The sequence below is a fragment of the Myzus persicae genome, unplaced genomic scaffold (genome assembly GCF_001856785.1).
Source record: "Myzus persicae strain clone G006 unplaced genomic scaffold, MPER_G0061.0, whole genome shotgun sequence".
Taxonomy (NCBI): Eukaryota; Metazoa; Arthropoda; class Insecta; order Hemiptera; family Aphididae; genus Myzus; species Myzus persicae.
In genome coordinates, this window is record NW_019103602.1 from 1,617,694 (window position 1) to 1,743,385 (window position 125,692).

Genomic DNA, 125,692 nt, shown 5'->3' on the forward strand with positions numbered 1-125,692 from the left:
AAAAATTTGACAATTTGTTTTAAATTATTATTATATTATTGAAATTGTATTGTATTACCCATTTATGGTGAATATTTTTTAAAAATTTGACAATTTGTTTTAGGCCTGCATGTACAACCTTACAAATCAATTTTATTATAGTTATTTTGGTTATTTTTTCCGTGGTTATTTTTTCACGGGGTTATTTTTTCGGGGGTTTTTTTTTCGGGGTTATTTTTTCCGGGGTTATTTTTTCTGGGGTTATTTATTAGGCATATCATTGGTCGGCTATGATATATTTTGCCGATAATTATTTTAGCACCCTCTGAGAAGTATAGGTCCACTTGCGCCTAAGAATATACGAGTAATGTACGTGGTAAAATAAATATTTCTGTTTAAAAAACTATTACATCTAAAACGTGATACTCAGAAATGTGCTATAATTTGTATAATTTTTAAAACATAATATTTGGGTAGATACATAGATACCACACATCACCATTCCCTGTGTAGGTAGACAACCGCAGATCGATCAGAAATAACGCAATAATTATTAATCAGTGACTATAATTGTCTACCAGATATTTTAGGGGTATTGACTGTTTTGTATATTTTGGTCATAATATTTTTCATAGAAGCAGGTTTCACCCACATAGGTAGGTATCTGCTATTAATAAATTACTTACGATTCCATTATTCGTAAATTTTTAAGTGTGCACGTAGGTATGTCCTATTATACACCTATAAACATTTTAATGTGTTATTAAAAATATGCATAAAAAATGAAATTCATATACACGATAAAAATGTAGATGACTGAAGTTTTCGTCGACGATAGACGAGTAGATATTTGCATCTATAGATAAGTCTTAACGTCGATTGAAGATAAGTGATCTGAATTTTCAGGAGCAAACAAAAAAAAATGGTATACGCAACGGCATCTACATGACAATTGTTGCACGTAAAGTCTTGACGCATGCTGCATACTCCTATGACGTTATGTGCTAACGAAAACTGGGTGTTATAAATTATTAATTTTAGTTGGTAGGTATTTACCAACAATACCAATTGCCAACATTGGGACGTATCTATTTTTGCGGCACATTACCAATTACCATTTGTTTGTACATGGTAAGTTTTCAGAAATTTAGTGTTATGGGTAAACTATGGACAACAACTGACATCTAGCGGCCATTAATGCAGTTAAGTCGTTTATTTCAATCAAAATGTATAATATTCTAATATTGTGTGTATTAAATATTAATATGTTAGTAAATAGTATTATGGTATTTTTTGTGTAATGCCAAAATTATAAATTTTTTTTTTTTATTGAATTAAGCCTCAGCAACTATGGCTATTGGCAACAAAGAGTTATATAAATTATTATTAACAAGGTAGATACACATAAATATAACACAACCTGAAAACCTAATTATTATTATTATTATTATTATTATTGTAATATATCCCTATTATGATAATTAATTTAAGAATTTTATAATTGTACTACCTACCACCTATCTTCTACGTCTAGGATATAAATATATTCAACCTTTTTATTTACATAAACACTATTTCCCTAAAAAAAGTTTTTTCATTAAATATTTTACATTTTTGTTGTTTTTCTCATTGTGGGTCAAAAACGGAACTATTATTGAAATTATACATTTAAGTACACAAACAGTTGTAGGGAATATTTATGAGTACTAAACTTATACAATTATTATGATTAGATTGCAATTTCTTCAATTAATTGTAGGTTTGGATTTCCAAACCCAAAAAGTGATTTTTGATAAATGGATTTCATTATGTAAATAAAATTTCACATATTATGCTAACCAGTGAAATTCATTTCAAATCTAGTGACATTGTATTAAATTATAGGCTTTTATTTTTATTTTTTAATTTATTGGTTTAATAGATTACAACTTATTTTGTTTCTTCAATTAAAATAAAATAATTTCACACTTGAACATAACACAAATAGATGGTCCAATGTGTATGTCTGTAGTCCCAAGCTGGTCGCTAATTTTTCACTGATAACGACTTAGACTTGAGCCAAGTAATGTATATACATCCATGAAGTCTTGTTTGTTATATAATACAATATATTAGGACTTCAGAAGAAAAAACATAAATTTACTTCATGACTTTTCATTGAGTTAACATAATAATATGCTTGTGAATAACCTAAAAATATCCGGTTTAACTATAATACAGCATTTCCCAAACTCTTGTTTGGGCTGGCCCAGTAATTTATATTTTTCACTTTCGTGACCCACCAAAATATCTTACATTTATCATTATGTAATAAAAGACAAAATAAAACACATTTGAATCATCTCTCCCATCTATTCGACTTCTTCTTCATACTTAATAGTTTATATTAAACGAAAATGATAAATAACAAATTTAATATGAGAATTTCATTAAATTCTGAGACCCGGTATTAAATTTTGATGGCCCGGTAGTGGGTCGCGGCCCACTATTTGAGAAACGCTGCTATAATAGGTTGCAAAAAAATGATATCATTTTTTCATCTATCAAATGTTTAGTATACTTGTGAAACATTACAATAATTGTGCAAGCACATAAGTTGTGAAATACTGCTATAATACAGCATACACTGGTTAAACAGTTTAATATTTATGGAAATAATCTGATAATAATAAACTCAAATAAAGTAGATAAAATGTATCAAATTTAATTATAATTTGTTTAATAAATATGTTTTGTTTTAACAAATTTAATATTTAGTATAAAAAGAAATATACATACAAACATATGATGCATATTTATAAATATTAATATTTAATACTTAAAAATAGTATTAATATTTGTATATACAATTGAAAATTAATGGAATTATAGGAAAAAATTCTTTTAAACAGTCTTATATTGACATTCAGAATGTGTTGGTTTGAAAGTAGCTTTTAAGCAATAAGTCTTTAGATTTAACAATGGCCACGGTCTTCAACTCGCTGTCTCGGAGCGGCTTTGATGATGCAATCAACACGAAGAATCATTTCAGCAGCTTCTGCAGCAGATACAAGTACTTGCCTTTTAACAACAAAAGATTCAGTGATTCCAGTCGACCGCATACATTCCAAACAACCATTTTCCATATCTTTAAGAAAAAATTGATAACATAAACATTGTGTCTAATAAAATTTACTAAATGTTTACTGACCTAGACCAATAGTATTATTTCCTAGGGCATGAGCAGCTCTTAATCCACTTATTAATTCTGCTGAATCCAAACCAGCATTGTCAGCTATAGCGATGGGAAGAGATTGTAGTGCTCTAGAAAATGCTTCCATGGCTACAGCTTCTTTGCCTGGAGTTTTTGCTGCTTCAGCACTTACAGCGTTTGCCATCAACATTTCACTACAACCACCCCCATTCACAATACTTGGCTCACGAACAGTTGATGATAATACACATAAGGCGTCATGTAAAGAACGATCAGCTTCATCAATAATCTGTTCAGTAGCTCCACGAATAACAATAGTACAAGCTTCACCAAGAGCCACACCAGAAAAACGCAATAAAGTGTTTTCACCAATCATTATTTCTTCAATAAGTTCGCACGTGCCCAACTTGGCAATCGCAGGTGAATCAAAGGTTGATAGAATTTCACCACCAGTGACCAGTGCTAAACGTTCAATACCATCAAAATCAGCATGCTCAATAGCCATTATACCAGCATCAGCAAAAAGTTGTTCTGGATAATTGTAGATCAATTGCCTGAAATAGTAAAATATTATTTTAATATTTTTAATCGTGGCCAAAAGCATCACTAAGAGTATCAAGGAGCAAATTGTCTACTCTACATATATATTTGGGGTAACAAGAATACTGTTTTGCTGCCACAAAATTATACTTCACTTTTACTATTTGAGTTTTAACAAAATGATAAGTTATATAGTAGCAAGCTGTACTTTTTAGTATGAAGTAATATCATGGACAAAGATATTTTGAAGATTCAAATTACATATACTATATTTTAAGACCGAGGAGATACAAAAAAATGTATTCTGTGATATACATAGAACCTTTTTTATTAAAACAAATTATAAAAAAGCCTCATTTTAAATTCAAACTATAAATCCAATTACAAAAATACTGTGGTATTATTGTAATATATATTATTATTATCATATCATTGACATCTTTTATTGTTGATAAAGTTTTTAAATACTAACCAACATTTGAATAACACAACAATAGAACCTTTTTATGCTATTACATATCTATCAAACTAAAAATATAATCATGATTAATAATTTACTTATGACATAGAATCTTTTCATTTTGTACATCTCACTAATAATTATTGCACGTAGACAAACTGTTGTATTCAAAAGATACATAGTTGAAAACTAAACAAATATATGTAAAAATTGTTTTTGAAAAAAGTGGACATAGAAGTAAAGAAACTTATCATTCTTAGTTTTAATGATTTGTGTTGTTTAATAAGTTTTATCAGTCTGAATTGTGGTTTGACTCTCTGAATTGAAAGTTTTTAAAACTATATTGAACATTCATATTTAACGTTTTTCTTAAAAAAACAAGCTGCTCAATTCAAGTTATTTTATTTCCTAAGTGCTTAACAATTCTTTTTTTAAGAATATAGGTAAAATAACAAAATTAAAACAAATATTTGCAACAATGGGACTAACAATCAACGACTGTTTTAGTGAGACTAATTTTGTTCTGACAAAAAACATTGAATTCATTTGAAATAATTATTAAAGATGTACATACTATGTTTTATTTGCTAATGTTCATTTTATTAAATTGTGTAAAAAAATAAATAATATAAGTAGGTTCCCAAGTTTAGTTAAAATTATAAATGCACTAAATATATAGAAAATATATTTATGTTATAAAAAATAATGATACACATTTTTTCTCATTAAAATTATATGCTATAAGGGCGAAGAAAAAAAATTGATTGTATTTTAATAACAAATAAATCCAAGAAGAAACTATTCATAAATTACTTTGTGAACTTCATATTACCTATTTATAAACACGTTACATTCATGGGCAAGGATTTTGTTAACTTTATCTTTCATTTTTTCTTTTTCTGCTAATTCAAGTTCTGCAACCTTTGCCATGGAATCAACTTTTATCCGAGACCCAAACACTTTTATTTTGTCAGTATCCATTGGTGTATTTGCTATTAATATACGAGCATTTTCTAAACGTTTTGGTTGAAATTGGCCAATCTTCTTGTCAAGAAGAAAACCTATTTGAAAAAAAAATAAAAGGCAATTATCAATTTAAATATAATTTTTTTTTTAAATTCTTATTATTTTTAAAATATGTTTTACCTTCATCCAAGAATGAATCTTCCAAACAACCACCCTTTAACTTTATAATTTGTATAGCTGATAAGTTGCCAGATCCTTTTAAACGCAAGATTGCATCTACCGATAGTTTGGCAAAATGTTCTTTATGTTGAGACAAGATCTTAGAACTTAATGTTGTACGAGCAATATTTAATAAATCTTCGCGAAATTCAGCTTCATCTTTGCTATGATTTAATGCAGCCACTTTTAAAGCTTCATGTGCTATCTGTGTTGCTTTTCTCCAACCAGCAATAATGATCTGTGGATGAATTTTTTGATCAACTAATTTTTCAGCTTCGCGTAACAATTCTGCAGCTATATAATTTTTTAAAACAAGATTAAATATTAAGTATCCATCTTTATTATTATAAAAACCTAATATAACAATTAATATAAATTAATACTCAATATAATATAACAAAACAACATAGGTAATTAATTATTTTATTAAGTAGTGTCAATTATTACACATGACTATTCAAATAATAGTTTAATATATGTATAATATATACCTATTTTACCATGTAAATTATTAACATAAACAGAAGCAAAATGAGGGTAAGTAATATTTTGGTATTTAATGCTTTCACTGCAGTATGTGCATAAACAATCCAGCTGTTGCCATAGATTTATGCAAGTGTATGCAGGACGTCTGTACGCAGATGCAGATGTCATATGGATATCAGTAAAATATTTTATGTTTGTTTAGAATGTAATAAATATCTTTCCACCAAAAATTGTGTTAACCTCCAGTTTGACCTTTAAAGAACGAGTGTGCTAGAGTATAAATATCATAGACATATAATATCATAGATTATATTGACATAATATGATAAACGTATGCTACCATACATCACCGTAAGGAAGAGTTCTGGCCAGGTTGAATTTTAGATAATCAATAACTAAGGAGCATAAAAAATGTGGATATAAACATTCAGCAAAATTTAATGAACGTATCTAAGATTTTTTTTAGAGTTACATCAAAAATTGATTTCGTCAAAAACCGAGTTTCAATAAAAATTCCCATTTTTCCTTAAATTTTTATTTTCCAGCCGCTTCTAAAAACTATTGGAAATTTACTGAGCCAAAAGGTGATGACAGAGACAAAAATCGAAAATAAAAATGAAAGTTAAAATACATTTTTGATATCAATTTTAAAATATTTTTAAACTTTAGTTGCATACCTAATTATACTTAATACCTACCTACAACTAAATACAGATAAATAATAAAAGTTTACCTAACACAGTGACAGATGTAGTACCATCACCAACTTCACCATCTTGAACCATTGACATGTCAACTAATATTTTAGCTGCTGGATTATCCACTCCAATATTTTTTAATATAGTTGCACCATCATTAGTCACTTCGACTTTGGAATCCATACCTCCACGACCTACAGAAATTAGTATCTTGTCCATACCTTTTGGACCCAGTGTGCTTTTGACCAAATCACCAATGGCAATAGCACCAATGAAACTAGACAGGCGTGCATTTTCCCCTCGGTCTTCTTCAGCTTGGTGTTTCAAAATGCGTACGGGATTTAACGAAACCTGTAAACAGTGAAATCGCCGAAACAAACATAACCAATTAATTTGGAAACATCACAAATATTACGATAAATAATTCGGAATATCTTCCGCCAAAGTCAGGCGGCTAGTTCTCACACAATATTATATTTTCATTTAGCTTACCATTTTTGTATTTAATTTATTATGTCCTGTGCATCAATAACGAAAACAAAATGAATGCAAATCCGAAAGTGAAACACAACAAAAGAATAGTGTGATCTACGGAACAACGGAATTGCAAAACGAAAATATTATACAATCGTCAATCGTTCAATCGCTCAAATCGCTGTCCAGTCCATCAACACAACAAAATACGAAAATACAAGCCGACAAAAAATCAGTACAAACAGTACAATTCAAAATCCAGAAAATTGATGTAGGCTGTAGTTGTGGTATTCCGTAAGTGCTTATCGTTTATTGTTGATAAGATATACGATTGTGTTATCAATTTATCATATTGTCTGGTTATCATCAATAACATCCCGCCGTTTCCCGAGTTCGGAGCTTTGTAACTCACCGTTCTAAAGTAAATAATTTAAAAGTTAAATATTTCAAATGTATTATTTTTATGAGTTATTATAACAACTATAAAACGAAATAGTAACAGTGCTATTCGCAATATGCACCATACAGCAAGATTTTTTTGTATTTTGTATACAACTACTTAATCTAAAGGTCAAAAGACTGCGAATATTTGATAATATGGAGATTCAAAGTATTATCGATTTGATGTTCAAAATTACCTCAAACAATTGTTCTGGTGAGATTTGAATGTAAAATATTCTTAGTTGATTTATGATAAATTTAATAATAATATCACACTTCTACATCAGTAAGTATGTACCTTGTATATTATGCTAGTGATATTATAAAACCAAAGTAAATCACTAATTAATTACTTAAACTTAATTCAAAATAAATAGACAATTTTTAATCGCTGTAGACGTATTTTTAAACGGTTGATGGTTCAGAAAGATATGCTAGACTAATGTGGTTAGAGGTGTAGTGGTTAGGATGGTTTGAAATTAACAACACTCTTGTCTCTTGAAGACGAAACAACACTTAATTGAAATATACAAATATATATATACTTTCGTACAAATGTTGCGTTTGTTATGTCAACAATGATCCAGCAAAAACAGTCGTCTCCTACCACTGTGGACCTGGCCTAGAACGGTTGTTGTCGCTCTCTGGATGCCCTTCGATATGGACTCCACAATTGTTGAGATAATGACTGCGAAAGAGGAGTTAGTTTACTTATCATTGCAGATTTATCTAATCATGTAATACAATAATAATGTAATAATTCTAACCATAGGTAATTAGTTAAAATATTAAAATAATTTATTACTTTATAAAAAACTAAATTTTGATAAAAAGTTTTAAATAAATGAGGATTTTAATTTTTATCAATATTTTTTATAAAGTATGACATTACTACTTTAATTTCGATTGTATGTGTAAGATAAAAACATAGTTTTACTATTAATCGCTCTTAAATCATGTTATTTTATTAATTTTATTATTTGGTAGAAAACTACTTTATCAGTAGACCTATTTTTTGGAATCTACATATTTTATCGAGTCAAGAAAGATGATGCAACCAGAAGTAGATTTTATTTTATTTAATACTATCAAATAATTACTATCATTGTTAATGGCGCATGCCTATTAATAATGAATAGGTTCATTATGTATAAGGTCTTTATATACCTACTTGGTTACTGTAAGAATGTAAATGATGAAGTACTTAGTATAATATATTATTAAGTGTATAAATAAATAGGAATATTATATTATTATTTTATTTATAGTCTGTAAATATTTTAGGTGAAACATTTTATGATAGCAACTTAAAAAGTGTTTTGGATCTTAATACATCTGAATATTCCAGTGGATACAAAAATCAAAGTCTTAGGTAATGTGCTTATTTTATTTTCAATTTAATATAATATGATGGGACATTATTATTTTCAGATTTCCTTATGTTAAGAAGACAATTGAACTATTGTCTTGTTTAAAAGAATGTCTGTTAAAGCATTCTGATTATTCTACCGATATAATTTTAAGTGCAATACATTGTGCTACAGTATCAAGGTGCATACATTCTGTTGTTACTCATGGTTTTATCCCATACCTTATACCAAGAATATGGAAATCATTTGAGAATAACCAAAAATGTGAATATATGACCGAAAAAATTTCATCTGATACAGTAATGACCATTATTTAATATTATCTATTATGTATTGAAATTATAAAGTTACAAATTGAACAGTTTAAAAATACTATGTACCTAATATATTTATTTACTAGAGATTAACAGTTTAATTTTTTCAGAAACCATTTTAACCATAGCAATATTTAAAAAAAATGTTTGATTCCGTTTTTAAAACTACAATTAAAACAATTAAAAATATTTTACTCCTATAAATCAATCATTTCATGAAATTATATCTCCAATTTGACATCATGTAATTTTGTTCACTTTGTGAAATAAAACATTTGCACACATAATTATTATGATTGTTATTTATAATAATAATAATAATAATTTATTGCATTTAAAGAAATACTCAAATTCAATTTAAAGAATATTGTACAACTAAAATATAAAATTTAATTTAATTACACAAATGATAAATGATTGTCTCCAAAAGCCTAGGCTTGTGGAGGAGACAACAGTTCTTATTTGAGAGGTAATATTATACAAATAAAGAATAATTACATTGGTTCATCCTTATTATCAAATAACTTAATAGTAATGAATATAATAATACTCAATAATATTAGATAAAACTGGAAAATGTTGAAATATAATGTAATAATTGATATATACTATGTAGGTATTTACAAACAAATTTTTATCTTGTACTTAATGTATTTTTTATATTGATCATAGTTATTAAAAAGTTTGGTACACGTGTCGTATGCTATCTACCCGCGTATGCTATCTACAAAAAATTAATACTTGTGTCGTATGCTATCTACGCGAAAAAATGTAAAAAAATGTCACCTAACCTAAATAATTTTATTAGAGTTTGTAGTTTTACATTGTCATTGAAATTATAAAAATGTATCTTTTATGTCTCTCAAAAAACTTTCGAACGTATTGATTGGATTGACTGAACGCCACCATTCTTCCTGTAATTCCCTATTTTGACACACATATCCCATAATATTATCAAAGACATTTGCATGTTTTAGAAAAATATGATCAATACAAGATGAGGACCCATTTATAAGATTTACTCTAGTATCTTCATTTATACAAGATTTAAATCTATAATAACTCAACATATTTAAGTACCTTACAGTACTTACGTCTATTTTATTTAAATCAATATTGATATCACCACAGAATATGTACTACATGTCATATTTAATACCATACAAGATTTTATAATTATGTAAATTTAAGTTGTATTTATTTAAAAATAAGTATGGTAAGTTTTACATAGTAATATTTAATATTTTAAGGTGTATTAAATAAAAAAATGCTTAGGTATAAAATAGGGTAAAATAAGTTTTTATAAGTATTCAAGAATAAATCAAAAATTGTCATAACTCATTCTTCTGCTTAAATAAATAAATATAAAGACAAATTAGGTACTATATCCGAGTGGCAAAGCGTCATAGGGGACAATGAGACAACAACTACCTTCTTAGAAATTAGAACATGGGACGAATAAACAATAATTTTATTTTATAAAATATTTAGAAATTTAAATTTATATTTTATATTATAAAATGTATGATGTATGTTTCAATATTTGTTAAAATTTGTTTTTTGTAATACGGTTTTAGAATTATAAAAAACAGATTAGATGCTCACGATATCGCGTGTGTACGAGCTGGCGATGTGGGCCATTTCAAAATGTATGGTATTATATCAAATAAACACTGTGACACAACGTCTCTCAAACACGGGTGCACGAATACAGGGGTAATTTTAATGTGAGTGGCTAGTACTATTTACTCCAGACTTATAAATGCTATATTTTTTTAGTTTTGAAAGATAAGATAGAAAATTACCTATGATCAAATTTAATCGTACAATTATTAACTTTTCTTTTGTTGGTTTTTTTACTATGTTTGAATTTATAATGGAGTTATGAGCATTTTTAAATATGGTATTAAACATGTCATAAATAAATAACAGTCGTGTATGCTTAAAATAAATAATAATAATTGTATGTGGTAAATACTAAATGTTTTATTGACTATGCAAAAAAACACTACGGAAACAAATTACATGATGTCGAATAAGTGAAGTGACAAGCTCATGAAAAATCATAATTTTGTTAAGTATTTTTAAGTGTAGAAAAGCTGTTTCTATTTCATGAAATAGATCATTTTTTATGAAAAGATCGATTTCACAAAGTATCAATGGAATTTAGATTTTGTACTTTTACTAGGCAGAAATCATTTTAGATAATAGCATAATGAATAAAATAATTTTTTTTTATTTCAATAAATGTTAGGTATGCTTAAAATAATATTTAACAACAATTATTATTTTCAAACAGTTTATTGGATGTTTTTTTCAGGCATATGAGGAATTAAAATTTAATGTGAATTCATTTTTTGATTTGATAAAAGAGCCTACATTAAAAAGACTCATATTAGTGAAACATACAAATGTTTTATTAGCGGGAATATGCCAGCTATGTTTGTTACCCATTGCAAAACCTGGTACAGAAATTGCAACAGAAAGTGCTATAGATCAATTAAAATATGAGCAATTGATAAATGAACAGAAAACATTTAAAAACATTCTCAAAAACCTCATTTTGATAAATAGAGATCCTTTATTCATTCGAGAAATAATATTCGTTCTTGGTCATAAGGTATGTATTATAAAGAAAATAAAAAAAATTATTTTATATATTAACATTTTACCTAACCTTACATTAGACGTTTTTGTACTGAATTATTATTAAACCAGAAAGCATTATTTTCATAATCTTATAGTCAAAATAGTAGTTAAGAATAGTAATAATTTGGGCTGGGATTTTGATGCAGTCATTTTTTCTGTTGATTAAAAGTATAGCTGTAAGAAGATAATTTATTTTAACGTAATTTTTATTTTGCAGTTTTTGACAAATTTCTTTCTGAACTACAGTAGAACTCTGATTATGCGAACGCCAATTAACCGGACAAAAAAAATATTGGTCTTTTAATAACTCGTTATTCTTAATCGCATTTTGCCGTTTTGTTTTCAGTTAAATATAATAGTAAAATGATTTGTTTATAGTTAGACATTTTATATTATATTGCATTCATAAATAATAAATACATACAATATATTCATACAATTACAATAAAACTTTTGGTACATCATTGCCTATAATCCGAATATTTGCTTATCCAGACCACCCTTGACATTAATTAGTCGGGATAAACAGAATTCTACTGTATTTTTTTTTTCATAAATGTCAACCTGCTTGAAAATTAAAAATAAGTTTCCTCCCATTATGTTGCTATTATAATACCAGTTCAAAAATATTAAAGATATCTCTGTTAAGAATTGTAAATTTAAAAAAAAGGTTTCTCATAAGTAGTAACCAAAATATCTAAAAAAATATATAAAAACACAGTTATTTATATATAGACTTCTTAATATAAAAATTTGGATGAAATAAGATTCTTTAATGAAGAATAACAATTCTAGTTATTTTGTTGTAAATTAAAAATATTATTTGTGAGTACTTGAAACTTTTAAAGTATATTATTATATTTTATACGCTCAATGACATTTTAAAATGCGATATTTTTGGCAAAAATTAAATCAAACTATTGCATTACTAATAAGTAATAATACAATAAATGACTTGACGCATGGCTTAAATATACAAGGTTATTGCAATAGTACCTCCACTATATCATTTTATCACGTTAAGGAATTAAAATGGCAGCGTAAGGGGACGACGTATACTGGCTATATTATGATATTATATGCTATGATATGGACCGTACCCTTACGCTGCCATTTTATTTTTATTTGATAACAATTTGGTTATGTGCAATAACCTTGTATATTTAAGCCATGACTTGACGGCAGTAATTCAGTAATATGATAAATATAGTAATTAGTCACTAATTACTTAGTATTATAAATTTACAGACTTTCTTCGCTCAGAATGATTTTTTATTTACAATGATTTTATAGCATTGAATTGATATTTAACACATTCATTACAGTTACTCTTCTAGACACTTACAACTGTACGTTTAACTGTCTTATAGGTACCTACAGACATCATACACGACCATGTATACTCTATATATTATATACAAGGTGATCATGTTTGCCCCAATTATATTCTTTATTATCATTTATTTAAATTCCAATTTTTGTAAATTAAATAGGACCAAATTTTTTTATGTAATTTAAGGAATCTCCTGTACCTATTTTATATTGCAAATTGCTAAAGAGGTACATTTTTTGAAAGTGTTGGTACATATAAATCAATATTTGAACAGATATTTAACAAATGTATTACAGTTACCCCTTTAGACACCTCCTACTATACTAATGAACTATATACCTACTTGCCAACCTTTTTTAAAATTTAATTTGTTTTTTCCAAAATCTTGATCTCTAAAAATAATATTATATATTGTAATTTTTTTAGTTTTTTTTTTTTGTTACAATGTAAGCTGACTATATCTCTGTTCCTGACTGTAAAGAACGTTGTAAATGTGTGTTGCAAGTCAAAATAATTTCTGCTTTCAGAATTGTCAAAAACATATAAAGGTTGGTCTTGGAGAATTATTTTCAGATTTATTGATACAATCTAATGGAATTCAAACATTTTTAAGAGTTGCGTGTGATTTAATTTCTGAAACATCACAAAACTTTAACCAGCATGGTCTTCAAGAATGGTCAAATTTAATCCATAATTATTACATAAAATCAAAAACGAAGTATACTGAATATATTGTACCTCAGGTAAATAACAGTTGAAAATAAGTCTTATATTATACTTTTGGGTCAAGTATAGTGTACTAGGGACATGTTAATGTATTTTATTTAGATGCATTTTAAAAGTAGGTATTTATATTTTACAAGTCAGAATTTTTTATTCAACGTTTAATATTAATAAAATATTTTATTTCTGTAGTATCTTATTCTTATATAATGTATTTAAATATTTTAGATTTGGGAGTTACTAAGATCCAACACAAATTTTCATCAACTCCAATTTCGTAGCATTGCTGTTTATTGCATTCATTTAATGTCTAAAGAAAATTATAATGATTTTCTAGCATTATATATAAGCCCAATTGAACAGTCAATGAAAATAAGTAATATTCAAAATGATGAAAGTATTCTATTGTCAAGATGTATTGAAGATTTACATTCCCTGTTTTATTTATTCAGAAATGAAATTTGGTCTTTAAATCCTAAATTATTGACACATGTTGCTGCAACTATATACAATGTGTATACAGCTGTTGCTAATGGTGTATATTATTTAAAATCTAAACTAGAAGATTTAGTTTTCTTAATATTAATTAATTTTTCTGATTGTAAAGATCATTTAAAGCTGATTATATTTTCTCAATACCAAATTTCTGTAAGTTATGATGATGATAGTGGAAATATACAAATAAAATATATTGAAAAAGAACACCAATTAAATTTAGAAAATCAAGTTGATTTGATTTTAAATTTAATGGACAATCGTGCAGACTCGAAATTGATGAAAACAATGTTTATAACTTTACTTGATATGTACACTGATGTATCATCAAACGACTATTCTATAATGGAAAAACTATTCATTGTTAAAGCTATTCATCACCTAATTGAAAAAGATGATGTACAAAAATCAATATCTACTGATCCAGAAATAGTTTTAAATTTCATTAAGTCAATACTACAAATTATAAGTGAAAATAGTGTAATTGATGTTGAAGTTCTCTCTATCGCTTTGATGGTACTTGGATGCGTATTAGAAAACACCAATAAAATTTGTCAATTTGACGATATCATGGATTACCTCACAAAAATTTTGGAGATTGTAAAGGATGACATGTTTAAAGATTTGATTCTAGAAACCCAAGAGAAAATTAAACAAATTCATAACATATGCTCAAAACAACCAGTGGGTATTCAACGTACAATTGATGATGTGTTATTTGATACCAGGGACCCATTATTACCTTGTAGATCACATGCATTAATAGAGTTAAAAAAATTGATAGAATCCGGAGATAAAATGATTCTTGCTAAGAAAACAGCAATATTAATTGTGATTCAGGTATATATTAGTAAAAGAGAAATAATAATATTAGTATCAGTGTTTTTATTCTAAAATGTAATATTGTATTTAGGAAAATTTAAAGAACTCTGATTCATATTTGTATTTAAGTGCCATATTCACATTATCTTCATTATGTTCTCATTATCCAAACGACATTCTCCCAATACTTTGTGAAGAGTACAGCATGCCAATAAATTACAACCATTCGCCTGAAACAAGATTAAAAATCGGTGAAGTTTTGATGAAAACTGTAAAATCATTAAGTATGTATAACACATAGATGTAAATTAATTGTATATTGTTCAAATTAAAAGTTAAAACTGTAATGACTTAACATTCTAGATGAAACTATTCCTTCGAATAAAAACCGTTTACTTAACACTTTTATGGCTGGCGTCAGAGACAATGACCATTTAGTTAGAGCATCAAGTCTTTCAAATCTCGCTGATATTTGTCGACTTTTGCGTTATAATCTTGGATCGATTGTTGCTGAAATTGTTAACTGTGCGGATTATGTACTGCGATTTGATCCAGCGATTGAACCCCGTAGAGCAGCTGTTTTGTTATTACAAATGATCATTCAAGGAGGAGATTCAGAACTACTTGAAGTGAGCTCACAACAAATCATAATAACTAAAATATATATTAATTGTATTTTGCTATATTGTTGATGAATTACAAAATATTCAAACCAAAGTTTAATCATTTTTACTTATCACTAATGTTTATTCGATATAGATTAGTCATGTACCACTAATGACTCAAAATAATGGTTGAACAGTGTATAAATATTTAACTACAAAATAATTTGTAGATTTTCAATTTTATATATTTTTTTCAAAAACTGATTTTGCTTAAATATTCCCATTTTTTGTTTGTTTTTTAAATTGGTGCTCTTGAAAACTACTTTGAATTTTAAACTTTTACCTCCCGAATACACCAACTTGATTCACTTTCCTACTGGAAAAGATACTGAGGTGGAAAATCGACTTCTTATTTTGATTACACTATACACAGACACAAAAAAATACTCTAAAATCAATACATTCATTGCTTAGATCAGAATTTAAAACAAATGTATGTACTATACCAATGTGTGGCCTTCTGCATACCACTATGTGACTACATACTATAGTAAGGGAACTTCTGGTTAAAACAAGTTTCCCATTTTATTCTTTTGAAAACAAATATTTTATTTTTCCTCAAAATTTTGATTCTTATACTTAAACCATAACTAAAAGATTTTTAAAAATTAACCTTACTAACCTCATTCAATATTCACAGATTTTGGACGACAGTATAAAAGATATCTATCATATGCTCAAGTTCCAATATCAGTGCGACAAAGATGAAACTATCAAATTACACGCTCAAGTGGCAATAGAGAGATTGAATGATATAATGAAGTCATTATTTTTGAACCAAAATTAATAATATGATGTATTTTTACAATAAATTTCATATAATTTGCAGATTGTAATTAATTTTTTTAAATTCTAAAGTGAATGAGGTTCATTTTTTAAATTCAAAATGATTTGTTTGATTTTAGAAACTTCTTTACAGGCAAGATGCAAGTATGCAACTATAACATTTTTATACTTATTAATTTTAATAATAATACATTGTATTAATCATTTTGTTATATTTATCACAAATAATTTTTATGGTATCAGTATTATTTGAAATTTTAAAAATATTTGTCATTGTTGGTTGCAACTGATAATCACCAATTGTCTCTTGTAGAACTGGAAATTAAGCATAATTAATGAAATTTATTTTGTACATTTGTGATATAATTGATTTAAATATAAATTTCATAAGATGTATTGTACATCACCTATCTTATTCAAGAGGACAGACCAAATAATTATAAAAATAGTGGACAATATAACACATATGTTTTGATTTGACCAATAGCCAATTACCACAGCGGTTTATATACAACTAAATAACATAATAACATAATATGAAACATGTACATACAAAATTAAGGTTTACTTATAACTAATAAATGAGGGAAAATGTCTATTAATTTTGATCTTTGAAGTTTGTTCAAGAATACAAATTTTAATTCGAAATTTAAAAATTAGATATCAAATTGTAAGTTATTTTTTCATGGGATATGTTTACAATAATTGTATTTCATTAGAAGTAAATGTTAGTACTTCTATTTTTTCTCACTTCATTAAATCAAATAATATGAACACAATTACTATAATATTATTACTTATGTGATTTGCTTTCTTAACTCTGGAATACTTTTTATGCTAACATAAAGAATAAAAAAGAACACAAAGATAAATACCAATTTTAACGATATTGTATTTATGCTGACTTTTATGCATTAGTTGAATCTGTGTCCAGTAATTTGTGTTTACATCATTGTATAAGTACCTACATCAAACTAATGTCCACAATTATTAAGAAAAGGATAATCAATGGTAAAACTAATCAATCGAATTGTATTTGTATCATATTATATTTAAACTGAGACAGGAAAACGATAAACCGATATAATATCCCATAGTTATACAAATAAACCCAATTTAAGTGACCTTATACATCCGCGGTAATCCTTGAAACCATAGAACCGATTTTGACAGGCATGCAGAGGGGCTTGCGAAGTAGGCTACTTTATACTACAGAAATGTATATGTTCCCTGTGCAAAAGTTGAAAAACTGTTGACATTTAGTGGCAAAATGTTAGTAGTTATAATTATTGATTGCCATAAAGTTTAAATGGATATTTTTGCCGCTGGTTATTATAGCTGCTCCAGTGCTCCAGAACTACTCGTCCAATTAATTATTAATACCTATTACACAATTATTGTAAATTTGTTTGTTTTTAATTTTAAGATATAGAGCACATCACGTCATCACGTAATTATACCTTATTTCCTAAGTGTTTTGACTTTCGAGATATTTTAATTTTTTATTATTATAATTTTAATCGAGTTATAATAAGAATATTTAAATGTCAATATTTATACATACTCATAACTTAATTCAAAATAAAAATATCGTAAAAAACAAATGATAAAGCACAAATAATGATTTTACATTTATATTTTATACTACTTTAATAGATCAAATCTTTTTATTATTAAATTGACGAGTTATTTCTTACACAAACACAACACAAAATTGGAATTACAACTGAACACAAATTTAATAAGTCGTAGGTACCTACGTGAGTAATTAGGACATGGCGTTATCATATTCTGAAATATTATAACAACTTCCTATTTTAATTATTGATTTAGAATATTTTATTCTGTTCATGATTTCCCGACATAGGTACATAGCTAATATGCATTGGTTATTTACAGCTTAATAGGGGGGGACTGGGGGAGCGATAGACCGTCGCCCCCAAACCATCGGTCTCGTTTTTACGTGATTCTAATAATACTCTATATTGTTAACATCGTGAACTAAGATATATTAGTGCGAAAATGTTACTCGGGCCTTTACGACTTAAGAAAGTCTGTAGAATAATGTTGTCATTAAAAAAAATTGTTTTGTATATATAACTATTAACTAGTAAGTTTATTAACAGAATAAATAGGTAGGTAAAACCTAACCTAGTAGATATACATTATTTAGATTTAGAGCAGTTCAATAATAATTTAAAGACAACATTTTAAACATTATTTATTTATTATTAAAATTAATATATGAACCATGCCATAGCTTTAGATAACGCCTGTGCTAGGTCCTAGGTGTAATAAGAAGAAAATCCTCGTTATTAAAAAAATAACAACGATAATATTAGTTACGTATACGGTGTACTTTTATAATAAAAGTGTGAAAAATGTTTTTTTATTGAAGAATATGAGACATTTTTAATAACTAAATTAATGTTTTTAGGAATTTTGGGACACAATATTCATCAATTCATTAATATCTTGTAATTTCTTTATTGTTGCATTAAGTGGTTTCGACTAATATGGAATAGGTATGAGTGTATGACTGTATGAGGTACCTCTTATATTGTATTCCTAAAACCCGTGATCTGTTCATGGATAGAAAATTGAACATAAATTATAATCGTGTAATTTGTTCTTGTAACAAACTTTGAGGAGCTTTGTAAACAACCAAGTTTTTCGACCAAGCAAAAAAATATTCATTTACAATTATTAAAAAAAAAACTATAAAACCCAAAACTTCCCATGCCTATAAATATCTTTAAAAAAGTCATAATATTTTGAAAATCTTATCATGCTTAATGAAAATATGCATATGAATATATATCCGCTGTAAAAATGTCATGCGTATCTACGGTTATTCTTTTGGACCGTCCAAAACATATCAACTAGATTCACATTCCTACCAGAAAAGATGCTCGAGTAGAAAATTGAAGCATTTGTACTGTCCCAAAAGATTATAATAATTATTAATTAATATAGGCACAAAAATACATTCACGCACACACATCATCATTGTAAAATCAATACATTCATCATCGGGCTTTAAATCTAAAATAAGTACTTTCTAATTGCTAGTTCTTAGTTAATACCATATAAACCAGTAAACCAAGCTCATAGGTAGTTAAAAATCGAAGCATTTTTATTGCTCCTAAAAGTGGTGACGGACACAAAAAAACAGCTACTTTAAATAATGCACCCGTCGTTCCGATCAGCATCTAAAATATTAATAAAATTGATAATGAATATTGGAAATTATAATTATTTAGTGATAAAATATAATAATATAGGTACACATTATAAAGTTATTATGCAGTATTTAGGCACATTATTACGAGTGATAATAATCAACCGATAACAATTATATGTACCTATTAATATTATTATATTATATGTGTAGGTATTTTCACTAATCTTTACCTATATTCTGTATATTGAATATTCTATAATGGCATAATAATGCCTTATCTATGAACATTAGTTTTTTTTTTTTAAACATAGTACAGTATAGAACTATTATGTGCACATTAAATTATAATTTATATTACACATTGCTATGTGCTACCTATACCTACTCACCAGCTGTAGAGCATTGAGTATAAACGCATAGTGCAATCGCTGGATGTCCGTATCTATACCTACCTACTGGCTACTATTATATACCTATACCTAATATATATTATGTAATAGGTTCACATCATATATGGGCACGACGTGATATAATACCTAAATATCCATTACAATATCTGCCGGACAAAAGTATATATTACAAATATATTATTGCACTATTTCTGTATTATATGAAGGAAATACTCCAGCTGAGAGAAATCAACGAATATTAACGCATAGGTTAATGGTTAATCATATAATATACGACGTTTATATAGTCACATAGTTTAATAGTAGGTATAATATGTAGGTATATAATTTACTCACTGTACCTTCGTATAGGTCTTGGCAAGTGTAAACATTTAGTACCTATTATATATACCTATATACCTAGTATACATATATCGTTTTTACTGTATTCGCGTCTTCGGTGTACATTATAAAAACAATTATATTCATAAAATGTTACCGACTTACATATTTTGTTCATTCGTTGTTAAATTTTGTAGTAACTAAATAGTATCTACTTGCTGTAATGGAGATAAATGAATCCAATTAAGATGTGCATTCCACCCGCGACATATCGTAATAATCAACTATATTTTTTTCTTATGTGTAGCCAACTATAAGCAGAAATAACCGCCATGAAATAACTGGTTCAATTTACTACCTAAACTCTCCTAGAACCGTCAAAATCGGTCGAGTGTTTTTTAATTCTACAAGCCTCTGCAATTGGTGCACTTTGCCTTGTATACAGGTAGGTATCGTAGATTTGTACAGCTGTTATTTATAGGCAACATCCTACATCGACTAAATCTATATTCTTTACATAATTTAAGATTAATAATTTCAGCTGAACTGCCAAATAATTAATACAATCATTATACAAAAATATTCATATGTTGACTTATTGTTGCTACCAGAAGTTAAAAATACCAAAATTAAATAATAGTTATGAAAATACCTAGTTATTATTTATTTGAGTGGATATTATTAGTACAAGTCTTATCTTATTGTAAGTCTACTATCATATAGTCATAGACGTATTATATTTTATTTATTTATTTATATACATTAACAGGCGAAGCCCTTTACAACAATTTAAAACAATGAACAATTTATGATATAAAGTTTTACAGAAATCGAAAGCTTAAAAACAACTCTATGGAATACGGATAGGTACCCATCGATACGTATTCTTAAAGTTAATAAGTAAAAACAAAAATAATAGTCTTAATAGTAATCTCCGCCTTGACAATAATGTCTATCGTTTTTTCAGCAGTTTTTTTGCATCTGCTGAAATACTCAAATGCTGCTGTTCCTCAATTTTACATTTGTATAGAATAATTTGACAACATACATATTTTAGGTATTTATTAGCCTAAATTAACTATTAATACCAAAGTAAAATATTTTTTTGAATGAAACTACCGAAACTGCTTAATAACACATTAAACAACAAATTTGACTTATTGTTAGACGATATAATAGGTTAGTCGTCAATTTAAAAATCCACAATTCCATAAAAATACATAATCTAGACCTTTGGACAAGGGCTATATATATATATATATAATGCTATACGGCCATCCGGGCTCATGTAAACTCCGCCACAGCCCACAAGTATCACTTTTTTATTGTAAACTCCTCCAGGAAAAGAAACAGATAAAATTGGGTACACAGTATAAACTCCCACAGTGAAGAAAATCGAGCAACTATATAAAATCAATACAATATAATATTATTGTATAAAAAAAAAAATCATAATTTTATTGTAATAATTCAATAATTGTGCACATGAAATAATAGTTACCCATAACGTACCAAAAAATGTATACAACTTCAAAATAAACATTCATTTAAAAATAAAAAATCATGAACCTAACTGTATGCAATTGATATAATATATTTTTTTTAATAATAATTGTACTCATTAAATAATAGTTAGTTATGTGTATAATATAATGGTACCGCGAAAAAATAACCTTAGAAAAAATAACCCCATGTGGAATTTTGCAAATTTACCTAAATATTAGTATTATATGTCATTGCGTAGGTATAATATAATTTATAAAATAAATACAATTTGTAAGTCCCCACCAATAATGTTGAATTTGGATTCAATGATAAATTATTGTATACCTACGATAAATACGATTCAAAGCATGGTGCCATGGTCTGTGTGTCATATTGATCATGTATATATAATAACTACAGACAAATTATAATGGATAAGAAGGGTACCAACTACTAATAACTTTATCTTTAATGTCCTGAAAATGAAAATGTATTAGGGGAACATTTAATAAAATATGGTTGTTTCTATGTCAGAGTACTCAAGGAAAATTAGCAGAATTAGGATTAAAAAAAAAAATGTCAAGAAGATTATGATTTTAATGAATTTTGTGATATGTTTGATGGCTTGGCCACAAGAATATGTTGATTATGTAAAATTTTATTCCTCTTGGTGCGAGGAGTTATTTCAATATTTTGAAGAAAATTAATAAACAAGCACAAAACATGGAATGTTAACCGGACAACGCTTGATAATAACCACCGAACCAATAATGTTTGTGAATCGTGATGGAATAATCGATTTTGAAATTAGCAGGTCTTAAAAAAACACCTATCGATTTAGACTTTAATTACTAAAATAAAAAAAAGAATTGTCGGCAGACCGTGCAAAAGTTGCTCTGCAAAATATATAGTCTCCCTAAACAAAATGCTCAACATTTAAAACTGTTCAAAAACGATTAAAAGTTTATCACTATTTGAACCATTAAACGTTTAAATACTAATCAAATTGAAGTGGACATATATTTAAAAAAAAATTTAATTCAATTTAAGAAAACGATTATAAAATAGGTATTATTTAAATATTTTTTTATACGTATTATAATTATAATTGACATTTAATATTAATATTATATACAATTTTTTTTTACATAGTTTTATTGACATTTCAAACAAATTTACCATGATTAAATAAATTCGTTATTTTGCTTCATATTTATAAATTATTGACATGGTATTATACATGTATAATTAGGTAAGTACACAATAAATTTTTTTATAGGGTAATTTTTTCAAGAGGTTATTTATTAGGCAAATCGTATATAATATATACGTACAAAACGTAAAATTAAAATTATAATTGTCCGAAAAAATGATAGGTACAAATTGTAAATCGTAATGTGTAACAGTGTATTATAGCCATTAGGTTAGTCAAAAAATAATAAATCATAATGACTAATTGTAGATATAATAATCATAAAATATGTACTTAGGTATATGTTATTTTACTATCATTACTATTTATAGTGTTCTCTAACAATACTTTTTTTTAAACTTTTAATTGTTGAACTTATTTGGTTGAGATATATTATTAAGTTACATATTAGCAAGGCTTTTATTATTATATTTTAATATTATTATTATAGGCTTTTAACACTTGCGTGGTTTCCATATGCCCATTACAGGTAAGTAAATAAAACTGGTGTTGTAGTGTACCTCTTGTTAGACCTTTTGATTACCTTTTTGTCTAATAGATATTCTATCGAAGTTTACAATAGCCCGTTCATACATTGGTAGTTATGCAATAATATATGTACATTATAAGTCAGTACTCAGTAGGTACATCACGCATACCTAGTAGGTACCAACTACCAATTAGATTCGCCCAAATTTTGGGAGCCTATCTGAGATATTAATATTGTAATGAATAATAATGTTATAATAAGTTAATGGACAGGCAGGTCAGAGGTACATGCAGTGGCGTAACCAGAATCATGAAATGGGGGTGGGTAGAGCATAAATTAAACTAAGTTTTTTTGTATTTTCCGTATTTTTCGCATATAATAAATACATTTATTGGGGGAAAAAAATGTCAATGTGGAGGGTGGAGGGGATAAAACGCCCCCATTTAAGTGCGATGTGTAACACCATAACATTATAATTTATATTATATAAATAATACCTGCCTAACTGCTAGTACCTTCATATAACCTATATATTATAATATTATAATAACTTATATTTTATATCACCTGTAGGCCATAATCTATGTAGCTATATATTACTGTCTGTACAGGTAGGTACTACTTACCTACCTAAATGATTTTATAACGAATATAATACACAGGCACACAGAACAGCTGATTGATATGGGTAATTAATCAACGGCGTTAGGTACGAACGAGCTCACGATATACCATACAGCCGTACACGATATACCTAGGTGGTAGGCACTCATATTAATAATTGCTGGTTTATGGGTAGGTAAACTACGTGTGTGCGCAGTATTTTTTACGATATTATAGCCAACGCGAGCAGGTAAGGCTTGAATGATAATATTGGCATCGCGTTTAAAATATGTTTTGTTCAATAAAAAAATCATATAATATTGTCTAATTAAAAAATAGTACTTAGGCACACGCCACACACACGCACACACACACAATGACAATACCATGTCAACATGTACCACCGTCACACGACATACCTGCATACCGATACGGCGATACCGTACGGCGTACGACACATTATGTACACACACACACACACACGCAACACACAAGCGCGCACGCACACACACGTCGCAAACAAACACACGTTGAGTACGGATCAATTAGTGTGTGAGCGCGGGTGAGCGTGTGTGAGCGTGCGTGTGTACACCCGTTCGGGTACGTCGGTGCGTAATATTACCATGCACGTAATAGGTACCTACCCATTATAATATTTTAAGCTCGACGGTGTTTGCCTCCAAATACCGTCGAAAACCGCGCCTCCATCGATCCCGCACAGGTACTCGGTGATAAACGGGTGATAACATTAATCAAAACGTGTAAACTGTAAATACACACACGGACCTGTGTTATACACTGTTGTTATTATTATTATTATTATTATTATTATTATTATTATATCGACATAGCTACAACTCATTGCAAATTAATTTTCGAAACATCAAAACAATACCGCCGCCGCCGAATGTCGCGCGTCCTACGTCGGGCGACCACACGTCCTGCCGCATAATCGCACAATCGTCGTGTCGCGTACGACGAACCGCCGTGTGTCAGTCCGTTCTCGGTCCGCGCGAGCGTTTCTTTCGTCCGCCAATGAAATCGACATTTTTAGGCGGGCAAGCAATAATTGTAAATAATATCACTTCTTCAGTAGGCCTCCGTCTCGCGTGTCCGCCTCGACGTTGTGCGTGTCCGTTCGTGTTTTGCGCACTCGTTTTGCGATAGGTTGTCGTCCGTGCCGAACATTATGAGCTCGGATATAAGTACCAGAAATCCCCAGGAAGAATACGAGCTGATTCAGAGGATCGGCAGTGGCACGTATGGCGATGTTTATAAGGTGAGATGATATGTACCTACAGCAATGCAATTTTGTGGTGACGAGAGGAAGTTCTGCCGCTGTTTACACCAGTTGGTTTTTTATTGATTACAGGCAAAGCGAATTTCGACGTCGGGCTTGGCAGCTATCAAAGTTATCAAACTAGAAGTCGGTAAGTGAAATTTGCACCCTAGGCCGGGCGCCCACTAATGCACTGTACAGAAACTGCCACGACCCACTGCAATTGTCTGGCCGCCAGTTTCACACTGCTTTGGTGGGTGCCAAGTCTAATGTTGCTTACGTTTGACTTTTGATGTTGCAAACAGTCGATGAACATTCCGGGTCAGGTTTGGCCAAATCAGGACTTAACGTATTAGAAAATTTTGGTATAGGTTTTGTTCAATATCTGTTTGCTTCTAATCAATATCAGTCTTTAATATTTGGCAAAATAAATACCCTGTTAATTTTATTTATATTCTTAGGCGATGATTTTTCAATAATACAGCAAGAGATATTAATGATGCAAGATTGCCAACATTCCAATATTATAGAATATTATGGTAGCTATTTACGTAGAGACAAATTATGGATATGTATGGAGTATTGTTCTGGAGGATCATTGCAAGACATTTATCACAGTGAGTCATTAAATACTCACATAAATAAACAGTTACTTAGTGTGAAATTTAGTTTCTCTTTGAGTTTAACATACGTACCTACCCCTAACTTGAACAAAAATATTTCAAATATTTTATATTAATATAGGTACCTAGGTATAAATATTAATTTAGTATAAGAATCCCTCTTTCAAGTATCGTTTGCATTAGTTTTTATTTATATTCAATTTTGGTTTTAAAAAAGTTCTAAAGTAGATAGGTATTATAGTTAAATATGTGTTTCAAGTTTCACAAACCTATTGATTTTGTATATGCAAATGGAATATTTAACAAATAAATAAATACCTTTAATTTGTTATTTATAAGAAGTTTACACTATTGCATAGCCATATAGCTGTAGAGGCATACAGTCAGTTAGTTTTAATATTTGAGTGAATTTGACCCCACAAATGACCTATTTTCACATTTAAAGGTAAGAATGTTATCTAGAGCTTTTATTGATATTTACTGAAATATTAACATTTAAAATCAAATTATGAGCATTTTAAAATTGTACCATTTAATTCACTTTAAAATTATAAGCCTACGAGATGCCTTACATCAGTGGTTCCCGACCCTTTCTATTCGACGCCCCTCTTGTTAATTTTCAAAATTCTCACCCCTTTTAAATTAGAGTTTAGATGTCCTTTGTTATACTAAAAATATTATACTATATAATTAACCTTTGTACCTATCAATATTTAATTGCAAAGAGGTCAATCACTATATATTCGTAGGTACCTATTATCGTTATTGATGGGCCACTGTTCGAAAATTAATTTACTGTTTTCAATTTTACTGATTGTAAAATGGCATTAACAACAAAATTATCATAAATTCATCATCACTATTTGCCCCTGTCCAGTATCTGGTTTCTGGTTGGGAACCACTGCCTTATATTATTACTATTACATTTAAGTTTAATATGTCTGTTACAAACATAAGATGTAGTATTACTGACCAGTAATGTCATTCCTATAATAATTGTATACCTATACTTATGTTTTGTTATTAAGATGTCATTAAGAATTGTTGTATACCTATTACCTACAGTTAAATAAATATTTCTGACTATAGATATTAATTATTGAAGTAACTTACTACAAATCATATCAGTCATAGTAATGATTGAACAAAGTGAATTCACTTTAATGCTAAAACTAGGTAACAACCCAAAATTAGTTCTCTTGAACATACATTTCCTATATTGTATGTTCAAAATATAGAGCCAACATAAGTATGAATGGTGTGCTGAAAACGTTATCTACACAATTGTACTCCTGTATAGAAGAATAAATCTATAAAATAATTCCATCAGTTAGTTTCATAGTGTTCTGAATAAATATTGTTTGCAAATCTGGAAATTTAGCAATTAATAAAAAAACAAATTCTTATTACCTACACTGAATTACTTAGTAAACAACCTTTTCTGATACTTCTTGGTTGCTTTTGCTAACACATGATACATTTTTGAAAAAATAAAAAATGACTGAATTAAAGTACAACTGAGAACTTTTGATTTCTATTCTTCAAAGATAGTGTGCTCAATGTTATCTCAAAGAACTGTTATAAAAAATAATATAAATTATATTTATAATACAATAGCTGTATTGCCCTGGATCAGGAATAAATTAAGACGTACAATATGGCGCTATATAAGTGTATCTTTGTCTTTAGTATATCTCATTTCATGAGCAAATTATTGTGGGTATACTTCGCTTTGCAAACTAATTCTACCGAGATAAGCAACCGCATGTCGCGTATTGGATAGCACTTGGTAGATTTTCAATTGTGATTCAAACTGCATTTTAAATTATCCTGATTTTTAAGATCCATCTAAAATTTACATCAAATTTGATTGAGTAGTTTTAAGTTATAAACTACAAACATCATACATTCATTTTTATTTATATAGATTATATAAAAGTATCTTCTGTTTCTGTAACAAATAGCAATCCATATAAACAAAATAAAATTCCTGTGTGTTCCTATAGAAACCTATAATATAGGTGGAAAAACCAAGCTCTAAATACTCACTGAATCTCAAGGAATATATTATTGTGTGCAATATTTTATGCGAATTGGTTAAGTGGTTCTGGAGATTAGTGAGTACTAACATATGTACAATAATTTCTATATAGACACAAAAAATAAAGATAATATTTATGTATTTATAATAGATGTCATTGTAAAATCATTTCATTCCTAAGTGCGACATTAATCTAAAAATACTTTTTTGGTATAGTTAGTGTTTTTTATTGAGTAATTGTAGAATACCTAATGCTTTAGATTAAATATCTTGTTTAACATTATGAATCTTGTAATTTAGATACCATTTACTTTGGTACTATAAGAAGGATTTATGTTATCTATGAGGGTTTAGGTTACTAATTAGAATTTTAGTAGTGTATTTACACTTACTTACATAAAAAAACTTATCATTTGAATTTAAATATAATTGATTAGCAATAAAATATGATTACGAGGATGTCGATCTGCATGTCTCCGTCTTATTAACACATTAAATACAAAATATATAGGTTTAAAAGTTTCTATTGTATATTTGTATATGGTTAGCTTAAATATTAGATTGACTTATTATCAGGCATAAAAGTAAGAGTATTATCTGTGTCACAAAGTTGTAAAATATTAATACATACAAATAATTATAATTCAATTAAAAATTCAAATATTGTAAAAATCCAACAAGAGAACACAGATAGGTAACGCTCTTAAATAAAAGTTTGATGATATTTCAATTCACTCTAACATTTAACCAAATAACACAAAATGGGTTCTGCTGGACATGCATGATGGCATATTATGTAAGATGGAGATCAAAGACCACACATACTGCTACAATGATTTTGTAATACTGTAACTTTATTAAAATAAATTGCCTTTTTCACAATAATTAATGGCTTCTATGGATCATTTACAGTATTCAATACTGTACATAGAGCTTTTTGGTGTCTTTTGGACTATGAATAAACAACTGTTTATAATAAAATGTATAAATTTGTTTTATAAATTCTATATATATATTACAATATTTTACTACCTATATTATGAGAGTCTACTGTAGACAATATTTCTGTTAAAATAATAAATTATCTTAAAGGTTGATGCCAAAAATGATTAACTTTGTACTAATGTGGCCCCTAAAAGAAACCGTCACTATTTTACAATATACCAACACTGAAATAACTACCTATTTGTGTATTTTGAAGTATGGAGATAACAACTATCTTTTTGTATTCTTTATACACATGTAATTATTTTTATAGTTACTGGACCACTTACAGAACTACAAATAGCATACATGTGTAGAGAAACACTTAAAGGACTTTCATATTTACATACAGTGGGTAAAATGCATAGAGATATTAAGGTAATTATGCTAAAAAGTATTTAAATAGTTTTTAAAAGCTTTAAAATTTTCATATATATTGTTCATAGTGGGTTTTATTTATAAAGTAAACCTGTAAAATTATGATACTTTTATATTACTGTGTATAATTGTAAGAATAATATGTCTATTATTTAATATATATATATATGTATATACACGGTATGTTATGTTCAGAAGTACCACTAAATATTTCAGCTGGGTAATCTCAGATCAGAATAGGATTTTCGAGTGGTAAATAGATTACCAACAAACACATTTCGAAAAAATGTTTTCTACAGATTCAGAAAGACATTTTAAAAAAAAAATGTGTAAAAAGTTTTTTTCTAAATGCAAACATTTTATTCTCAAGATATCCTATATATTGTTAACTTAACATTTGTACATAAATAAGACACCATTTATACCTATTATGAACACTAATGCTTAATAAATAATAAAATCTAAATAAATAATTTTGTAAAGCATTTAAGTTTTTGTAAAATTAGGATTCTTTAAGAAAACTTGCTTTAAAAACAGATATTTAGCTTCATTATTTATCTAGCCAACTTATCTAATTTTATTGATTCATATATGTACTAAAAGTGTTTAAATGTTGAATGTTTCTCATAATGTGTATTCTGGTATTCTTCCACATCCCAAAAAATACCATTTTGATCTGAGATCGTCCAACTGAAATATATATAGAGATATCTCTAATCAAGAACATACTGTACAATATATTTATATACATATATATATATATATTATATAATAATAATAGATATGTAAACATAATAATCATAACCTGTACTTTGCCTCATAACCTTCGTTGTGATTTGTGACCAAAGAGCTATTATTTATTTATGTTATGTAGATACCTATAATATGAAAAATTATTGTGTTTAATTTACTATTGATTAAATGTATTATATATATTTAGGGAGCAAATATATTGCTAACTGAATATGGTGATGTAAAACTAGCAGATTTTGGAGTTTCTGCTCAAATTACCGCCACAATAAATAAACGCAAATCATTTATTGGTACTCCATATTGGATGGCACCTGAGGTTTGATTTTGTTTGTATTCTATTATTAATTATTGTGTTTTTATAACATTAAAACAAGTTTTTATTTTTTAAATCCTAAATAATATAATATAAATCAAACAATAATAACAACAGAGTAACAATACGCTTATCTAATTAATTATTTTAATTCAGTATAATGTATATATATTATACTAGCTAACCTAATCTGTCTTTGCCCAGGAAAAAATTAACAAATATAAAACACATTATATAGGTGTATCTCGGTTTTAGTGTACCTCAGATCAGATATTATAGTTTTTTTTATATTTTCGAACATTGTTCATACTTAAATAACTTTCATAATATCTCTAAAAATAATCTCAGAAATGATTTTTGAAATCGATTGAATAACCTGAGCTTATAAGCAAACAAGCATATAGAAGAATCAATTTATAAACAAACTCATATTTGTTTGAAGATATAACTAAAAATTAATTCCTTTATTTGAGGTCATAAACACGACAATTTGATGCATGCTTTTACCTCAAACTTCCGAGTAACTAGAAATCGAGTAACCTATCTTTTTTCACTTTCACCCATCAAAAGTTGTTCTTTTATTTAATTAGGCTTTTAGTAATCATTGAATTTTTTATTTGTATATATTATGCACCTAGTTCATCTCAGTTTACTCAGTATACAGGATGTATAGTTAAGATCTGATACATTCAACTGTAATTTCAATTTAAAGTTGTCAGATCTTCCTGATGCATCTTATGTATATGTATTAACATTTTTTAATGTACACTTAATTTATTTTTACATTTAATTAAAATTATATTCTAATGTAATATATTCTAATGTAATATATTCTAATATTTATACTAATTAAAAAATTTAGGTAGCAGCTGTTGAACGTAAAGGTGGCTATAACCAATTATGTGATATCTGGGCAGTTGGAATTACTTCTATAGAGTTGGCCGAATTACAACCACCAATGTTTGACTTGCATCCTATGAGAGTTTTATTTTTAATGTCTAAAAGTGGTTTTAAACCTCCGACATTAAAGGATAGAGATAAATGGTAATTTTATATTATTAAATAATTTATTCATATAAATAAATTTATGTAAATTATAATATTTAGTTTGGTATTTTATTACTTTTAGGAGTCCAACATTTCATAATTTCATAAAAATATCACTGACTAAAAATCCCAAAAAAAGACCAACAGCAGACAAGTTATTAATGGTTTGTATAACATACATTTTTTATTTAATAACTAAAAAAAAAAAATGTCACTTAATACTTCATAGTTTAGATAGATTAGTGTTGACTGTTGACTTAAAATGATATTTGATTAGGTTATTATTTATTTTTGTATTTATTTAATTGTCTTCCTTATTTGTATATTAATTGACACCTCTATTAATTTTTTAAGTGTTATTAATATTAATTGAGTACATTTTAAATAATTGGTTTTAAAAAATATTCATAATTTCTCAAGTTATGGTTTTTAAATATCAATAGAGTGATTTACAAAATATTATTGATACAGGTCATATTACCTATCTATATTGACTAGGTGCAATTTATATATTTTGTTTACTTTTTTGTGTTTTGTATAAAGAGTTATTTTGTTTTAATATCCCAGTATAATGTTGAACTATTTTATTTACAGCATTCATTTTTTTGTCAAGATATGAGTAAACGACTTGCTGTTGATCTTTTACAAAAAGCAAATAACCCTACTACTCAATCATTTGCAGAAATAGAACCTGATGATGATGTAAGTATTTTTAGATAAGACAGTTGAAGCCAGAATAGATTAGGTATTTATGTAAAATTTACTCAATATGATTGTTATGCATGTTCAGTGATGAATCTGTAAAACTTTTTTTTTTCTGGGGAAGGAGAGGGGGAGTAAATTTCAAAAATCAAACATAAATTAAATATGAATTATGCTATAAAAACTTGTTGATTGTGAGGGGTAAATGCCTCATGGTGTTGTTAAAGTAAGTTATTTAAAAATAATTAATAATTTTTTAAACGGGTATCATAATCTATGGGGCTACAAACATATTTTTTAAGTGTTGATAATCTGCGATGTATGAAAGTTTCGAATGAATAAAACACAATCATATCATTGGACATAAATTACAATTGTAATGAGGGTAATTATTAAGTAATTACTTCCTCTCAATGACAAGGTATATTTGACTCCTACTGTGTAGCATATCATAGCAGTTACCTCCTTCCCCCTTTTTATTTGTATGGTAAAATATTTATAATGAACATTTTTCTAAAAATTATATTAGGTAATCTCTGATGTTCCCCGGCGGATCGCATCCAGAGCAACTGTTGATCATAGAGGTAAGTTTTTATAAAATATTTTCTAATGTAATGTATTAATAACACTAGAATTAAATTGGTTGGTTTAATTATAATATTTTTTTTAGTATATGGAGAGGCTGGAATTGTTTTATCATTTTATTTTTTATATCATTATCATGTTATTGTATTAAAAAATGTATTCTATTATACAGTATTTAAGATAATATTTAAACTCAAGCTATGCGTTTAATGTTGAATGAAGCTATTCAATTTAGTAGCTTTTTTTATTTAGTATCTATTTTATGCATTTTAAGGCTTATTCTTATACAATTTATATTGAAAATTCATTAGATTTCTTACTGTCTCACTCCCTTTTACTGTGGTTATATCAAATTTAAACCTAAGGGCCTTAAGTGTTTTATTTTGTAATTAATGTTATATTATAGATAATCTAATCGTGCATGTGGTTATTTGGGCCAGAATTTAAATACTCTAAAACCTATCAAAAACTGCTCTAGAACTAACCAAAAATGACCTTACAACTCAATTATCCCTTAAAAATTACCCATTGTTAGGCAAGTAAGAAAAAACAAGTGTTTAACTTTCTGCATTTTTAACACTTCTTTATCTTAACTAGACTGACAATAATACAGAAACAAATTTAAACTTAGGCACTCACAATAAATAAACATTATACTCGAAAAAAATAGACCCTAATAGAATTTGTTATTATTTGTTCGAGTATTACACTAATTTACATTAACATTTCTTACAATATATTTATAATGTTCTATGCACTAAACATTAATATACCTATCTGAAAATGCAAAAAATGTAAAATAATAGTATCAACTTTGATGATTTTTTTACATGAAACAAAATACTCTTGAAATCCATTGTCCTATAGCATAAGAAAAATAATGCTCTTCAATTTTAATGTGATCTTTTTTTTAGGAAGATACTTAAAAACAAAATAATACACAATAAAATATTTTTTGTTTAAACCTATGAACTTGGTTATAATGTAGTTTATAAAATATGTTTTTACATTTTGCGATTTGTATAATGTGCATCATATAATGTGATTTGTAAAATGTATTTACTGTACATCTGTGTGTAACACATTTATATACATATTTAAACTATATTATATAATTCATTGAATTTTATTTTAATATTTGAAGGTTCAAATCTATCTGAAGCAACACATTTACCTCACAATAGTAAAAATGATTCACAGGAATCTAGAAATTTGGGAATGGTTAATATAAAAAAAAATGTACTAGCAGTGAGTTTTAAATTTTGTTCTTTATTTAAAATTTTTATTATTACAATTTATAATAATGTTTGTATTATTCTTAGCGCAATAACGACTGTGATAATTTTGGAAGATTAGACTGTATTTTGACTGAAAAGTAAGTATTAATTATTAATTTTTAAATGTAGTAAATCATTTCATTTTATTTTTAGTAGTCATTAATGCTTGATTAAACCTTTTTAATTGAAAAACGCATTAACTTGCATTTATATGTGATATTAGTTATTATTTACAATGTGTGTTTGTAATTGTTTTTTAGTAAATGTATTAAATAGTTTAAAACTTAAGGAAGACATATTATCAAATTATAACTACCACCTTAAGTTATTATTTTGTAAATATTCATATGCTTGTGCCTATTATGGACACTTTTACCTCCAAAAAGATTTTCCCATTTTCATATGTTTTATATAAAATTTTCACCAATTTAATATTTTCAAACATTTTAAACTAATTTTTTTCTTGTTTACTCATATTAAATATTTATACTCAAGAGCAGGCATCTTATTTAACAATATTATAACAAAGTCGTAATCTACAGTTTCTAACCTATACTATTCTAGTTTGTGATTATTATAGAAAATATTATTAATTTTACTGATTGGGTTTCCCTTTTTCAATCCACTTGTAACATCAAATTTACATTCAGCATCAGCAGAATATTAGTCTTGTGTTGTTTGCTTTAATATTAGACTGGATTGGTCGGACTTAAGGTTAAGAAAGGTTAAGAACATTTTCTGTATTTGCAGGTTGTTTTATTTTACAATATTTAAATTTTTATGCAAATTATCATGAGTATATTATATACAACAAAATTAAAAATACTCATATATTGCAGACAAGTTGAAATATCATAATAAAAATCTAACGTTCAAAGTACAAGCTCATTTAATTATTATTTATTACCTTCTTAATTTTAATAATTGCCAAATTCGCTCTAATATTAAGGTCATCAATATAAGATTGGTTCTACTGAACTCAAATGGGCTACTAGTCAGAGAAAGTAAACAAATAGTGCGATAATATTCTCTTTATTATTATACCTTATTCATACTCATAAATTATGATATACACATTTTATGTTACATTTTTATTTCAAATGCATAACAAACTTTAATCTATAAATTTCTTTTATCATTTTAAACTCTTGTACAATGTCATATAGTTATTTGAATTTGTTAAATCTTAAATGTCATTCACCATAATATTCTTTATTTTATACATTTATGTACAACATTTTCTTTTATTTCTTAGTTATCAATGCTACATTTTAAATTTTACAACACACCGATACTATTAAACTAACCTCAAAATGGTATTATCTTCTTCTAATTAAATGTGATTTTTTCATCAAAATATCTTCAATGTTTTGATCATAGTCTTTTTTCTAAACCATAAATTAATCACAAAGCTTACATAATCATTTAAATATATTTCTTATCATTTCTTTCACTTCATTACTAATCTATTAATTTGGTCACTTCATTTTTCATTAATTTCAAACTCTATGTATATCGTTAAAACCAGTGTTTTTTCAAATGGTTATCCTTATGTCTTAAATTATTAAATTATTAAAATTGTCATTATAGCATGTCGAGAGAACATAAAATAATATTGAATGTTTCAAAAAGTTGAAAGAGATATAAATTAAATAAAATGTCTTCTTCTGATAGTCATCAATAATTTAAAACATTTTGTCTTATGCAATTTAATGGTCTATTTTTAATTTTTAATAAATAATCTCTTGTCTGGTTTTCTAATCTTTTGAAACATTGATCTAAATATTTAGGAATTTTTTAAGATAATTCAAGTGTAAATAAATTTTATACAGTTAACCATTTAGAGAATTTGCATATCCTTATATTTATTTTTTAAACAAAACTTTACTTATATCATCTGAATTATCTACATCTTAATAAGTTTGTGTGTGTAGTGATTTAGTAAACCATAATATTTTGTTATTTGAGGAAACTGTGATTGATCTTTGCTTAACTTTTCTCTGCTGTCAAATATTTGATAAATCAATTGTTACTTTTTGTTGTTTTTACCTTCCTCAAAGTATAAATAACAATAACAATTTAAAAACTAATATAACTTTTCCTATATTATTTGCAACTCAAAAATGGTTAATAGTTTATATATCATTATCCTTGCGAAACCAAAGTTGTTTTGTCCTATTAATGTGAAATAATTTTGAGGTGTCAATGCATTTTAGTCCTAGATCTAAGCTTTTGCAAGTAATCATATACGTTTTACAAGTTATTCACCTCACTAACTTTATTTAGATTTTTCAGAATAATTATTATTTACTAATCATTGAATTTATAAAGTAAGGGTTAGTTAATTAAATTTAATACATTTAAATTATATTCCTATATAATTTGTTCAAAATTTTTGTTAACAAAAAAGGTAAAATATTTTACAACAAATATTGTATTATTGAGAGTTTCTATTAGGGCCTGTTGTACAATCTTAATATATTTGTATTTACAACAAATTCTTGAAATTGATTAGTCATTTAATTTCTACAGGAGTCTTCTGCAAAACATAGATGAAGAACTTAAACTGAGGTATGAACCCTAATAGATTTTTTTTTAACTTCGCACAATTAATATAATTGGATCAATCAATTAAGATGTATTATTATGTTATCACATTGCCAATGAAAATGATTTGGCCTTGATGTCATTGATTGTGATCTACTAAGTTTATGCTTATATCTAATTTCATTGGAAATTAATATAATGTTTATCTTAAATATTTATGTACTTATATTAAATTACAATTTTTTATAATATCTAATCAAAACTATTAAAATATAATGCTGCTTTGCTTAACTAATATTTTTGAACTACCACAGTAATACATATTATGAGCTTTTGGGCGTATTTTGCTTGATTGTTTGTTTTGGTTACTTGTCAAGGGTATCCTGTGTATAAAAGAGAATACTAATTTAAAAAATATTGTACAGCTGGCCCTTATTTATAATTATATTTTTTGGTAAAACCTAAGTAGGTAAACAACTAATTATTTTACTAATTCATATTTTTTCTTTAGGGGAGATTATAGTCATGTGTTTAATGAAGATAGGAATGGAAGTTATGAAGATTTGTAAGTATGAATATCTTATAAGAACAAATATTTTATGTAATATTAAACACTGAATACAGAATTACTTAATACATTCATTCAAAATTTTTAAAATTACACTATACTACTATACTACTTTACAACTACGATATAAATATGATATTCAATCTTTAAAGTATTTATTTTATAAGTAATCATGAGCTAAAATTGTACGTTACCTGAGAAATTGGTTATTTAATTTAAGTTGAAATCTTATGTTTTTGTTTTTTTTTGTTTTAAGAATGTACTTACTATAAACAAAAATGTTTTTTCAGATCTACTCTACCATTGTCTGACAAATGCTCCGTACCACATTCATCTAGTCAAAAATGTAATTTTCCTAATAAAGGCTGTGTGTACCAAAATTTAAGAGGTATTGAGATACAACAATTATTCATTAAATTTATAGTGAAAATATAAAATTGAATTGATTTAATATACATTGAGATTATAATATTGTTGAATTTAGTATATTTTGTTGTACAGTTTAGTATTTGCAATAATTTAAAAATTTTAATTGCATATAAAAAAGTATTCAGCTATTATTCATTTTCCTCCTATAACAGTTATCAATTCCTTATTGCCCCTGTTCAATTTTTACATTTAATACTTTTAAAAAAGTACAGTGAAACTTCCATATAAAAAAAAAATCAAAACAAATGTTTATCAATTATTGATACAAAACTCTCTGATTATTTCTTTAAAATTAAGATTAAAAATAAATTAAATATCTACGTTTAAAATAAGCTAAAAAATAATATACTTTAAATGTATACTATTATAATTAATGTTATTTCTATACAATATAAAATATGAATATTTATGCAATTAATTGAATAAAAAAACAATTAATAAGTAATGTAGATACCTATGATACTTCATTTTATGTAAGTTTCACTGTATATCTAAAATTGATTGTTATTCATTCTTTTTTTCTTTTTGAAAAATATATATTTTAATGTATGCCAACTTCAATCAGTTTTTTAATGATCAACATTGAGTTATTTAAATGAAAAAATGTGTACTTTTATTAAACTAAGAGTATAGGTGTTACATAATATAATATATGTCAATTGGTGTCTTATTCATGAATAAATATTTTCCTTTAAATATTCATAAACTAACTTAAAATAACAACTTGCCTCATGCTATTTATATTCTTACATGTTTTTGAAGGAATAGTTATTAATTTAGATTATTCTAGTGACAGAATAATATCTATTGTTGTCCATTTATTAATTCTAATTATACATCTGCACAAATTCCGATGATATAATGTGTTAATCTTAGTGTAGAATAAAAACATTATAGTTATTGTAATGTAAATAATATTACTTATTTTGAAAATAATTATTAAATTTTCTATTTAGATAGTTCTTCACCTTCTAGACGACATAGCTCTCTTGATGAAATTATTGCATTAACAACATCTAATGTTACTGTAAATGGACGTCAACGATCATTTAGCGATAGTGGAGGTAAAAGAAAATTTTTTTTTTGATTTTAATATTAAATTCAGTGGTTAAATATTATGGTTAAATAGGAGAAGGTCCTGAACCAGATTTATTAGCTGATACACCTCCAGTACCACCACGTCGAAGAGACCGTAAACAACGTAATTCTCCTCCTAAACCAATTAGTAATGGCTTACCACCCACGCCTAAAGTGCACATGGGCGCTTGTTTTTCCAAGGTATTTAATTTAAACTTGTTCATTCATTTATTTTTAATAGAAGCGTATCAGTTAGTTATGCTATTATTTAATTTAAATAACTTGTATTAAATAATTAGTACATATTGTATTTAGAGTTACATTGTTGAATTTTAAATGAAATATATTTTTTCTGAGTAACAAATTTTTGAATAATTTGTTCATCTAGGTATTTAATGGATGCCCTTTAACAATTTATTGTACGGCTAGTTGGATCCATCCTGAAACTAGAGATCAGCATGTATTTATTGGAGCCGAAGAAGGAATCTATAATCTTAATCTAAACGAACTACATGAAACTGCTATTGATCAGTTGTATAATAGACGTACAATTTGGTTGTATGTTATAAAAGATATTCTAATGTCCTTATCAGGTAAAACATTTAATAATATTGTATAGATGTAATTTATTAATTAAAATGTTGTACTAAATAAAACAGGGAAAACCACCCAGTTATTTAGGCATGATCTCTTAGCCCTTCACGGTAAACAAAGCCATAGGTTTTCACAGCATATGACCAGAATTCCTGAACGATTAATGCCTAGAAGGTTTGCACTTACCACAAAAGTGCCAGATACCAAAGGTTGTATAAAATGTTGTGTTGGACGTAACCCATACAACGGTTATAAATATTTATGTGGAGCCATGTCCAGTGGGATTTTTTTAATGCAATGGTATGATCCACTTAACAAGTTAATGTTGTTAAAGGTAAAATTAATAATTTAACTGTGCTAACATTTAGAATGTGCTCGATTTAATACAATTTTATTTTCGTTTGTAGCATTTTGAATGTAATTTACCATCACCTTTAAACGTTTTTGAAATGGTCATAACACCTGAATTAGAATATCCACTTGTTTGTGTTGGTGTGAAAAAACCAATTGGACCTATTAGAAAGTCTATGAATTTGAAATTAGAATTGATCAATGTCAATACTGGTGCATGTTGGTTTTGTTCTGGTGAAACAGATGATTCTGATAATACTGGTTAGTAACATTAGACTAATATTTGTTAATGTTCAAATTCTGTGCTAATATTTCATGCAAATAATGATTGATTCTCTAAATTACTTTATTTGATTAATATTTTTCACTAAAACATATGTGTAGCTAGTTACAATTTATTTTACCTTTTTATTGTAGGCACTGTTATTCAGAGAAGAGATATTATGGATGTTGTATGTGTTTGTCAATTGGATACAGATTCATTTTTAATATGCTACAAGAGTATGTATAATTGTATATTAACGTGAATTAATATTTTTTTTTGTTATTGAACTATACAATATTTTTGAGTACGTTAATTGTTTTTGAGAGGGAGGTAAAAAGAATGTAAAAATGAATCTTAACAAATTATTATACCCATATTCAAATCAGTAAGCAATATGGTTTCCATTACCTTAATGTATATTTTCTTGAAATACATCAAATATGCTTAACACACTAGTAAACAATACAATCTTATAATTTTCCGTGATTACGCTATTTATTATATTTTATTTATACTTATAAATACTTCAGAAAAAAATTTGTGCAATCAATGTAATTTATTTTTTGAATTATTATAGTATTAGTGACCCGCCCCGGCTCCGCACGGGTGTAATGTTGATACTAAATACTACAGAATATCTTTATATACAACATGTACAATACTGTAGTTCATTATTTTGATATATCTTGTAGATTTCAACCAGCGTTTGCAATGTAAGTGTGTTAATTTACGACAACCCATTAGACACTTTCAAGATTATCTGTGTTTCTCTGCTATATTATGTACGTTATATACGTATAAACCTTCCTTTTAAATCACTATCAATTAAAAAAAACTGAATCAAAATCTGTTGCGTAGTTTTAAAGATCTAAGCATATATAGGGACAGACATTGGAAGTGACTTTGTTTTATACTATGTAGTTATGATGATAATAATAAAAAAAATAATTGCCATAATGATTATTTGTTTTCAAATTTCAGATGTTGTAAAAATAATTAATTTACATGGGAACCTGAAGCAAGATAGAAATCAAATAAATCAGCTATATTTTGATTTTACTGTAGAGTCAATAGGTAAGTTAATTTTTTGATAAATACACACCATATTAATAAATTATATGTATTAAATATGTTCCGCTAAATTTTTGTATTTTGTGTTGACAGTTCGATTATCTGACAGCATTTTGGCATTCCATAAGAATGGTGTCCAAGGACGTAGTCTTAAAAATGGTGAAGTCACCCAAGAAATAGTTGACAAAAGTAGAACCTATCGTCTTTTGGGTTCTGATAAGTATGTGGTTCTTATTCTTAAAATTATATAATATTCTAGCTGTATTATCAGGGGATAATTTATGAAAACTAGATGGATACAATTAGATCCCAAATAATATGCCTGCAAAACTTGGTGCCAATTTGTTATAAATTATAAATATTTATATTTGTATACAACCTAACTAATAATATCTGTATTAGCTGACTTTCTATTATAATCTATATATCTTTAGCTTTAGTTGAAATATTCTCAATAGTTTTTTTTTTGTCAAAATCAGTCTAAAAGTTTTTAATAGGTTTATAGACTCAACTATACACATTTACTTTTATATATAATAACTGTTACTCAGTTTTACATTTATATAAAATAGCTTTATTGACAAATATCCTAAATTATAAAGTATAATAAAAAAACAGACAATTATATCCAATCATAATAATTATTTTATTATTTATAAGTTTATAACCAATATGCAACCATTTAAGTAAATAAAAAATTATTTGATTTGAGTTAGCCAAAATTAAATTCATGCTTGAGCCAGGGTAACTAGCAAAATATATGGTTTGAAAAAATAAGGTATAAAACCTATTAAAAAGTTTATTGATTTAACTTTTATGGAAAAGAAGAACGCCTCAGAAAATATTAGATCATTACACCAGTATATTAGCATAATGCACAGTAATTATCATTCTGTAGATATAAATTGTTTAAATTAGTGAATGTTTATTAATAATAACCCATCATAATATGTATAATGTTTTATTTTTAATTTTTAGAATTCTGATATTGGAATCGCACATGGTTTCCAAAAAAGCTGATGACGGCGCAGACTTGTACATCCTAGCTGGTCATGAAGCCAGTTATTAAAAAAAATTATTATTAAATAGACATTATGAATATTATTATTATTTTTTTTAATAATTGTAATTATACGGTATTATACGTCCACTTTACACGGAGAGACTTTACAAGTTAATTTCTGTTATGATACATTGTCAAACATATTCCACTATTATATTATTATATTAGTAATTGCTTTTAATATCTACCGACGTCCAATTATAAAATGTATATTAATCATAATTAATATAATAGTATATCAAATAATATATTATAAACATCTACACATACACTCGTACACACATACACACACTCACACAGAGACACATCTTGTCTGTATCTTTATGTTCTACTAAATAATTTTTAGGCAAATTAATTAAGTACCTACAAGGTTGTTTAACAATTACACAAAAGACTAGATTTTATTGGCGTACCTAATAATATTTCAATCAAAGTAATAAAATATTTAATAATTTTACAATAATATTTTAGAAATTTAAATATTTTAATGGAAGATTATTTATTTGTTGTTGTTGTTGTTTAAATCAAATCTAATGTTCTATTAAAAAAGTACAAAATAAAAATATCAAAATAGTTTGGATTTGTATTGTCTGAGAATAAATTTAAAAAAATCTATACAATAAATGTATTTTTTAAACAAAAGTATTTTATTATATTTGTATTACCATTAACATATATGGTATATACACTTAAAGATTTGACAAATTTTAAGTAAAATGTCAACACCTTTTATTATTGGTAAAATATATATACAATGTATTCATGCATAGGCAGAACTACAACCCATTCTAATTGTGTCCCATATTAATGGATAAAATATAAATATGTAATATATTAAAAGTACATAAACAAAAAATATTTTCGTTTAATACGTTCAAGGAAACTCACGATTCATAAATAATATTATATTATTTAATTTATATTATGCTATCGCCTTTGCCCGTCATAAATTGTCTTGATTATAATATTGGAATTACTAGGGAACTTAATTAATTAGTATACTTATATTCCTACTTTAGTATTTACTGAAATAAGTTATACCTGAGTGGTAGTTTAATCATAGTTGCAAATCACCCAAAAATATTAAGGGGGCTTAAGCACCCAAGAAATTTTAGAAAATGCTAAGCAAAAAAGAATAGATCTAGTAGTCTAGGGTATCGGATTTGGATCAGCCTCATCTATGTAAATAGAAAATGAAAATTATAAAACTATATTCTCATGTCGCCTGGAGCTGACATGTTATGCAAACTGGCCATTTCTAAGGAAAGTTGGCTTCGGCAGTTCGGTGTCATGAGAGCATGTATATGATGCTATTTATATTAAATAAACGATGCTGCATGGGGACCTAGTAATGTGTGAACGGTCCATCTCCCCTGTGACAGTGTCACAACAAAAAAAATGGTAAAAGGCGTGTTTACATTGATTTATATTTATATAAGCTATGGAACTGTTTACTGCCCTGAGCTCTTAAACGACACATCCCAGTAGGCACATCCAGTGGATATCCACTGACTATTTCAAATAACCATGTAATGTCTTATCGAACAATTATTTCAGGAAGATATCCAATATATGTAGGTATTTAAAAACCATAAAATTTATTATCCATTAATATAGGTAGGTAATTACATTTTTTTAATAAAATATTACTTTACAATTATTGGTATCTACATTTGAATATATTATTAAAACATTAAATTCACTTGTACCAATATATTAGCATTGAGTAGGTATATTATATTTTATAATTTATTAATCTTAGGTCATATACAATGGATGGAGCCATTTCCATATTGGCCATGTAAACAAATTGAAGCACATATTATGACACCGAGTCTGACATTGATGTTTGTTGTGTGCAAACCGTGAGAGTTGAGGCTAACCGTTGCATATTTAGTTGTAGATCGCTGATTGATATTAGATAATTTTCCAAGTTTTTTCAAAATAAAAAATAAATACTGTTATATATTTAAAATAAATTATACGCATAATAGTATTATGTATTTACTATTAACTGATTTGAATAATAAATATTACTATGTTATGCCAAATTAGTTTATTTCTTATTTTTATTTGTTATATTAGGTACACAATTGATAACATTGATTATCATTATATTTATTATACATAAAAAAAAATATTGGCTATTGGTTTTTGAATAGAATTAATTTTGTATATTCCAACATTTCTTCCTGTTATTGAAAGTGTATGCATTTTTCCAAAATTATGTAGTCTTAATGTTATGTAATAATCAATAAATAACCTTAATAATTGACTACAATAATTGTCAAATAGATCTTGATTTAATAAGTGATCTTTCATAGGAGGAGAATTAGAGATTGTAGAATCTTGGCTTACTTTAATCATGATTTTTACTGATAAAATTTGTTTCATATATTTTTTTTTTTAAATATCTGAGTTTATTCTTATACATTCAGTTTCTAAACACACTTTGTGAACATCTGATGACACATCAGTTTTCCTCGAGTTTTTAATTTGAGAAGTATTGAATAATTTGGTTTTGTTCTTCCACTAAACAAGAATCACACACATCACATAAATATTTTTTTCTTTGAATTTTTCAAACGATGAAACCACTAGCGAATTTTACAACATCTGTAATGTAGTCTTCCAAACTAGGTATTCGATAATCATAATCATGATCAAAATTATTAAATAATACATTATTTTCTTCTTCATTATTTAATGTATCAATTGTTACAAATAGCATCGGCATCTCTTTTTTTATTAGCTCCAACAAATAAAATACAAGATGTATCTAGTTGTACAATTTCCATATATTGATCCACTGATGTCAAGTCTCACAAGTTATCTCTTAAATTATGCTGACTTAAATAGTACAGCTTTAGGGTTGTTGTTAAAACTGCCTCTACTTTTAACAGGACTAAAAAATATCTCCACTTGATCTTGGCTCAATTTGTAGGTTAGGTTAGGTTAAAAAAATGACATTCCATCCTTTTCTACAGCTCTAAAAACATTTATTAAATTTATAAGACAAATTATTAAACTCAAAAACCTGTTTTTCTTTGACTTTTAAGTAATAACTCTCCATCAGGTGTGTTTAAGTTCTTTCATACTGTCAACCTTCAACATAACTTTTAAACTGATCAAGTAAGTCTATTACTCGATGTAAATTCTTTTCATTCACTGGAAAAGAATAGTCTCCTTTTGCTAATCTATTCCTGCAGTTACAGACATCAAAAACATCATTGAACATTTTACAAAAGTCAGCAGTCTGTTTAGCTTTAATAAGAATCAAATTTAGTCGTTCACTAAATAATAAACTAGAACTAACACTAGAACTTAACATTTGAACCGCTAATCTTAGACTGATCTTGTTTTCAAAATAATTAATATGATTTTTTTGTTAGCTGCATGTAATTCTTTAGTTTCTTGTATATTTTGTAAGTTGTATCGTTTCTATATGATGCCTTTTAATTTGTTCACCAACTGAACATAGAACAATAACTATATGAAATAGATTCATAACTTTTAACTTTTTAATCATTAAAGTATTTACATTAGGTATTATTATATTATCAAATTACTATTAGCTTCTTTTAAAATTAAGAAGGAGTATCTAATTAAAAACATTTAGTAACTTTTTGTTAAATTTCGTATTAATCGAATCACGTTTCAAATTTTCAATACTTTTTTGTGCGCTGTGGTGTAGTTTGATTGCTCAAAATGCGCTGAACAGATTTGCCGCCTACACTTAATATCATTTTCGGTAAATCCACAAGCATTTAACGATTGCATCTGTGCAGATGGATCTTTAGGAAATGTATACAATAATAATTGTCTAATTACATAATACGTGTCAGCTATTAATGTTAACTGCCTACAGAAATCTGTTGTAAATGTGCCTACCTACAGTCTACAGATATTAAATAGTAGGTAGTAGAATTTATGAATTATAATAAAATTAGACATTAGTAATAATATTATAATAATACATAAATGATGCAATGATATTTCTGGGTTATTATGATAAGATCGCAGGCATAATAAACAAGAATCAACACATGTTTATTAAAAACAACAGAATAATTAATTATTTTTTTTTAAACTCGCGAAGATATCAATATCAATCAGCAATCAACAACTAAATGTGCGACGGTTAGCCTTGTGCACGCGCACATCAAACATCAATGTCAGTGCCTCGTCGTTTGTATGTGCTTCAATATATCGTGGCATGACTCCATCTAGAGAGCCTTAACAATAACTGATAATTAATAATTATAAATTATTAAGGCTCTCTAGGTATAATAGTATAGGTACTCAATGATATTAGAACATATAGGTAGTTGAAATGTATAGCTACCGACCCACTGCTAAGGAAGGGCCCTACAGCTGTACAGCTGTGCCTATATTGGCACCTAAGTATCTTTCTGCATTTATAATCTTAGCATCTCAGCATCATATTGTGTGAAATAACATTATTTGTAGTGTATGGGACATGTTTAATGGTGCAGCCTGCTGCAGTTTATGCACCATACGCGATACTGTTTTATTGTTTTAATTTAATATGTGGCCCTACCCAGTTCTATACGAGCTAGGCAAAGTTTGTATTATCATTTAATGGCTTTGAATCGCGTTGGACAAATTCTATGGGATTTAAATTTTATCTAGTTTGTATCGTTCTCGATACTTGTGTTTGGAAACTGTATAGAGTGTGTTGCACCAACGGGATATTTTTTCTCTGCACATGGAATGAGATACAATTACTGACTTACCAAACCACGAAGTGCAATGAATAATTAATTTTCCATTTTACAAATATTAACTTTTTTTTGTTGATGGATACAACTTAAATTTCAAAGTATTTTTAATAAAATATTTTTTGCCATCATAGTCGTAATCGAGGTAGAATACATCATCATACTCGTACATGAGTCTATAGGTATTAAGTAGGTACTAACCTACTATCCAGTACCGTATCTAGGGGGGGGGGGGTTAGAGCTGAAGCTCATCCTCCCCTGAAATATCAAACTTATTATACCCAGTAATACCCTAGCCCTAGCAATAAAATATTATAGCCCCCCCCCCACATGTCCATTCTATTCACCTAATATTTTATCTAACTGCAATATAAAATAAAGTTCTTGATTATGGTTGATTACAATATACCTGAAGAACCTACCTAAATATTTTTCATAGCAAAAGTTCACTGCAATTTGAAGGAAGACACTTAGAAATAATCCCGATGAACTTTTCGACTGCCTTATCTTAAATTTATTTTCCTTAATTTCGTCAATAAAATTAATTTTTTTAATACTTCCAACTCTCAACTAGACCTAGTGTTTTCTAACATACGAAACACCGACGTCTCTCTTATCAATAATGATTTCTTAGTTCCAGTAGACAACTATTAGTTATTACCATCCTACATTAGCAATTAAATTTGAGTTCATCAAAATGTTTTTAACAATTTCAGTGAGTTGATTCCCGAGACCTTTCTCGTGTATTAGTTGATTCCCGGGTCATTAAGAAGTACGTACGAGTTGATTCCCGGGTCATTATATATTTTATTCAATATTTAGTAAAATATTCAGCCTATTAACATAACCCAAGAAACACCACGAGGAGGTTGGCTGACAAGTTTCTCAAAAATGTTGTTTTTTTTGGTTTTTCATATTTTGAAAATCATTCAATTTTTATTTATTAATTATTTATTGAATTATATTATTATTAAAAACATTTAGTAGTAACTAGGTAAAAAAATATAAAAAAATTTAGTAATTTGGTAAAAATTTGTAACACTTTGTTTTTATAAATTGGTAACTGGTAATGAGATTACCAGTATACCGTGACATCTCTTCTCTTAAATTTTTTTTTTTTTGTAAATTCGCGCGTGGTCTCGGTGGATATAAGAGCGAGTTGTGTGTGACGGTCAAACTCTTTAATTAATATACTGTCGTAAACTCTTTACTCTTGCAATCTATTGATAATTGATATGCAACAATAGGGAATCAACTCGTACGTACCCTCTAATGACCAGGGAATCAACTCAACGGTGTCGGTGCAGGTAAACAGGTACCCGGGAATCAACTCGTACACAGCCCAATTTCATGTGTCCATGAAGTAAAATTGTAATATCTTATTCACTATTAATTCCCGACCTACCTTACACATATATTTATGGTATGTCTTCTGGGTGCAAGTATAATATGGTTTGTCATGTACCTACTACCAATAGGTATTGTGTGAATGTGTAGGTAGATTATACCTACTTGTAATTCATATTTAATAGATAATGCAAATATCTACTCAGAAGCAGAAATAACATGCAATATTTCTATCGAATTCCACCAACAACTACCTATATTATTGCATATATTATTTATGAGTGGTACCTACACATTGGCGTTGCCCACCCTTATAAATAAATCGCTATCAATGTAGAATAATAATGAGTAGACAGGTACCTTATATGGCATACCTACTGTACCTATGATTTATTAAGGAATACCCTATACAGACCGGGTCACAGTGAGTCTTATAAAATCCAATCTTTAGAAACTATTATAAACACACGTCCTATATTCAAGTACCTACCTACCTATACTTAAATGATCCCTGTTATTTATTAATTTATTCTTAAAAAAAATAAAAGTTACCAACAGACGGTTCCAAAAGCCGAGGGACGATGAACTATGTACAATTGTACAATATAAATTAACAAATCGATATGGCTATGAATTACGTTCCACGGGTATAGGGTTTTTGTGTGTACTCTTCCATTTGAGACTTACTGGGTGTAATTTTACGTAAATAATTATCATTGTATAACTATAATACTTAAATACATATTTGTTGTAACAACAGGCAACTACGTTACATCCGGTTAAACGGCACATTCGGGCTGCAATTGGATATTAGCATTCTAATCTCTGGGGCGCTTTTGACCAAATCCCTCCGGATGCTTATGGTGTGCATTTAACGACCCCGGGGCGCTCATGACTTACTCCCAGTTTTGCAATGTACATAATGGGGTCGTTGCCACGTGGCTACCCTGAAAACTGTGTTATCACATTATTATAATATAGGTATAACATATCCAAACTAATGCTCGTGCTGTATAAATTACAATCTCTATTGAAATTGTATGGGGACTTGGGGTGACAAACAGTATATTTAACGTTTAGGTGCTAAGATGTAGGTACGTCGTCTGAGAGATAAGTACTCTCCAGTGATGATACAATTCAGAAATTATGTACTTGGAATTTTTTTGCCCCAAGAAAAATGATTTTTACATTTTTATTCTTAAAATAGGTAATAATTTGAATAAATATTCGATGGTATTTTCTCAAATCCATATGCAAATTTATATTATGCAAAGTGTATATTTATTTAGCATATATATATGTATTTATCTAACTGAGTATCTTACCGTATTCGTTTTCAAACCTACACAGGTCCATTTATTTCAAAAGTCTTCTCTATATTATATCCACATCCAATCAAAATTCAAAATTGTACAAACTATTTGAATATCTTAACTGAAATATTTATATATCATATTATATAGTTGTTTTGAACACAAAAAAAAATGTGTAATATGTAACGATTCGTTTTCATCGTTTTATTTGAATTAAATGAACAAAAAAATCCTACAATCTTAGTGGCGATTGAATACTCTAATACGGTTATAGGTTTAGATAAGGTAGTAATTATTTGAAAATAGTTTTCGACAACGGCAAACAAGGTGAAATACTCTGAGGCCGTGTAGGTGGCAGCCGACAAGACTACGTCGAACGGTATTAACATTATCCCTAAAATAGGAAGAGGAGTGGGTGCCTACTTCTTGGTGTACCTAAGTAATCAACTTCAGTCTTCAACCAACATAAACAATTAAGTTTGAAGGTGCATAATTGATGATACGTCTAGGTATTTACCATGGTTTATTTATCTATGTCCATAATAATATATCTGTACATACAATATATTATATATTTATAAACTATGTGGCTATGTCTTATGTACATACACACCTACATAATGTAGTTTCGATCGTACATATAAGTTGTATTTTATCATCTAAACTATAACAAAAAAGTATTCCACAAAGTAATATGCTTATACAATATTTAAGTAGGTATCAAATTGTATATAATTAAGATGAAAAAACACAATATATAGTAGCTATATGACTGGTGTTGCCAGATTTTTGTAATGGTTTTATTTTTTATCATATGGTATAAGTATAGGATGAATTAGATTATGACATATATATGTGGGACCTGGCTTAACGAGGATTTCATGAATGCCGAGTTGGGTCTCGATAGGTATGCACATTTTACATAGGTATTGACATATTGTGATAGGTAGCCGATGGGAATCCAGACGCCAGTCTTTGTGGTGAGGAATCTTGATTGGCACTGAAGTTGCACCATGTCTTAATCATCTCACCAAGTGTTTATCTTAACTATTTTTATTCAGATCGCCGATCAGTCCGACTTTAAATAAATCGATTGTTGACGGGTTCTTCTCCTCTGTTTGGAAATACAGACGGCCGACGGGTGCCCTTATTACAGTGATTTAAGAATCAGTATATATCCGTCATATTCAGGTCTTCCATTTTTATACATTTTGTCCATCCACTTAATGATTACAGCTGTATTAACGAAATACTTACATTAAAATTACTAACAAAACGTCGTATTACCTACTTTCAGTTGTTGTTTTATTTGTGGGCTAATTATGAGAACAAATGACGCACGCTGTAATTGATCAAGTATCAGTGGTAATACCAGGCTTAAAGGGTAATTTTAACTAGGTATTAGTAAGTCGAACTAATTTCTCAAGAAACGTTCTTTCGATAATCAGTCTATGACTATAATAATTATCAATAACTTTCGCACCTTGGCCGATCATAATTTTTCATTTTGGTAATAATTAAAAATGTATTTACAAATATGAATATTTTTACATAGCATATATTTATTTAAATAAAACTTTATAGTAAAATCTGATCTTAAATTATATTAGCTGTAAGAAAGAATTTTATTTAAAAATATGTATTATGAAAACTCGAAAATCTTCACATTAAAATGGTTAAAAAAAATACAGTTATAATCAAACATTTTATTTACCTAATAAAAATGTATAAAACCGTAAAAATTTAATAAAACCTCAATAATTAAAAATTTGATAACATAAGTACAATAATATAGGTTTAAAATCACCCGCTGTCTTTATGTCAGTTATTGTCAATAACAATAATTGATGATACAATTTATTAGTCGAAAAATACATACATTAAAAAAAAAAATACAGTTATGATAATTAGAAGAAATTTACTTGCCTTTCATATAAGTCATAAAAAAAAAAACTATAACTTAACGTCAGTCGGTTTTTTAACCTAAGTAACCTATTATAGCTCTAGTATTAAGATATAATACGGACATATTTAGTCACACAACAATAATATATCATATCAGTCTAATCTTAGATTGTTAAAAATGTAAAAAAAAACATAATCATGCATAGTATTTTTACTATAATATCTATAAATATTGACACCGTATTTACGAGCATATAATATTATAAGGACAAAGATGCAGTAATATTATGTATGTTGTTTTTCTAAAAAATAAAATGATATTAATAAACGAGTGTATAGAAAAAAATCTTAAAAATCGTAATTAAAACTATAGGTATTGTCATCGCGTCTACTATGTACAATATAAAGCCACTCAAAGCGTCACCGCACCTCCACTTTCGGGCAACGTTTCAAGTATAATAATTAGGGTTAGGTATTATAGGTAAGGATGGGTAAAACATCAAAATTTTTACTAGCTGTCACTAGAGTATGAACTTTGTTATTTTTTCCGAACTGATCAAGATCAAACTCAAATCCATTTTTATTCGAACTTTTTTCAAACTTATCGAACCTTACGAACTTTCGACCTTTAAATTTCATTCACGAGTCCGTTTTAATTTTAAACAAAAAATATAGGTACCCTATTTTAATGAAAAAGTTATAACAATTAATTATTAACGTTCTTGGTGCACAATTTGATGCGTAAAAAAAAATAGATAGGTATCTATTATACTTATGATAGTATCGATATCAATTCGATTTTTCTCGAACCGTTTGAAATGTCTGAGTTCAAAGTATTCGATTTCGAATACAAAAATGTTAACCTTTCAACTAATTCCAACTTTTTGAATTTTTCAAAGTTTGGGATGTTCGAGAACCCACCCTCAATTCTAGGTGTGTCTCGCGGGCCGTTCCGGGACGTTCTTCGATGCGCCTCCCCCCCACCACTCCTGGCCTAGGTGTCAAACAGCTTTTTGGTGTACTCGTAGACGAGGAACAGCACGGCGGACGATGGAATGCACCTGACCAGCGTCGGCGCCAGTCCGCTGTACAGTGCGACCACGCCCTCGTTCCGGTACATGTGCAACATGCACATGGTCCAGCCGCGCGTGGGCAACGCGTCGTCCAGCTGTATCCGAGACTTGACCACGTCCACCGGAAACGTGACCGTCCACAGGAGCACGCCGCCCGCGGCCCCGGCCACAGTGGTGGCCAGCAGGCCGCAGTCGGCACGGGTCCGACCGGCCGGTTTCAGCGCCTCCCGGACCGCCTCGTACACCCCGAAGAAGCAAAAGTAGCTGGGCATCTCCCGGGCCACTGTCATCTCTAGTCCGCGGAACAGACCTCCGAGGCCATGGTGCCTCACGATGTCCTGTATACAAATATAAACACAAAAATCAAGTAACTCCGACGGTGCAATATTATTATTATTATTTTTTTTTTAAATAATAAACGTGTGTATCTTGTGTCAAGGTTAACTCAATGGCTGGGTGGGGGGGGGGGGGGTCGACGGCAATACTAAGGGAAGGCCTAACAATTCTGGAAATCGATTTTAGAATCCAAAATATATGCACCTGGACCTTGTTGTTTCAAAAATCTTAAAACAGTATTTTCCCATAACGTATGAATTTATTTATTACGATGTAACTATTTATCATAATATAGTTTTGTTATTGAAATACCGCAAAGGTACACGGTTAGCGGTTACCCGTTGTTACTTGACCAACCCTATATTTATTTGAACAACAGTATTTTTTTTTTCGTTAACATCATACGCACCTATTGTATTGATTCAATCGCTATTATGACTTTTTAATAATACAATCGCCCGTATTAAAATCTTCGAAAAACTCTTTTAACGACTCTCTAAAAGTGAGTCTTCCATAGGTCCTCTTTCACTCATTAATAGTACAGCCAGTATAGGTAAACCATAATAAGAATCTTATATAGGCCTACTACTAACTATAAGCATTGAGTATAGATACTATCTATACTCAATGCAATAAGATACAATTTATATTGAACCCAATTCGAGTGTTATTAAATAACACAGCGGACCCAACTCGTGTTTATTTGAAGCCATCAAATATCTCAGGGCCCAAATCAAGTTTTCCTCTAAGGATTCACCGATCACTAAAATCGTAAATAATTTATGAACAAAAAAATAATAACATTATTGGAGTTTCAGAAAATTCAGTTTTGAAATTTAGAATATTACCTATATAATAATATAATTATTTTACACAAATCATTTTTTTACGTTATAGAATTTAATTTAATAAAGTCTTGTGCTTTTATTTCATGGTTTTTCTATAATCTGTTTAGTAGTTAGCTTGATACTATCTTAATTTGTTATACTTAATGATTGTTAGTAATAATGTTAAAAACAATAGAGTGAAATATTAAAATTTGTAAATGATAGGTTGTCGCATAAACGGCTTAGCCTTGTCTAAAGTATTTCATATTAAACCCAAGGTTTAACGGACAAATCTGTTCACAGTGTAAAGCATTTTTTGATTAAACTTACAGCCAAAATAAAATGGTAAAACCGCTGAAAAATAAAACAGCACTATAACCTCGACGAAAACGAGAAGACAATTGAAAAATGGTACGACCCTAAATTAAATAGAAACGAAGAAACCACAATAAATCGTATATAAGTATCGGTCATGCTCATCTAGATTGACTGCACGTGGTTACTATTAATAGCGAAACAAGGACATCTATGTAGGTATGTGTAAGACGAGTGAATTTCATCTCACAATTAAATATTATATTATTATCCGCACAGAATGCTGAAATTATGAAGATGCATAAGAGGAATGCTGCAGTGTCCGTGGAATGTTCAGACTCTTTTTCAGGGCCCAAATCATGAAAATAACCTTACCATAGTAAAATTTTTATTAAAAGCGGAAATTTAAAATATCTAATAATCTAAGAAATTAAACGAAAAACGAAATATAATAATAACACACTTCAGTGCTTTGGATAAAAAAAAAATATATTTTACAGTTAGCAGACTTTTTAAACAAAAACATTATCGAAAATTAATGACCTATATTATGTGGCTATGTAGATGGTTTTTTTTTCTTCTTTAATTTCCCCACTCTTTGATAATACTCGTAATATAGCATTAATATGTTAATAACGGCATGCTCGCAAAAACTCCCCCTTAATTTGTTTACGGTCAATAAAATTCACTGGAATGGTCAAATTAGCTATAGAAGCTACCCTCGGGGCTCGACTTATATCCGCTGGGATTCGATAATTTCAAATTATGAACGCTGAACGTATACCGGGGACTTAAAGTTTTAACCCTTCGGAAAAGAGACAAAGAGCAGAGAGCAATGGCGCTTCTCAAAAAGATTGATTACTCTAATAATATATTATATTATATTGTATTGAACTAAGTAGGTTGTGTAACTAAATATAGTATAAAAAAACCCACCCACACATAGAACAAGTGACCTTGTCATTTAAGTAATTATTTTGAAAGCGGGAATTAAATAAAATTGAGAAAATAGTTTGTGAGTATAACACAAATTTACGTTATATAGGATTGAAAATAGGAAGAGGTAAATAATAATTATTGAGTTCTCATAATTAATAACGTTTTTGTTTCTTTATAAAACCATGTGTTCTTATTGTTCAAACAGTGACATATTCAAAAAAATAAATGCTTGTGAAGATAGGTAGTACTTACATAATAGTAGTACACAAAGTAGTTATAGCTGTTCTAAAAAAATTACTAATTTATCCATGTTAATTTAAAATTAAATAGGTACCATTGTAACTTGTCCATTCATCAATATTACTTTTTGACATGTTTAGTTTTAATCATAATAAATATATGTATTCAACTAGATGCAATTTATTTGCTTAAGATTATATTTTTATCAAAATAATCAACTCGATTATTTAAATGTTATTTAAAAAATGGTGTAAAGTGGAAACATGTAAATCGATTCAAAAATAAAATATTTATAATAATCTTCTTGTCTCATTTACACAATACCCATATTTAAAAATTGCAAGCCAAACATTAGTTTCAAAAAAACATTTTTAGCAGTTTTTAAGTAAACAAATGTAATAGTTGAATACTGTAATCTAGAGTGTATAGGTAGTTAGAACGTACATTTTTTATAAAAACACAAATTTTATTGAATGAACATTTCTTAATTTTGATTAAAAATGAGCACCAGACAAACATTAGTTTTTATAAAATATTTTTGCTTGACTGCAATATTAATAACATTTTTATACAGATATTTAATATTATAGATTCATTAAGCTTGAAAATCTTATTTATTGAAATTATATTTTTTTTTTAATTAAGAATAATACGCTACAATGTCTATTGGTACAATGGTACGTGAATTAAACTGCGCGGTGCATACAATTTAATAATTAAAATAAAATACAATACATTTTAATACTCATTATAGTTTCATGAATCCTTTTATCGACATTTATTTTATACAAAATGATTAATTTTAATGTTTGCATTCAAAACAAAAATAATTATTATTGTATATTACGAGCAGAACGTTGTACGTATTAAATATAATTAAATTCTACTTAAATACAAGAAAATCTAGAAAACTGTACTCTCAAATCTGATGTGATAAATGTGATCACTTAACATTTGAAAATTGCTTTAGTAATCCGAGCTGCACTAGGAAAAGTTTTTTGAATGTAATTATTATCATTAGTTTCAAACTTATATTAAAAACACAATACAACTGTCTTGAAGAGTGCTTAACATCCAAACACCCAGTCCTGTTGACTGTCCACTTTTTTCTATTATTTGTTTTGACTTTTTTTCATTCTTATTTTTTCCTCGCTCCTTTTTAATATAAATTCATCACATTTTTTTTATCATTTCAATGATAATATTATGTCAAGAGAATCAAATAGAGAAACGATACTTTAAAATAATTTATAATTAATATGTAGGTACTTTTCATAAATTAAGTTTTAACATACATTTATTGTTTCATACAATATAATACTATTATGACACAAAAATTGATTTCTGGAATGGTTTGACTGAAAATGAACATGTTGGTTATGGTATGGTGCCGGTATGGTATATATTACCATTGTCCAGTATGATTTTGGTACAATAAAGTATTTTGATTTTTGTAGTCTCTGTTTTTATTTTAATATTTTATTGTTATTTGGTAAAATAGAACATTTTAAAAGTCTTAAGCTTAAAACTAATGTAGCATTACTCATACAAACAGAATTGTTTGACAAACAATACAATACAAAAAAAAAATTAAGTGCTATTTAAATTAATTTATTACCTACAGCTAAAATTATTTTTAAAAATATTAATCCATAAGAATTTAAAAAAAGGCGTTTTACATTAATGTTTTAATTAGTTAGTTGGACCTACTATAGCTGGCATCGAAATCATAGAAAAAACGTATTCATTCTGAACTTTTCAGAATTTTAATTAAAAAGTTGAGGCAGTAGGTAATATTACTATACACATACCTAACTTAAGTAACAACTTGTTTAAATATTTATGTTTAAATCACTATGAATATAATACTATGATATATAATATTATTATGAATTCGATATGAATTAATGTACATTCATGTATAATTCAACAATTCAAAAGTAATAGATATGATTAAATACAAATATCTGTTAGCTTCACAATTGCACTGTCAGAATGTTTAGTTATTCATTTCAAAAACCTTTGATGTACAATAGTAGATCACAAGGGGATTGTATACCTTGTCTCTCAGTTGAAGTATATTATTACTTAAATGGATCAAGTCCGGCTATTGTTCCTGTGTGCACCAGACACATATACAGTACATTAAACTATGCATTTTTAATGCCTCCGTTTAATCTAAAGCTCACAATAAAAACTAAAATGGTCTTTGCTTTAAGTATATTTTTTTGCATTTGTATTTCACTTAAAAAATATCATAGGTTCTCAAAATTATCTTACTAACAATACGCAATCAATTAAAATTAAAACTTTAATTTATGCAAAAACCTATTATGAGGCTATAGATCCACATAGAGAGTACCTCTAGTAAAATATTCATTCGTATACATTTGATTAAACCCACAAATTACAAATGATTACACAATGAAGGTATAGGGGGGTTAAAAGTACATTTGTAAAGCTACAATTTCCAAAATTATTTCCATACAGACTTCTGTTGTAAAAAATAAAATAAAATAAAATTTCAGATAACTATATTGATTTAAAACGTCTGAGTACTAAACCCACAACAAGACATATTATAAACTCAATCATGGGGATATTTAATAGTATAAATACTAAATATTCATAAGTCAAAAAAGTCTTTAATACTACTGTAGTTGGCTCGCTAAAAATTACACAACCATTTGTGAAAAACTTATTAAATCCTTGTTCTGTTGTAAAGTTATTAAAATATTAAAAGTTTGTATAACATTTAAAGTCTTTATACTAACCAGATTACTTATATTATAATCTCTTTAGAATTAAAACCAGCCATGCGCATAATATGGTAATTTTATTTAAAAATTGTACAATAAACATATAGGCATATATAGGTGATTTTCTGCAAGGACATAAGTTACACCAAGTATATTATAATAATATGGTTTACAACGAAATTTGTTCGTGATAAGTAATAAATTAATAGCTAATAAGCTCATAGGTAAGTGGACATATAGACCACGACGTACATATTAATCGTAAAAAATAAAAATAAACATAATATTTGAAAGTAAAAATTACAAAATTATTAAACGTTAGTTTTATGTAAACCATACACGGCCTGACCTAACCGTACCATTATTTTTAAACTGCATGTTAAAGTGCGTTTATTTTCTACTCGACATATTTGATATGCTTTGCACACAAAAATGTTGTAGGAATGTCACTAACGAAATTCGTTTAGAGAAAAAGGCGGTGTATAGTATAAAATACATCATGAAAATGATAGGAATAAATTACGGCGGGTGCACACCGTTTGCACACATTTTCATAAAACATAGCAGGCCATTATGCACATTTGTGCAACCCGTTGGCGCACTGTTTTTGAAATGTTCTCGACATGTTTGAGCAAAAAGACAGTTTAGTGTATCTGTATATATTCACGAGTAAACGGGTTTCCTCAATAATATTGTCAAGTAAAATTGTAAAATTGTGCACGAAAAAGTCGACGACGTCCTTTCATTACGTAAAACACACTATAATATTATTTAAAACACATTTTTAAGTTCATGAAGTCTTTAAAATTAAAAATCGAACTAAGTGAATTTTAAGTTGTCAATAGAGATGCGTTTATGAGTAGATTATAACTGAAGCACACCTTTCACACTGCGAGTAACTCAGTGGAGACATTATACGTAGGTAATAGGTTTTAATTTTCAAATACATTATCAATTATTATCAATTTAAAACCATTTTCGTTATTCTGTTGTTGAGTAGTTTCCCATCATTTAACATGTCTAAAAATTTGTATTCAAGGTAGTGCAACGAAAATATCCCTAAGCGAGGGTAGTCATAATAAATATAATTTATTTTTTTGTATACTTATGCCTTGTGTAAGTTATTGTTAAATATATTATTATTAGAATTTCCATCGATTTGTGTCGAATAAAATTCTCCACCTTATAGTTAATAACATGCATTTTAAATACAACTCAAAAGTGAGTGGATTACAGGACACCGGACACAAACTATTAATGTCACTGTTCAAGGTATTTGAATTGTTTTAGCGTAAGTTCTGCGAAGTATTATAATGTGTATGCAATGCTTGTCTTTGCATAGCATAAATTATCATCACTGAAATAGGGGAATATGGCCAGTAATATTCTGTGCGCAGAGTTTTGACTACCTACCCATATAGGTTGGATATGTGTCGGTCAAAGGTGTTCTATCAATTTTATTTTCATTATAATCGATGCCTGGTTTTAAGCACTTCCTAAAAGTCATATTAATTATTTTTAAATAATTTCTTTTGTATAAGTTTGTATTAATTTACTTTATCGAGTTCAACAACTTTTTTCATCAAATACTAAGGTAATATGCTTTGAACAGCTAATTTACTTATATTTTCATTAATTACAAAATATAAGTGTCTACTTAATGAAATGTTACAACTTAATTTAATGAACAGAAATTAAAATACCCACACATATAACATGACAATGTACATTATATAATTTATACAGGTCGAATCAACAAACTGTTTGTTAATTAATACACTTCGTTAATTATAAAAATAAATACCTTTGTTTAATAATATTTTAACGAAACTGATTATTAGTTGTACAAACTACAGTACCAAGAGTTAAGTCTTTTATTACATTTTGTGTTCAATTTTGTATACTACTTATACTACACATTTTCTGTGGATGGCCAACGATACGCACATATGGGGTATCTATTAATTATTTATAACTTTTTTCAGCCCAGATAACCCACCCAAAGAATAATTTTATTTTTTTAAAATAACATAAAGACTGAACATGATTCGTTGTAGCAGTAATCAGCGTGCATCATACATTTTCATTATATTTTTTAGATAAAAGTCGTTGACCCATGTATAGAATATGGAATTTACACAATCAATAGAGTATACCTATTGTTAATAAAAATACAAAAATACAAACATTCATAAGTATATTATGTATAATTTATATAATGGATCGTTTTGCGTCGATATTCATTTTTAAATTACATAGAGCAATTTTTCTATCGCCAACGAACATTACATAACAATACCTATTATGTTATTTAATCCACGGTAGTCATATTATGGTATAGGCACATGGTCCATGGTATAGGTACCTACATCAAAAGATAACACTATATTACTGTTTGCGGATGAAAATAATTACTTATCTATGATCAAAATATCGAGAGGATTATCCGTTACATCAGAAACGTAAAGCCGAATTCCCATTTGTGTCTGATGAATTAATTAATGTAAATTTTACTGGTTATATTATACTGAAAGGGTTGTTGCCTATTGGCAAACATTGTCAAATTGACCTGGCCACGATTTCAGAGAAGACTCAGTGTGGATTAAATTACATTATTTTGTGAGACATTATAGGTGGTACCTACGTGCATTAAAATTATCAGAGCTCAAAGCCCGTTAGACAATGACATTGTATACGGGCCAACAATAATTTACAGTCTGCAAACGTGCGGTGCAAGTGTTGTAGGTACATAATATAATACAGAATTATAGAAATATTTTTATTTTTGACTAGGGATCTAATGTTCTGCACATACCATAAATTGTCTACTAAAATTTGTTATCATACAATAACAAAAAAAAACAACTACCCGCTGACGCTGAGGCTATGTGCGTGGTGTTATATTCGTCCCGTTTCACTGATCTCAGTTGTACACGTCTTATATGAGACAATGTTGTTGAAATATTATATTAATTTAATATATTTGAAAAAAATGACAAGTGTATTTGTGTATAAGGTTTTGGAAACGATCTTCGACGGAGCTTAATTAAATTTAAATCAAATGTAATATTTGAGGAGGATGTTACTAGTCATATAGGTAGGTACTATGTGTCTAGCTACTGCTTAATTTAATACTGTCTCCGCCGTATAAATGCGTAACATAGGCTTTAACATAACAGATTTAAGTTCAGTAGTTCACGTTTAGGTTCGTTAGTTTTAATATAGGAGGGAATCTACTGTGATAATCAAACTTAAAGGTATCGAACAATATTTTCAGTGTTGTAATTATTTTTTAAATTTTATATCAAGTGGGTAAAATTTGCAAATGCCAGTAACTTGATTTAAAATTAAAATATCGGAAAAACCTCAGACAGAGAACATAGAATAATAAATATGATACTGTTACCTCTTACATACGGTTTTATAATACTCCAATTCTCTATTATAATACAACTAATAAAACTGAACGTAAAGCTGCTAAAAGTAAATTTGCTATTTTATGCACTTCACTAGGCGGAGACAACAACTTGGCGGGCATGGCGTTCTCTTAAGTCAAATACCTACCTATACAATATTTGCAGTTTGTATAAATAAATAATATTTAACTGCTCTCACACATTTGAGATTCATGAGCCCCACTGGTGTTTGCACAAAATAATAGGAACGAATCTTATAATAAACTCATAAACTGAGCCAATTATGCCCGTTTAAGTAGTATGAAAAACGTTAATTTATTTCGAAATACATAACGTTTAAAATAAACACTGTGCTCTAAAATATTTAACGAAGTTTCATGGAAAACTATAAAAGTTTAAGTGAACTAAATAAAATAAATCACAATAAGATTATTTATGTAGACACAGTAAATATTATATTACACATTTTATAATCCTTTATAACAGTTATTATTAAATCCAGGAGTGAAATTATATGTTGAATACTAGCTTCTAAATTCCTTTGTTTTCATGAACACAAGACTTGAAAAATTCTCTCAAACACATCCATCATTGCGAAAAAATTGTTATAACTAATGAACGAAAACATTTCACCACTAAAGTGTGTTGTAAAACCATATTTTGCAGTTTTGTTATCAAAAAGTTATAATATGTGCTTGCCTATCAATTGAGTTTTGCTTGCAAAAATTAACTCATCAACATAAAAATAAAATATTGATCCTCATTTAATACACTGATACAGATAAGGTGATTAAAAAAAACTAATCCTCACACTTAGTGATCAAACTTTTAACTGGGTTTGTATTTGTTAATTAAAACAGAATACAGCAAATAATTTCTAAGAGGTACTGTTAAAACGTTTTTACAATTTTTATTATCAAGTTATAAAGTAACAAGAAGAGTAGGTAATATAAGAATAAATTATTTAGTTATCTACTGATATGTATGTTAGTATTATGTTCATTTGCAAAAGATATTTATTATGAAATATAAAGATTTTGTAAAAAAATGTTTGTTGTGGATGTTTAAATAATATATTCTTTCTACATTTATAAAATTACAATTTATGATACAAAGTGAAAATCATTTTTTCTTCATAAACGTACTTGAATATTATATTTTATAATTATAGCTATGATTAATTCAAATATATAATACAATAATATTATTAATGAATTTAATTTAAATTAGTTTTAGTTTAATAATTTTTTTTACTAAAAATAATTGAATATAAAACAAGGAAATACGATGGAACTTAGCATCAATAAAAACTGCAACTGTGATATATAATGTATATGCTATCTTTTAAAACTGTCTTAGCCACTCTGAGACATATTTTCTTTGTCAAATAAACATTAATCAAAATAGTGTCGTAACATAAATATTTATATGATGCTTGTAGTACAACAAGATATCCAACATTACAACAGTAATTTAAAAGATTTATCAAGTGGTACATTATTATTGTAAAACCTTAAGTGCCTAATATAGTAATATTATATGTAGGTAGATATCAATTATACACAGTGATTTCAATATTGAAGATAACCTTTGTCATTGGGCCAATTTAAACCGTATAAAAATATTAAACAAGTGGTTTAAAAAACCAATAAATAAAATAGCTACAAGATAAATATTTTTAATACTATATACTACTACTACTACCAATAATAATATTACTAGATACCCGTATTTTGTTAGTATTATAATTTATAGGAATATATTCTTAAATATACTATTATTAATATACCTCTGTGTTGAAATTTGAAAAGTTGTTTGAGGATTTATTTTATTACACGATATTAAAGTAAAATTTATTTTATATCTAAAAGGTAAGTACCTACATTCAATTATAAAATGAATAATATCAAAATTACTTTTTTTGAATTCTATCAAACTATATCGCACTTTGTAAGACAAATTCTGCGTAGGTATCATGAAAATTAAAAGACTAGAAGCTAATTAATTTTTGGTCACCGTAAACTGACAATCTCTTAAAATAATCCTTTGTGTTTGGTTGAAACTTTATGGTCAATAGTTTGCAACCGACAACAGTTTTCCTCGTGGTTGGTGATTACGTCTAGGTAAACGTTTCAGAGAACGTGGAAAAACCGTTATTCACGATTATAATGCAATAGGATCTGAAAATGTTTTTGTTGAAACAATATAAGACCTATTTTTATGAAAGCCACAAGAAAACTCTGAAGAACAACATTTGAAAGTACTTCATGATACCATAATACAATAATGTAATACGATTTCAAAAGAATTTTATTTTTTATTTAAAATGAAAAGTGATAATTACTCATAATAAATAAATTTCAATAAATCATAATGTACAGTTAAACATTTTTGGTACAATGATAGTTTTCTAAATTAGTTAAACATAACAACTGAGAGGCTTCATTTCTTTTTTATTATGTAAATAATTATGGTGATATCGGGAAATTAGCCGTCATAAATACTTTAACTAGGTAGCAAACTTTTAAACCCTAAATTGTTATCTTTTAAATTTGAAGTAAAAAAATTCCTCTTTCATGAAAAGAGATACTTTTGAAAAAATGTCCTTATGTTTATCTCAGAAGTCAACCTTGTCATAAATCTTATCATAATTCACTGTCTCGTAGTGTTTCCTGATGAACTTTTTTCTTTTTCAACTACTCGAACATATGGGTTTCAAGATTAAGTGGCAACAGTGCCAAGTCTGTAGAAGAGCTTCCGGTTTAGGACAGATGTTAGATTGTTTTCTTCCTATCATAATCACAAAACTATATTCATAAAAACATGACACATTAAATGTGTGTCTGTATTCATAATATAAATCTGTAGACTTCAAAACAAAATCTCATGGTCAATATTCTATTTAAAATTGATGTTATATTAGACATTTACTTAGTTTTATATAGTTAGTTAACCGTTTATTATTATTTTAAATGTTTCAATATTGAGAGTTTGGTGGATAAATGATTAGGTAATTGTATAGTTATGATGTACCTATTTAAAATACTAAACAGCTCAATTGCGTTCAAACCTATAATAATGATCAAAAGAGGTTTTCTTTTGAATACAAATTGTTTTGTTTTACCTATGTAATATTAATTATAATTTATTTATGTTACATTAAATAATACAAAACTGTTAAAAATTAAAGTTAAAAATATGTATTCAACAAAATAATTGTACAAGTTCATATGTTTAAATGCTAAAATGCTAAATACAAAATTTCATAAGTAATGGGGTATTTTAAGTAGCTGCAGTAATGTGTAATCAAAGGAAAGTTTATTTAAAAGATCATGTTTTAAATTTTAATTCAACCTATTTAATTATTTAAATGCATTAAAAAAAATGTATTTTTTTTAAATGTTATAAATTCTTGAAATATGCTTAACTGAACTACTGAAGTGTACAAAAGTATGTTTAACGAATACGATGTCTATTAAAATATACATTTTTTTTTTATAAAATATATATTCAAAGTACCTAATATATTAAATAGGTAATTAAACAGATTACCACGATATAGGTAACAATTGATTTTATTTAAACGTATATAATTATAAATTATTCAAATAACAGACCTGGACGATGAATATTTTATGATAGTTACTGAATAAAAGATACTGCCATCAGTGATGTTCATCAATACCGAGCAGAATTTTTTTCTGTTCCTATAAATCTTGTTTATATAAATAGTCACTGAGCTCACATTGATACATTTTTCGATAAACTCACAAAGCATTTTATAGTCGCAACTAAATCGTGTTTCAAATTCGAGTGGTGTACAGTTTCATTCCAATTCATAATAAGTCGATTTTATATACTCAGAATAAAATACCTCAAGTGACTATTGTGCTTTTTCTCAATCCAATAGTGGTTGTTTGGCTGCAAACAATTTTATTTGAACGATGTAATTCACCTCACTTGCTACTAAAATACCGTGATGATTGGCATTCAGAAAGCAGTCAACTTGATAAAAGCCAAATCTTAAATGTTGTAGCTATTTTTTTAAACAATGACCCCACGGGAATAATTCATCCCTTTAAGAAAATCGGGTGAATCATACTTATTTTCAGTCAGACAGTTTGGTAAATAAATTAAGTCGGTTTAAAACATCATCTAACAACACCCAACAACCATCAACTGCATTTAAAATGCCGCGTCAGCCTGGAGACGAGCTCATAAAATCCATGCGAGAACCGTCTAAATATCGATTGAATTATAAAGTTAAATAATAATTATAATTTTTATAAAGTTAACAAGTCTACGGGGTTTAAATATGAAATTAGGCAATAATAAACAAATTTAGATTTGCTGTTTTTTAATATTCACGTCACGTCTTTCCATTACCCGTTGTTCCTATTAATTAAACTTATAATTTGTTAATAATCACACCTTATAACGTAGTTGGCAAACGGCGTGTTCATTCGCTCTTGTTTGGCGTCTAATCATCATATTATTTGATGCTTTTGAATTGCACTTGTATACAACCTTTTATTAATTATTATATTGTTAACACTTTCAATTTCATCATGGATCTTCCGAGTGCGTCCTTAAAAATATATGTCCCTTATGACCGAATGCGTCCCAAACTAAACACTATTTTCATATTGCATTGACCATGTATGTACTTCCCAGTTTGAATAAGCAGTGTCTTTCATGGTGGAGGTGTACAAGATAACTACCCGAGAATTTGATTTTTAAATTTTATTCAATACCCTGAGGTAAAAACACCCCCTCCCCCTTTCAAGTCGCTTTACGACTCAAGATTCCCCGTTTTGTATCCAGAAATTTTAAATCTATAATTTAAAAGAATGTACATCGATTCCGTCGAAATTAACTTTTGCCTTCAAGAAACTTATTGATATCTGTCTGCTTTCGACTCCCTAGAACTAGTGTGTGTTGATTGTGTTGTTGTGCTTATACCTATACTATTTTTATGCACTCAAACTGAAATTTGTAGTTAGTCGAAACGTTACTTCTAAGTTCTAACATAAATAATTGAGACTGCACACAAATCAAATCGGTGTAAACAAATATTATGGAAATAAAACAAAAATTATGAGGTATGACATACATTTATCGAGGATTATTTATAAAAAAAATTGATAAATTTACTTTTATTAAAGTGGCATGAAAAATATTACTATTTTAAAAAATCTAAATATTATTTTATTTTTTAATATTAATAATAACCCCCCTTTCCAATCGAATTATTTAATTTATATTATGAGTACCTATACTGTATTGTATTATAGACATTTTTACAATGTATTTATTATTTTTTCTGCCGTGTACCTATAATGCAGAGATTCTCAACCTCTTTAGCTGTGAGGACAACCAATTTTGAAAAATAATCTTTGAGGCCCACAAATAGCTCACCTATATACGAATACATGAATATATATGTATAATGTATATATATATGACAAAGTCAGTTCTTAGAACTAAAGACAATTAAAAAATCAATTGTTTATCATGAAATTGAACATTTATTAAATTTAATCACAAGTTAAACAATTTGATGTGATTTTTGACATTACTTATCTTTCGTGAGAGAGTCAATATCGGGGTGAAAACTGGATGGTTTTAGAATCAAATCACTTTCAAAATTCAGTTTATTCCTATATTTAGGGTTAATTATACATTAATTTGGCTCCATAGAGTGTAGGTAATATTGATAAATATTATTAGATATATATTAAAAATATATGATAATATTTTTTTAAATATAATATATATAATATTATATATTTATATGGTTCACCGTTCACGGCCCAGTACCACGCTGCTCGAGGCCCATGGGTTGGGAACCGCTGCTATAATGCATATTATATGGATGGATAGCCGGTGGTATCGATAAAACATTATTTAAAATATTTAATTATAAAATGTGTGGTGAATAAGATTTAAAAAACTTTTTTTACATATTTATTAGGGAGATTTTTTTTTTATAAATTATAAAGTGTTCCTGACAAGGTCATCTAACTTATTGATAGCAAATTTTACATTTTTTTAGCAATTTAACTGTTGATAGTAGTGCATATTAGGAGATTACAACACAGATTTGTTCTCAACTCATTCATAAATTACATATTAATGAAATCAATGTTCTGTGTTTCAAATTTTCCGATGTTGTCCTCAATTAACTGGCTTTAGTTTTTCTGGTGTTTGATAAGAATATTGAGGTCAAATAATTTATTATTTTGTATTTTGAATTTATATTTTTAAAAATCAATTTACGGTTGAGGTGTATAAAATGACGAAGTAAAGATACGGACTCAGTCGGGCACCGACCAAAACTATCATCTCGGCTGCACTTGGGCAATTTAATAGGTAAACAATTTTGAAAACCAGACATACTCAGTTGACACAAATTCAGTTCCACCGGGCTCGTCTCTTTTTTTTCAAGCGAATTAAGTCAAATGCGTATATTAATGTATTACCTTGGTGACGCGGTACACGGAACCTTGGAACCGCTGCCCCCGGGATTCAGCCAGTTCGCGGCCAGCTTGCAGCTTGATCTTGACCAGCTCGGCAGGGCACAGGACCACGGACGAGAACACGGACGCCGCGCATCCGGCCACAGCGTTGCTGAGCGCGTCCATCTGCTTGGCGTCCCGGGCCCCGGTGACCGCGGCCACTGCGCGCTGGCACAGGCCGTAGCACGCGAACAGCACCGAGTTCTCGGCCACGCCGGCCACCATGGCCGGCGACGAGCCGGCGTACAGGCCCCGCAGACCGGACTTCCGGTACGTGTGGGCCAGACAGTGCGCGGGCCCGGAGTAAAGGCCGCGGAACGTCTGCAGCTTGGTCTTGACCGTGTCCAGCGGCTGGCCGACCAGCACGACGGCCACGCCGGCCAGCGAACCGGCTAACAGGTCGGACAGGCTGCTGCCGGCGCCGCCATCTCTGCTGATCGAGTCCGCCACAACCGGCGCCGCCGCGTCGCTGCCAGAGCTCATGTCCGGGCGCGGTCGTCGTGGGTCGATGGCACGTGCGACGTCTTTTCAATTGCGGTAACAGTCGATGCGTAAACACGGTTACTCTCGGTCAGTCGAGAATTGTTTATGTTTGGAGGGCTTTGCTCGGACGTTGATTCGTCAGGCCTGTCGAAGAAAATACGATTTTTACGTTGACGACACGTTTTTCGATATTATATTGTGCGCAGAACGTGGGTGAGTTAATGCCGGAACGTCGCGCGTCGTGCGTTCGCCGTTGACGTGTGAGGATTACCAGAAGACGCTCTTGAATATATCGTTATTTTTAGGATTTTTTTTCAACTGTTATACTGTCGATTCACATAAACCTCACACGAGGGCAGGAGATTAGATAGCGACAACGGCGATCCGACCTCTCGACGCCAGATTAATTTCATTGTTGTTGTTGTTGTTGTTGTCACTATTATTACTATTATTGTTATTATTATTATTATTTTTACTATTCCATTAACTGCGACGTAGGTACATGGAGTACACTATACTATACATATATACAGGTAGTGCCACAAATTCATCGTCGACGCGAGCGAATATAAATTATATATTTTTCTTGTTTCGATAGCAGCTCAGAGTAGAATCACGCGTCGCACACGCTGCAGTGACTTATAAAATATTAAAAACAAATAAATATTGGTCTACAGATATCGCGAGGTAGTATTGAGTACTTGCAGCTCACGTCAATGATGGTTTATACTGGTGTGTTGACTATCATTGGTGCCCCAGGGCAATCACATATTTAGAGCCATAGAAATTCAACATGGCATTTCATTTAGGTAATTTCATTTGTTTTAAACCGCACATGATTTATAATTTTTTTTAATCATACATTATTATGTTATATTTATTATATTATGTTCAATATAAACGATTTGGATGGATAAGTTATGTAAACAACGAACTAAAAATAATTGTGTAAACAATGAACTAAAAATAATTTATGGCAACTTACAGTGCATTGAATCACATATTATTAAACTAATATAATAATATACTAATGGTTTATTAGTTATACAACTTACACAAATCTTTTTTGCGAGTTAAAAGTTTTCAAAAATTGGCAAATACGAAGTTTTCCAATTTATATTCTTGGCCACTTCATCTTTCATACCAAAATTACATTGATAGTGTCTATAATTTTTCATTGTGTTTAATTACGACCGTATAAATATTTATTAACTATTTTTAATACAGAAAAAATCTTTTCAGGCTCTCATTAAAATATGGTGAAAAAAGGAAATGTTGACATTAGAGGATGTCGTGGTTAAGGACACATTATTGAGGTATTTTCGTAACTTTTTTTTTATTAAAAAAATATTTTAAATTATTACTTATTCGATTTTCTCACTTAATGCTCTTTTCAAATCATCTATAAATATTCACTAACTTGAAAGTCTAATCCTGTTTTATGTAGGTAGGTCATAATATGGCTGAATATTTTTGATGTAGGAAAACAATTGATATTTGTCATATATTTCTAAAATATATTATTTAAATTAGATGAACATTTATCATTAATATTAAAAGAATAAATGTTTTATCCTTAATTATTTTAATCTAATTAATAAATCACTACATGATTCGCCATGAGAATTGAATTCATTTACTAGAAAGTTGCACTTCAGGAAAAAACATTTCAAATCATTTTTATCGATTTTGAATATAATATTATTATGAAATACAGAGGCACCACCTGATATACCAATATTAATTATTTGAAAGCTTTTTGAAATTATATCAAATATTTCTTAGATCGGTGTCGCAATAATTAATAAAGACAATTCAAATTATATAATATTTTATTGTCTATTGATTTTGCTTCGTGTTTAATAACATTCTTTTGATCAGATTCTTCAGATACAAACTAAACAATTTCAAGAGTTTCGATAAAGCCAATCTAGTTGATTTGCACAGGTGCTTATGTTTTTTGTTAAGTGTTTTGTCATGAAATATTTTAAATATATTACAAATATATTTTTTAAATAAATAAAAAATAAAAATAAACCTAAGACCTCATTATAAAATAAATTATAGACATTCTAGTTTGGCATCCTACGGTATTTGCCTCTTTCGCCCATCTTTGAATAGCCCCGCGTTTTTGGTTATTTTCAACTTAGAACTAGGAAAATTTAGTCATTAAACATCCAAAATACTGTTGATCAAACGCTACCTTTAATCCATACAAATGTCTATACAAATATTCAAATAATATTTTGAAATTACTATCTTATAGTAGTAATATGCACTTTCTAGTAAATGGTTTTCTTGTATTCAGAAATGTTTGATGGAAAATTTAATATTTTCTTCTTGATAATGTACATGGAATTACGTTTATTATGCAAAGAACAATTTTCAATGAATACTAAAACATTTTAAACAATTTTTTTTGTTCAATTTTAAATATTTGAATATAGTTATGTGCATTATATTATACGCTGTCTGCCATTATACTATGTAAATATTAATTGTTCAGTTTTCGTTGAAAATATGCATATTATTAATTTGATAATATACTGGTCAATTGCACCTATGTGGTCTTAAACTTTTAGTATAAAATGACGAGACACATAATTAAACTCATCTAACAATCCCTCATATATCTTTTATTTACAAAGAGTTTTGTCGGTTTTTTGTGACCGAAACACTTGTATCTATCTTAAATATAATACATTTTAAACACGGTATTTTTATTTTCTGTTTATTAGTATGCAGCATTAGTTATATTATTATATGCATAAATACACAACATAATTTCATAATATTTGAATATTTACTTATATTTATTGTATTTTAATAATATTTTAATGTATTGTTAATAGTTTTATGGTGTACATATGATTATATGAAAAGTTTGAAAATAAATTTCGGTATTTTGTACAGTGTCATATTTTCAACTTTATTTCTGGGGGTTGGGGAGTCCAAAAAATGTGTTAATTCTAACATTTTGTGGGTATTTGATATTAGAAAATTGTTATTTATTTACTGTCATACTTAACGTATTTGCATAAACATCATCCACATTATATTATAATATAATGTCAAATTAAAATTGTGTGAGGTTTTGGGGGTACCCCTGGACCCTCTCCTTCCCTAAATACGCCACTGTTTTTGTGTAACAGAAGGAGACTGTAAACACGGCTATGATTCTCTTTCGAAATAATATAGTTTCGTCTCTGTATTATACAAATCTTTATACAATTTAAACATTAATTTCGTTCGGGTTTGGATTAGGGAGGAAACTCGTGCACTTGAAATATGAAAGGCCAACATGGTGCGTATTTTTTGTTTTCTGTCAAATCAAATCCGCTTAATCGCTAGTGCAACTTCTCTGACCTAAAGTTTGCTTATACAACTTAGACAATATTAGCTCATCACTGCAGTGTCTCATAATTTAATTATCCTTGGCCGTGGAAGTTTTGACGGCGCCCTCTTGTAACGATCTCCGCGAAAAGTTTATTGCGTTTTACTATTTATACCTCGTTTTTATATTTACCTGCCTGATTGACACTGTCCCGGCGACTGTGTGGGTTCATCTTACGCGTACCTACATCGATACGCGCTGCACACAATATGATTCAATTCTGAAAACGAACCAAAAGTCGTAGGCCGCTACGGGTACCCACACGTAAGTCGTACTCGTCTCGTCATATCACATTATAGTTATAGACATTTTGAGGCACACTGTAGGCAGTGTTACGGCTTTCGCTAGTACCTACCTAAGTAGGTATAACACCGCACAACGTCGAAACACGCATGCACCTTGCGTGATAATATCACGGATGTATGCATACGGGTGTAGCATGAAAGCCCTCGAAAACATCGCTCTTCGCACGCGAAGCTTACAACACGAGTAATAAAAATAACAAATGTCTATAATACATTGAGCATACATTGGATCTACCGTAGTAAATAATATTAAGCTGCCTATGTTACGAGGTGCATCGCATGTACGTTTTGGTTTTGCGTCTAATACCTGGAGAGCAATAATAATTGACGACTCGAGCCGATTACAGACCACGCACGTCTGCAGTAGTATCTGAGTACATAGGTTTTTGTCGCGACAATAATATTATTATTACCTATGCTGTATTAGCCACCGTTGTCGACGCGCATAATAACAACAGAATTATAATATTGCGTATTATGTAATAATTACGTCGTCACATGCATTATTACTAGGTATATAATAATAATTATTATTATTATTATTATTACGCAGCGGCTAAGTCTGAATATTACCAGCTATACTTTGCCATAACTATACAGTATACATAACTCGAGTGCAAGACGGTACGAAACGAATGGAAAAATTATAATATTATGTTACGTTATGGTAAAATACTGTAAATCCTAATCAAATAACAAAGATAGGTTAACTCCTCAATAATAGTCGGCATAATCATAGTATCCAACATGATAAAATGTATCGAGTTGTTCTACATAAAGAAAATACAATATACTTTATTTAATTCGAAAAATAAACCGAAATAGAATTAAGCGAAAAAAAGAGACAATCAATGAGATCGAAAAACATAAAGTTTTATTATTATTATATTAATGTCTCCTGTCTCCTGTCGTGTATATTTTAAAGGCGATCATAAAAACAAATGTATACCTTACAATTCTATACTTATAAATTTCACAATAATATTAAACGATTAATATTCAAATGTTCAGCGTATTATATTATTTTTAAAACGCTTTTTGTTTTTCAACGTTATGAATAATTAGAATTTATTTTTCCAGTTGTCAGATTGTATCTGTCAAAAAAAATAAGATATAAAAAAAACTAAATTACCACTCTTCATAATTATTGTTTTATTCATTATCTTCACTGTATAACAGAAGTTAACAAAGTTCCTGAAAATAATATAGATTATTGACCTATTTACGTATCACAATTTTAATCTTGTCAAGAGGATTATTTTATTTTGTATAAGCCGCGATTATAAGAGAACACCATGTAATTATTTGTTATTATACTTGTCTCTTCCACATGTCGCATAGAAAGAAAAAACACATTCACAGTGATAGATCGTTATGGCTATGATTATGGAGCAATTCAAAAGTTAAAAGTGCTGAACACTCGTTTTAAATTGAAGAAAGACACTGTTTTCAATATACCCACGTCCTACACAGATAGAGAATTATGTTATGCATTAAGTAATATCAGCAGACAGCAATTCACTACAAATATTTAAATGTATGTTTATTGTTCGTAAATACTATAAGTTTTAGTATGTATTTTCATTTTTTAATGACAATAAACTGACACTGCGCCATGTGCCATTTGCGCAATAAAATAATAATAAAAAAAAAATGGTTAAAATAAAAATAATGAGAGTTGGTTTTTGTGTCACTATTATATTGTTTATTGTTACAAAGTGTTATGCCATTGCGAGAATTATAATAAGTGGATTTCAACTTAATATTAATATTTGTTCATTTAATATTTCCATAAAAACTATTTTCTACATTTAAAAACGTTATGTATACAATCAATTGTGTTTATAAAAATTTCAAGTACTAATTACACATTAGAATGTGAATCAACGCAAATCAATACATTTCGCCATATTTTGTAATAAGTATAACACCGTTATAACATTAAGCTTATTATAATATTTATTTATATAAATAGGAAGTCCAATTGATTTAAACGATTGCATGCTAATTACATACATTCCATTGCAAAATCTGTTTTTTTTTAAAATTTTCTTGTTCAAATAAGTATTGCCATTCATTCATATTTGAACGAAATTAATTTTTCAAAACAAAACTTGTTAGTTAAATATAAAATGATAGCAACTTATGTTTACTAACTAACTATTTGATTTAATGAAGCTAGTAAGGAATGCTCAAATAGTAACACTTAATTTTTTTTTATTAATTTGTGTAAAAAAAAACTGTTCGAATCTGTACAATAATGTGGTTTGTATAAGTATTAATTAATAATTATGGTGATAAATAAATTGTAAGGTGTTTTAGTGACATAAATACTATATAACAATATAACTTATAATAGTAAGTGTTTTAAATAGTTATTTTTTTAATTTTGATTAAATTGCACATTACTTGTAGAAGCCGAAACTCTGATTCATCATGAAATATTTTTCATATCATTTGATACAGCTGAGAAATTAGTATTGCTTTCAAGGAAATTATTACCATTTATCTAACTAGTATATTATTTGTAAAACAATCTGATAATGTATTTGTCTTAAATTACTTTACTCAAGAACTGCACTTTTAATTTTAATAAAAATAATGTTTCCTTTAATTACCTATTTAACAATGCATTTCACAAATAAACTTGCATTAGTATTTTGAGTTTTATCAAAATAATATAATATTAATAGTAATATGAAAATGTAGTTAACTAGTATTAAATGTTATATTCTAAAACTCTACACTCAACAGTACATGTCAAACGAAAACTAATTAGTTTACTGAATTTCAGCCTATAATCTGATTTTAGTACCTATTGCTTACATTTGATTTGTTGAATTTTGAGTTCTAGTTATTTTTAAAACAATAAACTAAATGTGGGTCTTTTAGTTTAAAAATATATTATCTACCTATATGCAATGATAACTATATTATTTTGTTTCAAATTTCAATCGTCTGAATGAATAAAACATTGTAGTAGATTGTTATTATTTTTTAGGCTTAGGTATACTCGAATCTTACAATTTATTAAAAAAAATGTAAATATTAAGTTTTTTATCTATTTAATAATGTAGAAAACAGAAAATCAACACAAAAATTGATATTTTCTACTCATTGTGAAGAATTAATTAAATTAAACACTTAATTTATATAATATAAGACAATGCTATTATTGGATGTTTTTAATATCACTTATCGAAATTGTATTTATAAATATTCATGAATTATTGTGCTTCGAGGTTCTTTTGTTGGAAAGTGTCGTAGAGATGATGACTATACTATAACAACAAATGGGAGTTAGTAGGTATAAAAGTGCAATAGAAAAATTGAAGTAAGTAATGTGGTATTTGTTTTGCTTATTTTATTTTCAACAATTTTCAGCATATCATAATATAGTAATATACCATATTTTGGAACAAATAATCTGCTAATTTTTGTACCAAAAAATTGTTTTTTAAAAATATTTTTTCCCGTTACCTCAAAATCTTTTTTATCCGCAGGGTTTAAATTTTAGAAAACCTGCCATAGTATTTATTTCCTGAGCTATCTACCACAATCTGTATTTTCGTTTTCAACAGAGTACTATTCTATTAAATAAGATTTGCTATCTATCTATTCACGCCCTATGATTATTCTTTATTGCATCTTATTATCTGCCATACATTTTAGTTGTTTTCAGTTCTTTATTTTTTCATCAATTTCTACTCAATTTCTAATAAATCCACTCTGATCAATACTTATTTGATTCGGTAGAATCATTAATTTCACCATTTTACTAAGTTTTCTCATTTAACTGTAAAATTTCTCTTGAATCTCTACTTAAGTCGATAGTTGTATCAATATTGTATTTTAGTATTTATTGCCTATTTGGTATCAAATATAAAAAAGCAATACATTTGGTTTTTTCACCGTATCTAAATTAGGTATTGAAAAAAATCAGTTTTTTAAAATAGACAGTTAAATTATATAAATTTCGTTTAACTAATGAAACAAGAAGTTATACAACTCAAGTGAACATTTTTTATTTTAAATTACTTTAAATTACTCGTATATAGATATAAATGTTAATTTGGTTATTAATCTATAATATTGTGTTAAACTGTTATAAAATATATTATTACCGTAAGTGGTAAGTATTTCATTACTTAAATTTTCTTTCAAGTCTTTTATATTTAGAATACACTGACTAATTTCTTGGAATTTATAAATTAAGTAAGTTTTTTAATAAGTTTTATTGATTAACAGCTGTTGAATTTTAATGAATGGTGATAATATGGTATGATGATAAATACATATTGACATACCTATATATATTATATAAGGTGCCTAATTATTGTAGTTTAATTTTAAGTCATAACTATTCAATGGATTTCATAATAATATCAATTAAAAAACATAGATCCCTTATTCATCTATATTATTGAAACAAATTTAAAAAAATGATATATACATGTATTTATATATATATATATCATCATTAATATAGAATATTATTCTACAGTTTACATGTTATTTTATCATCGTTTTGATAACAATAAAATATGTTATTCCATTCCTTTTTCTGGCCACATTGAAATACACACATAAAATAAATGTAGTAACGCAAACAACATTATTTCTCACATATTCCACGATATTTGGATAAACAATCAATCATTTTTTAATTTATCACCTAACACGAATTACCTTTACGGAACAGAAAAAATGGCGGAAGCTGAACCGAATAAAGAGTATGATTGTTTGTTTTTTGAGTAGATCAATTTAATTCATAATTAATTTTATTACAGAAACACCCCTACTGAATCCCCTGCTGCATCCCCTGCTGCACCCCCTGCTGATCCACCAGCAAATAAAGATAAACAAAAAGCTACATTACGTCCGGTTTTATACAACTTCCGTGTATCTCCGGTAAAAGGCAACATCAAGCAATATGCGTCGCAAATGCCGTTCTCAGTTTTATTGGACAATTTGATTGCAGTGTTGTGGTCTATGTACAACAAAGAAACACAAATTCGATGTGGTAAAATCTATTACACTTATATAGTTAGGTAGTTGTAGCTAGATGCTTGCTCAGGAATTTTGAATGGTGGGGGAGGGGGAGTGTTCAACTTTTTAAGTATAATATAATCAATATACATTATGAATTAAAATTAAAATTATATGCAAGTAGCGAGTACGTATCTATTTGTCAAGTGTAGCAATGAGCTCGCAACTGGTTGTAACGACTAAAATTGTCTTAATTATGTTTTTGAAGACATATTTAAATGCGTAGAAAATAATACGACACAAAATATATAATTTCTGTTTCCTTCGTATTTTATAGGCATTAATCAAATTCAATGGGCGTTAGAGTTTTTGAAATGTTTAAAGGTTGATTATAATTACCCAGAAAGCATTGGTAACATTGTTAAAATTCTCGAAAAAAATATGATAGAACTTTACTCCAAAATTAGTGAAATACAGAATAAGGAAAAAATGCAGGAACCCAGCGTTGAAATATTAGATTCAAAAACCGATTTGAAATCCGATCCAAAAAGTTAGTATTTACATTTTTGTTGATACATACCTAAATATTCGTATCAACACGTTACGCGTGTACTTGTTACTAAAACACCTATGTAGATTAAAAAAAAAAAATATAAGAGTGAACTCATAAAACTCTATCTCTCAAATTGAAATTAAAAAAAAAAATTATAATGGAGAGGACTTAAATAGAACATAACTTATGGTTGTCTAGCTATAACTATCACAATAAAGAAAACAATTGAAATTAGTAAACATATTTATTTAATTGTAAAATGTGACACATCTCCCATAATATTTAATGTGATTTTTATAAACTGTGTTGATGTCTGCAGTGCATCGGCTGTTAACTGTAATTAAAATTATTTTTCTTCTTACATAAACGTGACTAGAAGGCAAGATGTCCTTAGAAATTTCAACTTCAACAATTTTTTTTTTATGATTTTTTAAATAAAACTTATTACTTATTGAGGATTATGTTTTACGTAGTTCTATGATGCTGAACATTAATAAATAAAACTACTAATTAATATATAATGAAATACAAAACATTTTTATTGTTAAAATTAATATTTTTTGAAAGTTGTAGTATTTTATTTTTGTAACGTAATGGAAGATACCCTTTGTTCTAACTTCTAATATGTCATATAATAAAATTATTTATTTTTATTTAAATTTAAAAGAGAAAGACGAACATGCCTTATATTTTAACGAAGATGATATTCAGAAAAAATTAGCAAAAATTAAATTACGAGTGGATAAGGTGACTCGTAAACCGAGATATATAAAAGAATTAAATGAATTGGGTAAAAGAAAACCAAAAGTAGAAGAATGCAAAGATGACGATAAGTCTCCACAAAGTAAAATTAATATTAAAAATATTTGATTTACATAGTTCATAGTAAAATTTATTTTTTGTTTAACTAATAAACTTATAGCTTTCGTGATCGGAGAGCTGAAAAAAATATTGAAAAAGTCTATAGACACAGACACTAGAACAGATGTTGAAGAGTATGCAACAAATCATGTATTTAGTTATTATTGTTTTTAATTTAATTAATTTATTTTTAGGTTAATAAAAGAATTAAACAAACAAAAAAAGACACCTCCTGCAGCAGGAGATAAGACTAATGCAGCAAAAGATAAGACAGATAAGACAGATAAGATGGATAAGACAGATAAGACAGATGTCGACAAGACAGACAAGACAGACAAGACAGACAAGACAGACAAGACAGACAAGACAGACAAGACTGACAAGACAGACAAGACAGACAAGACAGACAAGACAGATAAGACAGACAAGACAGACAAGAAAGACAAGACAGATAAGAAAGATAAGAAAGATAAGAAAGATAAGAAAGATAAGACAGATAAGAGAGATGATAAAGATAAGACAGATGGCACAGATAAAGCACCTACAACACCAGATGAATAATAATTACTAATCAAGGTGTAATTTAAAAAAATTGATTTTAAAATTAAATTTATTAATTAATCATACACATACTTATGTATAGCTATTTTTTAATTTCTAAAAATTATTATTTTTAATTATATTATTGTGTATTATGACGTACAGTGAGGTTAACTTTCCATAATGTGTATGTAGTACACATGTAATATGTGTAATAAAATCGTTTATGAAAAACTTTCTTTAAAAAAAAAATTCAAAGTAACTCCAGTAAGTAATAACAATAAAGTAGGTACTAAATTAATACTGAAACTTTTTGAACTAATTTTGTTTCAGTGCCACATTTAGGTTTTTATTTTAGGAGGAGGATATAAATTTATCTAGTGGTCATTAACTTGATTGGGGTTTGCCCCCCTATCCTCCTATGTTTTCTTAAATTTTAATGCTTTTTTAACATGGCCAATAAAAAATACTTTACCGAAATAATTGTGGGCACTACTTTATATTAATATAATATAACAAAATTCAATATGTTAGTATGTTACAAACTATTGAGATTAAATATTTTTTTTTAAACGAAATTCTTATCTCAAATTTATATGGCATTAAAATATTTTTTTTTTATTGTGTTGATAGTATACACAAATAAATATTTACAATTTTACATTTATTATCTATAACACAAAATCAAATCTCCATTTTTGTTGAGACATAATTTGGTGTTATTTTAATAGATCAGCGTAATGTCAATAAGACCAACTCATTTGGCCTGTTCAAATAATAAATTTATATTTTAGGTAATAATGTAATTATACTAATATGCATAAAATAAAAAAAATAAAAAAATAAATAAAAAAATAAAAAAAAAAAATTGAAAAAAAAAATAAGTAGATAATAATTATTGACAAGTAAATAAGTTTAACACTTACTGTTTCATATAAAGGAACTAATCCTAATTAACTAACTCACAATTTACTACACAAAGGTAATATTCTAATATATTGAAATGTGTACATTTGAATTATGGTTAACCTATTAATCCAATTTTTCGTAAGATATTTGTTGTCATGGTTACTTAATACTTATTAAGAATTTATAACAAATGTATTCAATTTAATTACAAATGAAATAAAGTAGGTATAAATAGCTTGTTTTAGATTTATTTTCTTGAAAGCAGACATATTTCAGAAATTATGAATTCTTATGCCAGATAATAGATATCAGAAAGCGTTCAGATATACTTACAATTGAATACAATAAAAATGATGTCTTGTTTGAGTTAAGTTTCTAATTATTTCTAATTATATTTAATCGATATTTTTCAAATAACGCTAAAAACTTGAAACCCCAAAAACATTTGTATGATTAATCCATGAAGTGGAAAATATCGAGTATTGTGCTAAGTTTCTTCCCGCTTCAATTTTTTGGTTGAGAAGTACGAATATAAAGTAACTTTTTGGATTTCATACTTATGTTATGTAATTACAACTTTAAAATATAACTATTGGATTTCAAAATTATCCATCATAAACATTTATGTAGGAATGAATAACTGTTGACTAGGTACCTTTTTTTTTGCGTTGTCACCACGGCGCTACAGAGGGGTACTTCACCCGACTGGGTCGTCTTTCCCCCTTTATCCGTATCACATATTTATATGAAAATACAATAAGCAATACTTAAACTAAGGCAATTGCCTTTACATTCACTGGGGGGCTCTATTGCTCCAACTTTCGCCGTTGGCGCACAATAATGTCCTTAATTAACGTGTTTTTGCGACACACGTTCTTCCTTCTCCTTCATAGAAAGCACTTTGTCCACGTACTGTTTCAAGGTGGTCTAGTTTTGCCGGCTTTCCAACATTTTTGAGACGATGGAATAGTGTATGCTCGGCATCGTCTTCCTCTGCTCTGCAGTCCACACATTCCGGACTTCGGCGCCTCTTGAATCTTTCCAAGTACTTGCCGAAGCACCCATATCTAGTGAGCATCTGCCTCATCTGGGCCTTTCCTAATGGAATTTTCAATGATTGGTGAATAATCTCGTCTTCTGTTATCTCCGGGAACTCACATCCATCCTCGACTGGTGGCCACTTGATGACAGCGTTCTTCGGGAATAGAGTATTCATTATGTTCTCCAGCTGACCAGGCAGGTTTATTCCTGGAATATGTCTTTGGCCTATAAGTTTTTTAGTTACCAACCTATATGGCAGAATGTTAAGAATGTTATGAATGTAAAGCCTGAAGTTTTGCTCCATAGTAATAAGTTATTAATACAGTTTTGTATATGTAGAACCAAGGTTTTTATATTATTGCCTCTGTAGAATATATTACTGTAATTTGCGTACATAGTTATTTTGTTTAGGGGTCTTACAATGGTTGGGAGGTCATTGATTTTCAACAAAAAGAGAGTTAAAAATTAGAGGAGAACCTTGATGTCTGCCATTTTCAAGTTTGAATGGTGTAGATAATGGCCATTATTAGATACTTGTATTTTTCTCTTCGTGACTCAATTTGTGGTGAAGGTAATTATATACTGTTGCCCTTCAGGTTCAACTGTTTCATATATTTAATTAGTCTGCGTCTCTAAATGGTGTCGAAAGCTTTTTGTAAGTCTAGGCTTACTAATATTAATTATTGATAGTGTCAAAAAGTTTCTTTTATTTAATTTTCAATAATTTCTAGGGAGCCAAAAGCAGAATTATTTTTGCGGAAGCCGTGTTGCAAATTTGAAATTAGACTTTTAGCTTCTAGGTGCCACATTAATCTAGCGTTAATAATTTTCCCTAGTAGCTTCGTCGTGGAACATATAATGGATATTGGCCGGTTTCAAGATACCTGGTCATTTGGCTCATTATGTTTATTAATCAGTTTGACTATACAGGTTAGCTATGTTGACGGGTACTGACTTTCTGTCCAATTATGATTGTAATCTTGAGTAGGTATAGTTTACCGTTTTTCGGTAGATTAAGAAGGGAAATCGTTGGTATATTATCTATAAATCTAAAGCATTGCTTTTCTTACCAGATTGGGCTGTTTCCATTTCTTGCAGTGGGATTGGACTATTATTTATTATTATTATTTATTTATTTCAGCAAATTCAATATCATTATTTCAAAATATTAATACGTGTATTATCGTGATTTTGGCAGAAACTATGATGTACTAATTCTCGTGCACATTTATAACTTTGGAAATCTTGGTGTAGTTTTCAGTACTATAAGTTTTTGAAAAAAAGAATTTTGCGATTCCTAATGATTCTGATCTAACTGCGACATTTTCATCTTCGAAGATTTGTATATTATAATATTTATTGATGCATTTGAAAGCTTTAATTTTGTTCCTTATTTGTTTGTTGTTTGTTTTGGAAGTAATGGTACTTGTGTAGGTGTGCCAACTTTTTGTTTTGCTATCTTTAATTATTCGTCTGGTTTGTGCTCTGTGTTTTTCAAATTCTATGTAGTCACTTTAGGATTTTGTGGGCTTAAATTTGTTGAATGAATTCTTTTTTGATTTTGTTGATTCATGACACTGTAGATTTAACCACGAAACTAGGGAAATTTTTTCTGGGAATTTCACTTGTCCTATTGTTAAATTTGCTATTTCTATTTTATCATTTGTAAAAAGTTATATCTTCGTTTATATTATTTAGTTGTGCGGTTGTGTGATCAATTAGGTTTGTTTATGCTTCTGAGGCAACAGATTCATCATTTTCGTCTGTAATCTTTTTTGCAAAACGAGTTAGTATATTTTTAATGCTTGTGTTTTCTAGTATATGTTTTATTTTTAGTGAAATATCGAGGTATTCATCTTTTGTATTTTTATATTCTGTGTAAATGTCGTATGGATTGAAATTTCCTTGTTTATTTTCGAAAAGATGTTTGAATGTAATGTTATCAATTTTGAAATCTTCAGCATTATTGAAGATCTTTTTCCGTAGGACTTAGATAAGTTTCAATGTTTCCTAGAAATTGTTTGAAAGAGCTAAAAATAATTTTGGGCTTTTTTGTTTCTTACATTTTTGCTGTATGGTTTTCAAGTACGATACATTGTATGGGATCGTCAATGATTGTAGGAGAGTTTGGTATTGAAGGGGAAAGGCAATTGAAATTTACAGTAAGATACCTTTTGGTGCAGGGAGTCGGATCTAAATCCATATTAGATTTTAGGTATTTCATGTTGTGAGTTGAGTATTAAATTTTTTACTTTTGATTTGGTTTTATACGTATTGCTATTGTCATTTTCTTTTGTGACAGTCACTGTTACAAATCTGTTACTTTCATCCTTATCAGGAAATTTATACCCAAGGTCACCTTTAGTCTTACATAGGTAACAAGATCATAAATCGGCTGATACAAATGTTCTATAGTTTATGTCATCATAGTTAATTTGAATTTAACTAGTGAGTTTTTGTACGACATCATAGTTTATGAAAGTTTTGCAGCAAAAGCTTAAAATTTGGGAAAAGTCAGAATCTTGTGTAACTTCTCTCAAGTATGAGATGTTGCTTCACAAAAATATATTATTTGCCGAATTCGTTTTCTATGGCATCGTGTTTGTATGTTGGAATAGACGTTAGATAGAATTATTCTTTTATTTGGATTGCAATTTACGGATTTGGAACTGTTGTTCATTTATTGTGAATATTGGGTGGTTAACAAAAAGATTGTCTACTAATGCTTTATTAGAGAGGAAAATGCACAATCGTTATTCGATATAAGGCGAAGATAATACTAATTGGTTTTACAATATTGCCGATAACAATAATATACTCTTTGTGTTAGAAAGCTTCATTCATGTCAATTAATATTGCTTGTTCTTTTTTAGAGGATGGATAGTTTCATACAGTTGTGGTAAATTATTTTTCATTGGTATTTGTGGATATTTGTGAATCGAGTTTATGTGATGATGATGTGGCATTTTGCGGGGTAAGGATTCGCTGATTTTACTGCTAATGTTGTTGTTTTGGCTTTTAAGATATGGGTTGATATTGTTTGATTGATTTTAATAGGGGATTTTACAGCTGTTAATTTTGAGGTGCTTAGTGGGTTTAGGCGAATCGATGGGCTTTTCAACGGATGTTTTTTTGAGAACATGGTTTTGTGTTTTGGGCTAACGCTCTGGTCGTTTTTGTTTGTACGCGTGCCTACGGTATTACAATAATAACTATATTTAATTCCGTATGTTGACTGCGTCGATTCTTGTAGCCAGTTCCAAATGTAAAATTGCTAAAATAGTTGTGTCCGGGATTATTTTAGGTACTACACTAATTGCTGTATAGGTTTTTTAGGTACCACATTAATTTTGTTCCTAATATTTTTCAGCGGTAACACACTATACTGACATTTTGTTTCCCATTTTAATGGACTAGGAGTACCGGTGATCTATTTAGAATTTAGAACATAGGTAGCTATGATTAAAAATGTTTTTTTACAGTTAATTTATTTTTTGTTTCTTCGCCATTAAAAATATTTTAAGTTAATAGAATTTGAAAAATTGTGATAAAATACAACTAGTTATGATACTAAAAAAACATATCAAAAATCAATTTATATAAAAAATGTATTATTCTATATAATCTATTATTGACTATTGGAATCAGGTATAGCGTATAAAATTAGACAATAATATGCTTATAGTAACATTTTAGATTTTTTAGTTTACTCAATCTATCATTATTTACATCAAACAAATTTTAAGTAACACGTATGATTGACAGTTGATTTTACTACGTAGAAAATTGGTAACATCACCTAAGAAATACACAAATCACTTAAAAATTGTGTACACAAAATCAAAGAAAAAGTGCTTTACTTTACGTGCGTTATTAAGTTATAAACATATTTATCAATAATTGAATATATTATATTCTCTCGATGAATATTTGATTTAATTTTAAAAAAGTGGGAACATAAATAAAAACATGTCAAAATGGCTGCAGACAACTTATTTATAAATTCACACAAATATATACGTATGAACAGTAAACCCTCGACATATTATAAGTGCCGTATTTCCGTTTACGATCTTAGGGATTTGGATAATCGAAGGCAGATTGACATGTACGATTTATGTAACGCAAAGACTTATTATACTCGTTTTAGAGTATAAATCACTTCATCGGGGTTCCACAAACCATTTTAAACAACCCCATTTTTACCTACCATCCCGTTAAATTCTCTGCTGCCTCTTATTTTTACCGCAAACTCAATTTTATCATTAAAAAAATTATTGCAGCGTATTCTTGTTGTGCATTGATTCAACATTATGTGCGGATAGTGACTTGTGTTACCTACTGTAGGTAACGTGGTAAGAACTTACTTACAAAACTGAAAATACTGAATTACTTAGATATTATATTTTACAGATCATCTTATAAACTTATGTGAAGTTGCTCCCCCCCCACTTTAACCAAGGAACTTCAAACCACTTTAGAAAAATTGCTATTTATTTGCTAGAATTTGTTATGGAGTTTTTATAATTTGTATGGTTTTGGTTTCCCCAGAAAACAATTTTTTTACTTGGGGAGAGGGACCTGATCTTATCCCCCCCCAATTTAACCCTGGAACATAGAATTTGCATGGCCCATCTTTATTCACCTACGCATTCGAACCTGGTATCAAACATTTATATTTAACAAGGATTTTAAATTAAGTATATTTATTATTCATTTTAGATTTTTTTCATTAATTTACATTTTTTAATAATCATTGATTTTTATTATTACATTTTTATTCATTTAAGTTAATTTATTATTATACACTTTTTTTTTATTAATTTAGGCATTTAATCCAATTAAGAATATTTTTTATTCAATTTAGATTTTTATGTAAATTAGATTTTTTTATTAATTGAGAATTTTTATTAAATTTGATTCCTTATTTAATAAAAACTATTTCTTATTCATTTTGATTTTTATTAATATTACATTTAGTAATTATAGTAATTTAGGTTCATTTATTAATATCGCGTTTTTTTAATAACTAAGGATTTTTATTTAATCAATAATATTTTTTATTCAAATTACATTTTGATTATTAAAATATAGACTTTTGTCCTCAACTTGACTTTTTAATGAAATAAGATTTTCAATCCATCATCTTTTCTTATTACAGTTGTATTGTTTTATTAAATATCAAATCATTTTTTTTTATTTATTCAATTTAGAATAATTTCTCAAACATAGATTTTTGTCTAATTAGAATAAAAAAAATTGAATAAATCTAGAAAAAAAGTTAAAAATAAAATCAAAATTTAATAAAAACTTAAATTAGTAAGTGTATAGTTTATAAAAAATATTCTTAATTGAATAAAAAAAACCTAAATGACTAAAAACAAAGTCTATAATTTATAAAAAAAAATATTTTTATTGAATAAAAATGCCAAAATTAACATAAAAAGTAAGTAAGTAAGTATGGCTACGAACGGAGTACCGGTTACGGGATCTAAGTGAGTCGAGGAGGTGATGTTTGGTGTTGGCTTTGGCAGTGGCAGTGCTAGTAGTCTCTATTTTATACTATCGACATAGATGGTTATAACATCAATTAATGACTTATCAAATTATAATTTTAATAATTAATATACAAAACGTCCATGAACTTGGCCCACCCTCTTAACGCAATCCACTGTAAATTATTGCCAATAAAAGCGAATCCTTAGTAATAGCAAGTTGGTTTTCAAAATTAACAAGTCAAGGTTCTTGCCAAAACTATGCAACACAATAGCTACTTAATACTTAACTTGTAATAGAAAATAAGTTCCCTAGTATTTATTTTTACTTTATACCAGTAACCAACGGTATTATTTATCACACATTTAGTTTTTCATAATTTTTTTTCCCCCGAAAAGCAGAGATTTATGAAATAATAATAACACTACTAGCCAGTAGCCACCAACTAATCATAAGGTGTGAACAATCCGTTTAGACTTCATATAATTATTTTCTTATTTGCTCTTTAGTAGTCTAGTAGGCACATAATTTTAAATAATATTATTTAATAATGAATAAGTCAATACATTCTGGAATAATGCACGTGAAAAGCATTATATTTATTTTTTGGCTTTGGTAGCTTGTTTTATTATATAAGAATAAAAATAAAACTTAAAGTGAATTGGTACGTTGATAAGTACCTTTTTATGTGAACAGTTCCCAAGTAAAAACAATTGTTTTCTGGGGAAAACAAAACCATGCAAATTACAATAACTCCATAGCAAATTTTAGCAAATAAATAGCAATTTTTCTAAATTGGGGGAGGAAACTTCACTTATAACTTTCTTATAAACATTGAATTAATTTCGGTAAATCTTAGCAGAATTGGTTAATGTGTATTCCTACAAATATTCCACAAATAATTATAATTACGAGTATTACCAGGAAATTATAAATTATTACTTTATTATAACACAGAATATGATTTATATATAAACACGCAATTATAGTCATTATTAAATCAATATAGCACAAAATCCAACATTCTATTTCTTAGAATTAACTCTTCAATGACATTATTTGACATGATTTCGATATTCAATAAACATGTCAATAACTAATAAGGCCAATCTATTTCGCATTTCCCCTTTCATGTTTGATCAATCGGCTAGTTGGACATAGCTATTATACCTACAACTATATAATCTGCCGATAATTTCCTATTAGGTAATGATATACAGTTTACACTTAGAGTGTCTCGTATGTTTATTCTTTAGTAATAATAATGTTTGTTTCATCATTATTTATTATCGGTATTCGAGATTCTTTATCAGTCATCTCTAAAACATTTGAACTCCAACTACAATGGACCATGGGTTTTTCGCTTATATAAAAATACCCATTTCTCATAGGTATCATCCCCAATATCGTTGTAAATCATAACATACCTATTACCAAGTGCTTATTTTTAGGTTTATACAGAATAATTCATAAATTTCCCTTCAACAATATATTTATTCAAATTATATTTTTTAATTTTTTTTATTACATTGCACAGTTAGTATTTATGTGCTGTTATATTTATAACTAATTAGATTTGTATGCACTTTAAAACGTTTACTGTGTTAAAAAACTCAAAAACGACTAGATTTTATAGACCAACATTTTCCAGAAATTCACCTTAATAATTTAAAGGAGAAATGAGTGATAGCCATTTATTAAAAAGAAGTTGGGATCGCCACATGTTATTCCTTCAATGGTACACAAAATCTATATAGGTACTTGAAAATCGTATGGTATTTAAGAATACTTTAAAATTTCCCAAATCATTTTCGCAATCCATTATTCAATCAGGGTGAGAAAATAATTGTGATCACCATTTTTAGTACCGATATCATGGTAAGAATAACCCATTATTGAACTGAAGACAAAAAAACAATATTATTACATATTGTCATGAAACAGCGGCCACGCGATCAAACTAGTCAGTCTATGCAAACTGCCAAATCTCCTAGCAGCATTGTGATTAGAGTAGGTGGGTTGGCAGCGTGTGAGTCTAGTGAAACTTTTCGGGTTATCATGTGCTCGTGTTTCACGTGTGTACATTGGTTATTGTAAAGCCGACAAACTATAACACCCGTGAATTTGACTTTGGAAACCTCCACCGTTGGTGTAGGTCTCTCTCGCTCACCCCTTAAATATATATGTATACCTTTCTCTCTCACTCTATATCCCGGAGATATATATATATATATATACACATGGAAGGAGGTCGAACAGTTTTTGGACAGAGTTTCTCTGCCTGCAAAATTAATGGGCAAAAACATTTTTGATATTATCACCGAATAAGCCGCCACAACCAGAGTGGCAGAGCTCGCGGGCTCAAGCATGGGTGGTGGAGGTGGAAGGCAGGCTGCCGGGTGACCGATGAAGATTGATAGACGCTCGGGGTAGACCTTTAACCCTGCAGAACCCCTTCTGCAGTACTGCTGCCGCCACTACCCCCTTAAACGTGGGATCAACCCAGCTATTTCTTCTTTTTTTTATATACGTTTTTTTTTTATCTCGTTATAATTTACAACTTTCTCGACACGAGGATTTGCGTTCGGCACTGCGGCGGCGTGGCGTCTCTTCGACCCTCTGATGAATAGCCGGGGCGCGTCAAGTTGTTAAGAACTTTACGCCTCACCACGTCCGCTACGTTCGTTAGTTTTTTTCTATCTTACCTGCCATTTACAGTTTTTAAAACCATCTTGCTGGTTTTCTTTTCCCGTCACTACCCGCCACCGTGGATAATATAATTTTAACACAATACGCAACAACGATAAAATTAATAACAATAAAAATAATAATCATAATAACAATAAGACAGCAGTAGTTGGTTAGTGGGGTTGGAGTGGAGATTGCAGTGAGTAGTAGACTACATTTATATAATTTAGATCACCTCTGAAAGCCGTCCAACTAATTTTTGACAGTATATGAATAATGAAAAATAGATGTAAAGGTACGCAAGATATGAAAAAAATTATTTTGACTTGGTTAAGTTCAATCAAATTTAGGTTTTACGTTAATAATTACATCACAAACTGTATTTTAAACTCAAAAAGTTTAAAGTTAATATAGATAAAAATAAAAATATAACATGGTTACTAAGAAGTAAATTCTTATTTTCTATTTTCATTTATGTTACATATAATGTATTGATTTTTGTGATACTTCCAGTAATTTTTTTATATAATATGCAAAAGCTAACTATTTTATTAAAATAAGCTATTGTAGTGGTTTATACTATCACGTGTTATTAGCACACGTCGGGTCGTTAAATTATTTGATCAAAAAATATTTTTTTTGTTTAAATAAACAAACAAAGCATGATTGAAAAAAAATAATTTTAGCTACATTTATAAATACTTATAAACATAATTTTAATCTGTTACTTTTAAAATACATTGGGTATATATAAGTAAGTTGTTACAAGCTTAAGTATTTCTAATTAAGTTATTAAGTCGTCTAGAAAATTAATTAATGAGTTGAATACTTAAAAAAAAAAAAATATTGATCATAACTTCAACATTTTTTAACTTGTTAAAACCCTGCTTTACGCAATTACGTGGATGTATGATTTTAGCAGATGAGGAACCTAAAAATGAATTCTTACATTTTATATAAGTTAGTAGGTACTATAAATATTAGTAACGCATGAGTTAAATAGTAAAATATTTTTTTTTCTATTCCTACGTGATTGATGCACTTTTAATGGTGTTGTAGTACAGGCTATCACACACCTACAAAATTCTATGCGATTTTTTTCCCCATCATTTTGTTGGTATAATACGGTGAGCTTGATTGAGTACGTGTACAAGTGGATAGGTATATGAATTAAAAATACTTACTTTTTCTATATGTTTTAAATACATAAACTTGTTACTTGTAAACGAACGGTTGTGATCGAGTGGAACTACGAATTAATTGTTTTTACAGTAATTTTTTATTGTGCCAGTCATCATTTTTTGGTTGAGTAAGAATAGGTTAAATTTCTATTTTGGGGATGATTTCTTAAAGAATATTGAATCTAGAATCTAAATTGAATACATAGATTTCTCAGTACTTTTCAAATTAATTTCGAAAAATAAAATAGGGATAAACGGCAATGTTTACGGCATCATAATTTTTGACAATATTGATTTTGTAGTTTTGTTGTAATTAAACATCAATAATTGATTAATACATTTTTACCAAATATCTATATTAGTACTCAATAGGTATGATACAATTTTTCAAATATCTTGGTTCTTTCTGAGTTATGAAAAATAACAAAAATACAACAGCTTTTTATAAGCGTTTCAATGCTAAATAAATTGGATTTTTAATGTTAAAAAGGGACTATGGCCCTTATTACTTTATAGGTTTGAGTTAAGGTTTTGGATCACAAAAATTTAAAGATTGTTCTTTTCGGTTCGGGTCTTGGGTTGCAATGAATTTTGGATCGGGTTCCATTTTCGGAAAATACCGATTTAAACCCTTTACACAAGACTTTTGATTTTTGATTTATATTTAAGAGTTAAGCACTGTATATAAAACGTCTCATTGTATCAACAATTTTTATCTAATGACATATATTTGTATTTAAGTGACGTAAAAAATTATTATAGTATAGTATAATATTATTTTGGATACAAATACTAAAATAATTATATATTGATGATAGTTGAAATTATTATTAATTTACAATATAATATGTATTATAAGTATAATGTATTATTATGTACCCAATATTCTTTTATTATTGACTTATTTGATCTAAGTTAATCTTTTTTGATATTTTTTTTTAAATAATAAATTTGGTCAAACTAATAACAGGCCATCCATGTTTATAGATTGCATGTTACATCTAAAGTTGTAGGGTGACAATATCAAATTTAACCCCGAAAAAAGGCGCTCGACACTAAGTGAATTTGATTTATATTGTCTGAACGAAAAACACCATTTGAGCAATTTCATAATTGTATCGATATTCTCATTTCATTGACTTCCAGTAACGATGTAGAAATGTAGAATATTATCTTAACAGAATAGTGCATATATATACAATTATAAAGGAATTTTTATTATTTCTAAAAATAATAATGAAATGTTATTGTGTCCTCCCATATTTATTTTATAGCACCTACCTGCAATTTACATAAATTTTGAAACAATAAACTAACCTACCACCGGCACCGGGCTTGTTATTGATTACGTTAAAATTGGAATTTATATTATTTTGTTTTACGACAAGTCTGTATATTACACGCATCATTTTTATTATTTATATACTTTTACAGTTGCACAATTTTATAATTTATACTAATATTCATGATAAATACATAACATTTTTATTGGGGTTTCAGTCCTTTGATTTTCAAAAGTTTTAGGTCCAAACCCGGTCTTTTTCGGTACAGTTTTAGGTTAAACAATAAATAATAGTGATAATTGTTATTTTATTTTAATTAAAAAAATATTAACTGTGGTTACTTAAAACATTCCCGTGTCACTTAAAATATCATTTACCATACTCAATGATATTTTCAAAACTTTTAGAAGAATTTTAGAAATTTTAAGCCTTTAAAAGATTATAGTATTATTTTAAACGTTTAGTGTGGCAAAAAAAAATTCTTTGAGTTCGAATTTTTTCCTCCAAGTTTTTACTGGTATTAATAATTGCACCCCTACTCTTTCAAATTGTTCTCTAAGAAACATTAACATCTATTTTAAATGTGATTTTTTTTATGCTTTTTAATATTCTCATTTGTTTAGTTTTACTATGTAATTAAGGTAAAATCTTTCTGAAATCGCATATCGTGCAACTGTAAGTATCCATGATCATTAAAGTATGGCTATAAAAGTTAAAACAGCAGCTTAACTATTATTGAGTGAAACGGAATCATCTTATAAATTTGAAACAAATTGACTTAAATTTCTTTTTATTTATCTAGAATAAATTATTTTTGATAGTCAGGCTTTTGAATAAATCCATTGCATTTTAAATATATTATATTTACATTTATGTTCGTCAAAGACAAAATCACTGATTTTTTGAAATTCAAATTAAGAGCTTAATTTATGGCATGACATCTAGACTTTACCTTACTTTTATTTAAATATACCATAGAACATGCATTTTTCGTGTTTATGGTTAAAATATGCAATTATATGCATAATACCTAAAATTCCAGGCAAGTCGTTTTTCTGTGTGGTAGGTGTCAAATGAACCTTTTCATTGAGTATGTCAGTATAATAGATGTTTTATATTTTAATTCAATGATAAATTATTGTATACAACGCAAAACCATTCTGTGAGCAGAAACTGCAGTCACCAATATTTCTAAGGTTGTTTATTATACATTTATATTGCTATTCCTAAGTACCTAATTTATTTTTGAATTTATAATAAATAGAGAACTAGAATGCGGATCTATAATATGCACCATAAATCAGCCAATTATGCAATATAAATTCTTAAAGAAGCATAAAAATAGTATGCTCTAAAAAGTTCGAATACAGACACGAAATATATAAATATATATAAAAAAAACATTTATTTTTGTATAAGTTATATATAATAATCATAAAAATTGCATGTTAATGTATAATGTTCCGAGATCTAAATTCGATATTTATAGACAAATTATAACAATTGTTGTTACATTTCAATCATAATTTTTGGGTAGTAGAAATTTGCAGTTAAAATCGTAAGACATCAAAAGGCCTAAATATGCAAAAATATGCGCTTTAAAGTTTCAAATTTCCAATCTCTATTTTATGAAACAATTGTGGTGCTTACTTAGCATATCATACGACCAACCGAATAAATATGCGATTTCATTTGACTCCGTGCTCAAGAAATACAGTAAGTTCAACTTATTTTTGCAAAAAACAAATCACGTATAATATTATAATATATTAATATCTATCATTATATCTTACGTGTGAATAGATTCGTAATGATAGAAATATTTATACACATTTATTTAAATAAATAATTTTAAAAAATCTTTGTATATAGTAACTAGTATAGGTATGACTACGTCGGTGTGTACTAGTTGCGGTCATAATCAAAAATTACATACTAGTTGCGGTCACCCCTCAAAAAGGTTACATACTAGTTGCGGTCATTCAAATAATAATAACTAAGTATACTAAATAATATAATAAAATATAGTTTATATGATAATTAAATATGAAATTAATATTTCGTTTATTTATTGAATTTAGAAAAATGTATTAATCAACATTTTCCTTCCCATTTATATCGAAAAGATAAAAGACTTAGGACTGTCTACACTATTATTTTTTGTGTAGGTATGGTTAAAAATGTTTATATTACGTGGTTAAACTTGTGTCAAAATATAGTATATAATAGTAAACTTGTGTCAAAGTATAATGTTTAATAGTATAATAATAATAATTTTAAATTTTAAAATTTTGTAGGTATAAATTTAAAGGAAATTTTATTTATAAACTTTACAGATAAGTAGTGGTGTTCACACATATATACACTGTGTGCATTATATACAACTATGATAAGCTATAACCGCAACTAAGATATTACCTAAATTGGTGTGACCGCAACTGTTATATCTGTTTATCTCAAAAATCGTCATGACCGCAACTAGTATGCAGCCGACTACGTAATGGCTGAAATGTTTTAATACAATACTAATGAAATTGTTTGAATTTCATCATAATATTCATTAAAAAATCAATTTTTGTCAACATTTTAACTTCAAAGCTTATGCAAATAACAATAACTATGTATTTTCAAAGGTTTTTAATAAGTAATGATGAAACCTTATGAGGAAGCTTTTTGACCAAACATATAAATTTGAAAAAAAAACTAAGAAAAGCTAAACATTTCGAATACTTATAAAAAGCTTAAAATGATTCTAAATATTTTTAAAATATCATTAAATAGAGGAAATGTAATTTAAATAAAAATATAATGTTCATGTTTTTACGATTAATGTTTTAGGTGAAAATATAAATAATCACCAAATGTTCGTATTAACATTATCTACATGGTATACTTTTATAAATATTATGAATCTGTGTTATTTATAGACATTTGTTTCTTTGAAATATTATGTCGATAAAAATTGTTCACTTGATCAAAAAGCTTGAAAATTTAATACTATAAGGTTCCTCCAACTCGTTATTATATTATAGCTACTTAAAAATATTAAAGATGCACATGCACGATTTTCTTGCATAGACATTTGAATTTCAAATTTTGACAGAATTGAATATTCAAACAAAGATTAAAGATATTAGCTATTTAGTTGTAAACCAAAAATATTTCTGGGGATTTGCAATGTTTACGTATGTTATTATATTTTACTGAACGCAATTTCATTTTCACAATATTCTGAAGGATTTTAATATACTGCCTATTTATAATTCATACAGTACCTATTTCTTCATTAAAATAAATTACTGTAGCAACGAATAGCAATAAAAATACATACTTGTATGGTTAGTCTATAGGCGACAGACCGTCTGCACTCTGGATCGTTTTTTTGTATGCAATGATTTATCACTGAACTCAAATTAAACACATACATTACTGTGACGTTCTCAATGACGATGTACACCCTCTATTCCCACTGTACAGCATATTGGTTACTGGTTAACTACTTCCCCCTTGTTTATATTGTTTTCCAAATTATTTTGATTAGTTCTAGCAGTTTTAATGATCGAAAAAGTGACGACAGACAAAAATAAACACTCAAAAACATGCATCCATTAAAAAAAATTATGTATTCATCAATCCGCTCAGAATCTAAAATAGACGAATAGTACAAATCCATAGACACTAACACATAATATAACATATTTTAATAGGACGCTGCAATAAAAATATTATGTTAGGTACCCACCTACAAATTTGACAATGTATATTATTATAAATTTTTTTTATTTTTTTTTATTTAGAAATACGCCTCAACTGCCAGGGTTATTGGCGTTTAAGATATACATGTTACAGTTTAATTATAATTTACTTAATGATACTAGAGCATAAAGAAGAAGAAAAAAAAAAGTATATAAGATAATTATATGATACAAATTAATATATAATAATAATGAATTGTATGTGGTATGTTTATATTATAAATTCTAGCACTAGCCAAAAGATAAAAATACAAGATTAGACAATTGCGTTATGAACATTATTCCACCTAGGACAACTGTACATTTCAAGTACAACTAAAAATGTATTTATGCGGCACTTTGCTGAAGAAGTGTTTGATAATGCATCATCAAATCAAAACAATTGAAGAACACTGGGTTATGGTGTGTCGTGTGTGTTTTGTTTGCACGGCCATAAGGTTTGGTACATACTCAACGTCGTGCCAGAAGACGTAACAATAGACTACAATAAATTTTAAAAAAATAAAATAAAATATTCTGTTAAACCTAAGTAAATTATGTATGAGTATATTTAGTAGTAATGGTGCATTTGTATTATTGATATAAGTTATCTTATATTTAGTAATATACGTACTGCGTAGAGGTATTCGCCTAATCTAACCTAACGTGGTATGACCACGTGTCTGACGAACTATTAAATATATAATAATTTTATGTATCAGGTAACCAGTAATCGCATTTAGCATTGTAAAAAAGTTACGATTACTCGTTAAATAAACAATAAGAAATTTAATTCAATTTTCAAAACTCTACTAACTTTTATTCACATAAAATATTATAGGTTTTAGTTGAATCGATATATTGCAGTTTATCCCAAACAAAGCATTTGTATATTTTGCATCCAATTTATGAAATAGGCAAAAAGTACAGATCTGCCGTCTAGTACTGTTTGCATAAATCGTCTTTGCTATTAAAGAATGGGGAAAAAAGGGGTTAATATCTCCATCTGGGTAATTACACACTTAGGATATAACAATTAACCTATTTAATTTATATTCATAAAGAGAGCCTCTTCGTGATAGTCCTTAAAAATAGTATAGTTTTTTTTTTTTTTGATGATTTAAAACGTTGAAAAATACAAAATTTCACTAAAACCCTTTTTAATTTAAAAGTATAATATATTTTTTAAATTAAGTTTTTATAGACTTTTAAATTTCTAATATAAGTAATTCTGTGTACCTATACTACTGTGTATACAATACATTAACACCTATCGTTCAACTAGTAGGTAATAATAAATTAAAGTGAATAATTTTTTTTTTGTAAAATTCAGTTTCATTCATTTGGTGGATTAATCAACTCGTCATTTTCATTTTGAGTAAAATAATGTTTCGAAAAATTGTTTTAACATTACCATTAAAATACACATAGTTGAGCTTGCTTATAAAATAATATGTATTGTATATATTGTCTATATTGCTATGCAATGAAATGCTGTATGTCACAAACAATATTATTGTTATTTTTAATCAGATGTACATAATTTAATATATGATTTAAGCTCACTGAATATCGTGATATTAATTAATTATTAATTTAGCCACATACTTTGTAATACAATTATGTGTTTGATATTTGATGAACAACAAGAAGCAATTCATTAATTTTAGCATTTTTTTGTATTGTCATTAACTAACTGTCTCCACATAGGTTACTGGGTGGTTGTTTAGTAGGTTTTTAACTGTGGGAGAAGGTATGGTTAGTTTATAACACATGCATGTACTTAGAACGTAAATGGCCATCCATCCGAGAACTACTGGCACTGGTCGGTGCTGGCAGTCAGAGCACATTTATGGATAAAGCTAGACACCGCATCACACCAGGCCACTTTCAGTATTTTATAACCGTATTTACTGTTTAATACAATACTTTGTTAAATTTTGGTATGTCTGCAGAATAATAGATAGTACATTCACTATTGCAGTAGACATTTTGAACATAATATAATTTCGCTACAAGACGTATTAAATTCAAAAGAATTATCTCGGTAAAATTAAATTTATTTTAGATATTGTACCTATACGTACCGTACACACACGGGCTAAAAAGCTTAGTAAATTATTCTCTATATATTTTCTAGTGTCCAAATGCGTAGCCAGATTAGGTGCGTTTTAATATTAATGCATTTGACATCTTAATGCTGAAGTTATGACATCTGCATAGCTCTAAAGAATAGTTTATGTACGGCACAATAATAGGTAATTTTATTCCCAGTCTCGGAGTCACGGATAAACCACAGTTTACCATGAAACATCCATATCATCCCCACAAGTGTTGTCTCTGCAATAAATGGAAATTATCCGGTAACAATAAGTGTACGAATTAATGCAGCTAAAGATGGCAATTTGTATACGCGCCGGTATTCGAATTAAAATAAAGGACGAACGCGTAAATGCATAATATTATTACAGTCGGCCCGAAATCGTAATAAATAGCGGTTTTTCAGGATAAGCGATTCGGCGCGCGTCGTATATTTTACGTCGTTTTCCGTTTTAAAGTGATATTAGTGCCGAGATTATAAAAATGTCCTAAGGATTGGATATAATGCTCGCAATAAGTAAAAAATACTGCACCAGCAGCAGCAGCAACCATCATGTAACTGAATACATCGTTTAAATGTGTATAATATACGATATATATATATAAGTCCTTTTATTATAGTTATTCCGAGTTTTTTGTTTGTTATTTATTCATTTTTATATGTATACATAATAATATTATATACTTTGGTTACAAAAACGAGTATCCTCGGAGCGCGGCGCGATGGGAGCAATAAATTACACTGATTTATAATTAATACGAGATGGAAATGTACGGAGAGGCTGAGAGGGGTAGAGAGGGAAATTTTTTTCCAAAACCTCGGTTCCAATTTCTCGTTTTCACTTTTTCCGGCACAAGAGATATTTATTTCGTTTTTCATGCTCCCTTATTTTATTTCTTTTCGCACGTCGGAAAACCAGTATTCGTCCATCGTTATTATGTATAGGTGGCACGGCAGACATCTGAACCCGCGATATTTATCGCCCCCCACCGATTTAAGTATATACCTACCGTTTAAGTAGCGCCAACCGTTTTTATTATTTTTGTAAACGTCCAGCCAAAGGGTGAAAAAAAAAAAATAGGAAAAAAAGTCGTCTCGAAAAACTATGTTTATAAGTATATGGGTATTATTATATATGCAACCGTGGCCCGCGGAATATAGCTGCCGTGAGATACAGCGACGGCGGCGGATACCCGGTAACCGTTTATCAAATTGAAATTCGGCGACGCACGTCCCAGCGTATTTTCCGCGCCCAGGGGGATTGAATTTTTCCGCCTTTCGCGCGTACCCCTCTTACCAACCGGAAACCGACCGCTCCACCGTTATGCCAGGAACCCCGGACGTTATCCCTTCACCACGACCGACCCGGCGTTTCCGCCCTCGTCAGCCTGTGAACCACCACAAATCCTCCTCCACCTCACTACCATTCGCGTGCTTGTGCACACACACACACACACACACACACACACACACATAGACACACACACACACACACACACACACACACACACACACACACACACCGTCCACGTGTATATACTATATACATAGCCAATTGCTCGGTTCCGGCCGCCACCACCGCCACAGGGACTTTCGGACGAGGTTTTATCTAGAAATTGTGTTGTCAGTGCGAGTTTTCGGCCCGTGATGAATGGACCCTCAAGGCTAACCGTAATTTTTATACCGCCCTCTCTCCCTCTCCCCGTCTCCCCGTCACCTCCTCACTCTTTCTTTCACTTGTGCGTCTCTCACCAGCCGCCCCCACGTCCGAATCGTATACGGTGTATGTACCGTCCAAGTGCACCCCGCCCCCCCGCACCTATCACGTCGTTGCGAAATCCATTTCGCCCTCTACACGTAGGGTTCCTCACACACGCGCGCACAAACACAAACAAACGGTACCCCGTGTCCGACTCTTGAATATTTTCAAATAAATTTTATATACGCCCGCACGCGGCCATATAATATTCACTGTACCGTTTATGTGACGCACGGCCGCCGGTATACTCTATCCTCGCCCCGCAGTCCTTCATCGACGGTTAGATGGCGACGGCCTGGAACAATGGACCTTATCGGAAGTCCAGCCGTTCGATAGATTAAAGACGTCATTCACTCATATGCAGTCATAACTTTAAGGCCAGAGTTCACAGGGTGGGCCACTGGAATATAGCCAACTATAAGTAGACATAACTCTATTTTTTCCCTATCCCAGTAGTGGCCCACCTTTTACCTAAAAACAACATAGAATAATAGTAAAATATCCAAAATAAGAAATGAGTAATTCGCATAAAATGTGAGACGACTTGTGGACACTACTAACCAAATTTGTGAGACGTTACTGAAAAAAATAACTTACCAGTTACCACCACATAATTAAAAATACATTAGATAAAATACAATTATAGTTTATGAACTGGCGCCCTCAAACACGTGTTGTAGGAACCTATCGAATTGGGTACCGAATTGGGTACCTAATGTATATCTTATTTATGCAACAATAATATAACGTGCGCCTTGCTCTCCAACAAGTGACAATTATTATACTTACCACTACTATTACGTCAATTCAGTATAATTTATATATTGTATACTGTAATACTGTATACATTATAAACGGGTACGTGTACTTAAGTATTTAGTGTACTGCCATTGCCTCGGGCTTCGGTTACTTAGTTTTCAATTTTATCATCTCCGCTTTGTGATGGAAATTCGAATGTGAACACGTCATCCAGTATATATAGTGTACATAAGTAGGATAATGTATGCATTCATAAATATATGTATTTGTGCGTGAGTGTGTGTGTGTGTGTGTGTAAGAGCGCAAAGTGTTCCTGTGGAAAACGATTCGTCAGTACACAACTCAGTGGTTTTTTTTTTCACTTTTTCCCGACATCATTTTTTATTATCATTATTACTATTTTTTTTAATGTAATCCATAAATGCCGATCTTTGTGTCCATCATTTGAATAATTTTCTTTTCTTCCTCTTGTGTTATTTTTTCTACTCCGATAATAATAGTGAATGAAAAAACAAGAATCAACGTCGTGATATCGCTCCCCTAAATATACAACCGAGTATTAAACCCCACGATTTCATTAAAAATAAATCATAATATTATAACTTTAAAGAGACAAAAATACATGAGACGTATTTAAAACAGTTAATGAACTAATACTGATGTGCTCATAAAAATTTCTCACTATAATAAAAACATTAAAAATATTACGGATAGGATTCAATAATATTACATTGATTGGTGTCATCCAATAAAGTTGAACATAGTTGTGTGCATTTTGCGTTTATTTACATGAGCATATTATTATGTATAATTTTTATAAACTAACCAATACAGTTAGAAAAGTTAGAAAGTTATTATAAATATTATAATGTTTACTGTTTTAATAATAGCTGGTTTTAAGCAATCTGTAATAGTAAATATCGTCTACGATATCACCTACATATTTATGTATTTTTGTTTTCATATTTAATACAATGTCGTACAAAAAATACTGATTACATTTACATTGAAATTAGAAAATTATATTTGTTTCATATTTTTTTTTTAATTTTCACACCAGAAAATAATTTGATAAATATTTTTCATAACGTGTTTATTTTTATAATGCCCAAAATGACCGTAATTATTTTTACATCGCTCACATATTATAGGAGAGACCAAAACATTGTATTATGATCAGTAGCGTTGAGTGGCCTTGTCAAAGGTATAAGAAATTACTAAATAAATATTTAAAAGATTTATAAATCTTCTCGTGGAATATAAAACAATCACAACAATAAACTATGAAATTGTGCTTGCGCTTGATTTCTACTCATAAAGTTCCTGGCATTGATTGTATTTTAGCCGTTGGTAAAAACATAAAATTATTTTTTTTTAAGCTTTTAAAAAACACTTTATTAAGTGCCTATGTGATTTATTTACCATTAAACTATAGTCGTTCAGAATATTTATTTTTTTGAATGCCACGATTTATCATCACACACCTCTGACGCACGTGACCTAATTGTTTGCTCCGCGTGTAAAGGATGTCCGGCTATTTTTAATAAAATTATACATGTTTATTTAGAGCAAAAAATATAAGCACGAAACTGGGAGACGAGTTTTAATTAGTTTGAGTTTCAAAATTTTTTTAACAATATGAAATGTGATCATTATATTTAGTGGAAGGTTAGTATGTAGTTCAGAATATGGTTATTATACTGCACTTTTTTCGCTGAAATTTAAAACTAGGTATAAGTCAATATAATAATATAATGTTTACACTTATTTTAATTTTTGTTTTATTAGTATGACTAATATCTTGTAGTGAAGTTTTAATGAAATAATCATTTGAGTAATCACATATTATCATATCGCGTGCACTCTGAAGATTAGATAGTTTCGATTGTGTTCACTTTGTGTGTTTAGAATAACCAAACTGACGTTTTGACATCCCACAACTTTCATGAATGTCGAACATTGTGCGTTCACTATTATTTTTTTAAACTAACGATGTGAAACTTGATCGTTCTTGACCTGACTATAGGGCTATGCCAGAGTTTTTCTTGGAAAATAAGAAACGAATCTATACCATTTGGTTTATTGAATATAATGACATACAACACATAACTTTTTTAAATATGTATGACATTTTTAGTTGTTATTATAAATTATAAACATAATTGCATGACAATATACAGTGCAATAAAATGAAATAAATAAATACTGAAAACATTTTAATTTGATCTGTTTATTGTTGGTTTTTTTTTATAAATTGCTATATTAAAATCACAATTTCTTAAAAATAAAATTATCATTATTGTTACTAATTATATCATTATCATTCATAAAATTAATTCGATTTTCCTAATATAATAATATTATATTAATATACACTACTACTCACACATTTTTATCAAAATTGTATTTATTAATTTATTATCTTACATTGATTTATTACAACAAATTAAATTTTTGATGTAACAGCAAAACAGACATAAAAATATAGTGTACCTAAATTGCCTATATAAAACGCCGTGCGACCATCATTTAAAAAAAATTTAATTCCTACGTCTATGTAGTAATAGTGTCAATTATAATATTGGCATTTTATTATTGTTCTTTGAATCAATGACCCATGAACTTGTTTTTCTCTCAGTAAGACATTATTAGCTACTCTCTCTTTATTGAGGTTCAATTTTGATGTAATAATAAGTAGGTGCCAAAATATGAACATTTAAATATACACGATAAAACATAAAAAACAGTTATTTTTTTAAAATTATTAACTTTTTGTTAAAAGATACACCTAAAGTCATATTTTTCAAAGAATGGTTTTAATAATATTTAATATTAATTAATATTTTTTAGTTCTTAGTGGGTTAACATTTTTATGGCATACATTTTAAGTAAAATTACTTGATGCGTATAAAACTCTATTGAAATAAAAAAATTAAATTGTCAGTAGCATGACAACTGTAATGCATGCGATTGAAATATTGTATAGATAAAATAAAATCCATAAAAGATATTTAATTATTTATACCTAATTAAAAGTATTTGTACAAGTATATTAGTATATAGTGTTAAAATGTTTAATTGTGTTTATTTAATAATGATTGACGAAACATCAGGTAAATCTGAAATAAATATTTTTAGTGACTCAAGAAAAAAATATTCTTGTAATTTGAATGTTACAATTAATGTAGTTACGATAAGAACAATATTCAAATGAAAAGATAGTAAGACATATTTGTATAATCCTACCAATACATTGTAGTTAAATTTAATTATATCTTCATCAAATCAAACAGAAAAATACTAATAACATATTACTCTTTTATATCATTAAATATATTTTATACTCAAAACATAGAAGCTTTTGAATTAGTTTTTTCTTCTGAGATATTGTAAAATGTATATTGATTACCTATCATTATAGTTGTAATGAATTTTTGGTAATTATTAGCTTATTAAAATAAAGTATTTATATAACTACTCAAAATATATAACTATTTTTTTATTTTATGTATTTTGATACTACTCATCTGTTGTGCTGACCCTGTTACTCCATTAAGTGAACTATATGGTGTGCTGAACTTATTTTGATTCTGTCAATGACATGAAACAATTCAACTATGGCAGCTTGTGAGCATAGTTTTATGGTTCAAATTTATTTGCAGGTAAAACATTGTGTTTTAATAGTTCTCCGAGCTTCATTATATGAGAATGGATGTAATGAGTATGACCCTATACGGTTATACTTAGTATACTCGTTACTCGTATTTTATCATTTAATATTAAATTATAGTGTCTGGTTTCAACAGTTTATTGTATATTGCTTTCTCTGTCTACTACGTATTGTTTTGCATTGTATTGGTTCTTTATATCATGTTAAGTTACCCCTCTTTTTTTACATTATACCCTACTTGCATTTTGACACATTTTGGACAATATTTTGTTGAAATAATTGTGGTTTCTGACACTTGTTGTGATTTAATTTGTGTCGATTATAGATCATACAGCATATAATTGTTATATTGTGATGACAATCTAGCTAGCTATGTAATGTATAAATATTGTTTACTACTAGAAAAATTCTCTGAAACCAAAAATAACTTTTTTACATTGCTCCAGTTCTACTCCTCGAGATAATCCAACAATTTTGTTTTTTAAGTTAAAAAAAAAATTAAAACCTGAAAATGTTTATATTCTAATGAAAAACATAGAAACAAATCCACTAAAAATGATTAATTGAAAAATGAAATTCTATTATACATTCACCTGACTAAATTTGATTCTTTTCAGAACATTGACTAACCAGTCAGAAGTATCTATATAAACCACTGCAATTAAAATTATTATAATTACAGCTTAATTAAATAAATTGAAATATTTAATTAATACATTTGGGTAAAAAAAAAATAATATTTTTGAAGAATATACATTTAGTTTGTATATCTAGAAAAATAGCTTACTCATTTTTATATATATACTTCTCTTTATAGCTACCATTGTGTTACAACTGTAAATAGGTACATTCAATTTTGGTTTTTGAATCAACACAGTTTATCATTTGAAATTTTCATAAGAATAAATGTTCACTATGGTGTTAAAAAATGATATTGTATATTGTATGGTATATTTTATAAAAATATAATAAAATAAAAATAAAAGTTTGAAAGAGTTATTTTAACTTAACTGGTAGAATTTATTTAATATGTGCCACGGGACACAAACTTTTATTCAATTTGTCACATCTGACGTTTTTTTAAAATGAGTTTTTCATAAGAAGTCTAAACACCGTGGGTACAGATGATACAGATGAGTTCAAAGTGAATTTGGATTTTTTTAAATAGGTTTTCATTTCTTATTTTCTGAGGATAAAAGCTGAAGTTAAAACGACTGCAGTACGAAGCAGTAATAAATTGGTTGCCGCCCTGTGGAACATCTATTATACCGGTGTTGTATCTATATACCATTTTCGGAGTATTTATTCGCATTTATTTTTTAATCGAAAATGAAAAGTTTTTATTTCCCAAAATCAAGTACGTGGCAGGTGCGTTGTATTGTAAATGAGTGTACCTATTCACATTATTCCAAATCGATTGTCCCGGCAGTTTTGTGGGTGAAAGTTTTCCTTTATTTTTGTTTCTCGGTCAGTTATACGCTTGAATGGATTACTAAATTGGATCTGTGGGATAATGTCGTAAGTAGAGATATTCGACGGTGGTGTTTAGCAGCGTTAAGTTGAGGGGTCGACTTACCGCCATGGTGGAATAACTTGTTAAACAGGAGTCGAATGAGGGCGCGTCGTATTATCGAGTAAAAAATGTTCTATCGTTTTGGAAAAACTATTGTTTCGTTGGTTTTTTATGTCTCATCTAACAGCGGGTGCTAAATGTAGTAGTACCAGAACAAGTCTGCTTTCAGACGTTTTTAATTTGAAAGATAATCATAATATAACTAGATACTATAATTATTAACATTTATAAAGTATTAATACGTAATTAATCTTAAACAAAAAACATATTACACTAGTACATACCTGCATAAACTGAAAGTTGGAACAAACTATATTATAGTTTAAGAACTGCATTCTTGTAAAAGTTGATGAAAATGTTTGTTGAATAATTTAAGTTAAATAAAACTGAAAGTTGTCAATACAAACCACTGTTATAAATTATAATAAACTTGAAAGGTAAAGTGTATTATTAGCTCGTGTTATATTTATAAAATTACTTAACCCTGGAAAATTGATTTAACCATGGGCATACCCTAAAACACTATTTGTATTCCCTTGTCTGTGTATTGATGACGGCTATCCTTCATAATTTCGAACATCGTGTATAGGTGCTCGTACATGCCACCACGAACCTTGGTCGGAAGCACACAGCCGTAGACTTTTTATTTCCGTCCGCGAGAAACAATACTAGGCGACGTCATTATTTTATTCATACTTCCAGAAGTTTGTTCATCGGTCGACGAGTGGCCCAAACGTCACACGAATAATCGAAAATTCTGCTTAGCATCTTCTAAGAAAGCGGTAATAAAGGGGATCAATTTAATGTAAGACGCTCAATATTTTAAACCATTTAAGTTTTTTAAATATAGATTTTTACAATTTAAAGTCTTTAAGTAACAACATTTTTCACTATTCGATATCGTTATCGTTTAAATATAATTTTTTACCTATAATATTAATGACAACATGCACTTTTAAATTCTTGTTTCGAAGGAAAATATTTTTAAGAGTCCTTAGATGAATAAAAATCGAATTTTAGAAGAGACATTTATGAACTATTAGTAGAGCTTCACATTTTAAAAAACTGAAAATAGATGATAATTTTTTATATAGATTTTGCAAACAAAATTTTTAAAGTTACCTATGTACCACTTATTTTGTTAGTTAAACATACAAAACTCAACGACAATAAAGTTTTACAACAATATAGTATGTATATTATCAGTATCGTTATTATAATAATTACACAGTTTTTGTTCTTATTACCAAAAACGAATTTTTAATACTATTATTACAAAGTACGAAGTGTTAACGTGGTTACAGCTTATGTCTTCTTCAACCGGTATTCGTGTATTAAACTCTTGCACAAAAAAGAAAAGAAAAAATTGAAAAATGTTAGTGCTTATACTTTTCAATGTTGCTGAGAATTTCAATGAACATTTTCAAGCTTACAGTTTATGTTGTTAGTATTTACAGATTTGATGAGCCGGTGAAGCAGTACAGGGTTGTTTCGCAAAATGTCGATCCACTACTACTACACCCATCTAAACTTTCAATGTTTTTAACTAATAAACTACTAATTTGAAACTTGATTGTTGTATATAGAAGTACTCGGAATAATATTTTGCTTAATAATATGAAATTAAATATGCATGTTGCTGTCATTCAAAAGAGTAAAAACTTAAAAATAGATAACAATAACAAGTAGAAATAAATATATTTGTTTTCCAACAATGTTGATTTGTGAAAAAATATGCAAAAGAAATATTTTCCAAAACGTCTTTTCTAAAATAACTAGTGACTTACGTTAGATGGATTGTTCTTTTTACAACTTACTTTTTTTAAAATAAACGAATAACTATAGTGACTTTTATAACGTTGCCACTTTGGTTTTGTTGCCTTTATATCTCGAGCGAAACTATTCTTATATCCCTTTTTCGACGAGGCGTCGGGTAAAATATTAGGAATAATAAGTACCTTGGCATATATATAGTATACACTTAGAAACAATTGATGAAAAAGCACGATCTCTAGACTCCCGTTGTCGAATCATTTGTTTGAATTATCGTTGGGATTTGTTTTGATCATGATATGAATAATGAATTTTGTCGTATTGAAATTAATTTTGCTTACCACAGTTGACTGTATAATTGCGCTTGCTCGTAATCAAAGAGAAATAATAATAATAAAAACTAATTACACCCATTTTAAATAAAAACTATAAAAACGTACTGTCCAATTGTTTACAAACGAGTACCCACATTATTATTCAGTTTATCGATACAAAAACTACACATATGTAGGTACTAGTGTGTATTTAAATATTTATAGATCATTAAAACAATGTAAAGCATTTTTTTAACTGTTAAAGAGGGTTTATAAAAGGTTTTGACTTCCAAGTATTGTAAATAGTTGTTATTTAAGCCTGCATTCATTTACAGACTACAAAGCAACACACATTTTTATGTTTTTGTAGAAATAGTAATGGTAAAATTCCTAGAAATTATTAATATTTAATGAGTTGCTTTATATTTAAATAGTGTGAAATTCACCACACGACTTTGGAACTTTAATTGCACTTTTGGGGGTATCTACCTACACTAAAGATGTTTTAAAATATATTTCAAGCAAACATGATTTGTGAATCTATTTTCTTAAAAAACAAGCTGTTTTAATAAATAGTATTTAAATTTTTATGATACCAGTAAAATTATACACCACAGAATACTTGTAACTTAATTTCTTCTTTATTATACTTTGTTTTTTTATAAATAATTGTTTAAAGTATAGAGTTAGAATATAAAATAATGAATGGATGATTTTTGACAGAACTTAGTTTCTATCAATGTTTGCACTTTGTTCTGTAATAATAAATGTTAACTCGTTTGTATACATATGATAATACAGAGTGATTATTTTATCATGAACAAAGTGTATTTAAAAAAAATTATATTTTTTAACATTTTGTTTTTGAATGACAATATACAGTTTAAATTTATTCATCGGAAACAAAATTTTTCGATACATAAAAGTTGAATATAGGAATAGTGGTTTATGAGTTATACGTATTTAATGTTTTAATGAGAGGGGTGGAGTGGTAAACGATTACCTCTGAAAATGTTGGTACACTAGTACACTACTAAACATTTTTTGATATAAATACAAGTAGATTAATTTAAAGATAAATGCTGATTTACTCAAATACTAATAATAAAATGGATTTTTGAAACATCCCAGTACCAGTCAGCTCACCTTATAAGAACTTTAAATACCTCTAACGAATAACTTCTACTTCAAAATTCGATTTCTCAGTGATATGTTTCTTTCAATGCCTAGAGACATTTTTCTAGTACAAAAAAAGGCTTTGACTTGGAATTTCAAAGTTGGTTTCTTTTACCATAGTAGCAAATTGAATTTGGTCGATACTTCAAAAATTTAAAAGTAAAAAAATGCCTAGCATTTTTCGAATAACTATAGTTACTTTAAATATATATTGAATGTTTATGTTAGCGTTTTCTATACTGGGTATCATTTTCAAAATGTGTTGACTTTTTTGAGGTATTTATAGACATTTTCATTTTTAATTTTTTTTTCTATTAATATCGATACCAATTTTTACTTTAAGTCAAATAGCTTGAAAATGTAATACCAGGTTCCTCAAAATATTACTCGTACTATAGCCATAAAAAAATATTAAGGGTCTATAGGTCCAATTTTATTTTAAGCCTTTGATGCATTTTACATAATTTGTTATAATCATGAAAATGTGCAAATAATTCAATACGTAGTTAAAAATGTATAATATCCTAATATACTTTTGTTAAGATATGACATTTTTGTATAATGTTTCTCATAAGTATTTATGATATTTAAAATTAAAAAAATATAAAAGCAAATTTTTTTAATATTTATTTTAAGTTAAAATTTGAACGGCATTCAATATTATAACAAAAAGTACTAAATAACGGCTTGTTAAATAACGGAGTTATTCTGTTGTAATTAAAAAAATATTATTCGTGTGTACTTGAAACTATCAATCCGCATTATTATATTTTATACACACAATGACAATGTTAAATGCAATGTTTTCAGATAGAATTAATTCAAAATACTAATACTAATTAATTACTTTAATAGCTATTTACGTATATAAATGTATCGTTAAACATACTTATAGAAATACAGGTGGACAGATCGTCATAAATCAGAATAATTTTTCATATGCAATGATATACCAATCATCGAGTTTAAATTTTACACATACGAGTATTAGTGTGCCTTACTCAACAACTACGTAAACCCAACTTTTTCTTACTTTTATATACTTAAATTCTATAAAAAATATTCTGCTTAAGTTTAAGAGTGTGGGCTGTGGAGATATAAATTTAAGATGCCATTTAACAACGTCAATATCGTTAGTAAACTAAGCTGACAATAGTAAAAAAATTGTCAAAAAATAATATGTTTCCAATATTTTCATTTTGTAATTATTTAAAATTATGTAAACAACATTTCCAAAAAGACTAATTTATTCCTTGGAAATTAGTAAAGATTTAAAAATAATCACCTTGGTGATACATAAACTATATGCTCAATAAGCAATGATATTTGTATTTATGTTGAACAATTTAAGTGTAGGAATGTATATAAAATATGTATCCATTACATATAATAAATAATATATTACATAATATTTAAAGTAATTATTATTCAAACAACTACAGTCAAGGTACAATTATGATAATTAAAATATGCATATTACGCTATAAATTACGAAAAACTTTCAGATCCCTTAAAACCAAAAGCAATTGTCAAGTTTTTAGTCTAAATTTAAGTTTAAATTAAATTTTTTTTTTATCGAGGTAAAAAAATTATAAAACAAACAAGTTGGTGTACCGTATATTTATTGCGAAAGTTACATTTTATATCAACAGTTTTTAAAACTTATTAAAACGAAAACTTATTTTTAATGGTTTGTGGAATTTCCATTTAATAACATTGTACTTAAATTTTAAGTTTTAATTTTAGAAAAATTCTTTTAAAAAACTGTTAATGTTACTTATTGTATTATAGTTTTTTAGTGGTTTATATTTAAATAAACAGTTTAGATTTTAGGTAAAATTTGCTCGAGAATAGATTAGTGTTTCTTTTAAGTAGTTAAATACATACAATTTTTTATTTCTCAGAAAAATTTGCTTGGAAGTTGAGTACAAGATTTATTATAAGTAATTCTTATAGAAATCAAAAATCATCTCGAAAATACATTGTCACAATTTCAGTATTTTATAGAAGATTGGAGTTGAAATTTTAGTACGAAATTCTATTCAATTTAACATGAAGATCAAAATATAGATCACTATTAATTTTTTTAAGAAATTTAAAATCCATTAAAATTGTTATTTATCTGATAATTAACTTTAATGGATTTTTCAAATGGTTTTAATTGATGAAAATGGTATAATTATAAGCCTCTTCAAGGTTTTGTTTTTGTTGCCAGGAATTCCATTGATGGATATCCTATAATTGAAAAGGAACAGGATCCAGCCTAAGTATTTTTTATCTGTTTTTGTTTCGCTGCTCGTAAGGAGGGATATTATCACACCCAGCAAAATTAAGACAGAGGAACGAAAAACAACCATCGACTAGTGCAATATTTATGGATTTCAACCACCAAGGCCCTATGGACACATGATCTAATCCCAAACGTAGCCAAGTGGTTGGAGAAGGCGATCCCTAAGGTTCCCTCTAACATTCCACATCACGCTGGTACTCTCTGGACATTGGCGCTGTCAGCACTACCGCCACAGTATGGGTAACGTGAGCAGTCTACGCTGCATGCACTACCTTTTTCAGTCGGGCACTGAAGAGCACACCCTGTTCCTCTGTCTGAATTTGGTGGGACTTGAGCTAATCTTGGCACCCACCTTGGACGTACTAAATATGCGGCTTATATGGCTGACATTCTCTACGGCTGGTATTTGAAGACCTACTACTTAATCCCACCAAGATGAAGACTTCCTTGAACTAAGTTAAGAAGACGTTTATAATTTGTTATAAAATGGTGGAGGTGATTATGACTTTTAAGGAAGTCGTGAAGAGGGCTAGGCAGGCCATCGAGGGACGAGTTTAGCACGGGGTTCTAAAGCGCCGGGCTAAGGTTGGGTCATGAAAAGCTTAGGCACGGTTAGACGACCAAGGTGGATGACAGTAAATCGGCTCTAAAAATAAAAATAATAAAATAATATGTGATTGGTAGACTAGTGTGAGGGTTGGTAATTGTGGGGCATGTCTTGCACATCTCACTTAAAGTTTATATTATTGTTATGCTTCAAATTTCAATATATGAAGTTACATTAGGGCCAATTCTTGAGAAAACACTGTTCAGTTGGTAAATATGTGCATTGTGCAAGTACTTAGGAATGGCGATCCAAAAAGATTGTGGTTTTGAGAAATACATCAGATTAACGGTATTTGCGTGATATACGGAAACCCTGCCAATCATGTCAGAAAGTAGTAATGTAAAGTGCTATTTATTAAACGTTTTAATTATGAATAGTTTTATTATGTACAATAACTCAAAAGATGGGAATGTGCTGACTACTGACACAACTCTTTTGGTTTATCCAGATAGGTGAAAAAAGGTGTAAGTAAAGGAGAACAGAGCAATAGTGCTAAATTTAGGATAAGTGCTTCTGCTCCAACATAGCTGGAAGAAAAAGGGGAAGAGGAAGAAGAAAAAATGGGGAAGGAGTATTTATTTAGCTATTTTGTGCAAGCTTGATAGATTATTTCAGTTGTAAAAAAAAGATTTTATACCAATAAAAATATGTATATACTAAAATTTAATAGACACATTTATAGTCTATAATATTTACATATAATGTTTACAAATTGAAGACTATTCCTAATAATAATATACAATAGTTATGTGACTGAGGAAAAAGTGTACAAATTGGATAAAATTTTCTACAGAAAATAATTCTCAAAAATATTGTTTGAACCTAATCTAGTAGACGAGAAAAAAATTAAAGATTACTAAAGATTAATAATAGTGAAATATTATTTAATGCCGAGTTATTATTCTAATTTTAATTTCAGTAAGCAGTTGTTTAAATAAAAACCGGGGAAAAATGTTTATATTAACTTTTTATTTAATTAATTTGTAATCCTTGGGTAATAAAATATATAAAGTGCTCATAAACATCTCTTCGCTAGATCACAATTTAGTAGGTGTCTCCAAGCATTTCATTAACCACCACGTTCTCTCGAGGGCGACATATATTTTATAAAAGCTGATAAGACTCATTCACTATAGCCACGGCCTGGATTTTTTTTAAATAAAGGAGTTCAATATATTAAAACGGACATTAATAACTTGAGTTTAGTTTACTATGCATTTCTAAATGTCATATGAATACTTCATTTGATAACCGTAAGTGTAATTACTTAATATTTTAATAATTTTTAATTTAATTTTGATATTTATTACATGGTCTGATTTGAAACCAACTAAATTTATGTCGCTACATAATAAAATACGGTTGTGGTTAAATTGCTGTCTTATAGGTCCACTGCAGGATAATCCAGGACACAGCATATTACGGACAGAATTTTTAGTACCAAATCAAACATTACCGCTGAAATCACATCCCTTATTAATCTGAACAAAAAACTCCGTGCTAGATTCATCCGAAATATGCAGTGATTACTGTGTATGTTTTAAAATAAAATATTCAATATATTGACTAAAAAATAATGATAGTATAATTTGACTAAATAAGTTGCTTAGTAATTCGTAGTATTACATTCATGTGTAACTGAATTTACTGAAAAATGTATTATTCCTAGACCAACTAAAAGAATGTTAGTTTTTTAGGAATACCAGTAGGAACAGTATATTGACTATGCACGGTGGACATTAAACATAATATAATACAATTAGTTATCAAAACAACGGTGATCATGATAATAATAATAATTACAGTTAAGATCTAGATAATAAAGTAATATAATTATGATAATGATCAAAATAATAAGGATAATGATAACGACGACGATTTGGAACCCATATTAGCGCTTTTAGAAAGTCCATTACGGCTGCCACTGACGTCGTTAAACTTTTCCCCGTTTTGTTTTTATTTATATTGATATATATATATTTTTTTGGAAAGTTGGTTCCGTGGTATTTAATTGGACACTGGTACAGCAGAACAATCGTAAGCTAAATATATTCGTATACGTCTTCTTTCAAGGCAATTCGACCAAAACTGTGCTAGATGTCGAATACTTATGTTGAAGTAATATTGACCCCTTTTTTATTGCCATATTGCTAACATGCATTTTTTCACAAGTATGACGAAATTAATTTAATCTCATTAGGTTTTACTGTATTATTTTTATTCTGATATAAAATATGTAACACATATAATTTTTATTAACATAATGTTTAAGCTCTTCCGATAAACTTGATCTATCAATTAAAATCAAATTAGTCAAATGATGGCACAAAAATATTATGTACCTATTTATGTGGAGGATTAATTTTGTACTGCATTAAAGTGAAGTAAAACATGAGATTGAACTAGTAAATCTATTTGGTGCATTAGGGAGGTAAAAATTGAAAATGAAAACAAGTTTTTGAAGGCGTTGGGGGGAAAAATAAAGAAAAAAGGGGTATTTTCAATCATTTTTCGGTGTACTTTACTTCAATAACTAATAATCGTAGACATTCGACGTTTTCTTATATTAGCATTTTCCTTGTATGGTAACATTTTCAAAATGTATCAAATTTTGTAAATCATCTTTTTCTTTTCATAACTAACATTAAAAACTTAACAGAAGACTCCCCACATATTTTTCAATCTTAAAAAAAAGTTACCCTTTTGATAGCTATGAGATATTTTGGATTTATTTTCAAATTCTTCACTCAGAAACGTTCTTCACGTGCAATGATTTATCGTTGAATTCAAATATAACACATCCATTACAATGGCGTACTCGACAACTACTGCACATCAGAGGTACTCCGTTGTCCACATTTTTTACAACAATACTTCTGCTTACTTTATAAATACTCATACATTCAAACGTATGTACTGACAAAAGTATCGATAGTTATCGGTTATCGGTTATAAAATGCAAGACAGGGTCGTAAAAAGAAGAATAATTCTAAGTTATAAATTATAATATATTTAAATAATAATAATAATAATAATAATAATAGTGTATATAATGTATAATCTGTGACAGTGACATTATAATACAATATAATAATATAATATATAAATACGTGTACTTCAATACAGTTCATATAAAAACGACAGGATTTTTTTTTTATGGGTAAAATAATAATTAAAAACAATAAAACACAATAAAAAAAATAAAACGATGGTGGGATCATAACTCCGTACAGTTAGTTAATTTTTTTTTTCTTTGAAAACTTTCTAAAAGTACTTGCAACAAAATAATAATAATAATAATAATAAAGATGAACGATAGATTTGAAACTGACTGAAAACGTGTGTAACATATTGGATGTATTTTGAAGTCAATCAGAGTAGTTATATCATTAAGTTGCAGATCATTAGTTTGATGTCGATTTTTGCATCCTGTATCGGTTTCGTGTCTTCTCGCATTTTTTGGCTAAAATTCAACAAATTAATATTATTGTCTTATAAGATTAAGAGATATTAAAATTAATTAATATACTTACTGATCTTAATCTTGTTGTCTGGACAGTTCTAAAAAAAAGATTCAACCGTTTATTACATAAGTATAGTAAATAGTGATAGGTAATGGATACTAATTCAAATGTAATTATAAACTGGAGTGTCAGGTCTTAAATTGTCAATGTATCTAACTTCAGAGTGATCATTTAATTTTGTAAAAAAATGAAATGGTACAAAAGTGATCACTTGCAAGTTGTATACTTCATATGTATATTTATGTGGAGTTATTAATTATTATTAGTAGTACGGGCTAACTTCTAATGATAAACTTTGTGTAACATAATTATTATTTATGTGTATTTAATGGCCAAATGAGTATGTCAGTATTATGCAAATATCAAAAATGTATTTTTTGATTTTTGAGAAAAAGTTTAGAATGTATAATATTCTCTTGTTGAATTTAATGCACTATATTATTCATTACCTAGTTTATAGAATATTTTTTTTTTATTAATGGTAAAATATTTTGTATTTATAACTGGATCAAAATAAATATTTTATTCAAATTCTTAGCATAATGGACCCTGATAAATAGTGTTTTTTTGTGTTATTTATGAATGCAATAAATACTTATTCAACATTATGTATAATTATCTTGATCATCGATCAGACAAAAGACATTAATATTTGATTTCAGCTGAGAACTTTAAAGGTATTTCATTTCGCATTTTCCAAAATATTATTTTCTTATTGTAATCACTCAACTTATTAAATTCATGAACATTAATCCCTAATACGATCATTAAATCACTTCATCAAAAGTACTAATAAATATAATATAGCAAGAAAAAAGTAAGTTCGCCTACCTTGAGTTTTATTATTCTTCGAATTATAAAGATACTACTGAAATATCATATTCATAGAAAATTGTAGACATATTATAATGACGCATATGTTAAATAATGTCTGAACTAGATGCATATACTATATATCAATATGCACATAGGTAATATTATGTACCTACCGCCAATTATTATTTTAAGTTTATTTTTTATATTTTTTCATAAATATATAGGTTTCTAATGAATGTTATAAAATATTACGTAGAATTCATATCATATATTAAATGACAAATACATTCGTGACTTTTCTTCATAGATCACGTTCGTTTGATTTTATAACATTTGAACTACCAAAAAGAGTAGGTGGTGCTGACTGGTTGGCACTTACACTTCACAAAAATGATGCTGTAGTTCGAATAAAGAATCGACACAAACTTTTGTACCAGAACGTACATTTTTTGTAGCACAATAAAATGTTACAAGCTAAAAGCATGAAACAGAAAATTGAAGTAAAAAATGCACGTTACAAAATGAACACAAAATATGTAGCTTAAAAGTTTAAGGTTGAAAGGAGTGTTTTGAAGCAATGAAAATACATCTTAAACTGAATTGTACGCTCGAAATATGTTTGTTTTGTGTTGAATATTAAATTCTATAGATGAATTGTCAAGTTGATATCATTAGTAATTCTGAAATCGTTTTTATAAAGTGTATAAGCACTATATTACAGTTTCTAGAAATTCCAAAGACTAATTAGGTATTCACAAATCAATGTTTAGGTTTTCATTAGGTTTTCTACGTGAGAGGATTTCGGTGTCGGTTTATTGTACGTCATGCCTCATGAAATACTATTACTATTATTGTACCACCCCGGTTGTGTGATATTCGTAAGCGTTGTTTTCGGAAAACAGAACGAATTATTAGTTAATATGATGCGCTTGAGCGTAAAAAATACAAAACTGGAATGAACAGCATTGTTTTGAACTTACCGATTCGTATTGCAACCACAGGCAGTGTTGGAATTGTACGTATACTGGATTACACACGTTTTCTTTATCTTCTGCTGGCCACGGTACTGAAACAAATCGTATGATGTCACAATAATATTAAACAATGGCCAGTTTCATGTGTGAGATATGGTAAAGGTCATGTTTTAGGTACATGGTAATAATATCATTTCGGTATTATATGTATACATTGCTATTCGGTTGAAATTATTAACGCGATTAATCGATAACGCAATAGCGTGATCAATCGGTTGCAGAGTTCGATTGAAATAATAATTTGACAAATTAAGTCGAGTCAAAAGTTTGCATATACTAAACCGTTTTAATTGAATTGAAATCAAAGAGCGATAGGTAAATAGAAAATGGGTTTGTTATAGTATTTATTTGTGTATGTTTATGAATTAATGTACTCGTAACAATACAAATACTATGATAGCTATATGTGCTACATTATGCTGAAGCCATCATACAATCTAATTTCATTTTCAAATACAGAAAACGCTACAACAAATAAATTGAACATTGTATAAAAATCGATATTTTCAATAATAATTGTATTCATTATTATTATACTATTATGTTTTCAAACTCATTTTATTATTGAAATGCAATAACAAATATACAAATTAACTGTCGTATATTAAATATAGCAGTGCATCATGTTATTCAAAAATAAATAAATTTCATCGAAATTGGATGATTGTATAGCAAATTAATAAATAACGTCATTCAAACCACCATAGGGCGTCTATTTTAATATTGCAATTTATACCGATATTATAGTTCTTAAAATGTGTAAGTACATATAAAGGCACTTCATTTTTATAGTTGTTTCCATTTTTAAATATTGTAATATTACAATTTATATTAATTTTGAATATTGTTTTATTTTAAAATCGAATAAGAGGCGCTCGTAGTGAATAACGTCGTCTTCAGTTAAAATCAACGAACTAAAATATTGCTTACTGTAGTGGAATATAGTCTGGTCATTAAAAACTATTACGATATCGATAGAATAATTGTACGATAAACATGATCAACTATAAAAAAATCTAGAATGTTTTTCACACTAGTGTCCACACTCGATGGGTCATGTTTTTAAGCTGGTCCGAGATTTGATATGTGAACTAATTACGATGGTAATAATTTAAAAATCTCCCGAATAAAAAAAATACATATAATACCGGTTTTGAATGACTTCCGGTATGTTAGCAAACACCGTTAACCATAATGGGGAGTTTGCCGTTTCCACATGGCTCATATTACAAAGCAACTTATAATGCGGCAATCGTTTTGCTAGGTATACTCGTATAGAAAGTACTTACCCCTACGCGAATAACAGCATTTATTAACCTTTTGGTCGAACAATGTTAACTTATATATTTTTTTTTTGTACGGACCGTTAACATTGATAGATTTTCACTTTAAAACTCATTTGTGATAGAAATACAAATAGATTTTCATTGATACATAATATTCTATTTTATACTATTTGTGTGGTATTTTTTATTTTAAATATAACATAATTTAGAAGTCTTTAGTGCAGTTTTAATATCAAAAAATATACTTGCGATACACGAGTAGCATTTTAAATTTTGAGTTATTCAATAAATTATATTGAGAAACTAACAGGGAACCAATATTGATGCAGTTATTTTTTTTTTCGAAAAAGTACTAGATATTAATACAATAATAATAATAATAATAATAATAATAATAATAATAATATAAGAATTTTGCTGTTTTTCCAAAATGTTATATTTGCTTGATAATTTTCATAAAAATTAACTATTTCTATAAAAGAAATATTTCCTATGCAACCGATTAGAGAATTTTGCTGTTTTTCCAAAACGTTATATTTGCTTGATAATTTTCATAAAAATTAACTATTTCTATAAAAATTAACTATATCTATAACAACCGATCAGAGAACCAATCAATATCTTATTCCAAAATTAAATATTTCCAAATTTTTAAATTTTAAAACTCACAATGTTGTCTCCATGTTATAGATAATACCATTGACCATCATGAAAATAACCTTTTTACAAAACGCACCATTTTTACAATATTAAATTAATTTTTAAGAAAAATAGCTTGAGAGCAAAATTAGGTTGTTCAAAACAGTAGGTACATACGCATGTTCTCGACTCTCGAGGAACTTTACTGTGAACAGTTCTCAGCGGTTGTGATCTTTGTTTGTCCATATTTTATAGGTACATTTTATAATTGTGTTATTTTTTCAAAAAGTTTTATAAAGGCTAATATCGGCTCATCGGGCGTACTGTTTTGTGCGGTGCTCACTGCCGTGTAAAATTGCATACAGACAATAATAAGATATGTGGGTGCACTTACTGTAGGTCTCCTCGAGGCATTTGTCCAAGGCCTTTTGCCCCACTTGTTTCTGCCACTGTTCTTTGAAGACGCTCTTCATTGCGTAATCAGCTATGAACGTTTTGTTCAGTGAACCGTCTTCAGTGAGCTAAATTAATTTTAAATTACATAGTTATTTTTCTATTATTATATTTAATATTAATTTCCATACCAATCTATTTTTCTTGCCAATACACTCGTGAAGGCACTGGAACAAAAATTAAAAAATAAGTGTTTTAATTAAAATACACGAAATGCAATGAGTACATTTATTTTAAAAAAGTACTCACAAATTGCTTCTTCTTGGTAATCTTTACCGCATCGGCGGAAAACAAGTCTTGTTTGGGAGTAGTAGCTGTAAAATCACCAAACATAATAATATTGAATTAAGATATTTTGTTGTATTGGCTAACTATTTTTCTTTCAATTAATGTCAATTTTTTATTTCATTATGTATCTACTTGATAGATACTTTATAGATTTATTTTTAAATCATCAAAAATTAATATGTCTACCCATTTTAAACTATTTAATATTTTTAAACCTCCCAGTTGCTCGATCGCGACATTTTGAATCAAAAATATTAAATATAACCAACACAGAATATGATTAAATAATAGCTAGTGGAAATTTAATAAAAAAATAAATTAAATAAGAGCTGATCAGAAAAAAAACACTAGAAACTAATAAATTTTTAATTTAAAAATGCTATACAGCATAAGATAATAATAATAAAAAAATGTTAATACAAAATATAAATTTGTAATTATGATTGATTGGGTATTCCTTATTTTAAATTTGTGATTTTTTCAGATTATCGCCCTTCCCCCTCAAAAAGTTCAATTACAAAAAAGTTCCATGTAAATTTATTAATTTTAACAAATGTCACAAAAGCTCTAGAGTTACAAAAATAGACAATTTATATTGTTTATACCAACTTCATTATTCATCCAACTTTAAGAACAAATGTATTGAACATGTATAGTGCATAATGTGTATACATGTTTTTTCGTGTGTTATGAACAAATCGCAAATGTTTGACCAAAATGGATGTGATTTCAATGAAACAGAGAAAACAGTTCAAAGTATAATATTAATTGAAATGTCTAGAACTTAATACGGTAGTAACCCCGTGCGATTTCACGACGCCAATTTGCATATAAAATGTACTGCAAATTAATTTTCGTGTACGTTTATAATAGCACCAGCGTGATATTATTCTATTATTATGTGCACCAATTTACTAAAACAAGATATTAATCATCAACTTACTACATCGGCACACCGAACCGTGGACTCGAAAGTCGAAATTTATTAATCTGGACATGTGCATATTATTATTATATCGTACGTCATACGTGTATGTTAGTGATTTCACGTAGCTGACTGAGCGCGGAGAATATTAGTTTTTGTTAATGTAAAATGACATTCGTGTTACCCAATAGTAATTTCGCGACGAAAAATAACTTCGATATTATATACCAACATGATGTTCGCCACACATGCGCTTGTATATTATATAGTCTAGATTTTAATCCTGAACTTGTCAATTTAGACGAAGGGGATAATTTTATTCAAATCCTTTTACTGATCCCTTTTTTTATTTTTAATTAATTCGAGACTTACCTACTGTACATACCAAACGGATTTGTGAAAAATACAAGTGACCATCTCATATAATATGCATGGGTTTGCGCGAGGGGACAAGTGCCGGCGATAAATATTTTACAGAGAACGATCGACACTCAAACTTGTATAACTATTATTAAACAAGTTTGAATTTTTGTTGTCACCTCGAATCAGAGTGTACTGAATTTTTATTGAATGAAAATAATAATGAAAACCTGTCGTTTGTATTTTTTATTTATCGATATTCATTCACACTTCTCAGTACTACTGACCAGTATAAAAACGATAGAAAATAATATGTGAAGTAAATAAAATGGTAAAAGTTATTTGTCAAGGGGCCAAAATACTTAGTCCGAAGGCGTTCTGAGAGAGGGTTCAAGTTTTTAGTTCCCCTGTGTATTTTTTATTTTTAAACTTGAGTGTGGAGTAGTAGTATAGACAGTATTTTAGTTTTAATATAATATACTTGGTTTGAAAATACTTTTAAAACGCAATGCATGATATATGATGTTGGTATTCTTAATATTATTGTATATTTTATTAAGTAGATACGTAAACGTTTAATGTTCAACGTGTTTAAATTCAACTCTTCCACTAAGAGTTTTAAAATATAAATCAAAGAAATCGCTTGTAGTATAGTTTGTAGGTGGACATTAATGAATGAAATAAAATTTTTTTTATAACTTAAAATAGTTAACCTTTACACATTATCACAACTGAAACACTTTTTACCTATACGAAATTCGAAAACCATTTTAAAATTATTTAGATTACCTACTCGTACTTCTATGTGTTATGTTTCTCAGATATGTTTGTTTTGATTTCATTAGTTAAGTTGAATGTCCGCTTATTATAAACGCGAAGGAGAAAGTTTAGAGGTCAAAAACGCAGAACCTTCAAATTCGTAGTTGAATAGAAACCATAAAATAGAAAGTTTCAACTCAGAATTATCGCGACGTGATTAGATTATTAAAAACTCGATATGTATTATTTACATATTTTGCTAACCTTTGCCAAACTATTTGAAATAATACAATTCGATAATATTGTCGTGTCTTATACGATCGATGCTCGTACATAATTATTCAAACATTATTAAAATAAATAAATGCATTAGGTACTTCTTATTTTGTTAATTCAAACCGGTCTATTGGAATTAATAGGTTAATACCGTTCTACTCTTAAATAAATCAAAACATTATTGGTTCTGTTCTATAACACCTACTTATGGTAATTAATAGGGATATTATATAATAGAAGACTATATAGTTATAACATTTTCGATATTCGATGCCATCGTAAAATAACATTGAATATAAAAGTCATATTAGGTAAATTTTGTTTATGATAAAATATTTGAAAAAAAAATATGATGTATATCTAATATTATAATACGGATTAGGTATTCTAACCATGTTGGTACGATAATTAAAATTTGGTAAAGAATAACGATTAAAAAATGTAGCTATATATGTTTTATATTGACATGTTCAATGGTAATTTATCTATATGAAATAAATAGACTTTGTTAAATAAATCCTAAATGGACTAAGTCAATTTTGAACATAATTTAATTTACCTGCAACCGTTGCAAACTTCTCTGCTACTTGTGCGTAACACTCGTCAGCTGCTACTTTGTCTTTATCGCCGAATCGCTTCATTGCGTTTTCCGGGCCACAACATGACTTTAAAAAAAAGTTTCTTTTTAATTTTTTTTGTACATATACAGGATTTGATTAAAAACTAAGGGTTTTTGTTTTAGTTTATAAATCCTTCTATTTTTATAACATTGCGTCGGAGAATTGTTTGTGGTCAAAAAATCTCATTAAGTTTTCGTTGGAGTGGTTGCTAACAAAATCAAACGTTAACCAACCTAATCTACTACCAACCTAGATGTATCTAAAAAAAAAAAGTTCCCTGATAATTAAGAGTATTTTGCAAGACCTTAAAAAATGGATTCTCAAGAAATGATTATATACTATATATGATTATAAACTATACCTACTAAAATTACAATACTAAATTTCATTTTTTTTTTTAAATAGAGAATAATAAATTATTATGCAAAATTTTGAATTTAAATATAAATAATAAATTGTATATATATTTTATTTTTTATGAAATAAATAAACATTTTTCAAGTATAGATATTCTTAATTGGTACGTAATTATGAATTATATAAAGGTATTTATTTTCTATAAAGCTCAATATTTTATATTTTTGTTCAGAATGTTTTGTTACAGCGGTTAATTTAATTGTTATATATTTAAAAAAAAATATTAAATAATTTTAATATATTTTTTATTTGGGATTTGATTAAAAAACTTAGTAAGCACAATTGCGTTGTTCTTGTCTACTCTTTTATAGAAATTACATAAGTAGTATGTTATAGGGAAAAACAAGCATTACTGTTTAATTTCTCAATCAAGTTTATTGACCCACACTGTACTCGACAAGTTAATTAAAATCGACTACTCAATCGAATATTTTACCAAGTTAAATCAGACTAAAGTTTTTACATTGAGTACTTCACAAGTCTTTAGTATATGATTTTCATTAGAATTAATTAAAAATTTAAATAATTATCCAATTTAGTTGTTTTTGTCTTAAGTATTTACTTTTGTATTGAATATAAATAATATAAATTTCATGATAATAAGATAATTTAAACAATTTAAAACGCCAACCAGATGTAAACTTACTTCTTCAGAAACGGATAAAACATATTGAAGTATATTTTGTTTAATTAAAACAAATTTTTTTTAATTATTTTCAAACAAACTTATTTAAATTTATAGTTATAAAATATTATTGTGTAACAGAAGTTGGTAGGTACCTACCTAAGTAAATAATATTCAATTGAAATAATAAAATGAATACTTAGTTTTTTTCAAAAGAAAACTTTAAATTAAGTTACATTTTATTATTTTTTTATACAATTTCGAGGAAAATAATCTTAGAACAACATACACAATATTGTGTTTAAAAATAAGTACCATTAAAATCAATATTTTTCCGATCCATATTTTTATTTTTAAAGATTTTGGAATTTTGTGTTACCTAGAAATAATATTATAAGATAATCTGAGTTAGTATATTTTATGAAATGGGCAGTTTAGTGTAAAATAAGATCAGATGAGATTATAACCATTATAATTTGTAACCAATGACATTTTAATGAAATTTTCCCCTGTATTTAAGTTATTTACGTGGAAACTATAAAAATCTTAGTTTTCTTTTCCTAAGTTACCTTTAGTTATTGAATAAACCAATCAAAGTCATTTGATATAATAAAAGTTTATTATAATGATATAAGTTTAACTTGTGTTACTGTGGAATATAATCATCAAAATTGTTTTTAAGCATACCTACTGTACAACAAAGGCAGTAACGCACTTATAGGTTATAATTTACTATTATTTCATAATTTAATAAAAATACAATATCACATAAAAACTGAAAAAATCACTTAAAATTAATTGTAAAAATGAATTATTTTCTTTGAGCGACTAAGAAAAAATTTCATTCATTGTGGATTATGATGCGAACTCAGGGAAACATTTCGAACAAAACGGTTTTATTGTAGGATAGCAGTCCTAACAAAGGAACTTTTACTTTTTCAATTAAATCAACTAGGACGATGGACTAAAATTATTATTTCCAAAAACGTCCAATACATTTTATGTGTATCACAATGGTTGATTGTGGTTGTATTTATTGCATCAATATTGTTATAAAATGACAATAAATTTATCAGAATGCGTAATCGAATTTTTACGGTGTAACGTAAATAAATGATTATGTACATGGTATTATTATACTATACACATATTATACGCGTTCGAGAGAAATCTGTTACACTTAACGAAGTGCTTTTGTCGCATTTTGGCGAAAGTTAACTTTTCTTTTGAAAACCAGGACACATTGTTGTCGACTAGGGCGTTCAGGTTATAATATGCTATCTTCAAATATTATATTTTTTTTATTACGGATCGGATTTAATATTTTAAAATATTGTCGCATAGGTGTATAATATATTATAATATCGTATATGAGTAGTATATATGTATATAAACAATCTTAGTGTATCACATTATACTGATAGTATATACGTTAATAGTTGTGTAAATACATGATTCAAACTGACTATGGTTTACCTTTCTGCTGGCTTGTTTGCACCGGAAGAAGTCGCTGTCTTCGGTGTCCAACAGCTCTTTGCCCCGTCTGTGGTGACCCGCATCCGCTAAAATAGCACGAAACGTTAGGTCAGCATAACATTATTGTACGATAAAACGACAACAGAATAGAAGAATTTATTGTATAAAACGAAAAATCTCATCACGAAGAATAAAATCTAGAGTTGTACCCACAAAATGTTTTATCAATATTATCATAGCTGGTAACTAATTATTTATAGTCTTATTACAATAATTATTGAAGACCAAATAATATTATTATTCTGAATGTCTAATTATATTTAGCTTAAAATCGTATAAATTAGCTTACTAAGTTTCTAAATGTCACTATTAATTGTATTTTACTGTGGCGTCATACGTTACTTGTACCTTTGGGTTTCAGTATACGTCATATAATTTTAATAAATAAATAAAATAGTATAAAATCGTTTGCACGCTCACCGAAAACGACGGATATTTGAAGCAGGACGACGGCCACCGCGATGCACTTGATCGTAGCAGAGTTAGCGGACATTTTCGTCGTCGGCGTTTCTCTCGTTCGTACAATGTATATAATATCGTTATAAAAAAACTGTGTGAATTATACGGAGCTCGGCGGTCAGACTCGTCTGGTGGTGCAGAGTATACTGCTGCGGCGTGATGTCCAACTTATATTATATACCGCGGTACAAGTCCAATAATAATAATAATAATAATAATAT

At 28.2% G+C, this 125,692-nt stretch overlaps 6 protein-coding genes across 8 annotated transcripts; 3 read left to right on the top strand and 3 right to left on the bottom strand.

The window, feature by feature from the left end:
* Window positions 1–2,803: 2,803 nt before the first annotated feature.
* On the bottom strand, window positions 2,804–7,250 carry LOC111034843 (T-complex protein 1 subunit beta-like). Its single transcript, XM_022316238.1, has 6 exons — window positions 7,034–7,250; window positions 6,577–6,892; window positions 5,319–5,651; window positions 5,005–5,233; window positions 3,170–3,726; window positions 2,804–3,106 (listed from the first exon to the last, which is right to left on the bottom strand). The coding sequence occupies exons 1-6, from the start codon at window positions 7,034–7,036 to the stop codon at window positions 2,934–2,936; spliced, it is 1,611 nt and encodes a 536-aa protein (XP_022171930.1). The 5' UTR covers window positions 7,037–7,250; the 3' UTR covers window positions 2,804–2,933.
* A 148-nt stretch (window positions 7,251–7,398) lies between these two features.
* On the top strand, window positions 7,399–16,655 carry LOC111034842. Of its 2 annotated transcripts, none has more exons than XM_022316236.1 (9): window positions 7,399–7,670; window positions 8,741–8,828; window positions 8,888–9,125; window positions 11,461–11,760; window positions 13,650–13,865; window positions 14,074–15,180; window positions 15,254–15,446; window positions 15,526–15,791; window positions 16,468–16,655. In XM_022316236.1, the coding sequence occupies exons 1-9, from the start codon at window positions 7,613–7,615 to the stop codon at window positions 16,612–16,614; spliced, it is 2,613 nt and encodes an 870-aa protein (XP_022171928.1). In that variant the 5' UTR covers window positions 7,399–7,612; the 3' UTR covers window positions 16,615–16,655. The 2 variants fall into 2 exon arrangements, with proteins under 2 accessions (XP_022171928.1, XP_022171929.1); XM_022316237.1 differs by having other exon boundaries at window positions 7,427–7,742.
* Window positions 16,656–24,852: 8,197 nt separating this feature from the next.
* Window positions 24,853–42,493, top strand: LOC111034849 (mitogen-activated protein kinase kinase kinase kinase 3). 2 transcript variants are annotated; one of them, XM_022316247.1, is made up of 23 exons: window positions 24,853–25,577; window positions 25,671–25,728; window positions 26,039–26,194; window positions 29,500–29,603; window positions 30,544–30,672; window positions 31,532–31,713; window positions 31,799–31,880; window positions 32,311–32,418; window positions 32,948–33,002; window positions 34,148–34,251; window positions 34,326–34,378; window positions 36,813–36,851; window positions 37,339–37,392; window positions 37,686–37,783; window positions 38,781–38,888; window positions 38,954–39,102; window positions 39,290–39,494; window positions 39,561–39,829; window positions 39,903–40,107; window positions 40,264–40,347; window positions 41,093–41,185; window positions 41,276–41,402; window positions 42,161–42,493. In XM_022316247.1, exons 1-23 carry the CDS (start codon window positions 25,488–25,490, stop codon window positions 42,249–42,251), a joined length of 2,643 nt encoding a protein of 880 aa, XP_022171939.1. In that variant the 5' UTR covers window positions 24,853–25,487; the 3' UTR covers window positions 42,252–42,493. The 2 variants fall into 2 exon arrangements, with proteins under 2 accessions (XP_022171939.1, XP_022171940.1); XM_022316248.1 differs by lacking the exon at window positions 36,813–36,851 and having other exon boundaries at window positions 24,854–25,577.
* A 9,076-nt stretch (window positions 42,494–51,569) lies between these two features.
* On the bottom strand, window positions 51,570–68,767 carry LOC111034831 (mitochondrial ornithine transporter 1-like). The gene is made up of 2 exons (XM_022316220.1): window positions 67,940–68,767; window positions 51,570–52,963 (listed from the first exon to the last, which is right to left on the bottom strand). Exons 1-2 carry the CDS (start codon window positions 68,456–68,458, stop codon window positions 52,547–52,549), a joined length of 936 nt encoding a protein of 311 aa, XP_022171912.1. The 5' UTR covers window positions 68,459–68,767; the 3' UTR covers window positions 51,570–52,546.
* A 158-nt stretch (window positions 68,768–68,925) lies between these two features.
* Window positions 68,926–79,121, top strand: LOC111034826 (uncharacterized protein DDB_G0284459-like). The gene is made up of 8 exons (XM_022316212.1): window positions 68,926–69,774; window positions 73,499–73,694; window positions 76,662–76,890; window positions 76,948–77,180; window positions 77,484–77,696; window positions 78,367–78,543; window positions 78,622–78,694; window positions 78,755–79,121. Exons 3-8 carry the CDS (start codon window positions 76,865–76,867, stop codon window positions 79,119–79,121), a joined length of 1,089 nt encoding a protein of 362 aa, XP_022171904.1. The 5' UTR covers window positions 68,926–69,774; window positions 73,499–73,694; window positions 76,662–76,864.
* Window positions 79,122–114,711: 35,590 nt separating this feature from the next.
* Window positions 114,712–125,686, bottom strand: LOC111034859. The gene is made up of 9 exons (XM_022316261.1): window positions 125,433–125,686; window positions 124,953–125,038; window positions 122,374–122,479; window positions 119,456–119,520; window positions 119,338–119,373; window positions 119,148–119,274; window positions 116,775–116,860; window positions 114,988–115,015; window positions 114,712–114,917 (listed from the first exon to the last, which is right to left on the bottom strand). The coding sequence occupies exons 1-9, from the start codon at window positions 125,503–125,505 to the stop codon at window positions 114,859–114,861; spliced, it is 666 nt and encodes a 221-aa protein (XP_022171953.1). The 5' UTR covers window positions 125,506–125,686; the 3' UTR covers window positions 114,712–114,858.
* Between the last annotated feature and the right edge of the window lie 6 nt (window positions 125,687–125,692).

What these genes read in the sequence shown, in the direction of transcription:
- LOC111034843 (XM_022316238.1), bottom strand. An exon ending in TACATCTGTCACTGTGTTAG is followed by an intron (nt 5,652 to 6,576) that starts GTAAACTTTTAT and finishes AAAATTATATAG; the next exon opens with CTGCAGAATTGTTACGCGAA. An exon ending in TGTAACGTGTTTATAAATAG is followed by an intron (nt 3,727 to 5,004) that starts GTAATATGAAGT and finishes TTACTATTTCAG; the next exon opens with GCAATTGATCTACAATTATC.
- LOC111034842 (XM_022316236.1), top strand. Translation starts at nt 7,613, where the DNA reads ATGGAGATTCAAAGTATTATCGATTTGATGTTCAAAATTACCTCAAAC. An exon ending in GAAAACTGTAAAATCATTAA is followed by an intron (nt 15,447 to 15,525) that starts GTATGTATAACA and finishes TTAACATTCTAG; the next exon opens with ATGAAACTATTCCTTCGAAT. An exon ending in GAGATTCAGAACTACTTGAA is followed by an intron (nt 15,792 to 16,467) that starts GTGAGCTCACAA and finishes CAATATTCACAG; the next exon opens with ATTTTGGACGACAGTATAAA.
- LOC111034849 (XM_022316247.1), top strand. Translation starts at nt 25,488, where the DNA reads ATGAGCTCGGATATAAGTACCAGAAATCCCCAGGAAGAATACGAGCTG. An exon ending in AATGGAAGTTATGAAGATTT is followed by an intron (nt 37,393 to 37,685) that starts GTAAGTATGAAT and finishes ATGTTTTTTCAG; the next exon opens with ATCTACTCTACCATTGTCTG. An exon ending in ATTTTTAATATGCTACAAGA is followed by an intron (nt 40,348 to 41,092) that starts GTATGTATAATT and finishes TTCAAATTTCAG; the next exon opens with ATGTTGTAAAAATAATTAAT.
- LOC111034831 (XM_022316220.1), bottom strand. Translation starts at nt 68,458, where the DNA reads ATGAGCTCTGGCAGCGACGCGGCGGCGCCGGTTGTGGCGGACTCGATC. An exon ending in CCGTGTACCGCGTCACCAAG is followed by an intron (nt 52,964 to 67,939) that starts GTAATACATTAA and finishes ATTTGTATACAG; the next exon opens with GACATCGTGAGGCACCATGG.
- LOC111034826 (XM_022316212.1), top strand. Translation starts at nt 76,865, where the DNA reads ATGGCGGAAGCTGAACCGAATAAAGA. An exon ending in TGACGATAAGTCTCCACAAA is followed by an intron (nt 78,544 to 78,621) that starts GTAAAATTAATA and finishes ATAAACTTATAG; the next exon opens with CTTTCGTGATCGGAGAGCTG. An exon ending in ACTAGAACAGATGTTGAAGA is followed by an intron (nt 78,695 to 78,754) that starts GTATGCAACAAA and finishes ATTTATTTTTAG; the next exon opens with GTTAATAAAAGAATTAAACA.
- LOC111034859 (XM_022316261.1), bottom strand. Translation starts at nt 125,505, where the DNA reads ATGTCCGCTAACTCTGCTACGATCAAGTGCATCGCGGTGGCCGTCGTC. An exon ending in TTACCAAGAAGAAGCAATTT is followed by an intron (nt 119,374 to 119,455) that starts GTGAGTACTTTT and finishes TTTTTGTTCCAG; the next exon opens with TGCCTTCACGAGTGTATTGG. An exon ending in AGACAACAAGATTAAGATCA is followed by an intron (nt 114,918 to 114,987) that starts GTAAGTATATTA and finishes GTTGAATTTTAG; the next exon opens with CCAAAAAATGCGAGAAGACA.